The sequence below is a fragment of the Pangasianodon hypophthalmus genome, chromosome 13 (assembly GCF_027358585.1).
Source record: "Pangasianodon hypophthalmus isolate fPanHyp1 chromosome 13, fPanHyp1.pri, whole genome shotgun sequence".
NCBI lineage: Eukaryota > Metazoa > Chordata > Actinopteri > Siluriformes > Pangasiidae > Pangasianodon > Pangasianodon hypophthalmus.
In genome coordinates, this window is record NC_069722.1 from 21,604,510 (window position 1) to 21,713,886 (window position 109,377).

General features: G+C 38.2%; 3 protein-coding genes and 4 gene segments (V, D, J or C); 6 read left to right on the forward strand and 1 right to left on the reverse strand.

Annotated features, from left to right (window-relative positions):
* LOC128317061 (uncharacterized) overlaps positions 1 to 4,959 on the forward strand; it is a 10,440-nt gene extending 5,481 nt beyond the window's left edge. Inside the window, exons 3-7 of one of the 3 annotated variants that reach the window (XM_053239300.1) lie at positions 643 to 885; positions 3,236 to 3,385; positions 3,654 to 3,758; positions 3,969 to 4,052; positions 4,627 to 4,959. In XM_053239300.1, coding sequence (XP_053095275.1) covers positions 643 to 885; positions 3,236 to 3,385; positions 3,654 to 3,758; positions 3,969 to 4,052; positions 4,627 to 4,805 — 761 coding nt within the window. In that variant the 3' untranslated portion in view covers positions 4,806 to 4,959. The remainder of the gene's footprint in view (positions 1 to 642; positions 886 to 3,235; positions 3,386 to 3,653; positions 3,759 to 3,968; positions 4,053 to 4,626) is intronic. The other 2 variants (XM_053239301.1, XM_053239302.1) reach the window with 2 other exon arrangements.
* A 24,029-nt stretch (positions 4,960 to 28,988) lies between these two features.
* On the reverse strand, positions 28,989 to 56,858 carry b4galt1l (DP-Gal:betaGlcNAc beta 1,4- galactosyltransferase, polypeptide 1, like). 2 transcript variants are annotated; one of them, XM_026936343.3, is made up of 7 exons: positions 56,418 to 56,858; positions 55,824 to 56,002; positions 47,948 to 48,183; positions 40,544 to 40,731; positions 38,107 to 38,229; positions 36,474 to 36,578; positions 28,989 to 31,778 (listed from the first exon to the last, which is right to left on the reverse strand). In XM_026936343.3, the coding sequence occupies exons 1-7, from the start codon at positions 56,438 to 56,440 to the stop codon at positions 31,649 to 31,651; spliced, it is 984 nt and encodes a 327-aa protein (XP_026792144.1). In that variant the 5' UTR covers positions 56,441 to 56,858; the 3' UTR covers positions 28,989 to 31,648. The 2 variants fall into 2 exon arrangements, with proteins under 2 accessions (XP_026792144.1, XP_026792143.1); XM_026936342.3 differs by having other exon boundaries at positions 55,824 to 56,858.
* A 6,783-nt stretch (positions 56,859 to 63,641) lies between these two features.
* rest (RE1-silencing transcription factor) lies at positions 63,642 to 78,165 on the forward strand. Of its 2 annotated transcripts, XM_053239161.1 has the most exons (7): positions 63,642 to 63,807; positions 66,849 to 66,955; positions 67,153 to 67,264; positions 67,395 to 67,487; positions 68,478 to 69,364; positions 69,677 to 69,760; positions 71,052 to 78,165. In XM_053239161.1, the coding sequence occupies exons 5-7, from the start codon at positions 68,488 to 68,490 to the stop codon at positions 73,175 to 73,177; spliced, it is 3,087 nt and encodes a 1,028-aa protein (XP_053095136.1). In that variant the 5' UTR covers positions 63,642 to 63,807; positions 66,849 to 66,955; positions 67,153 to 67,264; positions 67,395 to 67,487; positions 68,478 to 68,487; the 3' UTR covers positions 73,178 to 78,165. The 2 variants fall into 2 exon arrangements, with proteins under 2 accessions (XP_053095136.1, XP_053095135.1); XM_053239160.1 differs by lacking the exons at positions 66,849 to 66,955; positions 67,153 to 67,264; positions 67,395 to 67,487 and having other exon boundaries at positions 63,645 to 63,807.
* Positions 78,166 to 86,855: 8,690 nt separating this feature from the next.
* Positions 86,856 to 88,656, forward strand: LOC117598877 (immunoglobulin heavy variable 3-74-like). The segment is given in 2 exon segments: positions 86,856 to 87,437; positions 87,531 to 88,656. Coding segments are annotated over 2 exon segments (363 nt in total).
* Positions 88,657 to 101,856: 13,200 nt separating this feature from the next.
* Positions 101,857 to 103,504, forward strand: LOC117599000 (Ig heavy chain V region 5A-like). The segment is given in 3 exon segments: positions 101,857 to 101,917; positions 102,001 to 102,312; positions 103,467 to 103,504. Coding segments are annotated over 3 exon segments (393 nt in total).
* LOC117598870 (immunoglobulin heavy variable 3-30-3-like) lies at positions 102,756 to 104,382 on the forward strand. The segment is given in 2 exon segments: positions 102,756 to 103,785; positions 103,892 to 104,382. Coding segments are annotated over 2 exon segments (354 nt in total).
* Positions 104,383 to 106,508: 2,126 nt separating this feature from the next.
* LOC117598917 (Ig heavy chain V region 914-like) lies at positions 106,509 to 107,838 on the forward strand. The segment is given in 2 exon segments: positions 106,509 to 107,161; positions 107,275 to 107,838. Coding segments are annotated over 2 exon segments (351 nt in total).
* The last annotated feature ends 1,539 nt before the right edge of the window (positions 107,839 to 109,377 follow it).

Consider the following 109,377-nt stretch of genomic DNA (forward strand, 5'->3'; position numbering starts at 1 on the left):
ATTATAATGCATTATGGTTGAATTCTAGATTCTGATTGGTCAGCTTTGTAACAGTCATTAAGTTTTCGTTCCTTTTTTAGAAGCACAGTTTGTCTTACTAGCTTCAAGATAGATAGAAAAGCTTGGGTGGGAACATCTGTTTATAGCACACGTTATTACAGGAACCATGTTGTTTTGCAGATGTTGTAACCCAGTTAATGTAGCTATAAGTGGATGCAAAGTACTTTCTTTAAAATGATTTTTTTTTTAAAATCCTCATGTGTACATCCACATGTAATTGTTAGCAAATTGCTGTGGTATAAGAGGAATAAAACACTTCAGGGCATGCTGTTATAGGAAAATAATTAACTTTGTGATGGTAACACTAACTCTGTTTCAAACCACCCCTAATAGTTTTTTTTTCTATAACAGCATGTCCCCATGTGTTTTATTCCTTACATGAATTAGCCTATTAACCCAGGGCTCTGACCTGCAGTATTAACACATGCATGATGTTGTAAAGTACGCAGACTAACAAGACATAATGAGAATAACCATTAAGGTTAGCTGTGAGCAATGACTGGAGGAAAGCAGGAGTGAGGAATATGTGAAGCAGGGTTCTTTAATAACAATTATTTTATTTCTATCATCTCTAATCTGCAGCTGAGGTGTCCTCAGTGAAATTGTCGTACAGCTGCTTGTCCCCTGGAGTCATGAAAGTGTACTGTTCTGCTGATGGAGACAATCTCCGTTTCAACTGGACTTCTGATTTAAACACACTCCCTCAACTGGAGAACGGGAACAGCGCTCTCATACTGAATAAAGATCATCATGGAAACGTCACCTGCCGTGTAGAAAATCATGTCAGCTATAACAACAATACCACTGAACTCCACCCATGTCCTGGTGAGTCTGTCTTTTATAAATAAAAATTTAAAGAGCAGTAACAACAACGATGAAGCAACAGTGTTTAGTATCACTACTCATGCTTTCTGAGAAAAAAAAAATCCCTCATCATTTGCAGGAGGTATGATCCAAGCAAACCCTCTTACTTAAAATCTTATGCTAACTCATCAACTTCACATAATAATGTATGTATATGTATGCATTTCATCCAAAATGTAATGGAGAACTAATCCAATCACATGTAGAGCTGAGCAGTTTTAAAGGCTTGAAGGCTTTGCTGATGGGACTGGGGGCTTATATCTTATATTTAAAAGTCTGCAGGTTTTCTATACACTTTCCAGTTTCTCAATAATATGACAATCTATGCTTTCTTGTCTTATTAACCTAAAGCAAGAAAAAAGATAGGCTGGTCAGGGGTTGATTGTTTATAACAGCTATAATGTAAGTGACAAAAAGGAATAAAAAGTATGCTGTGTCATTTTTTAATGAATAAACAGTAGTAATCATTGAGAAATTGCTTTTTCTATAAAATGAATAAAGCCACTTTATAGTGCTGTTAGAGGAAAATAACCAAGTTCTGAGTAAGAACTCTGCTTTACTTTGGGCCGCATCATAACACCGCACAGTTGATTATTTTCCTGGAACTGCACGCACCCCAAATGATTTATTCCTTATGTAACACATAGTAAGAATTTTGTATTTCTCTTGCAAATTTGGTAGAGTCTGAGAGACTGGTGAGAGGGTTGATGTATGCTACTGATAGAGTGAGGCCCATTTAAAATGCATACAGATAGCTAACATACTCAGAAAAGGCCACAAATAATCATGAGATGATATACTGATATGATGAAACACTATGACAAGGAAAACTGGCATTGTTATTTTGTGATCATAAAGTTGTTGTCAAATACAGAGAATTATTTAAAATTTACTACAACGTGCCATTTCTACGTATTGCAGATAAACAACAAATGGCTAGTGGGTTAGTTTTAAACGGTTTTATAGCACTTTCCCTAAATGAATAAAAGCCTCTGCATATTTCATGTACAGATGATGTTTGACTGGCTTCCAAAACCATATGATGTAATTGCAGAGCAAAGAGACATCATGTGAAGGCTTCGCTCTTCGAGTTGTGAAGAGTGTGTGTGTATATGACCAAGCCTGTGGTTGGTTGTTAAAAACAAAGTGTGCCCAAGCTGACTCATTCCATATATAGTATAGGTTTCACTAGCATGTTAAACTCACCATCCTCGACCCTCAGTTTTTTTTAAGTGGTGTTTTTAAGTTCTTCGTCTTCCAATTGTTCTAACAATTGTTTAAGCACTTCCAAAAACACAAGATATTTTATATATATATATATATATATATATATATATATATATATATATATACATATATATATACACATGGCATCTGGTTGAGACTAGAGGTTGCATTGGGACTTGGATCCTGCAGGACGCAAAAAAAAAAAAAAAAAAAAGTTATGCAATTGGGAGGTTTTTACTTTCATGTGGGCGTGAGTGAACAGCCAGGTATGAAGCTTACGGAACATATTATGGTGCTGTTTGATGCATTTCCAGCATTCATTCATCCTTAGTAACTGCTTGGTCTGGAGCACTGTGATTGTTAATAATCAAGCAGGTGACATTTAAATAAATAAATTTAAAAAAAAATCCCAAGGACATTGCTGGTTGAGAATAATTATGAACTATAAGAGCTAGAATTCACACACCATGCTGACAGTGCTCGCATTTTTTCCCCAATGTTTTCCGGCGTCTCAATGGGCATATTGGTAGAACGAAACAAACAAAGAAAACAAATCTCAATACAGATAAGGATATTTGAGCACTAATCACATACAGATACAAACAGTGTCATTGTTCATTGTTATGTCAATGTATTTAAAACAAAGAAAGTAAATGTTCAATATCTTGAATAGTTCATATTCAAGATTCTGCACTATATCTAGGTCCCTATTTAAATGTAAGCAAATTTGTGATATTGACCATGTTAAATGCTTTGTACAAAAGGTCAGATTTTCCTCCTGTCTAATCACTTCTATTGAAGCGTGTGATCAGATGACACTCCGATGAATTTGATATAAAATGGATCATAAGATTCTACATTTCACTCAAAGTTGTTGTCAGTAATATAATTTGTAATGAAAATTTTTGTATTAAATGCAAAATAGAAGCATTTTCACTAGTGCTCTCAGACTTTTGGACCCCACTGTAGGTACATCTAATAAACTGGCAACTCACTGTACATGTTTATATATTAGTGTATGTTTTTATGCAGAACCTGCCATTAGAATATGTGCTAGTGATACTTCATTGATGTGCACTTGCAGAGTCCACAACTAGCGCTTCCGCAACGGTGACCAGTCAGACATCGCCAGCATCGAGCCTTGGTATGAATTCCACAGTAAGCCAGACTAACAGCAGCAATCTGATTGTTACCACGAGCGCCACAAGCTCCAGTAATAGCTCAGTGGTTCTAAGTAAGTAAATAGATAAGGATGTATACGCAAAGTCGTGCGGTGCTAAATCAAAGAGGAACTACATATGCATGATTTTATGTAAACCAACTGTGTGTATGTATAATAAATTCAACTATGCTCTGTATACATTTGAACTAAAATACTATTTGTTTCATTATCACTGACATCATCGTTGTTGTTGCGTCATGGCCTGAATTTCTCTTCACTCCTTGAAAGCTAACTCTACCTTCGATCACTGATATTTTTTTTCCTTTCAATCTTTTTGTAGAACTCACTCTGATTATCCTGAGCTCAGTTTGTGTGCTTCTCATCATGATATCCATCTTAGCATTCTACATATACAAGAAGAGACAAGGCCAAAAGAACAAAGAAGGTCAGAAGGTTGCATATATATATATATATATATATATATATATATATATATTTCCCCATTGTGATGTTTTATGTGAACATTAACTAAAGCTCTTGACTGGCATCTGCATGATTTTATGCATTGTGCTTCTGCCTTTGCCATTGAGCTTTTCTACAGCTCTATGAAGTTTAATAGTGGTTTACTAGATGTGTGGGTGTGTTTTGTTGACAGCCCCTTCTCAGGATGACAGGGAGCTTGTGTACGCGCAGGTCACACATCTACCCACAGACAGGACAGAGACAAGACCCAGGATGTGTAAGACTTTAACACACTTTATTAATATATGCACTAGATTAATCCAAACACCTTTCACAGATTTAATACACTTAATTCACAAAAAGTAGAAGTGGGATACATACATACATACACTTGTAATTCCAAGCTGCTTAATGACATGATGCCTGTGATGGGGGTTTAAAAGGAGCCTAGTAGCTTTCACATTTGTCCTGAGACAACAGATCAGATAAATATTCAAATCAGGTAACAGATCAGGAAAATATTCAGGACCAAGCCTGCTTAATGATCTACCACAGCTGTGTGCAATTTTATCCACAAAGGGCCAGTGTGGATGCAGGTTTTATTCCAATCAAACAGGAGCCACACCTGATTCCACCTGTTTAATCAGTTGATCTTGACTTTCACTAGACTATCAGGTGTGGCTTCTGCTTGGTTGGAATGAAAACCTGATAAAACTGGACACCCATATGCTACAGATACTGTAAATAAATTGTATTTTAAAAGCAATTTTAAAAAAAAAACAACGACACCATGATCATCTCACAAATTTTGATCTTAACATTTCTTTGTGTGGTGTTGTCTTGTGGTCCAGCCCAAGCTCAAGATGATGATGTGGAGTATGCTATGGTGGTCACACGAACGAGCAAGAGGAAGCAGAAGAAGAAAGAAGATGAGGTGCAGTATGGCGAGCTGGTATTTAACACTCCAGAGAAAAACAAGCCCAAAGTGCAAGACGATTGTGTGTACTCACAGGTCCAGAATAGTCGGTGAGGGACACAGATTATTTTTTTTATTCAGCAACAAATTGGAGCTTAAATATCTAAATACTGTCTTTTTAAAAATGTAACTAGACTTATCCATTTGTATTTTGCAAGATCATTCTGGTAGAGGAAGTAGCTACTGGAGATATTCCACCCATACACACTCATCTCTTACCCAAAATAAAACTACACCGACCGTGAAGTTAAAATATTTCAATATTTGAATATGTGATTATTGAATCTTTTTAGACAGCACAGTCCATTCTACTAGGATAAAGCAGCTACTACTTTGTTCACTATAAAAAAACTCTGTGTTGAGTGCTGGGTTCAAAGTTAGTGTTAGCTGCATAAAAAATTTTCCTTTTTCACAGATACACTTTTGCTATCACCATTGCTATCGTTCATTTTTTGTGCACTCGTATCTGCACTCAATTCCACATTAGTGCCTTTATTAAGAGCTGAAAATATACTGAATCCAATAAGATTAAGACAACCTTTTAAGAAGTTCCTCTTACGCAGCAATAATTTTTTGACGATTACAATTTTTTATTTATTAAAGAATTGCATACTTTTTTTTCTATAATGTGTGAAACAGTTTGTCACACATTATAACATCTATAAACAGTCCCTCACTGTTCCATCACTTTCTTTTGAAGCTAATAAGAAAAAAACAAATGCAGTTTGTCATGTTACAGGAAAACTAGAAAGCACAATGTCCTCCGTTTTTAGAATTTAACCACAAAAAACTTAAACTTACAGGTTTATCTCAGATTGTTACAAAGTGGTGATACTGGAGACTCCTGAAACTACTGATTGTATGTTTTTCTTTGTAAATAGCATGGTTTTTTTAATTATTTATTTATTATTAGACTTAGATTATGTGGATTGTCCAGCAAAAAAGTCCCTGTGAATGAAAAAAGCATATTAGAACTAGTGTGTTAATATAAACCTTGCAGCCGTAATTACAGTCAGATAAATCAGAATAGAGAATTCCACAGCAAAGTATTAGATAGTACTGAAAAATTTTACAAAAATTGATGATATTAAGATTAAGATATTTTCCCCTGCTATGATACTTTTTTTTTGCAGTGAAGAGATTTCCAATAAAATCGCAAGATGCTTTAAATAAAAGTACAATACCAATACGAAAATTAAGCAAATAAAATAATAAAAAAAATTGCTAGTTGGTTTCATGTAAATGCTGTCTCTCTCTGGACATTGATTTTTATTTTTTATTTAGCTATGCATTTTTATTTCTATATATATATATAATATGTAAATAAAGTTAGTAGCCATCACATTTCTTCTATATTTCCTCTCCCACCTGTGAACACACGCCTGCATTCAGGATGAACCTTAAGCATGAGAAACGCTTCTGAGGCTATTTTTTATGAGTATTATTATTAATAGGAGTATTTCAGTTTTTAGCAGTATTGTTTCAGTATTGTATTGTTGAGGAGAAAATAAATAGGAAGGTTTTTTTTGTTACAGTTTTCAGCACTGAGCTTAACAGACAGCTATGACTTTTGCATTCAGCCTGTACACTTCTTTATTTCACGTGCTTTTGCAAGAAAAAAAGGGGAAGTCTGAATTACTCCATTTTTTCCAACTAACATTTCTGATTCTCTGTCACGAGTGTCTTAAAAAACCGCCGTCTTGGTTTTGTGATGAAGTTCTGTACATAAGAAATCTGAGATTATTCCATGAGGTTCTTGTCTACTATTTAGAAAATGTAACTTGGATCAAATAAATGATTTTCTGGCTTATGATGTGTAAAACAGTGGTGGTTTAGTGGTTGATTTAAATGTTTGTGTCTTTTATTGTGTTTCTTTCAAAGTTTGAAAAGCTTTAGGAATGATGAACCATGAACATGTGTAATTGTATTTTATAGTTGAATTCTTGTATTTATTACATATTCTTCTTACTGTTTACTATTCATTACAATATACATCTTATGTGGTAGCTACTTATCAATGTACTACCATTCACTCTTGAACTGTGAAACAGCTAACAGGTAGTGAAGTCTAGCTCACTTAAAATCTCTTTGGGGCATGCTATTATAGGAAAGTAATCAACGACAGTGGTGTGGTATGGTATGGTGCAGTGGTATGGCCATAGATTTTGACAAGCATTGATTATTTTTCTATTCTTCTATTGTGGCAGTTGTATACAGTGTTTTACTATTAAAAAAAGCTTTAGTTGTGCTGTCCATTGTTTTCTCAGTACCAATGTTATTGTGGAGAGGTGTGAATTGTTTGCCCAGCAGAGTGGCTCAGACCCCTCCCCTTTCCCATCACCCTGCTCACCAGCAGCTAAACTTAGAGTCGTGATACTCTACACACAGAAACCCAACAGTGTCCTGACTAATATTATAACAGCCTTGTCACAATAAAATAATTCATTTGTTTATACTAATGGAATTCGACTTACTGGACATTTTCAATCAGTATAAACAAATGAATTACTGGACATTTTCAATCAGTATAAACAAATAAGTCGAATTCCATTATGCTGGTGGAATAGAATGCCGGCGTACTGTGAGAAAGGGTTTAGGGACCACAGCCTTTACTGCTAACCTAACAGATCCTTATCACTGATATCAATTTTAGAAGGATATTACTCATGACTTGTTTCCGTTGTGGGCTGTGCAGTTATCTCGGGGGCTGTTAAAATTAGCCCCTTATCTGAACTTCAATCAAAAGTGCATGTACAAGTTATACATCATCTATGACTTCAATAAGTCCAAATAATCGTTGGTAGAAAACTTCAGTGACTGTACTTTGTTACTCTACTTAAGTATTTTTTTGGAGGGGATTTATACTTAACCATTATTGAAATTGAATACAGTACTCTTACCTAATTATATCTCTTAATTAAAAAAAAATACTTATGTTTTTATTTAGATCTTCAATGTACTTAAGAATCAAAATCATGTTGTATCGCGTGGAAGCCTGCTAAATACATAGGCAGGAGCTTTCCTGCTGCTGAGATCAGAGTCAGCCAATTCAATAGTGCTCTTTCTGTAAATTTGTAAATGTGTTTGTACATATGGATGTATTGTATTGTCAATTTCAAACTTGTAGGTTTGTATTATATTGTAATAATTGATGGAAAACATATTTCTTTAACTCTTCAGAGCCTGTGTTATTATATTTGCTCTTGAATAAAGCGGTGTTGTCTTACAATGTAGTGGTACAAGAGAGGGGCTGGGGTGATTTACATGCTCTGGAAAACTAAAAAAAAAAAAAGATCAACACATTCGCCCACATATGCAAACGTGCCCATGCAGACCTGCTGCCAGTGACACATTCAACAAATGTGTGAGATTACTGATCAAGGCATACGGAGAGAGATGGTACTGCTTTTTTTTTTCAGCCTCATAGTGATTAATTTTTTTTTACTTGTAATTAAAAAGGAGAGAGAGAGAGTTGAAAATGTGTCCAGAACAACACTGTACTTACTCTACAGACCTTTGATGTCTTTCAGCTCACCATAACTGCTGATTAGTCAGAAATCAAGTTTAAAAATGTAGAGTCAGAAACTGATGTTTCCCCCTGTAGAGTACCACTATTGGCTATAACTGTAAGCCATAAAGAGAAGCTATTTTCCTGTATACGTGTAAGAGTGCAGCAGTACCACGGTCAGACGACCATTTAAATTTCACAGTTTTTTTTTTTCTAGGCTATTTTGTCATACTGGGTTTAACAATATCTCACACTCTACACACATGTTCATGAGTCAAACTGCAATTCATGTCACCCTGCACGCATTTTTTTAATGCCCTCTCTCCCTATTCAAGATACTGTTTGAACACCATAATGTCTTTAAAAACTTAGAACATGGAGTTCATTTTTAGCAGCACATAATAAAATAAGCAAACAAAATAAACAGGTAAATAAAATGTTCCATGGTGCTCTTGGTTGCTTATTAATACACATTTAGGTATCAGTATTGGTATAAACGAGTACCAAACCACATGTATTTATACTTGTTCTGAATACAGTGGTATTGATGCATCTGGTTAAAGAAAATGCACCCAAGATAGTCATAGCCATCAGGATGTGCTGGTGGTGTCGGTGCAATTTAAACAGAAATTCTAACCTGCATGCAACATACCAAGCCAGAGGAAGTGTCATAAGTGTCTGGTGTAAGTCAAAAAAAAAATCCGCATAGGTTGTCTGCAAATGGCTTTACATGCTAACATGTTGCAATGCATTGCAAAACCTCCTTAGCTCCTTTGACATATTTAGACATGTGTTCAAAATTAGATGATAAAATTCCTTTTTTCAAGAACATAACTAAAAAAAATTGCTCACAGTAGAGGAAGATACATAAAATACAAATACAAAAGTTTTAAGGTCAATATGGACAGTAGCAGAGATGGTTGCAGGTGCAGGTTAAAATGCTTTATTATAGAACTGGCAGAAAAATCTAAAACACAAGGCATGGTCGTAAACGTTAACAGGCGATGTAGACAGAAGTAGATGGGATTAGGATTAGGATCGGTAACCGGGAAACAAGACAAAGATCAAAACCAGAACAGAAATAACAATGATAAGGCTCAGTATGTCAGGGGAACAAGATACACTGAGTCTATTTTTAGTCCATATATATATATATATATATATATATATATATATATATATATATATATATATGCATATATAGGTAAGCAATGCACATGCACCCGGACGTCCACATGAAAAGAAAATGTGATTCATCAGATCAGGCCACTGTCTTCCATTGCACCACAGCCCAGTTCTGATGTTCACATGCACGTTATAGGCGCTTTCGGCAGTGGACAGGGGTCAGCATGGGCACTCTGACCAGTCTGCGGCTACGCAGCCCCATACGATGCAAGTTGCGATACACTGTGTGTTCTGACACCTTTCTGTTTTAGCCAGCATTAACTTTTTCAGCAATTTGTGCTACCATAGCTCTTCTTTGGGACCAGACCAGACAGGCTAGCCTTCGCTCCCCACACGCATCATTGAGTCTTGGGCGCCCATGACCCTGTCGCCGGTTCACTGGTTGTCCTTCCATGGATCACTTCTGGTAGGTACTAACCACTGCATACCGGGAACACCCCAAAAGACCTGCTGTTTTGGAGATGCTCTGACCCAGTCGTCTACCAATCACAATTTGACCGTTGTCAAAGTCGCTAAGATCCTCACATTTGCCTATTTTTCTTGCTTCCAACACATCAGCTTCGAGAATTGACTGTTCTCTTGCTGCCTAATATATCCCATCACTTGATGATGGGTGCCATTAGATAATAAGTGATATTCATTTCACCTGTCAGTGGTTTTAATATTATGGCTGATCATTATATATATATATATATATATATATATATATATATATATATATATATATGTATGTATATATATATATATATATATATATATATATATATATATATATATATATATATATATATATGTATGTATATATATGTATATATACATATATAGTACTGTGCAAAAGTCTTAGGCACACACAAAGATATGAAGGTATGTATGCTCACCGGCCACATTATAAGGAACACCATACTGATACTGGGTAGGGCCCCACTCCCGCTTCATAGATTCATGCTTTTGAGGCCAAATTCTGACCATCAGCATGTACATTCCAACTGTAGCCACAGATTGCTATTCCTGGCTGACAGGAATTTAACCTGATGAGGTCGTCTGTTGTTGTAGCCCATCCTCTACAACAGCAGATGATGTGCTGTGCATACCTGCGTATGCTTTTCTGCTCACCACGGTTGTAAAGAGTGTTTATTTTGAGTTACTATATCCTTCCTGTCAGCTGGAACCAGTCTAATCATTCTCCTCTGACTTCTCTACCCCTACTGTCTACCCCTCACCGGATGTTTTTAGCAGAGATAATTATAGCAAATAAGACAAATAAACCTATTTTTAGATGTAATTTACTTATTCAAGATTAAATAGTCTTCTTCTATTGGTAGATAATTGTACTTCCTTCTATAAATCAACCCAAGTTATCTGCCAATAGAATAAGACAATTGAAGAAGCTTGAAATGGATAGAAATATCTAGAAATCAGCTTAATAAGCTTAGATTTGTTTAAAAACAATTTAATCTATCTAAAATGTTTGTTGAATTTGCCTATGTTCAAGTTATTCGTACTTGCAAAAACATTTTTTTTCACACATTTCTAAACGCTAGACAATTGTGCATGAGAAAATTGTGCATGAGAAAATTGTGCATGAAAATCCCAAGAGACTCAAACATGTCCGTCTTGCACCAATAACCATGCAACGTCAAAGTCACAGAGACCACATTTTTTTTCCATATTCCGATAACTCACATGAACATTTTATGTCATCTTATGAACATTTTATTATGGCTGATCAGTATATATATATATATATACATATATATATATATATATATATATATATATATATATATATATATATATATAACAGTAATAAATGAAACAAAGTCAATATTTGGTGTGACAATCCTTTGCTTTTAATAAATTAGTAGTCTCAGTTACAGTGTGTGCAGTTTTATAAGGAAATGAGCTGTAAGTGTTACTGAGCATCTTGCAGAACCAGCCACAGTTCTTCTGGAGACTTTGACTGTCACACTTGCTTCTTATTTTTGCAGCAAAACCCAGCAGCCCTTATTATTTATTATTTTTGTCTGAACAGTGTCTCTTATGTAATATGGTGTTTTCTTTACTGACCTACAAACATTTTTCTGTAACAATTAATTTTGTGCTGGAAAACTATTGTTTGGAAATCTACAGTGTATTTGTACTGAATCAGTAATGTAGAAGTCATAAAATAAAAATCTATAACAAAGTTTGTACTAAAAAAATAGGATACCTAAGACTTTTGCACAGTTTATGTATACATTATGTGCACTCTCCCATGCAAGCTTTATATATACACACACCACACACACACACACACACACACATATATATATATATATATATATATATATATATATATATATATATATATATATATATATATATATATATATATATATATATAGATATATAAAGCTATATAAAGCTTGCATGGGAGAGTGCATATGTTGATGGTGTGATCATGGTAACTGAACAACTTAGCCTTTTTTACTGTTACCACATTCTGAAACACATCCCTCATTCATGAAGCATGAAGTGCTTTCATCTTCAATTTCCTTCTTCTTTTATTGAAGGTTCATGGACAAATGTGAAACAAGCCACTTTTTATGTAGTTTGCATGTAATCAAATAAGGTTCTGGCTAAAACAACCCATTATCAGATACTAGCCCCATAAAATGGCTTGAGAACTGTTGTACAATTCGTTTTGAAACAGGAAGTCAGAGTGATGGTATGTTGAAAGACTGGACTGACTGACTGACTGACTGACTGACACAACAGTCAGTAGTATCCGAGATACACAACACTTCCTGCTGAATCTTAACAAATGTGACAGTAGCTTAGAGAACTAGTTAATTATGGAGAACAGAGGAAAGCAATTTCCACTGTGGAGGATTTCTTACCGCCACCCTTCACCCACCCACAGCGTCCAAAAAGCCTTCAAAAACGCCTGTTGCATAATTGCCAACTTGCAAAATTCCATCCTCTTTGAAATGAATAAACGCCAAACATTTTTCTCGACCAAGTCACTGAAAAGAGAATAGTGTAAGAATAGAATTACTGTGCTGTGGGAGGAGCAAATGGAGGAGGCCTTCAACTGGAAGAACCATGTCTTTGGAAGTGGGCTGCAGAGGCTTCTCAAGGCAGTCCCTAATCAAGGGCATACTCTGTATTTGCGTTAACAGGAGAAGGGAGGAAAAGAGCCATCGATAACAGCACAGAGGCAGCAGAGAGAGCTTCCAGGTGGCTCTGGCTCAAGAGAGCTGATCCGTGGGGTGCTACTCAAGCTGAGTCCTGATCAACCTCGACTGAGTCACACGGGTGAAGGCGTCTGATGTCACCTTAAGACCCGAGGATACATCATTGATGATGAGCCCTTTACAATGTGTCTTTACAATAAAAGTGTGTGGAAAGACACAGCCAAAAAAATGCACCAAAGAAACATGTTTGTTGCTGACTGGCTAGTACTGCTGAGCAAGTCCGATGGGGGTGGGATATAGACATTCAAGAGAGCATTTAATTGGAGGTTTGAGTCATCAAAAATGTCATCATCAAAAATGTAAGCATGATTGAGCATCAGCTGGGGACAGAGAGGCGCAGTTTACATATCTGTGCTTTCACAAGAATGCTGAGTCAGAGAGACACAGGTCTGATGTAGTCGACACAAACACAACACACTCGCCTTGAACTTCATTTACAGCATTTGACAGATGTCCTTATCTGGGGTGACTTACATTTATCTCATTTATCCAGTTGAGGGTTAATGACCTTGCTCACAAGCCCAGCAGTAGCAGCTTGGCAGTGCTGGGATTTGAATTCACGGCCTTCCGATCAGTAGTCCACCATCTTAACCACTGAGCTCCCACTGAGCTATTATTGAATTGAGCCTAGCAAGCTGTAAGCAGCTTAAAGGTTTTGGTTTTGGTTTTACTGGTGAAACATATGTGAATGGTGCGAGCTGAAAAACACACATGGGGGAAAGAAAGAGAAAGAAAAATAAACAAAGCACAAAGCTCCATCAAGGGTGACTTTGTCTCCTGAGCACACACACATGCACTGGGCTCTACAACCATTTTTCCTGAAGTGAGAAACTATACCTTTAAAATCTCCAAATTTTATTTTATTTTTTTAACAAATGTTTTTTGTAGATATACTGTTATATACACACTAACACTAAGGGACAGGTACAGGAAGCTCTGCAACACCACTGTTGATTTCAGGGGTACTTTTGAAAGCTTTAACTTCTAGAAAGAGTGCCTCTTACTGGCAGCTTGATCAAACTGTATGTTAACTATTAATTAATAATCCTTGAATTGATGCCTAATATGCCTAATAATGATTACAATTATGAAAATCAGACCATTAGGACAGTCAAGTTCTGGCTGCATTTTGACAGTCAAGTTCTGGCAAATTTGATTTATTTGCTCTGCAGGTTACATATGAGACAGAAATAGACTTGAAGGAATACATATCCACAGTACTGTTATAAATTAACAGCTGCCTTGATAACGTCAAAGTCAACGAGCACAAAGATGTTTGTCAGTCAGACACCAGACTCTGATGAACAGTTGGGTCCTACGCTGGTGACCCTGAGGCTAAAATTATTGCCAGGTTCAACCTAAAAAAAGGAGCCATGAAGGCCATGGATACCCACAATGCAGCAGACTGAGGACCACCTCATGAACACAAACACCCGATGCATGGGGGATGCATTCAATCCATCACAAACCACAAAAACAATGATACCTTCACACACAGTAATGATCTGCAAATGAGCTGAACAGCTTTTTGTTTAGTTCGATGAGGAGAAAAGCATGAGATATAGATCCTGGGCCAGAGTAATTGACTAGGATGTGAGTTCTTTGCTGCAGAAGGTCAGTGCACACAGATCAATAAGCCTTTTTTGTCATTTTTTGCAGTGGTGGAATTTGGTGCATTTCACAGTATGCATATTTTTGCAGTTTCAGTTCCCACTCATTTTACCACATTTTTTTTTTGTCATTACAGTAAGATAGGTCAAAGCAAACAAAAAATAACTTACTTCCTTAGTCTGACCCTACATACAACCTTATCTTATCTAACTAGCCCCAACTCAGAAAGCACCAGGTCAAGGATCAACGAAAGATTAATGTGTGTGTGTGTGTGTGTGTGTGTGCGTGAGAGAAAGAGAGAGATTATATTTTCATAAATTCTTACACCAAGGTGTAAGACTTTTAACCACTTCCTGCCTCTGGATGGACTGAATCTCACTGGCCTCGAACAAACTGTTCGAAACAGGCTATTGTTCATGAGTGCAAACTGTACGCTAAGTTTCAAGAAGACATTGAAGACATTGATCATCTATAATGACAATGCAGGAGTGATCACACCAAACACGAAGACAAATGTGTTAAGAACCCAGTTCAATTTAATGGGAAAGTGTGTGGGTATTCAATTCAATTTAATGGGAAAGTGTGTGGGTATTCAATTCAATTTAATGGGAAAGTGTGTGGGTATTCAATTCAATTTAATGGGAAAGTGTGTGCACCGTGAATTAATGCAAAGTCCCTGAACCTATATATGTCTTGTGTGAGATGCCAAGCAATGATAGATTTATGTGCTGATATATCTGTTTACTCTTTTAAACATTTGAACTCAGAGTTACCAGAAATGTCTTGAACACACATTCACGCCTTTCACTTTGTGCAAGCATGAAATTTCATGTGTGAGAGAGAGAGAGAGAGAGCGAGAGAGAGAGAGAAAGGCTTGTGTATAGTTTCTGTGCATGCTTTCCCCGAGTCTGCATGGGTTTCCTTCTGGTTCTCTGGTTTCCTCCCACCTCCCAAAAACCTGCAGGTAGGCAGACTGACTATACTAAATTGCCCTTAGGTGTGAATGAATGTGTGAATGTGTGTGTGGACGGTGCCCTGCCCGGCTAGTGTGTGTTCCAGGGTGTTCCCATCTCACACTCAGTGCTCCTGAGATAAACTCTGGATCCGGAGTGACTAGGCCAGAATAAAGTGGTCACTGAAGATGAACGAATGAATATTTCTTAAAAATTTAATTAATTAAATCGTTACAGCTAAAAAAAATTAATTAAATCATTCTGTCTAGTTGCCCCTCCCCCCTCCCCCCTCCCCCCTTCATAATGATCGTGTTGCTGAAGCTTCCGTTATAGCAAATTTTACCACAGCTTCTTTTTTTTTTTTTAACATCCCCCAAGATTTGTGAAGAGATAAACAGGCTTGTCAGCATTTTTTTGTACTTTTTTATGTCGCTTTCTGTGTTTTCCACTGCAACTCAGCATAAAGCTTTTTTTACCGTTAGCTTATTTCCTCTTTTACTGTAGTCTAACACGAAAAATTGCAGTCTTTTTTTGTTTGTTTCATAGCTGTTGCCTCTTTTGTACTCATATTATCATTCACAGTATCATTTTAAAATGAAGAATATTTCTTGTTTATTATGCTGCTTATGTTTTCCTTCCTTAATGGACCTTAATGGATTTGCACCTAATACACATTACTTCCTATTGCAGTGCATTTTGGGAGTGCAGTGCAACTATACCATGCTGCTTTTTCACATGACTATAAATAGAAGTCCCAAAATACTGTATGTGGTATTCTTTTTTTTTTCTAGTCTTTCTTAACTCTTGCAAAATAAAAGTTTTCATTTGGTATGTATGCTCACCGGCCACATTATAAGGAACACCATACTGATACTGGGTAGGGCCCCACTCCCATTTCATAGATTCATGCTTTTGAGGCCAAATTCTGATCATCAGCATGTACATGCCAATTGTAGCCACAGCTTGCTATTCCTGGCTGACAGGAATTTAACCTGATGAGGTCGTCTGTTGTTGTAGCCCATCCTCTACAACAGCAGATGATGTGCTGTGCATACCTGAGTATGCTTTTCTGCTCACCACGGTTGTAAAGAGTGTTTATTTTGAGTTACTATATCCTTCCTGTCAGCTGGAACCAGTCTAATCATTCTCCTCTGACTTCTCTACCCCTACTGTCTACCCCTCACCGGATGTTTTTAGCAGAGATAATTACAGCAAATAAGACAAATAAATCTATTTTTAGATGTAATTTACTTATTCAAGATTAAATAGTCTTCTTCTATTGGTAGATAATTGTACTTCCTTCTATAAATCAACCCAAGTTATCTGCCAATAGAATAAGACAATTGAAGAAGCTTGAAATGGATAAAAATATCTAGAAATCAGCTTAATAAGCTTAGATTTGTTTAAAAACAATCTAATCTATCTAAATGAATGTTTGTTGAATTTGCCTATGTTCAAGATATTCGTACTTGCAAAGACATCTTTTTTTTTCACACATTTCTAAACGCTAGAAAATTGTGCATGAGAAAGTTGTGCATGAAAATCCCAAGAGACTCAAACATGTCCGTCTTGCACCAATAACCATGCAACGTCAAAGTCACACAGACCACATTTTTTTTCCATATTCCTATAATTGACGTGAACATTAACCGAAGCTCTTGACCTGCGTCTGCATGATTTTATACATTGTCCTGCTTCTATGTGATTGTCTGATTGGATAACGGCATGAATGAGCAAGGCTTTAGATGCTCTTAATAAAGCGGAAGGTGAGTGTAAATTTAAACTTAATGCACTTCGTGGTGTTGAAACACACCTCATTGATGTGGCTATAGCACACACTACTTGTCCGAATCTTCTTGCTTGCTGTGATACACACTTGGCACTCTTGGTAGAAACATTTTCACGAGTCGGTTTAATTAGCATGCACATGTGACAGACAATTCTTTCAAAACACTGTGTGTGTGGAAACACTGATGAAATCAAAGATAATAAATTCAAGCCCAATCCTGTCATATAACTTACCGTACGATAAACATATCAAGAGAAAATAAAGATACTAGCCATAACAGCATTCAAAGTTACTGGAATAACAGCTTTTACATGCAGTGTAACTTTTTTTGTGGGTGCTAACACAATGTGCTACATTAGAAACTTTGTTAGAAGAGAATAGTAATCATATACTGGTTAATTTCTCTGTATTAATGCACTTACGTAGCTACATAGCTGGTCATACATTATGGCATTATGTTAGCCACCACTTTTTTAGATAAATAAGCTTCCGGGCAACAAAAACATGGGACGCTGGCAAACAAAGCACACTGAATATATTAGCTAATAAGCTAATAGCTAATTTATCATTTATCCATGTAGTGTGCAGTGTGTGGATTTGGACTTACCATGAGAAAACTCTTTTTCCAAACATGCATGATTAAAGAAGAAAACAATGCAGGAAATACAATACAGTGTTAATCATAAAATTGTTTTAGAATGACAGACTCAAAGATATTATACTAAGTTATAGTTATAATGAGGCTTACAATGATTCTGACTGGATCACTAAAAAGGAGATGGCTATTTGATGGCTAAGAACACTCTCCAACTCTACACCTCTGATGATAATACACCTAAATTCATGAATCAGTCAGTATTTCACCCTTAGTCCAAAATCACACCCTATTCATTTTAGGCCATGAGTGCATCTTGGTAATTCTTTGCTCATGAAGTTACATATGCACTATATTTTTTGACCCTTATACTCTGTACTGAACTTTCTACTACCATGATTGTTGTAGGGCCATAACGTCTCAAATCTAACGCTAATATTTCACACTAAACAGAAATGACAGATCTTCATGAAAGTGATCCACTTGAACAGCCAAAATGTCATTCTCAGCTATTTTTGTGCATGTGTGGTGTACACCAAGAGACCAGTACACACTTGAAGGCTTAGGGTGTGTAGTAGCTGTGTTATTCTGTGGGGAGTGTTCAGTTTTTCTGGCATGGTTTGGGTCTACTTTTCCCCTTACAGGAAAACTTCACTGCAAATCACTGCTGCAATTCTTCTGACTGATGACCTCTCTCTCTCTCTCTCTCTCTCGCTCTCTCTCTCTCTCTGTCTCTCTCTCCACACCACATGATATTATGACCTAACTTATAATGCTTCATAACATGGTCAGAACAGCTGCACTTTCATCACGCATTATTTTTTTTCTGTATGGTTAAATGACTGCTTAGTCAGAAAAGTATCTATCTTTTCGTTTAATAGAATGTTCACATAAACTGAAAGTAATATTAATGTAAAGTGTCTTTGTAAATGTTAATTATTCTTATTTAAATTGAACACAATCTGTTATTGTAAACTCACTGTTGCTGTAAAACAATTTACAGATGTAGATGTTTATTAAGAACATGAAAGTATCTAGGTTAAATCTGAGATTTCTCTAAGGAGCAGCACATGAGAATAGCAGCACATGAGAATAGCCCTTTATGGTCTACTGCCCAAGCTTTCTTTCTGTTTTGCACAGGCAACTTAGATCTCCATTAATAGCACTCTTAAAACTATTCAAGAAGAACTGATCATTTCTGTGATCAGTTCCTCTTGAATAGTTTTAAGCGTGCTTAAAGGGCTACACTCATGTGCTGTTCCTTTGAAAAACCTCATCTAAATCATCAAAATCTAGATTCTTTTGAAGATGTCCTTAATAAACTTAACATCTACATCTGTAAATTACTTTATAGCAACAGTGATTTTCCTCTTAAACAAGATTTTCTTATAGTTTGCAAGTATTTCTGGAGTTATTCTAGTTATAAAGGCAAATGCCTTTGTAATTTGTGTCATGTCAAAGCCGAATTCAGCACCTGACTCCATTTCCCAGAGTGCACCTCCAACTACAAACATGGCTACCATAGATGCCGACTCCCAGTTCACACGCTCATGTTCACTCGATTACTGATTGCACACACCTGGACTCAATCACCACCACACTACAAGAAAGCTCCCAACACAGACACTTTGTGAGGTATTTGTTCAGCTCTGTTCACACAGCTGACATGCCAAGCCTTTGGTTCATGTTTGTCAGTCTTGATTTTGTCCCTTTTTTGTTTTCTCATTATCTGATTTAGTTTCATCCTCTGATTACCTGTCTGTCCATTGCCTGACCCTTTGTATCAATGGCAAAATCCTGGATTTTGCCATTTATACTCTGATTTGGATTTGTCTGTATTTGCCAGTCTTTATTTAAAAAAAAAAAAAAAAAAAAGCATTCACCACAACTGTTGCCATCACTGCAGCTTGACAATGTGGCTTAACAAAATCAAATAAGGTGGCTTAAAATCTGTCAAAGAACATGCAGAGATGGATATGCAAATGACTGAGCTCATAGAATTATTTGTGATAATGAAAGAACATTTGCAAAACATAAGACACTAAATGTACGGTTGCTATAGATAACATTTCTTTGTTTGGTCAAATTGTGAAAAATTGTGCACTCAGAAAATGCATATGGAGTCTGAATTCCAGGCCAATCTCCAAGCTCACAAACATAAAAGCTCTGAGGACGGGGGCAAGGATATCCTGGAAGACACCACACCCTTCAGGATAGAAATGTTTCATTGTAGGGTAAAGGTTACAAGTGGAGCAAAACCATGCCAGGAAAAAAAAAAATGCCCCCACAACTTAACACAGCTTTCACAAGCCTAATCAGTCCAGTTTGTAAACAGTGTGTGGTCAAGGGCTAGCTGTGAATGGGAGGAGCAATCACAGAGAATGAGTGGGTCATGACTGAGAGTTTGCTCCTGTGTGGTGATTAATATGAAGATGAAGTGTGTATGTGTGCAATTGTGAATTGTGGAAGTGAGGATTAAGGAACTGTGCTGGAAAGCATACATTAATAAAATAATATCTCTGCTCTCTCTGTGGGGCTCTCCACAAAAACAATCATTTAATTAATTTTAAAACTTGTATCTTTATTGCGCTTGTTCTTCGTCAATCTTAAATGATTGTTCTCCAACGTTATTAAAAGAACATGTTCTCATAAAACATATGCATACAGGCATTATAATGAAATGTCCCTTAAAGCAACCCATTTTGAATCACAGCAGCACTTTTAGTGAGTCCCAGTTTTATAACATATTCTGGTGGTGTGTCCAGTGAACGTTCCTGATCTTGCTGGAATGTAACAGACCCAAGAACTACTAAATATTTTTTGATAAAATATTATTAGATGGTGATTGTTGTCAACTGTGGATTAAAAATTCTTTATTTGGGAAAGACATCGTTGTTTAAAAATATTGTTAGCCTGCTTCCTCAGTCACATTAGACAGAAGATATTCAGAAAGGTGTAAAGGGTGTCTGGTTCAGAGGCTAAAAAAAGTTATTTTCTGAAAATTGCTATTTTTTTTTTTTTTTTTTATAATTTGGGAATGAAAAAGGCTCCTTTTTGAGCAGCTGTTTTTTTCCCCCAGTGTTTTCCAGTGTGTCAAGGGAATAGTGGTAGGGTTTACATAAAAAAAGGTACAAATACAGATAATGGCATTGGCATAATGGCATTATAATGGCATATATATATATATATATATATATATATGAGTGTGTGTGTGTGTGTATCAAAATCCCAGAAGCTATAAATTATTGACAAAATGCTCTTTTTCCCCCCCCAAGCACAAGACAAAACTGCACATGTTTATGTTAACCACTAGAGGGCGACATCACATCACTGAGACTCCTCCATGGCTCTTCATCCCCCCCTGTGTGTGTTTCTGGTGTTACTGTAACCTAATGAATCCTGTTCATGCCTAAGGACTAAAATCTCACTCATACAAGCACCAAAAGTTTTAGAAAAAGAATTTTTAAAGAAAGTTTTAAAAAGAATCAGCATTTGGTATGAAGCTTTTCAACTCCTAGCACACTTAAGTTGGATAATCAAGTTGATATTAATAATGTTATGTTACACACACTCTGGTGAGGGATTGCTAATCTGCCAACAAAGCTAGTATCAAGCTTAGCATATAAATTAGAAACAGAAATCAATTTTCACACTGATTAATGCATTATTGAATTTGTTTTTAGCTAGGTATCTTTAGAAGCTATACATAGCTACTCATAGGAACAAAAACAAACAAACAAACAAAAAATTCTATAAGGCCACATGAGACTACAAACTACAAGTGACATGAGCGACGTGTCACTTGCCAGATTGAACCTAGGGTTATACCAAGCCTTAGAGTAAATAAACAGACATCTTGCAGTGGCTCATCAGGAAGAAGGAAACCATGAGAATAATTGCCCGACAGGGAATACTCTTGCCTAAACCAGTAATAACAGGATCACATGAGCAATAGAGCGGAACTATCCACTGTGTAACCTGGAGGGGTTTGATTGCTCCAGATTTAGTTTCACTAAAGGTAGCACATACACATACATTTTGCTATACAAATAGCACATACATTTTGCTATACAAATATACAGAAGGGCTTTATTGCGAGCTGAGATAAGCACACAGTGAGGCTTTAATACGGATGTTGTGCCCATTGGTATTCAAATGTCAGACATGTCCTTGCACTTAAGCCCAATTTTCTTACATGTTAGAAAAAAGCAGTATTATGTCCAGCACCACTGTCTGAGAGTTTGGTATAACCACAATATGTCATGCTGAAATTTTTTTTGGGCTATAAATACACTACAGAAAAACTATGGAATGCCATTTGAGGCCAATAAATAGGATATTATTCTTTAATTAATCAAACATTAATTCATCATCTGGGGGCACGGTGGCTTAGTGGTTAGAGCCTTGCACCTCCGGGGTTGGGGGTTCGAATGCTGCCTCCGCCCTGTGTGTGCAGAGTTCTCCCCATGCTTCGGGGGTTTCCTCAGGGTACTCTGGCTTCCTCTCCCATTCCAAAGATATGCGTTTGTAGGCAGATCGGCATTTCCAAATTGTCCATAGTGTGTGAATGGGTGTGTGAATGTATGTGCAATTGTGCACACCCCGTCCAGGGTGTGCCCCGCCTTGTGGCCCGAGTCCCCTGGGATACGCTCCAGGCTACCCCACAAGCCTGCGTAGGTTAAGCGGTACAGAGGATGGATGGATGGATGGTATTCATCATCTTTATAGGAAACATTGCTTATTTTGAGGACTGATTTTTTTTTCAATGGACAACACAGCATAGCAGACGAGTGCTTGGTCAGCTTATTCTTTAAACCATGGGAATTTTTTGTTTGTTTTTACAGGAGACCACATCAAATTGACAAAAACCTTAGCACTATTTTACTAATTTGCCAACTCTAAACAGTGATTCTAAAAGTATAATAAAATAGCCTACATCCTGTACTTACATTGTGTTTTCATGATGTTGATGTAATATCTCATGGCTTTCTTAAGTTTGTGGATGCAGTGAATAAATTGCAAAATAATAAGACATGCTGGATCAAGTGCTTTTTTAGATGCTGATAAATAATGAGTGTGGGAGACATTTTATTAAATTAAATCAAATTTGCAGTGATTAATTTGATCATTAAAACTAGGACTAGAACTACCATTAGATGTTTATTTCAGTGCTTGCCATCTTTTACTTCTTTTTATTTTTCCTTTTTAAATTGTCCTTTGCTTTTGTGTAACATCGCATTACATTTGACAGCAAAGAAAAATTTCTTGTTCAGTCCACAGTTTCTGTCCTTAGATTTTTTCGGGCTTAAAGGCAGGTGTTTGTATTTAGAGATGGTGGCTATTGAAAAACTCTCGGCCATTTCTACTCGAGAAGAAAAAACTGGCAACCTCGGACGTGTGAACTACATGCAGGTAATTTGCATAATTTCAATGGCACCATCAGATAAGGGACTCAAGTATGTGAAGATGCTTAAATTTCCCTGTGTAAATAATAATGGAAATTTTTGGGCTTAAATTCTCTCATTGTTGCATTTACACCCAGTTCTAACAGCAAAATAGCTCAGCAGAACTGACAGATTAATAGATGTGAATGTTTTCTGGCCCGGGAGCATCTCTCTTCTGTCTGCTCATTCCATGAATGTGCGACTATGTTCCTCAAGGGACAGAAAAGCTCCGAACCACAAGCCGCTGCTTGCTGCCAAAGTAAACAGACCAAACATTAGCTGAACACTCTAACAGATGAAAAGAAAAGCCCTACAGAAGCTCTAATGACACACAGAAGGCTGAAGCAGACTGAGCGGAAACCCGACTGGGTCACATGTCCTAAATAGTAACTGGTTTCTGTTGCCCTGGAAGGATAATCAACACTGTGGAATGGGCAGGGATTCAGCTGGGAAGTATCTGTAGGGTTATTCCTGGTTGTACTCTTTCTATTGCTCTTAATTATGGCTGGAAATCACTTGGGAACGTAAGTATGATATGACAGAATAAGTGTGCTAATCTGTTTAGGAATTTTCAATTCACATCCATTAAAAAAGGATTTTGACTATTTTTGACTATTGATGTCATCATAAAGAGGCTTTACAGGAATGAAAATGAAAGTCAAAGGCAACACATTGGAATGGTTTCAGGAAGAAACTTTGAGACGACTCAAAAGGGAACCCATCCTCCTCTCATCAGTGCTGGCGCATGGGATGTTAAGATGGTGATAAATGATGGTAACAATACCCACAATGTCAGTACTGATTGGTGACAGTTGAATCCTTGAAACCGTTCAGCATACTGCACTTGCGTTACGGGTCATCAAGACTGAGTCATAGCTGTGTTGTGGGGATTACTGCCATCATTCCATGCTGGTATGTGGGTCAGCTAAAGGTGGCAAAGCCACCTTTATAAAACACGACTTTGCATACTCTTATAGGAAAATAATCGTTGCAGCCAGAACTATTTTCAGAACTGCAGTTATTGAAAAGGAATCAACACCTTCTGAGCAATCAGAATCAAGAATTTAACAGCGCTATGGTATAAACACACGGACTGGTTTTTGGAGATGTTTTACAGCTTTGTAACCAGACCCATTAAGAGCCACCTTTAAGGTCAATAAGTTTAGCATAAAGATGTGGCCATAAAAGCCAAGGCCTGCATCGTAAATCTTTGCTGAAAATGTGAAAAAAAAAAAAAGAAACATAGTCAAGTTCAAAGAGAATCCTGTTCTTACGTCCTGCTGTGTAGAGCATTGTTTTGCTTGTGTTGAGTTAATTGCTTTTGCTTAGGAGTTGGAGGTTTCCTTGGCTGTCCTAGCATCAAGTAGCTACATAGGCTATACAGTGCCTTGCATTAGTATTCACCCCCCTTGAACTTTCCCACATTTTGTTGTGTTACAAACTGATATGGACTTCTTTAGGATTTTTACCATTTGATTTACTTGATATTTATAACATTGGAAGGTGCAAGATTTATTTATTATAACATAAACAGGTTACATAAACAAAAAAGCTGCATTCTGTTGGTCACATAAGTGTTCACACACCTAGGTGAAGTATTCACCACTGTGCTTCAGTGATAAATTTTGGCCTCATTAGACCAGATAAGCTTTTGCTGAGTCTCCCACTTGCCTTTTGGCAAACTCCAAATGGGATTTCATATGGCGGGGTCCATTCCATAAATCTCAGCTATGTGTAGTGTCCAGGCTATGGGTGTCCTTTGAACAGCAGCTCCAATTTCTCCAGCTCCTTTAGAGTTACCCTGGACTTTTTGGATGCTTCTCTAACTAATTCCCTCTATACCTGGCCACTGACTTTCAGTAGATGGCCACATGTGACTCTCTGAGGCAGAGTCACAGTTGTGCCATATTTCTTCCATTTCCTAATGGTGCTGCACAGGATGTTCAAAGTTTGGGACTATTTATTTATTTATTTTTTTAATTAAAACCCTGATTTATACTTTTCCAGGATGCTGTCCTTAGTTTACACAATACTGTGTGTTTAGGTGTGTTTACTGAAAAACCCTGGGGCTTTCCAGCAACAGGTGTATTTATACTGGATCACATAACACTTTAATTGCACAGAGGTGAACTCAGTTTCTTCTAAAATGGTTTCTGATAGCGACGGGTTGCACCAGATCTAATTTAAGGGTTTCACAGAAATGAGTGGGCATAAGTGAATACTTATGCAATAACAACTTTTTTTTATTTGTAAACAATTTTTCACAAATTATTTCAGAATTATGGGTTATTTTGTGTAGATTCATAACATAACCCTGATTATGTCTGTTTCACTTCCAGATTGTAACACTACAATGGAAAAGTTCAAGGCGGGTTTCTGTGCATGTTCTCTTTGTGTCTGCATGTTTTCCATCCACTTCCCAAAATCATGCCAGTAGGTGATTTATCTATGCTAAATTGCCCTTAGGTGTGAATGAGTGTGTGCATAATAGCCTGCAATAGACTGCCATGCCGTCCAGGGTGTCTTCTCACCTCACACCTAGCGTTCCCGGGATAGGTCCAGGGCCACCACAACCCTGACAAGGATAATATGGTTACTGAAGACAAATGAATGTTTCTATTACAGAGATGTATTGCTATAAAATCTATAGAGATACTCTCAAACAATGGACAGAACATTGCATTGTGAGTGAATGGAGATTTCATTTCTCTTTGTCCTGGAGAGCCGATGTCATGTTCCCTTGCTCCGTCTGAAATGCTGCATGCTCTTCTCCACTTCTCACACAGTTTTCATTCTCATCTGCATGCCAGTTCAGTCCATTACTCTTTCCCTTCATACACCTAACTGTTTACTACTTTTATGTTTAAACAGCATTTTATGACATAACCTGATTGCTGTGTTTGTATTTTTTTACAGTACAGTATAAAATTTGGTCAAAATAACAACAGAATGCGTTTTATAAAGACAAGGCCTTCCTCAAACTTTCTCAAAGCTCCTGCAAAAACACAAACAGATGTTCCGAAGCAAATGGGCTTCCCGTTAGTGTTTACGAGTCTGGCTTGTTCTCAGGACGCGGTGCTGCCAAAAACACGGCCGGAGCTCAGCATGGCTGCACCAACTGAGAGCTAAAGTGCTAAATGCTGCAGACTCAGTGATCACACTGTACTATAGTGGACAGCTGACATTATATAAGACTAGTCAAATACAAAAAAGTCAAAAACGACAACAAAAAATGTATTGTTGATATGGCAAAGTTTTCTGTAAGATGTTTATTAACATTTATGGAAGGAGTCTCCATTGTCACCACGTTGTAAACGTTTTCTGACAAGGGAAAGTTTTCAGGACAAGGGAGTTTGTGCATTTCCATTTTTTTTTTCTGTAACATGACAAGCTATGTTTTTTTTTGCCTGATTAGCAAGTAAGAGAAAAAAGAGAGGCTAGTAAGGAACAATTCTTTCTATCTGTAATGACCTGAGTTATAACAGGAACTACCTTGTTTCACAGGCATTCCACAACATTAAATGCAACTATAAATGGATAAAAAGTACAAGTTGACGATCTTTAAGTAATACAAAAATTGTTATTGTAATCTTTCCGAAGTCAGAATCGGGAACCAGGAGACCAGCCAAGAGCCAGTTTGTAGTAGTATAGGAAATGTATTAAGTGTGCACAAAAAGTAAAATAAACAAAAGGAAGTGATATGTAATAATTGATCATCAATGGTTTCTTTGTCCAGTATGTCTGGTCTGGTCTGATGTATCTCTATAAACACACAGCTTAAATATAAACATCTTCAGGCAAGTCCACGTTATCATCCCTTCGTGTCAGGAAAACCTTTTCCTAAGAATAGGAGGAGAGCTTGAAGGACAATAAGATAGAACAAACAAGATAGGAGGGTGCCTTCTTAGCGCTTCTTCACACAGCAAAGTCATAATACGTATTCTCAGATTAACATGTTTACGTGTCACAGAGATACAATATACAAGTCATCATGATCATATTGATTTGGGTAAAACGAAAGTGAACATAATCAAATAAATCAGGAAAACACCCCACAATTCTACCCTTTTGAACACTTCTAAAAGTGGCCATTATTGCAAGCTTAACCAGCTTAATCTAAACTACAGTCAGTAATCAATGGGTAGTTGATTACTCATCTACATATCCTAAATAAGGATAGGTCATACTCTTCAAACCCCACGTACCATGCATAAAGATAAGTGTTAGAAAGTGAGGTAGTCATTAACTACTACCTGGATTTGTCTCACGCCTTCAGAAGTGCAAGCGCAGCAACAGCATATCGTAATGTAGTCACTTGACCACTTACTGCTGACCTGATCAATATGACTAACACAGTTGAGCAAGTCACCTTCAACATATTTGGGCAGATCTTGAGTTGAGTCGACGACATCTGAACAACACTCGGGGCCTACCACAGCATAGGTGTCGCTTTGCTGTGCTAGAGCATAGTCTAAAGCGAACCTATTTTGCAAAACCATAAGCCGATGTGATTGTAATGTAGTGATTGTAAACTATAGCACCTAAAAGTCTATTCCGAAAGTTTGACTACATCTGAGATATTCTCCACAAGGGTTGTAATCTTCAGTTGATGCAAACAAGACACCAAACGAATACCCTGTGGAATTCACTCCAGTGTGAACTTGGTAGATAACTAGACATTTTACATTTTACCATTCTACTTCAAAAGGTGAACAGAGTATCTATTTCAGCGAGATGGATATTCGTCCCAGTGTTGCACGAGTAATCGGCTGAATAAACTGATGGATATGTATATGGTTTCATATTCAATTTGAGTATACTTTAGTCTTAATGTACCATTGGGATAAAACCTAGCATTACTGGTGACTCTAGCTGTCTTTTTTATTTGAGCAGGAGTGCACTCTATCATCTTTGTACCATGTACACTCTTGTTTGTCACAATCTACAGGTCTGCAGCGACCAGGAACATCTAAGGTAATGTCAGAGCAGTCATCGCTATCAAATAGACAATAGAGTAGGATAACGAGGAGTTGTATTTACACGATTGGTCGACTGAGGACTGGCGCAAGGTTGAGGTCTCACAGCCGGAAGTAAATAAATCAGTGAACACCAGCCATTGAACTTAGTGGGCAGGTCACGACAGGCAGTGCTTTCACACAGCCAATAGGTAACTGATTGAGCCGGAATGCAACCAAATTCATTAACTGACAACCACTATATCCACAGGCCTGTTTCTAAAATACAGTCAGCAATCATTCTGGCTGTAAATACTTGACTGGTGTGATGATCGGGTTCTACTGTGAAACCACATGATGCCCTAGAAATTTCACCAACAGAAGGTGATGAGCTTGAATACTTCTCAAAACACTGACAGAATTTAGCAGGCGTTATAATGTCAGTAATGCTGTGAGATGGTGCATATGTTTGATCACAGTGGGTGAACAAAACTGGTTGGTAATTGGAGAAGTAACACTGTGGCATGTACCTATATTAAATAAATGCCTGTTTGTAGGCAATTGTTTGGTTTTAGGAACCAACAACAAAACCTGATTGTTTTGTTTTTCCTTATGTTTGAGATCATTTAGATTTTTCTTCTATTAAACGCCATTGTCAGGATGCCACACATCTGCTACCTTCTCATGGGAATAACTAAAACACATCATCAACAACATCAACCAGCAAATTAGCAGTTGAATCTCTAAAGACATGACACATTTTTCAATATTTAATGTGGTTTTTTTTTAATTACCTGAACTAAATGCCCGGGTTACTTTTTTTTTTTTTTAAGTCAATTTTGGTGGCTCAAGACCAGGACAAAAGTGTATCCACAACACAGTCTGGAAAGCAGGTAGCAATGGTGAAGTATACTCGAAGATGAGACTAAAAGGGCAAAAGGGACAAACACAAAATCAGGGATACATGTCAGAATTTCATTTAATTCTTTAAGATCACAACTGCATTTATCTTCAGCAATATGATATGAAAAACAAAATATTCAGAAATCAGGAAAGATTTGAAAGATTGCTGCATCTTTGTATGTCGAAATAAAGCATGACAAACACAACTTAAAGAGAATGAAGTAAGATAGCTTTTGTAAAATCAAGGAAAAAAAAAAAATTCCACCCTGAAACTATGCGCTGGCTCTCTGATCAAAGGCCGTTGTCCAAATAGTTACAAAATTTAGATGCCTGGCTGATTATGGCAACCTTTCTTGACAGGAGAAAGAGGAGAAAGAAAAGTTTAAGAAGCATGAGAGAACCTTCACAGAAAATGCTGAAGAAGTCATTGGGGTTTGGGGAGTACTGGAATGAAGGAGTGGGGGTGGGTTGAGGAAGAAAGTGTCTTGCGCTCAGTTGCAGGACTTAAATATTCTGTACATTATATACTCAGCTGGAAAAACAGCTGGAAAAGCCACTCAGCTGCTCAGTATATGGAAAAGCATTGGGTTCGATGGTAGATTTCTGACTAGCCAATGAAAAGCAATTTGTGACTGTTTACTGTCTATATGAAATAAAAAAGATATGAAATAATTGCAACCTACAGAGCACATGTTCAACAAATCATGCTCAATCCCCAGGTCACCGCTAGTCTTGGGGTTCAAGGAGAAAAAGAAGAATAAGTGAGACTAGGTTCGGAAGGCTCAATGACAAACCAGCGCATAATGAAGATATTTAAGCTAGTGAAACTTTTAATGGCTTTGTTTTCCTCTCACATCACAACAAATAAATGCATGTCTGCTTTCTTATAGAAACATTTCACCATACAAGATGTTCATCTTAATATTCCCTTAAGGAAGTACAAAAGCAGAAATAAAATCAGGTATTGTACTTTTCGGGTTTTAAACCATGAAAAATAAAAAAAGGCTACGACACAAATTAAGCGCAAAACAGAAGTAGACATATTTTTCCATGAACCCAGTGATGTTGCAGTTATCACCAAAAATAACAAAAGGCATTAGAATATATTAATTATTTCTCGCTCGTGGCTCACGGGGGAAGAAAAAGAAAAATGCAGACACATGGCTGGCTATACTACATTGAAGTTTTTCCAAACCAAACTTATATTCAGCTATGTAATAAATTATAACATGCTTTTAAGCTTCAGAGATAACCACAACTTTAGAGTAGAGGTGGACGATTTGTTATTGCAATGAACATCATAAACTGTTTTTTATCTGAAGTAAATTATGGGTATTGAAGAGGTGCCAGCATCACTAATAAGAAAATCCTTAAAAAAACAGAATTTTACCACAAAAACCCCCACATATGGTGTCCATGCGTATGATATTCTCCTTAGGACAATATCTCAAGACTGAGTGGTTGAATGTTTGCAGGATTTGTATGGAATTATCACTGTAAGCAGCAGATGAACTGATTAGATTTTGGAATTCATGCAAACAGATTCAAGGTGCGTGATCGCTACTGAATAATAAGCAGCTCCTCCATTTTTTTACCCACCATAGATGCTTTCAAATGTCTCACAAGACTGGGGTTTGTAACTTCACAGCTCAAATTCACTGAGAAGTTGCACAAAGTGAAAGTAACCACTACACGGAAAAATGCACGATTTTTCCAATCTCATGTCCTTTCCCCTTCAGGTAATTGCCTTTGCTATAGCTGAGAAAGCAGAAAATTGTAGGTTTTAAGGTGTCTCCTATATCACCATAGTATGGTGTCAAGTATCGGGAATGCTACAGGTAAACCGTGCATGTTGGCACCTCTGCTACTGCTTGTACTGTATTGTTGGACTTAAGCCTATTATGCGTTTCTCTCATTAATTTCTTGTTGTATGCTATTTCTCCTGTTCTATATTAAATGGCTTTTTGTAAACACTGAAAGGAAATTTTTTCAAACAGTTCATAGACATTTTATATTTTTAATATGCATGATGAAAAGTATGAGGATATTACAATTTTCTTTGCTTAAATTACCCACCTCTACCTCAGAGAGTTAGACTCCTTTACAGTCAAAGGGTAAAGCACCAAGGATACATTCAAAAAAACAAAACGCAAGTCTTCTTTTTGGTTTATGGCCACAAAAGTGGAATGAGGATTTTAAAAAGGCTTAAGCTCTTTGCATGACTTGGAATGATAGCAAGTCCGGCACAAACTCCTCTCTAAATCTTCAACGTGTAAAGAGGTGATCTTAAGGCAAAGCTGGAAAAGACGACACAGACACACTGCAGCTTACATTCTTTACACAATGCCTCGCTTGGCAAGTTGCATCAGCTGTGGCTCAAGAGATGCTCTAATAGCTCAGTGAGAGCACTTTAGGAAAAGAAAAAAAAAAAAAAAAGAAAACACAGACACACAACCACCACTATGACCTCAATTCACACGTCCACTTTCTTTCGGTTCACCATCGCTTGTGCAAAGATGGCAAATAAATTTCCAAGTACTAATGTCTTTTAAAAATAGAACAGAATTCACTTCAAAAAGATAAAGATTATTTAAAAAAAAAAAGAATTCAAAGGTATATTCGACTTAAAATGTCAAGGCACATTTGGTTACTGCATCCAGTCTTCCTGATGGACAGTTTTAAAATCTTTTAGGAGTATGTTCAGGTAAAACATCAGTTTTATGGTTTGCCGACATCCACTGTAATTTTGGTAAACAGCTGGTCCTTCTCCACTCTCACCACTTTATAGGACAACGAGTTGATGCCATCTGTGTGCATGGTCTCTCTGGTGTGTGCTATTCGGTCAAACCTGGGACAGGAAAGGACATCATTAGAACAGTAATTACAGACTTTCTGTAAACATCTAGAGCAGCTTGCCATTTAATTGCTTACTTGCAGTAATCCTTATCTCCAAGTCACCTTCAGGGTTGGCAATGCAGTTGATATTTTAGGAAACATTTCATGGTAGTGCCTTCATGCTTATTAAGTAAGTATCAGCAAGTTTTCTGACAGTTGCTATGAAGTATGAAGTCATAGCGTCTCTCAAAACATATGCTGTCACGACCTTAAACAGTAGCCCAAGTGTCGTGGCAATTACCAGTTTTGGTAAAACAACGCTTACTTCATTGCACACAAACTGCCATGATATTATAATTACATGGGTATACCGATCAGCCATAACATTAAAACCACCTGCCTAATATTGTGTAGGTCCCGCTTGTGCAAAACAGCTCTAACCCTTCGAGGCATTGACTCCATGAGACCTCTGAAGGTGTGCTGTGGTATCTGGCACCAAGACGTTAGCAGCAGATCCTTTAAGTCCTGCAAGTTGTGAGGTGGGGCCTCCATGGATTGGACTTGTTTGTCCAGCAAATCCCACAGATGCTCGATCGGATTGAGATCTGAGGAATTTGGAGGCCAATCAACACCATGAACTCTTTGTCATGTTCTTCAAACCATTCCTGAACAATTTTTGAAGTGTGACAGGGTGTACTATCCTGTTGAAAGAGGCCACTGCCATTAGGGATTACCGTTGCCATAAAGGGGTATACTTGGTCTGCAACAATATTTATGTAGGTGGTATGTGTCAAAGTAACATGCACATGCATGCTAGGACCCAGGGTTTCTCAGCAGAACATTGCCCAGAGCATCTCACTGCCTCTGCTGGCTTGCCTTCTTCCCAAAGTGCATCCTGGTGCCATCTTTTCCCCACGTAAGTGACGCACACGCACCCAGCCGGCCACGTGATGTAAAAGAAAATGTGATTCATCAGACCAGGCCACCTTCTTCCATTGCTCCCTGGTCCAGTTCTGATGCTCACATGCCCATTGTATGCGCTTTTGGAGTGCGATGCACTGTGTTCTGACACCTTTCTATCATAGACAGCATGAACTTTTTCAGCAATTTGTGCTACCATAGCTCTTCTTTGGGACCGGACCAGACAGGCTAGCCTTCGCTCACCACATGCATCAGTGAGCCTTGGGCACCCATGTCGCTGTTGCTACCCATCACAATTTGGCCCTCGTCAAAGTCACTCAGATCCTTATGCCTGCCCATTTTTCTTGCTTCCAACACATCATCTTCCAGAACTGACTGTTCACTTGCTGCCTAATATATATCCCTTGAACAGGTGCCATTGTTACAAGATAATCAATGTTATTCACTTCACCTGTAAGTGGTTTTAATGTTATGGCTGATCAGTGTATGTCAGTCTTATGACATAAGATGTGTTATATGTTCCAATGTGCTACTGAAACACATCCCAGTGATTACTAGGCCAAATACTGATATTCAACTTTCATATCATACTGCAAACAGCATTGGTCTAGTAGCAGTGGACAATTCAGTCAAGCAGATTTTGTGTCTGGACTATTAGTTTTTATTTATTTATTTGTTTGTTTGTTTTTGTCCAGCAGAACCAGAAAAAAACAAAACAAAAAAATCTTATTGGCGTTTACAAATCAAAATTTAACATCTGGTATGTAGGTACACTATATGGCCCAAAGAATGTGAACATCTGACCATCACACCCATATGTAGGGCTTCCCTAAACTGTTGTCACACAAATTATAAACAGGAAATACACAATTGTATAGGATGTCTTTGTATGCAGTAACTTTACAATTTCCCTTCACTGTAATTAAGGGGCATGTGGAACTTAAGTGTCCTGCACAGAGCCCTGACCTCAACCCCAATGAACACCTTTAGAACGAAGTGGAACGCAGACGGCACCCCAGATGTTTTCACCTGTCATCAGTGCCTGACCTCACTAATGCTGTTGTGGCTAAATGAGCACAAATCCCCACAGCCATGCTCCAAAAGCTAGTGGAAAGCCTTCACAGTGGAGGTTGTTATAGTAAAGGGGGACTAAATCTAAAATGGGATGTTCAACAAGCACATATGGGTGTGATGATCAGGTGTCTAAAACACCTCACTAAACTTAATGCACTTAATGCCGTAGTTATAGCCCAAGCTACCAAATCCCATGCGGGTCAAAGAACGATCTGGCTGACAGTGAAAAAAGTTCTATTCGCTGCATTAATTAGTGTGCATGGAAAACAGACAATCGTTTCTGAACTGGGGAAACTGTCATATCTAACCATCATATAACATTCCTGGTAACACAATATGAACAATACGTCGCCTCGGAGATAACTGCCGAACTTGGATAATGTCTTTCACATGATGAGATGCAAGGACAGAACACATATCATTGGTGAAAATTTTTTTTGTAGAGGGCACAAACACAACGTGCTACATTAGAAACTTTGTTAGAAGAGAATAATAGTCTGTATTAATGCACTAGTTAACTAGCATGTAGGTGTGTAACACAAACTTTTTTTGCTTCTTCATGTTCTTGCCTAGTTCTACTGATCGACACAAGTGGGTGATGCTGGATGTGTTTGTGGCATTAGCTCCTGCATACTGTACACATACTTGGCAGATTTGGCACACTAATGTTTCACTCCACCACTCAGTAGCCATCGGTGTCATGACTTAACGGGAAGCCAAAGTGCTCCCATACACCAGAAATTAAAGACTTGGGGGATTTTCCTCAGCCATTGCTGCCATTTTTTCAAACTAATACTCTAGTATTGGCTTGTGAAAAACAGCATGCTTGTTTTTAAACCCCTGTAGCCTCTCCTGACTCGAGATAAAGAGGACTGGTTGTGAGTTTGATTAGATTTAAAAGTTTATTACACCTCATGTAATATAAGTGGTATTTTATGACAAACAGCCTACTTTATTACGCAACCTGTTATTGTTACATCCCTACTAGAGCACCATACTTTATTGTATTACTTTAGCTACTGCTTTTTAGGCTGGTCAAGAAGGTTTCAGGGCAACCAAAACACTGGACTGAGCAGAACACTGAAACTTTAACCTTTCGCTGTAGCGCTAGCATATAAATTTATGACACATATTTTTCTATACCTGTTTCTAACATGTTTAAATAACAACGTAACAATAAAATCTGCTTACTTCAAACCACTTGTGCTATGAAAAAGCAAACAAGAAAAGAATCCATTCAAGTCGTATGTATTTTTGTATGTATTAAGGGTGCGTTATATGGCTTTAGTACCATGTCACTGCCTTTCAGCCTTTCACTTCTGTTTAAAAACGAGTCATGCAAGTTTGCATTGTTCTATTGTTCATGTGAACCTTTTGTGAAATATACCAAGTACTGAAATGGAAACTTTTTACTTAACTGTTAATATGATGTAAAATGTTAAACAAAGGAGGTGTGTTAAGTAAATGCTAGATTGTAGCATAACGCTTAATTAACAGATAAAATATAACCAAGGCTACCATTTTCTAGATTTCCAAACAATCTGACCAACTTGATGGTGTTGATGATGAGCTACATTTATATTTCATACTATGTGTGCGTGTTTATATGAACGAATACCTGATGCCATGTGTGGGTGTGATGGTATAGTCATGTTTATTTACATAGCAGATGTGAATGCTTAAGGAGCCTGAACGAAAGTAGCATTCTTAAAATTTTACAAAAGGGCTTTCCAGTCTTATCTGCAAACAACCAGTGCTTTTGTTCCAACAAACTGGCACACCCAGTTTAATTCAGTTCATCGACTCAAAAACTATGGATTGCATTTTCAATGCTTGGAACCAGTTAATTGTCTCTTTATGGGATCAACTTTGATGTGAACTGAAAGCGACATTACGACTTGACACACAAGATATATTAAAATATATACATTGTTTATGCTCAGAAACCCTTGCACTTCCCAACACTGCATAATGCACATGCCTCATGTCATCAGTTGGTTTTCATCTCGTAAATTAATTATTCATCTGAGACCATGTTTGGTCATTTGCAACCCATTGAGTTCTCATACCTACTTTTGGCCTAAGTAGCACAAGATAATATTTGATAAGATAAAAGATCTAAGATCTAAGGCAATCTAAGATAAAAGATTACATGGTGGTTAATAAGCATAATTCAGACAGGGACATCGGGCTTCCACCGTTTCTCACATTCCCACAAATGAATGAATATAAATTAAAATATTAGTCATTTGAAAACGCAAGTTATGTCATAAGGCCAAAGAGTTTCCATACTCTAGAGGTTTTCTCTCTGTTGGAACGTACTCCACCATTTTCCATCAAATACCCAGTTCAGCTTACTGATAAAGTTAGTTCTCAATGAATTTTATTATCATCAAATTTTATTGATTTGGTTGATTAGTTGTTGTAACCCTACAATACATGTCAAGAAAACCTGGCTAGCATTTATGATGAGTAAACTTAGGTAAACACAGTTTATTATGAGCCTATTCATTTAGCCAAGTGTTTAAGAGTCTTTCAAATTTAAACTGTTCAAAGGTCCATAGTAATGTTCTAATCTATTTACAGAGTAAACAATGAAAATGATGCCTGGAAGTGACCTTTGTACGCAGATATTTACTTGTGAGTGCTTACAGAAAGGCAAATGCAGGGCATAGCAGGAAAAAAAAGCACACTGATAAGAGCCATGCGTCACCTCTGGGGATTCGGGTCGTTCTGTTTGTCCCGTTCATGACGGATCATCCTGCATTTTCCAATTACACCGCTAGGTCTGGATATAGCCATCCCTTTGGAGCTCAGCCTGTGAGAAACACAACAACAAAGGCTTCAATGAGTGTGTGTTTTGATTAGTAACTTATGGGAACAGCTGTAGGAAAAAAAAAGTAATAATAAGTGCATCTGCAATGTGTATACATACAATGGAAAGGAATACACTGTAAAATGTGTTAAAACATTTAGCAACATTGAAATAAAGTCAACAAGACAAAGGAATATGGTAACCCTGCTAGAGAAAAACCTGATGAATTCACTGATCAGGCCAAATATTCTATAAAGAACATGTGATTTAGTTCAAATAGAAATAAACAAATGGCACAAGTGAAGAATGGATAACTCTGTAACCTAATTACAGAGTTATAATAACAGCTTCCTGTCAGTAGGTTAGCATTCACTCATTAGGTTGTTCAGACTCTAAAAGACGATTAAAGCATGAATGCATAGTTTTAGGTTACCTAGGGCATTAAATGTCACAGACGTGTTTATGGCTTTCCTGCAGTTATCCACATCTCCCACCCATTTTAAAAGCTGTGCCAAATATAAAACACTACTTATAATCCTCTTCTGTCTAAAGGTGGCTTAAAAACTAACTTATCAGTTTATGTGATCTGAATGAACAAAATAATTATTTTATTTTGAAAAAACTACACCAGAAATGTTCAACTTGGCTCTTACATACTAAATAAATAATACTAAAATATATTTTAACAGTTTATGTTTCTCCTCTCTGCGTACATTAATCATCTTATCTAAGAATTTAGACCAGACCCAAAGGGCTTGTAAGCAGAACCCCACCGAAAATGAGAACTGTCTGCAACAGAAGAACACTATTCCAGCTCTGCCCTAAAGCCTGTTTTTCTTCATCTTGCCTTGTATTTATAAAACTATGTGATAAGGTTTTCAGATGAATTCCAGACCTGTTCATTAGGCATTTGCAATAATGGTTTAACCTTTATAAAAAGATTTATAACAGTAAATACATTTAAAAAACACTACATATTTAGCGTACAAAATATAGTTAAGTGAAAAGAAAATGCTGCACCTAGGGCCAGGAGCTCTATATGGTGTAATCATCGATATGGTGTAATTTTTTTTTTTTTTTTGTAAGGTGACATTTTTTTAACATTTGGAGAAGACGTCTCTAGTGTAACTATCTGAGGTAAAGCTGTAAGTTTGAGTTTGTTGACATGGAAAAGTTTTCAAGGAATTTGTGCGTTGCGGTTATTTGGTAACAAGCAGCATTTTTTTTGCCTTACTAACATCACAAAGAGAGAGAGAGAGAGAGAGAGAGAGAGAGAGGAGGAGCCTGGTGATGGAATGACTATTTATAGCTGCTTTAACATTGGTGATGACAGGTACTAAATTGTTTTGTGGATGTTCCACAACAAATAAAATACATAACAAATAAAATGTACTATGATTAGCTCTTTAATTAATAAAAATTGTAAATGATGGCTAATTGTTGTGGTGTTGCAACTTCTATTTGGTAATAGTAACTCTGCTTTGTGCTTAACTGAACTGTGTAAGTGTGTTTACACTAGAACTTTTCAGACCTGTTGAAGATGTCGTCATCCTCGCCTCCCCAGCCCCAGTAGTTATTTGGAAAGCCGTTGATCTTCAGGTACTGCTCCTTGCTCAGGGAGGACACACCGCCAAAGTACTGGTTATACGGAAGCCTACACAAGACGAAAGGAAAGTGTGTTAGGGGAGTGTGCCGGTTCGTGTGAGAGAAATGATCAGCAGAAAAACAATTAATTAATCAAAGAATTCACTGCTTCAGAGTAAGCTGATGTTCATTCATGTTACAATACACAGACATTGAAAATTGTATTATAAAAAAAGCAATGTATATTCCTATGTCTCTCTGAAATCTGTCATGAAAATCTCCTATCATAGTCTGTAAAAACCTTATCAGACTTTTTTTTAACCTGCTTGTGGCACACATGCACTTTGGGATCCTTTGGCTACACGACGTTAGAAGGAGGAAGTAAAAAAACAGTATTGCTGCAATACTGCAACAGCATTTGAGAGCGGAAACTACACTTCACGCCAGAAGCAAATGAGATAGGAAGCGCATAGTCATGCTCGGGAAACGGTGCTCTGACAGAGAGTGTGTGTGCGTGTGGAGGAGGGGTCACCCAGAGAGAGTGGCACGTCATCCTAACAAATCTATTGCAGATGCTTCAAAGGTTGGCCCAAAGACAAATGAGAACATTGGTACAACATCTAGTTTGATGTGCTTTGGTTAAGTCAAATTGTCTTTTATTTAAAATAAAGAAACATGAAAAAGCCTATGTATAATTTGCTAATTTGTGGGAAAATGCAAAAAAAAGTGCATATACTTGTTTTGTGTAAATGCACAACTAGAGTGTATAATTGTGCATAATTTAAATGAGTATAAAAAAATTCTCTGTTTAATTTTTACAGTGTAATAATTTCCCTGTTAGATCGAAAGCCTGACATTTCCCCAGCAGTAAATTAGACCTCAAGCTGCACCATCACTGCCTCTGTTTACAGTTAATGAAAGAAGACTTTGGCTTATGTCTTTCTCTGTACTTTGTGCTCTGAGCTAATGCTGTAAAATTACAACCAGATGCCTTTAAACCCTGGTAGGAGCAACGGTTGTTCACTGGAAGGGGAGAATGCTATTAAGACGCCATAAAACACACATACACACCTGGTACAGATCCAGATGCACGTTAATGTGTGTTTTAGAAAGGGATGAGACTGGTTGTAGCAGTGTGTAGTTCCTGCAACAATCATCCTATCTTCATTCTGTTTCGTGTTTACATTTAATACAACCAACACATAGCCTGTGCCCACATGTTAGTGTGAACATTATCTGAAGCTCTTGCACAGTATTTGCCTGATTTTATGCACTGTGCTGTTGCCACATGATTGGCTGACTGAAAAATTGCATAAATGTGTGTACGCATATATATATATATATATATATATATATATATATATATATATATATATATATACACAAAGAGAGAGATAGATAGATAGAAATAGTAACAGCTTAGGCCAGTTTTAACACACTTCAATTTTGTGTGTGTACGTGTGTGTGTGTGTTGTGGAAAAGAAATGGCATCTACATTTAAATGCAAATGAGGCTCTAGAGGACCAGCTGGAGCACGAAGGGCAGAGATGAAGGCTGAACAATATGGAAAAACACAGGTGTTGCCGAGGCTCGATGCAAATTAAACCTCAGGAGGAAGTGCTGCAAATCCCAGAGAAAGCCAGAACATGAAGGAGAAAATAAGAGTCTTCTAGTATACTGTTGTCTTTATCAATTTAGCTCTTGTACTTTATTGTGCAGCCCTTCAGCCCTTGGATTAAAAGTAAATTATTTTGCTCTACATTAAAATCACTATTATTTACTACAATTAAGTACACAGTAGATCTGTTGCACTTCGATATTTCATCAAAACTTTAACTCAGCTCACCATCCATCACAGACACTTATGTTTAATTAATTTAAGAAACCCAAAATTGTGAGCATGATTAAAACATAATTAACTGTGTGCATCCTCAGCAATTTTTTCAGAATCGGAAAGCTCATAATACAGCAAATTAGCTATCACCAAGAAAACCACCAGCTCTCCAATTTTATTGCACAAAATATTTTTCCTCCATTTTCACTCTTTTTTTAAATTTGCCTGCCAATTTCTTTCTTTCTCTTTTTTCTATCCCTGTCTTAGGAGTAACTTTACGTTCAGAATTTGTATATTGTTAACAAAATCCTTATTGGCCTCTGAAGAGGGATTGTGGGTTTAATAAATAAATAAATAAAAGTATTAACTTATTTTTACAAAGGACATAATGATGGGACTGTGACAAGTCAATTAAATTTAAATCCAGTGAATTCCTTTTGGACTAACATGCTTGAGCTGATGTAAAGAAAACTGCAGCGCTGCTGTATAACTGCCATTTCAAATTCTCTCTTCCCAAAGTAACGGGAGCTGAACGCTAGTGATGGGTTACCTGAAGCCGAATTTGTCCATGGAGACAGACAGGTGTCTTGGCTGGCTGAAGCATTTGTACGTGTTTCGGTCATCCATGGGGATGAGGTCGACGTCGCTGAACACGAAGCAATTGTAGTCGTACTCCTTCAGGGCCTCACTGTAGCCCACATTAAGCAGTTTGGCCCGGTTAAACGTCTCATCTCCATCCTGACGAAAGCAGGGAAAAGCAGTGTTTAGGTACAACACACAAACACGCCCAGCAACACATCTGAGCAGAAACACAAGACATGCACCTTGTTTACCCAATGTATTTCATGTGCTGAAAAGTGGAGAGGAAATCATGTGGAAAAATATTAAATAAATAATATATCCATCCAGTCAGATCCAGAAAAATAAAGTCTGTATACAGTTTGGTCTAAAATGGATTCTCTATTTTTTTTTTTGTTCTTGTTCTGACAATATCTATGGTATGCTGGTTTCTCACAACTGCAACACCAGATTATTAACCATGTTTTAATAACAAAGTCCACAGTTAGAATACACTAAAAAATAAATAAATAAATAAATAAATAATAGAAGAATCTGATAGTGTATCTGAGTGGAACCACTGGTTTGGATTTAAAATGTGATGTAAAATATATTTTAAATAGCACCTGGCATGCTGGACAGATTTTTTTCTTATGCATGGTTGAGGGAGGAAATTTAAACACTTCTAATTACCAAGATTTAAGACCTTTAACATTAGCTTATTTTTATGAATAATTTGCAACAGAATTTAATTTCAGATTAGTGACAGCATCAAGCTCAGAAAATAAAAGCTCACCAGCATTCAGCATTCCCACAAATCCCTTTCTGCTTGCTATTGGGCGTTCTTATCTTTACTTTGCTACCAGTTGCCATGGTTTCATTGTTAGCACCAGGCTATGAGCACACAAAAATGGAATTCTGGGCATTCTACATTGTTTGAATAGAAAAAGCTGAAAAGTCTTTTACCACATCACGACTGCTCTCACTGATGAGGCCACCTGACGTTGAGTTTTCTGACCAAACAATAGCAGTGTGTTACACTAAACCAGGGTGGATGTTTCACTCTCAGATCAGATTTCGTTCTCTGAAAGCGCTTGAACATCAATGTAGAAATGCCCTTAGCGCTTGCACATTATGAGTAGCATCTATTTATGCATATTCTCTCTTGTCATGGGGCCAGCATGGGCTGACAGATAATCTGTTTTTATTCATATTACTCTACTGTTGTGTATATAAGTGTATATTACCTTTTGTTATGCATCAAGATTGCATCAGGTGGAATTTCACTGGCTACTTGGTGATTAGAAGTAGCACTTCTGCTTAGTAGTGGGCGGGATGACTGGTTCCATTGTTTTACGAGTATATGTTTCCTGGTACTCGTCGATAATAAAAGAAATAACCTACTTAGTATTAATCAATCAGAGTTGTCATGAAATATTTTATTTGGCTCTCTATATGTTGGATGTTGCTGTGTGCTGCTAGCAAATAAACTCCTTGTGTGGAGTTTTCTGTTTAGGATGTTATGCCGTATAAACGGTATCTTTAATAAAGAGCATGTGTCTCAGCGTTTGCAGAAATGAAGTGCAACAGTTTCTCTGCATGCGTGCTTCACTGCTCCATGCTTGCAAATAGCTTTGTGTGTGCACTATTCATGGGACCTTGCACTCATTTTAATGACCACGCTTGCTGATGCTGCTCTATGTGCTCAGGTCGGCCATCCTCACGCTCTCTATTAAAAAGATACTGTTTAAATGGCTTAAGATATAATGTTTTATCAAGTTATTTGTATTGTAATTCCTCCTCTTGATATTTTCATAGAGCACAGTTTGCTTTCCTTTGACTGCCATACATTATTAATAAAATACTTCCAGATTGTTGTCATTTTGTGTCGTCTGTTCATTAGCAAGACAGCGTACACTAGGCTTACATTACATACTATCACAATATTGTTATCAAGGCAATTTTTTTCTATTTTTTTTTTTAACAAGTATGAGTTATGAGTACACTATCAGACTGATATCAGTGTATCCCTAGTTTGTAAATCTTCTTAAGGTATAGATTTTGTTTTAGTGTTTAGTTTAGAAAACATGTTACACATAATGTGTTGTGACAGAGTGAAATATGGAACAACGTGAAAAAAATAAAAACAGCTGCTCGGTAAACAAATAGCTCAGTCTAAGTGTAATGAATGTGAGAATCTCCTGCCCTAGGACAAGAGCTCAGGTCGTCTCAAGTTCTCATTCAAATCCTTTCAGGTGCTTTTAGGCCTCTCCCTGTCCTTGGTGTCTCTGGAGGACTGGATGAGCCTGCCGTTTGAAAACGCAAAAGTGGTGAAAGATTGAGTCTTAGATAGCCAAAGATGAAGCCTATAAAGGCTTTCTGTTAAATGCTCTCTATAGTGAGCAGTAAACAAAGCAAGTAAAGAAAAGGAAAAAGCATTGTCTTCTGTGATCGGGAGATCTGAAATCTGTCGCCCCCAAGGACACTGCTTGTTCTTCACAACAGGAGGGAGGGAGGGACATCCTCAGGCATTTTTATTGCAGGAGTTTTACCAGAGAATCCCATCTAACATCAGAACGGGGGAAAAAATGTGATCTCTGTGACTTCGATCGTGATGTGGATGCTGTTGCAGACAGCCTGGTTTGAGTATTTCAGAAGCTGCTGATCTCATGGGACACACAACGGTCTAGAGTTTACACAGACCAATCCTGCACTGTCCAGTTCGTGTGAGCCTGTGTCTACTGTATCCTCAGACTCCTATTCTTGGCTGATGTGATCTTCTGCTGTTGTAGCTCATCTGCCTCAAGGTTTGACGTGTTGTGGATTCCGAGATGCTTTTCTGTTCACAATGGTTGTAGAGTGTAGAGTGTGATTATTTCAGTTACCGTGGCCTTCCTGTCAGCTCAAACTAGTCTGACCATTCTCCTCTGACTTCTCTCACCAACAAGCTTCACTTTTGTTTTTTTTTCTGTAAATCTCTGCTGTGCATGAAAATCCCAGGACATCAGTAGTTTCTGAAATACTCAAGCCAGCTAGTCTAGCACCAACAACCATGCCATTGTCAAAGTCACTGATGCCACATTTTGTCCCCATTCTGATGTTTGATGAGAAGATTAACTGAAGCTCTTGACCTGTATCTACATGATTTTATGCATTGTGCTGCTGCCACATGATTGGCTAAATGGATATTTGCATCAATAAGCAGTGGTACATCACACTTAGTGTGTGTATGTGTGGACACATACATATATAAATACACCGTTATTCTGAAACTAAGAAATTCATGAGATGAAACATTAAATCAAAGTAAAGAAATGCTTCAATCAAAGGGTTAAGAGATTAGATGGCACTTCTGTGCATGAGTCACCACGCTTTAACCAAAAATCATGACCATGTAATTAAGATAAGAACATGGCAGAAAAATAAGGAAAATGGGGAAAAAAAGAGAAAGAAAGTGAGAAACACATTACCAGCAGTGACGCCCAGCCTCGGTAGCAACCGGTGATTGGCTAGACAAAGAGCAAGTAGATCTTTCTCACCTTTTTCGCCACACTGCTGTTAGCGCCAGGTGCTGCAAGCCATCATGCAAAAGACTGGTAATTTGGTCAAGAAGAGGATGGCAGGTAGCCAGGGAGGGATGAACCGGGGGTGGTGGGGTGGGAGAATAAGGGCAAAGTGGAGAGGAAAGGAGGGGTGGCAAAGAGAGCAAGAGACAAAATTAGAGAGAAGAGTGAGCAGAGTAGCAAGTAAAGATAACATTCAGAAAAGAAAGTAAAACGTTTTTAAACGTCTAGACCAATACACCAAAAGAGACCTATATTGAAGATGAAGATCTACACTAATGCAGAAAGCGTGAGACAAGGCTGAGTAACTGCCTGGAAAACCAGCCAGTGAAGATTAAAGTGTATGAAGCAGTTGCTGCACTCTCGTGCTTTTCCCTTATATGGGAAAATTTGCAAAACGAACTCCCGTTGGTTCACACCAGAAGCTACAGAAACATGGTACAAGCAAGCAGAAATGTCAGACAATTTGCACAGTAAAAATAAAAAAAAAACCCAACATGTTAAAGAAGAAGATCCAAATATATTTAGAGGTGAGAACTTTGACACTGTTTACTGCCTGAAAGAAAAATAATCGTCCATGATCTGAGTGTTGTCTTGTTATGACCTCCACTGTAAAAAATGGTTGCATCAGTCAGCTGTTTCTGATAAAACTTAACCTTCTGGTGAAATCTGCTGTCTTCAGCAGTCCATATTTTTTCAACGCAACATCAATGCTTTGACATGATTTTTGCTTCAAGAACACCATCACTGGAACTTGTTTTTTATTTGCTTTCATTCTACCTTGAAAATTGCCATGCAAATTGTAAAATGCTTCAAACTTTTTTGGGGGGGAAAGGGATCATTTTTAGACTAAATCAAACATTTTCACACTTTTTCTTAGCATAACATATGGACAGGTGACAAATTTAAAGTGTATTAATAATGTGTTTGGCCACCAGAACAGCATGGAATTCTCTGGAGCGATGAACACCGTTCCTTTTCCCATAAGTTGGTGTTTTGATGATGGTAGTGGAAAGCGCTGTCTAATATGTCACTCCAAAATCTCCAAAAGGTGTTCAGCTGGTGAGTGGGAAGGTCACAGTATATGATTTACATCATTTTCATCATTTCGTCAATCCATTCAGTGAGCCCTTCTTGACCAATCGATGGGGACAGGGTCATCATAGAAGAGACTGCGCCCATCAGGAAATAAACATTTTATCGTAAGATAAAGATCAAAATGTGATCAGTCAGAAGAACTTGTACTGATTTGCAGGATGAAAAGTGGACCCCAAACCATCCCAGCAAAAATAAATAAACGACACCACAGTATAACAGAGACACTGTTTTTACCTTTAACCTGTCCTGTCACCTGTCAAGTTGACCCCTGTATGAAGGAAATACTTAATCGCTGTGAATGAGTCTGATTTCTTCAGGTACAACCATAAACGAGGACAAAAACCAGAAAAACTTGCCTTTTCAGTCCAATGAAGACAAAAACTAGACAAACCTGCCTTTCTAGTGTTTACTGAATGCACAGAGAGAAGAAGAGTTTATTACCGTAGCAAAGTTTTTTAAATATTTCATGTATTAAAACAAAAGATTTGATCTTTCCATAGTGGCAGGTTCATTTTTACCCAACCCTCATTCCCTTGCAAGCATACGTACAAGTGTAAGGAACTGTTTGCATTCAAGAGCACAAAAGGAAGCAGTGTAATCGAACGGTGAGAATATCAGCAAAAGAGATGCATCACTCAACACCACACTTATGAGAATGACAAAAGAGTCAACAGAGGATAATAAAAATGAAAAAGGAAAATGACAAGTGTACAAATTTGCTGTTCATAGGAGGGGAAGGGCAACATTTGACATTTGCTCATGTGTGAGTTTGATTTTATCACTTGGTTGCTCAAAATCTTGGAAAACCATAATTACATGCACATGTAAAGCAGATGATAAGGGACTGCTATGAGACACAAAACACAGAAAGTGCGTAGTAAATAGTGTTCGTAAAGGAAAAGGCAAATACAAAAACATATTCGTCAGCAAATGAAGGGAGGTCCCTTAGTACCAAATTTTACTTTCAATTCAAACCTTAAAAACACTGTGCTTGCTGTGAAATCACAAAAAAGAGAAGGAGGAAAAAAAAAAAAAAAAAAAGCAAACCACAGAGACTCTACCGATCAGTCATCGGGCAGGGTACACAATGTACTTCCACTGAATAAAAAGTGGGGGGAAAGTAGGGTTCCTGTTCATGTGATTGACGTGTGTGTGTTTGTGTGTGTGAGGTACTTTCAGAGGAATCGAAGATTGAATTGTCTTAGGAAGACAGTCCCTTTGTGTAAAAAGATCAACAGTAGTAGTTAAATATTGACTTTCTGAGCAAGTCAATCAGATCAGTAGCATAAGTAAGTGCATACAAATTCAAACCTGCTTTACCAGCAGTAAACCACAAGATATCTTGATATCTTGAAACCATTTGATGGTGTTCACCGTATCCATTTGTCAATAATAGATCGGTCTTTAATTAGGCTATTAGGCCATGGCAATCTCACCAATATGGCCAAGGTTCGATTCCCGGCCAGGGAACTGACCCCAGCCACTGGCGTTGCACATGCAGTACACTTCCAGTGCAGGTCCCAAGCCCAGATAAAATCGGGGAGGGTTGCGCCAGGAAGGGCATAAAAACTGTGCCAAATCAAATATGTGGACCAATGATCTGCTGTGGTGATGCCTAACTGGAGTAGCCAGAAGAACAAGAACAACAACAAAACCAATCTTTTACCAGTTTACTACACTACCACAACATTGTTTCAGTCACAGTTCTGTCCTTCATGTTTTTCAAAGTTTCACACACCTTCTGTCTGTCCAATAGAATTATATGTATGTCTTTTTTGAGGAAAAAACAAACAAACATGAAACAATTTTTTAAAAGTAGTAATGCCAACATGGACATCTCTGTAGTAGACAATGCAGCTAGGCTGCCTCCACCAGATCTTGTGTACATTATATGGCAAAAAGTATGTTGCCACCTGACCATGACCCCCAAATGTTGGCCTTCTCCAAACTTTTGCCACAAAATTGGAGGCACATGATTGTCTAGAATGGCTTTGTATGCTGCAATGTTACAATTTCCCTTCACTGGAACTAAGGGTTCCAAACATGTTCTAGCAGGACAATGGCCCTGTGCACAAAGCAAGGTCCATGAAGACATGGTTTGCCAAGGCTGGAGTGGAAGAACTCAAGTGGTCCTGACCTCAACCCCACAACCCCACACCTTTGGGATGAACTGGAACACCGACTGCACCCCAGACCTCCTCACCCACCCAACATCAGTGTCTGATCTCCCTAATGCTCTTGTGGCTGAATGAGCACAGACCCCCATGGCGACGCTCCAAAATCTAGAGGAAAATCTTCCCAGAAGAGAAGCTATTACAACAGCGAAAGAGAGGACTAACTCCACATTAATGCCATGTTCAACAAGCACATATGGGTGTCGTGGACAGGTGTCCACACACTTTTGGCCATATAGTGCATTTTTGTTTCTTTATCCTGATCAGGATAAAGCAGCTACTAAAGATGAATGAATGAATGAGTCAATCTCAATTTACACCACTTGCTGCAAATGTGACACTGTTATTCAATGTGTCCTGCAAGCTTCATATCTAACCTGCTCTCTCGCCTGTATTTCAGCAGAATAAAAAAATGCCTGTTATAGACAAGTAAATTGACAGCAGCGTATCAAAAATACTAGGCTACAAAGCCCTAGTGCCTGCTCATATTAATGTCTTTAAAAAGCTTGAAAAAGCACTTTTATACAATTACACACATTAATAAAGTTGAGAAGGGCTCACCTGGTTGATGATGTAGACGCCGTAGTCAAGCTGCTGCCGCTGCAGGATCGGGTGGAGATAATAAAGCCAGTACTTGAGGTGCTCGTCTCGCTTTCGGAAGGGGATGATGATGGCCACTTTCTGCAGAGCTATGCAATCTTTGGGTTTGAAGCGTCCTCCCTCCCCGAGCGCTGGGTTCTCATTCCTCACCTGATCGAGGCTCACTGGAGTGGAAAACTCGATTCGGAGCGGACCCACTGCAACAGCACAGAACAGACTTTGGTTAGTTTCACAGCAACATTGACCATACAGGCAATGCATTTCCAAACAGACTTTTCTCTTCCTTGGCTGTTAGAACAGCTGAGGTGTCTTTACAGAAAGACTTAACACCCTCCTCCTCTGAGCAAGTATTAAATCTACATAGTAGTTTAAAAAAATTATGGTGTCCCTGGTGGTCTAGCAGCTAAGGCTCTCGTGCTCTCACCACTGTGACCTGGGTTTGATCCCCAGTGCCGGTCCCGAACCCGGATAAAATGGGAGGGTTGCGTTACGGAGGGCATCTGGTATAAAACCTGTACCAAATAAAACATGCGGACCAATGATCTGCTGTGGCGACCCCTAACGGGAGCAGCTGAAAGAACAACAACAACTGACTTTATACATATGGTATTTTCAGACCATGGACCATTTGTAATAGCTTGATGATATTCTTTTCAATAGAGACTACAAAACATTTTCCTAAGTCGCTCTGGATAATGTTATTGGCTAAGAAAAACACTTGGGGACATGCTGTTATTGGAAAGTTGGTGTGATGTGGCCTGATGAGAAGCGGAGCTGTTATCACCCGAAGTTGAACAGCACAACAATTTGCTAACAATTGGCCTCATTCATCAAGCTAGATAGGAATGGTTTTATAGATTGTTATGCATAGATTGTTCGTGAGAGCTTTTTCACAAGAAATTTGGTATTAATGAAAACCCCATAAACCTATTTATCCTACTATCCTACTATCCTAAATGTGTAAATTTACATATATGAAGACTAAATAATGTAAGCCTCGATTTCAAATCATATAATTTGCAAGGATTATGTTAGTCTACGAGGTCAGGGACTAAGAATACCATCGAGACAATTTTGTGAAAATAAGCACTGACACTGAAGACTCCTTCCAAAAATGCTAAATAAGTGTCTCCCACAGAAAGCAGTTTTTATGAAGCATGCTCACCATGCAAGTCCCTGGGTAAGTTGTTACTATAGAAATTATAACATAATTACGTAACATACTGTGGTATAAATGCTGTAAGTATCAATGAACACTATGGAGCCACAGTATGTTAAAGTTAATACAATGTTATGAGGTAGCAGTAGTAGTGAATCACAGTGACCAAATCTATGCCATTGGCCTAATCATGACAACATTTCTCTACTCTCCTTTCTCTTCTCTTAGCTATAATGATCATCCACTATTATTTTAACAGGTACCTATTACTAAAACACTATTTGTGCACTGGTGGGGAGATTTTCAATAGACATTACATCTTGGAAACAATGGCAAGGATCCCAAATGAAAGCTCAAGCATATTCAGCTGTGCTCCAGACTCACTGGGGTGGAAAAACTCGTCTTGGAGCGGACCCACTGGAATGAGAGCAGGAGCAGCAACAGCCTTATGTCACGCCATTTTTAAGCTGCAACATTTGTACAATGTTTAAAAAAAAAAAAAGTACAGTATTTTTCATATTTTAGAAGACACCACAGCTGTTCATAACGTTGAAACGAGGCAAACGTGCTCGAGCGAGTGAGTCGAGGAGTTTATGTCATGGTCACAATACGTTTCTCTACTTATTAATAGAACTGATGAAGATCCTCAGATGAACGGAACATGATCAAGGTAATGAGACAACAAACAAAATTCAACAGGAATCTGAATCAGTGATCAAGAATGAAAATCCAAACATACTCCGGACCAGCTGGGTTTAAATTCAGCTTTTTGGCCCTGTCTGTAGTCTCCAGTCAAAAACGATTTGGACTGAACCCACTGATCAAGTGCAGAGGAAAAAAAATGACAACAATCTTGGGTCAGGAGGTTCAATTACACAGCAAAACAGACTCTTAGCATGATTTCCAGCATCCAGCATGAAAGCCTTTCCCTAGTCCACCTTTAGTGTGGAAACAGGGAGATTTTGAATGAAATCTCAAGACTCAAGTCCCAACATATTGCCCTTTTTTAATGATTTGGCCCCATTATGTGCCTTTGGCCTTCTTACATCAGTTTTATTACCATTATCTGTTCTATGTGTCTGCTAGTCTATTATTTTCTTTCACTCATATCACTCACTCATTTGAATTCAATCAGGTTGTTCACATACAACGGACCTCACACTGACCTGCGAAGATTTGCTTATTTACTTGATTTAGATAACGCACTATGTTGGGATGACACACAATGACTGAAAAAACTCTCTAGTGGTTGGGGAGAGGGAGTTTCCATTTATATAACCCAGGTGGGATTCGACCAGTTGCTGCACTAATCATATTGGCTGAGAAGACCTGACAGGCAGGTACGTTGAAACACTGATTACACGTGATGTGAGGACAGACCACCACAGCTGTGTGCTACATCAGAAACTTTTTTAGAAGAGGAAAAGGACTTTGGTCTGTATTAATGCACTTAACTAGCTAAATAGCTCGCCATACGTTATTACATTAGCTACCACTTTTTAGCCTTGTTAATTCAGTTTCCAAACAAAACATGGGACTGGGCAGCACATTGTTGCTTTCACTTGCTTTTTAGTGGGCTAACTACTGAATTTATGATTTGTCAATCACAGTTCTTCAGTGTTAAGTAAGAAAAAAAGTAAATAAAAACTATTGATTTTAAGGGACATCGTTAATGTCTTAAGATGGATCTGCATATCTAAATGACACACAGATCAGCAGCTGGGATAAAAGCCAGTGTTACCGTTCAAATTTATACCAGAAACTACCTGTTGGCTGGCTTACTGAACTGAAACGTGATTAACTACAAACTGGAAGAGCAATACTGACACTGACTCCATGCTTTCCTGATAGGTGTCAACAAGCTTTACCAATGCTGTTGTAGAGTTCAGACGCAGAAAGGATGTGTTGTTGCCCTTTTTGTTTGATTTCACTTCTTTTGGGATTGGGAAGATACCCACAGGGTGTGTCATGAGCTTAATTTCCTGCTTAAAAAGATTTATGTCATTACACAATCGGATCGAAAGATGATAAAACCCATTCTGAAGGCACCAAGCCTTGTCAGATGAGCATCAAGTTGTAGACTTCTGGAGTCGTGCACTACTGATTTCCCAGTACTGAATCATCTTTTTCTGCAGCCTTCATTTTTTGAATCTCCCCCATCAGATGAGAAGAGACTCTGGTCTCCAACACTGTTCAGTGATAATTAATTTGTTAAAGAATAGCTTTGATCAAGCATTTTGGTATTTATCAGTTAAAAGGTAATAGGTTAAAAGCTCGCTTCCGTTATCAATTCTACTCACAAAAATTGCACTGAGCTCAGACAGCCATTTTAAATAGTATAAAGATAGAAAATTAGCAAATAAAAACAACAGACTTGGGGGCCAAATGTACAAGTCTGTTATAAAGAACTGATTTTATACAGTTGGCTTTAGAAATACATGTCACTGGGGACTCAAGAAAGAGTCCATCATTCTTCATTAATATAACTTCCAAAAGTGTATCTTTACTTAATTAAAGCAAGAGAGATGATACCACAGTTCTTTTTTGCTCTTTTTTGAGCAAAATGGGAAAAAAAATGAAGTGTGATGATCATAGATTTCATTTTCACAAATTTCACACAGCTAAAAATGTGTCTCTGATTAAATGCATTTTTGAATAATACATACTAACTAAGCAAGGTTATGATAAACAAATAAAAGCAAGTCCTTGTAGATGCCTCTGACTTTTGTATCCTAATGTAGTAATGAAAAATGATCTGCACACAGCCTGTGTTACGTGGAAACGTGTGGACCCGGAACACAAAGCATTCTCAAAAGTTTAAGTCAAGTTTATCGTTCACAGGCAGCACAGCTGAACAAACACACAGTTGAATGCTACGACAACAGATACACACACAATACAATCGCAAACTCAAGAGATCATGTGAACACCAAATCGTGTGTCATCTGGATGCACCGAGTTGCTTATCATCGGCAAAGATGGCGTCGTTTCAAATGTTATCGGTTCTGGGTCATCACACTTCGTGTTTATAAATAAGACTCTACAGAGCAGCTTTAATTAATGACATCCAGAATTGTTAAACACTCCACATTTCCCAACAAGCCTATTTTTGTACTACACAAGGGATCATATTATTTACGCAGTGCGGAATGTGGTTGGATGGTTGAGATCATGCTGAAACTGAGGTTTTAGCAGTCAGTCATTTTCTAAAAGATACAGCATGAGGAATCATCTGTTTACATACATCACTGATTAGAATGGGGGTCTCAAACTTTTTGCAGCCAGGGACTCTTTAACTGTAAAATTTATTCCTGAACTGTTCACAAGAAGAAGACATTACATCTAGGGGTCTATTTTTCAAACCTGTACCAATTCCATATCTCTGAAGTGATATTTGAACATTTCTCTGCTACAAGTCAGCCCTCGGTAAAGTGCTGCCTGCTTATCTTAGTGTTTTTTTTTTGTTTTTTTTTTATCTAAGCATGCAGTGTTTGGGAGTAGGGCAGGCTGAAGGAGGCATTTATCAGGTTAAGAAGGCTGTGTATTTCCTTTCTATTGGTTTAAACTTTTAAATAGCATTTACGGATGTTTTAATTAAAAATTTAAATATGCACACACACATACATATATATATATATATATATATATATATATACACATATATGTATGTGTGTGTGTAAGTATATGTATGTAAGTATATGTATATATATATATATACACACACACACACAAACATATGTACAGTCTTGATTAGAACATTTTGAAAATTGTGTTTAATGATTTAATTGTGTTTAAACCTGAATTAATCATGAAAATCGGCAAGCATTAATTGAGTCCAAGTTATTATTTGTAAGCCTACTTGCTTTTAAATTGTTGAGGTTGGAAAGAGAAACTTTAAATTTTGTGACAAGTCAAATACACCAAATACAAGAACTATAACCTCTTGCCTTGCTTCCCGGACCCCACTTTGAGAAACCCAATTACTGACTGCCACGTCACCCAATGATGATTACTCTGAATATTACCAGACATGCCAACCTTTACACATTAATACAAGTTATCACTCAAAAATATGCCAAAAGGAGTCTTTTCCTCCCCAATAAAATGAAAGATAAGCTAAAAGCTAACCTGAAATTTAGACTCATATTTCTGTAAGACATTGTGCCTCTGGCTGTCGTATGATCTTTAGATTAATAAAGGCTCTTCTGTGTTGCCTTTCTGCAATAATGGGTTTCTCAACTGCAACGTGCCCTTCAATACTACTTCTTACAGTTAAAGGATTACTTTGGTGCCATACGACTGTATGGCTGCTAGACACTGAGCAAGCATTTTACACAATTTTTTTTGCCCCTTAAGGTAATTACCTTTAAGATGCAAACCGCTTTTGGCTCTTACACTGTACTTTCCACACTCAACTTGCCCAGATTCTTATTTTTTTGCCATTACATCCTGAAAGTGCAATTTAATGGCCTTGGTGGTCGCTCTCCAATACAGATGCTTCTGAACCAGCTGCCCACTAGAGATTGGCCAAAAGTATAAAGTCAGTGGAAACTGGCAAGAGCCTGGACCTGCTAATGAGTTTGAAGGGAAGGTAGCGGAAATACAGCGTTTGGCGTGGTGAAATAGCGAAGCCAGTTGCTAGGTGGGAGTGGCTTGTAAGGAGCTGCACTGAGTAGTGTTGTTAAATGCAACAGTGTTTTATTTTCTTAACGTAACCACCACATAATATACCTTTAATTCAGTTACCTAATCCAGTTTTGTATTTCTTTTTCTTTCTTTTGTAATGAAGTCAGGACTGGGGTTTTGTTTATTTGCAGATCTACTACTCCTCCATCAGCTGTAACTTAGTTAGCTGTTCCAGCAGGACAATGACCCAAAACATGAGTACAAATCCAGACCAAAGTGGTTCAATGACCACAAAATCAAGCTTTTCACAGAGCCATCCCAGTTCCCTGACCTAAACCTGTGTGGTGAGCAGAAGAGGAGAGCCCACAAGGGAGAACCTAGGACTATGGAGGATTTGGTTGGATTCTGCATTGAGGAGCTTTCTCAGAATCCTCACGCTCTATTCTCTATATCTCATCAAGGATTATAGGAGTAGACTTTGTGCTGTTATGTTGACGAAGGGAGGTGGCACAAAGTAGTAAATGTAGGGGTGCCAATAATTGTATTTTTGATAAAGGCCTTTTAATTTCCTTATATTAAATTTAGTTAAATATACATTACACTATATGGCCAAAAGTATGTGGCCACATGACCATGATAGCCATATTTGGACCTTCCCTAAAGTGTTGCCACAAAACTGGAAGCACACAATTGTCTAGAATGTCTTTGTATACTGTAGCATTATGATTTCCCTTTACTGGAACTAAATGGCCCAATCTTGTTCCAGCAAGACAATGCCCATATGCACAAAAAGAGGTACGGTTTACCAAGATCGGTGCGTAAGAACATGAGTGGAAAGCCTTCCCAGATGAACGGAGGCTGTTGTAGCAGCAAAGAGGGGACCAAATCCATATTAATGCCCATAGTTTTGGAATGGGATGCTTAAGGATAGATTAGGGTGTGATGGTCAGGTGTCCACAAACTTTTGGCCATATTGTGTATATGGTTGAGATGAGAATAAAGGGCACCAAAATGTACTTTTCCTTGTTGTTGGGGTGGCAACATTAAGGGTTCACATCAAGGCAGTGGTGGCTCAATGGTTAAAGCGCTGGGTTACAGACCAGAAGGTTGGGGGTTCAAGCCCCGACACTGCCAAGCTGCCACTGTTAGGCCCTTAACTATCCCCTACTCCTTTCATTTTTTTCCAAGGAATTATTGCCAAAATCTGATTAGATTATTTTGTGCATGTAAACACACTCACAGTTACCACTGCATGTAATTAGATCAGTACTGTATGCGAGCACCTCTTTCTACATTTGACCAGCCCATGATTACGTCACCATGATTAAGCAAGCCACTTAAACTCATGACGATGAGGATTGACAAAGGGGAGGCAGCAGTATAAGTGTTGCTCCTGCTGACTAGGTAACGTCTTATGATTAAATATTGTCTGCATTCATTTATCCGATACTGTATTGTTGATTTGATGAATAACAAACAATATATTTTTGCAGTCTTGTATTAAAATGTACTTAAGGATCAAAGTTGGTCACACTGGATTTAAGCCTATATAAAAATATTTCTTTACAGTGTACAGTGTTAGCTAAAATCTGATTCGGATAAAATCTGTTAAAATCTCAGTACACCTAGATTTAAACTAGAAGTAACTTTTCACAGCCCTGTATGCCCAAACTCCACCTATTGAAGCAGGTCATGATCCTGAGCTGACAATGACACGGTGGCAATGCAGGTATCGTTGGCACTTCACATGTCCTCAACTTGAACTCGATCCTGAGGTTGTGCAAGGAGTTGTGCATGCTCTCCCATGTCAGCGTTCTCTGGGTTCTCCCAAAAACATGCAAATAAATGAACTGCCCTCAGGGGTGAATGTGTGCGTGAATGGTGTGGAGTGTATTTCCGCCTCACATCCAGTGTTTCGTATCTGTTATGAAATCTTATGTGACAAAAAACCAGAAACGGTCAGCAGCATGATGAACTCTGACCATATATGACCACACTGGAGCAAACGGGGTCTAAACACACAATCTTAAGAGGTTTAAAAATATTTCATACCAAGCAAAGGAGACGTTTCAGGGCATTTTTCCAGCTCTTTCTCTTTAACAGAGGTGTTGGAAGTTAAAGTGCTGCTTAACTTTGGTTCTTCAGTGCTTCCTGCATGTTGCTCCAGTTTCCTCTGGTTCTGGTGGATTTGCTGTTGGTTTTGGACAAACGATTGTCTGAAGTCCAGCGATCTGACATAATAAACTACAGTGACAAAGATGTGCAGGAAGCAAAGGACCACAACAAGAGTGCAGGTCTTATGGAGGAAATTAAAATTGATATTCGAATCGCGCATCTTTTAAAAAAAAAAAAAAAAAAAAGAGAGAGAGAGAGAGAGAGAAAAAAAAGCGAATAAGCTAGACCTATTACTCCAAGTCCAGCTAGCTACGTGTTGATGTGAAAGTATTATAAAGTAAATAAAGCAGCTACATCAAAAATAATCCATATACATAAATCTACATCTACAAACACCTCGTCTGATTTTGCATTGTACAATCAAGAAAAAGAAAATCCAGTGCTTGGAGGGATGCTGCTATAAAAAAAGAAGAAAAAAAAAAGCTAAATATTACAATTTTGACTTTTTTCTTTAAAAACCAATTTACCTACCTCACTTCCTGTTTAACAAACATTTATTAGTTTTGTATACAGTCAGTCGGTCTCTATGACTAAATGGTCTATAACATTAAAAATAACGTTACTCGATTTTTTTCTGGAAATTTCTAAAGCCCATGACCATAATATGTGCTGTTTCTTTTTAAAAAAAGTGACATGTCAGGGCTTCATTAGCGTTAGCATGCTCACTCGGCTCGGCTAAACTAGCTAGCTTAGCTAAGTTACTCGTGACTTTAGCGAACTTTAGTCCGCTTCTTCTTCAGACAACTTGTCCTCCTTTTCGTTACGGTTCTCCAACAGCTTTCAAAAGAACCCCACGGTATCCAAATGTGAAGGGGACAGAAGAAAAAAAAAATATATATATTAGTCCATGGAATGTTATAAAAGAGAAAATAAGCCGTCGTAATGCGCTCTAGGGCGCGCTGCTTCCCGTTACACTGGGAGATGAGGTACGCCTCGCGCTCCAAGAAGCTCGCGTGAACAAAAATACGTCATCAGTTCAGTGACTCGAGACGGCTGGTAATGCACGCGCCCTTCAAACCTGTAAAAATCAGCAGCTCTGTTGCATCTATCTATCTATCTATCTATCTATCTATCTATCTTATTTTCCTTTAGGCTTGCCTATTGCACACGACACGTGAATATTTAGAAAAATGTGCTTCTATCAACTGTACACGTGTAAAATATGACTTTAGCTTTAACTTTACACTTTTACAGACTTGTGTCTTTCCTAATATTACTGTACAGTCACTCATTTAGCTGTGTAATATTATTCTGACAAAAGTACGTGTAGTTCATCCAAACCTCTTTTGAAATTACTTCTAATTTTAGAATTTAAAAAAAAAACAAACAAACAAACTAAGAGTTGCCACTATTTTCAGGCTGTCTTATTTTTAGTGTAAACTTTAAAGTGTACATTAAAACATGAAGTCAGACAAAAATAGAAATGTCTCCTTGGGAGGACGGAGAAACTAAAATGAAACCATTTGTGATTTGTATAGAGTTTGAACTCCTCCTAGTGGTTGCAATGGAGATTAAAAGATCCTTCAGTGTTCACTATATGGCCAAAGGTTTGTGGATGTCTGACCATCACACACGTGTGGTTCTTCCCCAAACTGTTGTCATAAAGTTGGAAGCACATAGTTGTATAGGATGACTTTGTATGCAGTAGAGTTACAATTTCGCTTCACTGGAACTAAGAGGCCCAAACATGCTCCAGCATGACAATGCGAGCTCCATGAAGATATGGTTTGTGAAAGTTTGGAGTGGAAAAACTCGAGTGTCCTGCACAGAGCCCTGACCTCAACCCCACTGAACACCTTTGGGATGAACTGGAACACAGACTGAACCCCAGACCTCCTCACCCAACATCAGTGTCTGACCTCACTAATGCTCTCGTAGCTGAATGAACACAAATCTCGACGGCCACGCTCCAAAAACTAGTGGAAAGCCTTCCCAGAAGAGTGGAGCTTATTAGAACAGCAAAGGGGGAATAAATCTGGAATGGGATGTTCAACAAGCACATATGGGCAAGATGTCAGGTGAGGTGTTCACAAACATTTGGCCATATAACGTCTTTTCATAATTAGCTTGTTAATGTTAGTTATAGCTTATGTGGCGAGTTTACCAAAAGAACGAGAATTTTTTATTATTTTTTTTCTGTTTAGACATTTTCTGACTGACTTGAGTTTGGCGATATTATATTTGGTAGAGATGATGGCAGAACCAATCAAAATTTGCTAGCAGCTCCCATTTTTACCCTAGCTGCAGAAACTAAAGTGATTTCTTTCCTGTTCACTTTTTTGTGTCTGAGTGTGAGCAAAACTAAATCTACTTAACATTTTATATACACTATTTTAGCGCAATAGTTTAAGTGTGGTAATGGTAAGTGGTTCAACCTCACTTTCTTTTAAAACCGTAAAAGGAATGAGAATTAGCAGAGTGGTTGCGCTACGATTGGGATAATCATGAACCACGTGTTGTTAAAAACTACACAAGCTTTATTTTTGTTTAATTGCCCCGTTTTATATAATATGCATTGTTCACATTTGAGCACAAGCATTTGTGCTCTAAATTCTCACAACATTATAAACCAAAAAATATGACAATTTTAATCTGACCTCGCCAAGCCTCACCTCAGTGAAGTAGGCAGTGAAGGGAGGATAGTAAAGCAAAATTTAAATAATTTTGAAATGAAATATAAGCTGCTTCTGCATTTCTGCCTTGTTTTGTCATGCTTATTGAGCATCGTGCCACTAAAAAGTGTGTACAAAATACACCAACACACCACGCAAGCACTCCCAACGTGTGCTCAGCTTTGTCATTCCTACGTTTTTAAATTTTTTTTTAATTAAAATTTTTTTTTTTACATTTTATTAATAGATACAGTTTTAAGAACAGAGCCATACTATTACAAATTATTATTATTTTTTTAACATTTGAAGCCGTGTTGCCAGGGGCTTTAAACATATGAGCATTCGATATCACTGATTTCTTCACATCACAATATTTTGCAGGTGTGAAATATTGATAACAGTCATAGAATTAGCAAAGTTTTAAAACTTACCCAGCAAACAGGTAGCCATTAACTCTTTTATGGAATTTGAAGGCAGAGGGATTGCAGAAACAAGACTAAACTGCTGGGAATATCAGAATCCTCCTTAGATAATTACAAATGACCAATTTTTTTTACTTTACTTACACAGTAATATCCACTATAAGCCAGACTTCCACAGTTCTGCCCTATCGAGAAATGTCAACATTTTATCAAGACTCTGATACATTGACATGGTGAAGTGAAATGCCTGTGGCGCAAGTAGAGCAAAATGTAACAGGGAAGTGTTACCAGATCCTACATGCCAGTGGGAAGGACGGGGCCTCCGTCAACGTTGGAACACATGCTCCTGTCTATCAAAGCAGATCGTCATTCCCAATAGCGTATCCTTCCTAAACATGTGATGAAGAAATGGAATAGCAATATGTGTTTATATTTATGATTTTGCGTAGATTACACCATGGTTGGAGGCTCATGTAATTTCAATTTGCGTCCATATTCTGTAAAAGCAAAGTCCACCTCTGCCACCCTCCATCCATTAGATGTATATCTAATGTATATTTAATCAGGAATCAGTTAGGATTATTGATACTCACTAATCTATTATTATCTATGTTTTTTTTCCCCCGCAGAACTCCATAGCTGGATTCTGACTGTGCATGCAAGCTGTGTCATCTTCATTAGGTGAAAACAAGACTTTATTAAGTGTTTAAATAAAGAGTTTTAGTAGTCCTGACAAGAGCAAACTAAAATCATAATCTTAGTTTTTGGAAATTTGAGCATTTTCTGGAACCTTCTAAGAAATGAACATGCTCCTGTACCATATATTTCTGTTTGGTATTTTTAATCACAAAAACCTTTTTGACCATTATGGGCAGTAAGGGAAACTGTGCGATAGTTACATCATTTCAGGATGTGATAAAATTAGGCTGAGATTGAAGTTTTGCTGTATTTTTTATTGTATTGTGTGAATTTGATTAAAAAAACAATTTTACAATCTGTAATCTATCAAGAGAGGCACATACACACAGGTACACATGAGAAATGCGTAAAAAACACATTCATGCTACATTTCTGACTCATTACATATGTAAAGAATTTTAAATCAAGTAAAAGATTTGCAGATATAAAATATATATAATACTTTCTACATTAAAAAAAGCTGGGTAACAGGACAGTCAGATTGCAGTGACAGGAAACCATCCGTTGGCCATTTTGAAGGCATGCTGCTAAAAAACAAATGGTTTAGCTGCCTAGATTGAAGTGCATCTATTAGATCTGTTAGAACTGCACTGATTTTTGTGTCTGGCTTGGCGGCTGCCTGGTGATATTTACTTTTTATGTGTGTAATTGACAGTTTTTCAGTGTTCTTGTTCCCACCTCCTGTCTCCATAGAAATGGAATAGAAGACAGGATGAAACATGAGTAAGAAGATTATAGAAATATAAGGGCTGGTCCATTGTTGCCAACTTAGCAAGATTGTTGCTAGATTTGGTGAATTATTTAGACCACTTTATTGACTTTATTTTTAAAAAAAAGAGCTAGTGACAAATCTAGCAACTTTTTGAGCAGACATTAGCAACTGTCCTGCACTCATACAGCTCTCCAGGTCACATTACAGCTGCTGGTTATACGACTTGAGAGGAGGTTCACTCGACTCACCACCGCCAACAGACTGACTGCTCCCAACGATCAATCACTGATCACTAATGTTTCCAAAAACCAATCATTGATCACCGTTGTTTCCAAAAACCAATCACTGATCACCATTGCTTAAAAAACTAATCACTGATCACCATTGTTTCCAAAAAACAATCACTGATCACCGTTGTTTCCAAAAACTAATCACTGATCACCATTGTTTCTTACAACCCATTACTGATCACCATTGTTTCCAAAAACCAATCACTGATCACTATTGCTTAAAAAACTAATCACTGATCACCATTGTTTCCAAAAACCAACCACTGATCACCATTGCTTCCAACAACCAATCACTGTTCACTGTTTGACCCACATCCTTGTTCTTTGTTTTAAACTCTCTTTATTTACATATGCTATATTTACAACTAATAAAAGCGATTTATTCCATCTGTATATGTTAAACATCTTTCATCAACATGTTGGTCTGCTGTCACCTTGGTTAGTGATACCAGTAGAAATTTCCCCTTGCTTCATTTCTTACCTAAAAAGAAAGAAACAGCAACAATTTAGTCCTTTAGTCTGCCCAGCTCTGTCACCACTTCATCTGTACCCTCTGTTCAATCAATTCAGCTACCAAGCTTCAGCTTTCATGCTAAGTCTGCCTTCAACATCATTGTGCTCGTCTTCATGTAGATTGCATACTAGCTGAGCCGAGTTTTGGTCATATCTCAGTGCAATTGTATTGTATTCTTTGTTTTCACTGACGTCACACTGATCCATGAAATTACCCAGAATGCAATGTGTTTTTAATTACACAGCCATTTTGAGTCTCTGTCCCTATTAGCTAAACATCTAATGGATTGATCCTGCCATTCAGATAGACCTTCTTACCTGAAATTCAAAATACTCCAATTCACTTCTTTAAAAAAATCTAATTTGTAAAAACAAAACATGAAATACTCGTAAAAATGTCCTACATGCAACTCATTCACACCAAGTGACAATTTAACTTGTACTTTAGCAGCAAGATGGGTGTTATGATCTTTTCTTAAAGATCTTTACTGTTTGACAATATTGTTGAGAATTTTTAAAATGAAAATAATTAATTAAAAAATCTAATTAAGTTGTAGATGTCAAAGTTTGAATGAGTTAAACAGTGCATAACGTTTCATTTCACCATGATGACCCTTAAGTTCATTAGGGGTGATATACGGTAAATAATCAAGGATCAGTAGTTCATCACAGGAATTCACCATGTAAATTCGTACTGAAAATATTACTTTGTAATGAGAGTGAAAAACAAATATTAAAAGAGCAAAATGTTTTGAACAGGCAGTTGTTCGATCCCACTTCTCCTCAGCTGTAATATCCTTATGATTCATAATATTTACGCCTTCTTCAGATAATATCTGAAGAGTCTCAGGGCCCTGATTCGTTATAACTTTTGGAACCTTAAAGAATCTTAACTAGTTTTGTGTTTTAGTTTCTGATTACTACACAGTATGGTGGTCTTCTCACAGAGATGCAGTGTTTGTGTAGGGAATCAAAATGGCGGACAGCAAAGTGCACACATTTTTGTGACATCACGTGAAAACAAAAGTTAGCTGCACTGCATTCTGGATGTTTGAGTCCAACATTTGCTGATTCCACTAATTCTATGCTAGATTTATCATTAGCATGACACTGAACATCTCTGGAATAAGGTGAGCGAGAAAAGAAGCTCTTGCTGTTTCGTTTTTCGGAGCTAACAGAGAAATCTGACCGTTGTCAACTATGTTTAAAATTGCTGAAATGATTTTCTCAAATTAAATGCCATTGTAACTGCTCTATCAACAGTCTTATTTGGACAGCATTAAATTTACATAGGGTCCTGTGGTAAATTTTATTTTACAGGTGCTCCTCTGAGATTTATTTCCATCCAGATTGGACATTAGGGTGTTTTTCTCCGTCGTCCTATGAGAAGATTACAGGCTGAATTACCTACTTTTTTTTTTGCCAAACTCTCCAGTCCTCTGATAATTTTAATCCTGTCCGGATACACATGTCCATGGTTTTCTATGCAGATGTCGCTTCATGTTGGAAAACGAAGACGTTTGACTGCTAGTACTTGCTGTATTTAGTCTCGTAGCATGTGTATCAATGACCCTGCCCCGGATATTCAACACTTCCCAAGTCACGAAAGGAAAAATGGATGCTTCTTGTATACTTCGTGATTATTGTTTTACTGTATTTTCAAATTGTTGCTGGAACCTAGAAATAAAAGCCAGTATCTCTTCTCTAGTCCAGTGTATCTTTGACTGCTTGGACGCCATGTTGTGAATGGAGCGTAATCATATCACCACACGACACAAACATCCGGGTTAGTAGAAAACGCAACCCGCTAGAAACTCGCTCCTCCTGTGGTAATTTTATTTCTGTCCGGAAGTGACAGATTCGTCACGTGTAAAAAAAAATTATTATTACAGATTCTCCCCTGATAAGCTAATCCAATCCGAACAGAGCTAATGTCACCTTGTGATGTCAGCGTGGCACAACCGAAAACTTCTCCCAGGAATAAAAAATTACAGCTCCAACTAACAAATTTGCAACATAATTACTCAACACCTTACAAATATTTTAATATGATCATAAATAATGTGCTTCCGGGTCGAGTTCTTCCTTAACATTAAATATTGCCAAAATAAATGAGATGCTATACTTCTAATAAACTCAGGCCAAGCTAACGCTCTCTAAAGTTATAAACGTCTAAAAGTCTATAAAAGTTGTAAAATATAAACGCACAAATACTACATGTTAAATAGTAGCTATCAAAAATAGCTTTTTTTTCAAAGTTATTTAGACCCAATAATTCATTACTGAAGCTCTTCTGTAAACACAAGCGCAATTAGAGGCGGCCTCGTGCAGCGCGGTGACGTAACGTGGAACGCAGGTCCAATTCCAAACGGCTCTCTATTGGACACGCAGCGCTCTACGTAGTGCGCACAAGCCCATTGTTATGTAGCCTATCGAGTGTACCTATCTAGGGAGTCTGCAGGCGTTTGGGACTCCGCCACGCAGCGCTGTGTTGGAATGCGTCGAGACTCGTACTTCCCTGAACAAGTTTAGCTGAAAAGTTAGTTTTGAGAGAGTCTAAAACTTCGAAGAAGCTTCTCGAAAATATCGACAGACGTCGAACGAAAGTGCAGGGTAAGTTTTCTATCGAACCAAGATACGTTTAAACTCCGAAAATCGCACTTTTTCCGCCTTTTTTTTCGGAGTTCAGTAAAAGTGTGTAGGCTTGTAAAATGGAGGCAGGGTGTGTGAGAGGCGCTGTCCAGCAACGGAGATCAGGACCACGGCTAACACACTCTCACACACTTCACAACTAAATGCTTTTCTCTGGAAGTACAATATCTGACACAACAAAACACCAAAATCGTCGAAAAATCTCCCCCACAACTAGTTTATTTTTAAAAGCGTTGTGGTCATGTATGTACTTCTTCCGGAAAAGTAGCTAGCTAAAGATAGTTTACTAACCCTAGCTAGCAGGTATAGCCAGGGTTTATAACACAACTTCAACACATTGGTGTGTAACAGCTTGCTGAAGAGTGTGTGTGTGTGTGTGTGTGTGTGTGTGTGTGTCCGAGCTGGACAGCGACTTTTAATTGGACGTGATTTTTAAGGCCGGAAATTCTTTCTAAAGTTTCTTAAGAGTTTTTTCCTTTCTTTAAAAAGTCGACACTTTAATTTAAAAGAGAAAACAACAACTACTTAACTTATATGATATGTCGTAAAAACGTTTACATCCAAAATGGAGTGTTTTTTCTCCTCGTCATTCCATCATGGCTGATTTTATTTCCTGACTCTGGGAGCTGTCCAACAAACGCTCAGATTTGCAGTTTTTAACACGAGTTAAAAGTTTTTCTTTTGTATTTGTCTCGCGCGTGTCGACACTTTCTAACAAGACATTTAAACATGAACAAAGAAACAGCTGCTTTCTTATTATTTTATTTATTTATTTAATTAATTTGTGAGAATGTCTTCACTCAGGCTGGGGAGTTGAAGCGTTTGCTCTGCCAGCGTGGTGGTGCTGTGGGAAAATGGCCGCAGAGCTCAACATGACAAGAAGCTGTGAGCAGAAAAAGTGCACGAGGGAAAAAAAAAAACTTCAAGGTGCACGAGAACATGGGCGCGAGGAAAGCCGAGCCGATATGCACGAGAACACGCGAGATAAACCGATATGCACAAGAACACGTGTGAAGTTAAAAAAAACCCAAAACAAAATATGTACTGTGTGTGTGTGTGTGTGTGTGTGTGTATACACACACACATACAGTATATATGTATATACATATATATATACACACACAGTACATGTTTTTTACTTCACAAATTTTCTTGTGCATATTGGTATATATATATATATATATATATATATATATATATATATATATATATATATATATATATACCAATATGCACAAGAAAATTTGTGAAGTATATATATATTATATATATAATATGCATATCGGTGTGCATATATATATATATATATATATATATATATATATATATATATATATATATATATATATAGTGTGTGTGTGAGGAAAAAAATGAAATAAGCGAGAGAAAAAAAGATATGCACGAAAATTTGTGAGGGGAAAAACGATATGCAAGAGAACACACATATGCGCAAGAAGAACCTGATACCCGCACTTCAACAGGGGTGATTTGTTTGTTTGTTTGTTTGCTTGTTTAATTTGATTAGGCCTAATGTTTTTTTAAAAATTATTTTCACAAAACAATAACAATAGCAAGACACTGTACTAATCTGATATCCAGTACCTGTATTGGGCAGATAACATCAAACATTTGTGGCTTGGATATCTGTGTAAACATACCAGATATCGGATCCTGTAACCCATGGCAAAGACTGGAATTGGATTTGGAAAATAAATTTATTTTAGAGCTTATCAGTAACAATATCGATAAACAATATCGGATGGGTATCAATAATGGAAAAGAAAAAAATGGTGTTGTGCTATTTCTTAATAATAATAATAATAATAATAATAGGATTCATAATAGCAGATTGCTCTCAAAGGTGGTGGTAAAATGCCTTGGAAAAAGGATGCATTTTTGAATTGAGCTTGTTTTACTTTTTATTGAAAAAGCACTAACAAAGAATAGAAATTACTTAGTTTAATTAACTTGACTCACAAAGTGTAGACTCTGGTGAGCGAGGAGAAAGAAAGTGTGTCTCGGTGCTCGGTGAACTGAACTGCTGTCTCTCACATGCTCAATGAATACCTTTGTCACTCATTTTTAAAGACCTTGCTTGCTGATACTGCTCCGTGCGCTCAGGTTGCCTGCCCCTTGCTCTGTCTATTAATGTTACTTGAGCTGTGAGACAAGAGCATATTGTTTTTATTTTTAAGACTACTTAAGACCATATAATGCTATTTTGCATAGGCTCGACATGATATCTGCCTGTCACAAGGGCACACAGTGCCCAGCCTGCCCAAGTGCGTTTACCCACGCATCTATGTTCGGTACAATAAATGTGTTTTTTTTTTTTTTGAATGTAGAAAAGTGTCAGGTAACACTTCATCATCTGTGCTTTTATAGCTCCTTTGCTACTCACTGTAAAAATCATTTTTAAAAATGCTGCACAAAATAATCTGAACCAATAGCACTTTTTAGCAAAACCTTGACGAAATTGTTTATCATGATGCATATCATGAAGATGATCAGGATAAAGCTCATACCAGACTAGACTGTTGGGCATATTTTAGTAGACATTTATTTATATAAGCTGTACTTAGTAGGAAGCTTAAAAAATGTTCAGTGTTCTGTGTAAGTTCTTGGCAGTTCTCTGATTTTCTAGTTGATCTCAGAGCCTCAGGCTTTAATTTAGGGGAAAAAACAGATAAGTTATGCACGCTGAATCATTCTGAGTCACAAGGAGTGTGTCCATACAAGGCTCTGCATCCTGAACAAGAGATCTGTGTGTGTAAGAGTGTGTGTGAGTGTGACTGTGAGTGATAATTCCCAGAGGCTATACTCACACTGACTCTTAAGACTATTGCGCAGTTATTCAGCCATTTTGAGTATAGAGTAGTGCAGTCACAGTTAGACCCTTTTGTTTGTGTTTCATAGCTTTTTGCAATGTAGCTTGTGGTGAAGCCAGCCAAGCCCAGCCCAGCCCTTCATTTCCCTTGTATCTGTCTCATGATTTACAACAGGAAATGCTTTCTGCTTTAGAAGAAGAATGCTTCTGAGATCTTTGATGCATTAAGGACTGTTTAAATCCTGGCAAGATGAAAACAGTTTGCGATATTAAAGAGCATTGGTATGGAAATTCCCATTGGTTGTCTAATGCTATTTCCAAACCCCATAGTGTTTTTTGAATAGCATGTAAATACAATTGCATATTTAATCCTATGAATTAAAATGCATATTTAATTAAGCTTATGTTTAACTTGTTGGATAACTTTTAATTTAAGTCTGTGAATAAAACCATTTATTTATATATAATTATATATATAGGTCCCCCTTATGCTGCCAAAACAGCTCTGACCCGTCAAGGCAGTTGACTCCACAAGACCTCTGAAGGTGTGCTGTGGTATCAGGCACGAAGACAGCAAATCCTTTAAGTCCTGTAAGTTGTGAGGTGGGGCATCCACAGATTGGGCTTGTTTGTCCAGCACATCCCACAAATGCTCAATCAGATTGTGATCTGGGGAATTTCTGGGCCAAGTTTTACAACTCTTTCTGCATAATTTTTGCAGTGTGGCAGGGCGGATTATCCTGCTGAAAGAGTCCAACGCATTAGGGAATTCTTTTGCCATGAAGGGGTGTACTTAGTCTGCAGCAATGTTTAGGTACGTGGTATGTGTTAAAGTAACATTCACATGAATGCCAGGACTCACGATTTCCCAGCAGAACATTGCCCAGAGCATCACACTGCCTCCACCGGCTTGCCTTCTTCCCATAGTGAATTCCTGGTCCCATCTCTTTCCCAGGTAAGCGACACACACGCACCTGGCAGTCCTCGTGATGTAAAAGAAAACATGATTCATCAGACCAGACCATTTTCTTCCATTGCTCCATGGTCTAGTTCTGATGCTCACATGCCCATTATAGGCGCTTTTGGCAATGGATTGGGGTCAGCATGGGCTCTCTGACCAGTCTGCGGCTACGCAGCCCCATACGCAGCAAGCTGCGATGCATTGTGTGTTCTGACACCTTTCTGTTTTAGCCAGCATTAATATTTTCAGCAATTTGTGCTACAGTAGCTCTTCTGTGGGATCGGACCAGACGGGCTAGCCTTTGGTCCCCATGCACATCGGTGAGCCTTGGGCACCCATGACCCTGTTCACCGGTTGTCCTTGTCCTTGTTTTGGTCTCCTTCTTCTGGTAGGTGCTAACCACTGCATAGTGGGAACACCCCACAAGACCTGCCGTTTTGGAGATGCTCTGACCCAGTTGTCAACTTTGAGAACTGACTGTTCACTTGCTGCCTAATATATCCCACCCATCGACAGTTGCCACTGTAATGAGCTAATCAATGTTATTCACGTCACCCGTCATCGGTTATGGCTGATCGGTTTATATACACCGTGCTTTGCGAAAGTATTCACCCCCTTGGTGTTTTGCACACTCAAGATTTCTGTGTTTTGTCTTAATTATTGCCACAATAACAAAATATTTTGCACCTTCAGCATGGTAGGCATGTTGTGTAAATGAAATGGTACGAACCTCCAAAAAAATAAATTTTAATTCCAGGTTTTAATGCAACAAAACACCAAGTATGTATATATGTATATGTGTGTGTATGTGCACATTATGAACCTCTTGTGTTTGTCTCTCAGCTGATCGAGCATGGCCTCTCAGACAGCATTTAATCTCTGCACGGACGTCTTTGTGACCTCTAGAAGTGCTTCACTGCCCGAAGAACCTGAAGTAAGTGCAATTTCTGGTACAGAGCTTCCTGCGCCTCAGCTTGTGATGCTGGCCAACGTGGCCCTAAACACAGAGTCGCCGCCAGAGGAGGAGAAGCAGATGGCAGAACTGAAAAACGTCGGATGCTGTGGCTACTCGGACAGCGAGGACGAGAACGTGGTCCACTACAGCTACGATGAGACAGCAGAAAATGTGGACGAAGGGACCGGGATGGGAGAAAACAGAGTAGAAAAAGTCATCGAAACTGCTGAGACGGTGCCAACCGACCTTTCAAAGAAATCTCCTGAAACCGAACCTTCTGCAAAACCTAAACAAGGTTCTATTGCTGTGCCAAATGTGGCAACAGAACCTGCAAAGAAAAAGAAAAAGCCATTCTACTGCAAGCCGTGCCACTTTCAAGCTGAGTGTGAAGAGGAATTCGTACAGCACATCCGTGTCCACAGCGCTAAAAAACTGATTGCTGAAAAGGCAGGGAGTGTAAATTCGGATGACGAATCGAATCAGGCACAGCAAAAATCTGCAGAAAACTGTGTCAAGGGCGTGATCCGCTGTGAGCGCTGCGGCTACAACACCAACCGTTACGACCACTATGTAGCACATCTGAGGCACCACAAGAACGAAGGGGACGAGCAGCGAGTGTTCAGGTGCACCATCTGCCCATACTCCACCGTCAGCCAGTATCACTGGAAGAAGCACCTGAGGAACCATTTTCCCAGCAAGCTGTTCACATGCGGCCAGTGCAGCTACTTCTCTGACAGGAAGAACAACTACATCCAGCACATTCGCACACACACCGGTATGCAGCCTCAGTCAGGGTTTATAGAAGAAATAAGACTACACACACAATATGGTGGCATCATGATCATATTTTGAGTCACATCTATTTTTTAATCATATAATTTCTGCCTAGATTTGTACAGTGTGATGAAGGATATAAACACACAATGCAATACACAAGCACACAACAACACATGCTGCATATACTGTATATAGTAGAAATGTTTGTTTGCTATGCCTTTTAAATTATATTACATTTATTTGTAATAAATTTTTTTAGAATGGAATTGCCACTGTATGATGTATTTCCTATTTTCTGTCTCTTTTCTAGGTGAGCGTCCTTTCCAGTGTGTTTACTGTGACTACTCAAGCTCTCAGAAGACCCATCTCACGCGGCACATGAGAACACACTCTGGTGAGTCACTCATTCATCATCTGAAGCCTCAAAACTCTCAGTATAAGACGCAATGTCTGTTCACTCAGTTCGACTTGTACTGTGTTGATTAGAATACTATGTTTGCAGATTATACTATGATATGAAATTTGAAACGGCAGTAGCGAGGTCAGGCACTGATGTCGGTGATGTTGGGTGTCGTGTGAGCCTAGGGCACACTCTATGTTTCAAACCGTCCCCAAGGTGTTCAGTGGGGTTGAGGTCAGGGCTCCGTGCAGGCCACTCAAGTTCTCCCACTCCAACGTTGGCAAACAGTGTCTTTATAGAGCTCGCTTTGTGCACAGGGGCACTGCCATGCTGGAGCAGGTTTGGGCCTCTTAGTTCCAGTGAAGGGAAATTGTAATGCTACAGAATACAACGACATCCTATACAATTGTGTGCTTCCAAATTTGTGGCAACAGTTTGGAAAAGTTTTGGTCCATGTATGGGTGTGATGGTCAGGTGTCCACAAAAATTTGGTCATATAGTGTACCTGAATGTTCCTTCTTCTGAAAAGACTGTCTGTCATTCATGCGTGCTAATAAATTTGACTAGTAAATGCTGATGTGTGGTGCAGCAATCACTGGGCTTCAGAATGAGTAGTGCTTGCTATAGTGTATAGATGATAGTAAGAAAAAATAGTAGTGACCCCTAACCTACTGAGTCTACTTGTCTGCTCGGCAACTTTGAATAAAAACAGATAGGTGGATCTGTTTGTCCCAAGTCCCCGGGCTACTGATTTGTCCGCTCCTGTTATGCTACACCAATAGATGCTATCACAAATAATGTTATTCCCAGGCAAGCTGCGTGGTTTAAAATCTGATACAACAATTTTTAGAGAGGCGAATGCTTTATGCATGTTTCCACTGAACCACTGAACCACTGAAGACTAATAGTAAAATTGTTAAAGTGTAGCCACTCTAAGTGTAGCCACCAGCACCCCTAAACAAATATGAATTTATCACCTTTTTTTGATCACTACATATGTAACAGTTAGTGCTTAGTTTAGCAGAGCTGTGTGCCTATCACTAAACCTGTTTTCTTTGTTGCACACCATGCATCCAGATGGTTCGGGATAAAATGGTAAAAGGTTTATACTATGTACCTTTATGAGTGACTGTGATTGTATTGCAATTGTGTGTGAGTGTGTGAGTGTGTGTGTGCATGTGTGTGTGTTTCTTTCTGCATGAGGTCAATGTTTGTGTTTATTCAATCCCCAAAGTAAACTGAAATATTTACAAGCATATCCTGACCTCATGTATCCCTGTAACAGGTGAGCGACCGTTCAAGTGCGACAGCTGCAGCTATTTGGCAGCCAATCAACACGAGGTGACACGTCATGCCAGGCAGGTGCATAACGGACCCAAGCCGCTCAGCTGTCCTTACTGCCAGTACAAAACAGCCGATCGCAGCAACTTCAAAAAGCATGTGGAGCTGCATGTCAATCCAAGGCAGTTTCTTTGCCCCGTCTGCAAGTATGCTGCATCCAAGAAATGCAACCTGCAGTACCACATCAAGTCCAGGCACCCGGGATGCTCAGATATCTCCATGGACGTGTCCAAGGTCAGGCTGAGGGTGAAGAAGGCAGACGGGGATGATTTGAAGCCAGTTTCAGAACCAAGGACAAGGGATAGACGAAAAGCAGAGGTGTCCGAGGATGCCGATTCAATCGTAGGCCCCATCAACCTCTCCATTAAAAAGAGTGGAAAGACGAATTTGGATGGTGAGAGTGCCAAAAAACCCGCTTCCGAACCCACAAAAGAAAAATCGTGTGAGAAGAGAGCAGAGAAAAGAGCTGCACCAAGAAATGAAGGAAAAGAAACAAGCAGCAAGAAAGCGAGAATCAAAGAAACTGTCCCCTGTGTCGAGAAACAAGATGGAAAGAAAGACAAGGAGGTGAAAAACGCAGAGAAAGTTGCTAAATCTTCAGACAGAGTCACTAAAAGTCGAGCTAAAAAAGAAGAAAAGGCTGCAAAGGAAACGAAAGAGACACTCACCAAAAATCATGATGGTTCTGAAGAGGAAAACAGAACAGATCTTGAGAAGAGGCAGCAGACTCAAAGGATGGAGAAAGAAATGAGGGCAAAGGAGCAGAAGCAGAGAGAGGAGGAGGAAAGGAGAGAAAGAAAGAGGCAGGAAGATGAAAGTCTGGAGAGAATGAAGAAAGAGAAAGAACATAAGCAGAGGGAGGAGGAGGAAAAGAGAACGGCAAGAGAGCGACAGGAGAAAGAAAGAGTTGAGCTAGAAATGAGAGAGAAGAAACTGAAGCAGAAGGAGCAGGAAAAAAGGAGAGAAAGAGAGAAGGTTGAGAAAGAAATGAGGGAGAAAGAGAAAAAGGAGGAGGAACAGAGGGAAAGGGAAAGGCTGGAGAGAGAAATGAGAGCGAAAGAGGAGGAGGAAAGAAGAGAAAGTGAGAGAGTAGAGAGAGAAATGAGTGAGAAGGAGCTGAAGCAGAAGGAGGAGGAGGAACGGAGAGAAAGAGAGAGGCTGGAGAAGGAAAGCAAACTTCAGAAATATGATGTACAGAAAAGAGAGGTGGAAAATGTTAAAGGTTCCAAAATGGCCAGGAAAGCAACCAAGAAACATACAGGAACAGTGAATTGTGATATGGAGAAGTCTCAGAATTGCGAGAAAGCCGAGACGAAAACGGTGAAACGCAAAAAAGCAGAGTGTGCACCTTCTCCTCAGGCAGAGAAAGCCAAACGCAGGAAGGCGAAGGTTACAAACAGCCCATGCACAAGCATGAGCACACCTGGAGAAGTGAAGAGGTCAAAGGGCAGTGGCAGGCAAAACAGAAAGACAAACAAGCTGGAGGTTAGTGTTAAGGTTCCGAGCACATGTATGGAGACTGATGAGGCAGCAAAAGCTCTGGAATGTTCCTCCAAGCCTGAAAAAGTGCAATCTGGCCCAATAAAAGATCAAATTTCAACAGAGAAAGTGTCTCACACTTCTGAGGAGCTGAGCATAACAAAAAATCTATCGGAGAAGCCGTCTTCAGAAGACAAAGTCACAAGAGTGAAGGCCACCACTGAAGGAAAGGGCACCGCGGAAGCACAGACATCTTCAGATATTGATAGTGGGACGGATAGTCCAACACTGGACTTGTCCAAACCTCCGTGTAGCAAATCTCAGGACGGTGAAGACGACGAGGGCATCCACAGCCACGACGGAGGAAGTGACATCAGCGACTGTGCCTCGGAGGTAAGTTACGACTCCGGGCTCAACGGGAAGCTTCCGGAAACACCGACTGAAGAACTTCCGTCACCCACGCAACTGCTCAGCCACACATGCGTGTTCTGTGACCGCACGTTCCCTCTGGAGATGGACTACAGGCGGCATCTCAATCGCCATCTGGTTAATGTCTATTACCTGGACACTGCGACACAGGGGAACAAGTAGACTTCATTTCTACTTAAGGTTTTCAGTCATCTGGGTCATTTAAAAGTGTCCAGCAGTAACCATAATTCAAGGCAGCTGGACTTGGACTATCATTTAAAAAAAGGCCGCCTTGACTCTAGTCACCTTGACGTAAGGTCTCAGCATTCTTTTTGCAGAGACAACAGTTGGAAGATTTAGCATACACCGTGCTTAGGAGGCACTCTTCACCATTTAATCATCATTTTGTCATTTACAGCTCTCTGTGAGCTTTTTGGGTGTGGCTAAATGTCAATCAGCTGTGCCATAAATGCGGTTGGTCATTTCTGGAAGATTGGCATTTATCAAAATGTGCACCAGAATATGAAGAAAATCAGCGTTAACTGAGCTTTTGTAAATCTGCCCGGAATTTTTTTTTGTTCAGTTTGGCCTATGAAGATATTTGCACACAACGTTTTTTTTTTAAAGACGGATAACTGAGGCCTGTTGTTAGCACTCCTGAAGAAAGCAGCCTAGTTGTCAGAAATTCTGGGCAGCCTTTATTTAAGGGTAACTGTCTTGTATGGTTGCTTGTTTTGGACAAATTTGAAGAAAAAAATGCTGCGTGTATCCCTCTCAGAAGGTAATTGCATAATTCCATTTATCAGACAAAAGTTCTGTGAAAGTTCTCAGAACTGTTACACAAAATCATGATAATATTGCAAACTGTGATATCAGCGCATGTCTGATAATTATCTTATTATGTAATCCTATGGGAATTAATCGTAATATGTAGAAACAAGCAAGTGTTACTTTGTACATTGACTTTCATCTTAAAAGTTATCTTAGAGCACTCGAGTGGAGATTCTGAATATTCTGTTCTTTTTCAGCTTCATAATTCGGTCCAAAGATTGTTTAAGACTGTTTATGACTGTCTCCCGCTCTTGTTTCCTTAAAAGAAAAGTTTGGCCAAAAATGAAATGCACACATTGTTCCCCTTGGACTGTATACCGTAAGCTTCTTTTATTTGTTAGCAATGTGAACTTCGTAGCTCAAGTGCAAAGCTAAACAAGCAAACTACATATGGGGTAGGGAGAAAAACGTTGAGCTTTACACTGTATATGTCACTCCAGTTGTTGTTTTTCCTTTTTTTTTTAATGCTTCTGACAATCGTTTTTTTTTTTCCCCTTTGGTAATTTTGTACTTTTTGTTGTTAGTTTGACTTTCTCTTTCCTGCTTTCTCTGCTAATTGTCATCAAACTGAATTATGATTCTAACCTTGTGCCACTGATCTGATGTGTGTGGAATAGAACCATGCTTGATTTTCATGGCCATCTAAATCAACATGTCTGTCTTTAAAAAAAAAAAAAAAAAAACTAGATTTTTTATTATTATTATTTTTATTAAGTGCAATATTATATATTGGGTATACCAAAGTGGAAAAATTCCCCTGCCCTGCATCTAACTCTCTTTTGTAAAAAATAAAACTTCGATTAGATGGATAGATTAGAATTACTATTACTATAAATGTTTCTTGGAGATTTTACTTAAATATGGATGTAAGAAATAGCATATTTCTTTTACAGATGTAATCTAGAGTGCTTTATAGTTCATAGTAGGTACAAGTACTAACATCGGATTTGTTGAAATGTTTTGTGGAGGAAATCTGCGTTTTAGAAAATGTACTAGTATGTAATGAACCAATACATCAATAAAATATTGCACTCTTAAATGTGAACGTCTCTTTAAAAAAAGGTACAAATAAACATTAAAGGAAAACAGTTGGCATAAAAAAACATTTTAACATCTAGTCATCTGTTAGTGAGCATGCAATAGAGCCAGATGGTGTTATAAAAGGCAAAATGTACCTAATGATACTCATGATTTGCTGCTTAAATACATTAGGTATCAGCTCTGTATACTTTCACTGGCCACTTAATAGGAACCCCTGTAGCCTTCTCATTTTTGCAATAAGGTTCAAGGTTCTTTGTCACATACATATTACATACATGTAATGTAGTGAAATGTTTTTCCATAGTTCCTCGTCCCACGGTGCAGCAACAAACAGAGCCAACAATGAACTAAGTTATACACACATAATAAAATGGTGATAAAGAGTGGTGCTAGTTGGTTAGCACATTCTTTTAGCACATGTCTGGAGATGTACGGGCCACATGCTTTTCTGGTGTTAACTTTGTATAGCACCATCCAAGATGGTGCCACTAAGGAAGGCTGCCTACATTAGTGCTGTCAACCCACTTTGCAATTTTTGTGTATTTTACCTTGTTTTTTTTTTCTTGTTTCCTGCATTATTCTTGAGTTAGCCCATGGACATATAACATACGACCGACAAACTTTAATGGACATGAAATAGACTTTATTCACCACTCTAATTCCCATTATCTTCCTGACCCCAACTGGCCTCTATAGATCTGAGCCAAGCAACCAATGGACTTACTCTCCTGAGGTGGTGACAAAGAAGAGGAAAAAGAGCTGGCAACCAGGTATGAGCCAGGGCGTACTCCACATCAATGCCCAGCATGTTTTTAGCAAATTGACAACAGACTGAACGACCTTAGAGCTGGGATACAGTTCCAGTGAGAATTTAGAGACTGCAATGCTCTTTGTCTCACCGAGACGTGGCTCATGCCAACCATTCTGGACCACGCTGTACAGCTGCCTGGGTTCTCCCATCACGGCAAAGACAGGACAAAGAACCCGGGGAAAATATGGGGTGGTGGAGTGTGTGTTATGATCAACGACAAATGGTGCAGCGCAGGGAGCACCCATCATCTTGTGGAATTATGCACATCGGATTTTTATCAGCACATAACGTGCAGTACACGGGGAGAAAGGACTGTTTCACACAACACAGGTACTGCAATAAAAACACCGCCACTTTGTAAGTCAGACCACGCCGCCAATTTACTACTCCCAAAATGTAGACAAAGCTGCGGAGGGAAGATCTGGTGACACGGGGAGGGGGGCGCTGGACTGACCAATCCCAAGCCATGCTACAAAATGCGCTGGAGGATGCAGACTGGGAGAAGTTCCGGTGCAGGTCTAACGACATCAGTGAGTTTACAGCAGCGATGCTTGGTTCTACAGGATTTCTGATACGAGAGGCTATTCCACACAAAGGTTTTTCCCAATCAGAAGATATAGATTGAGAGATTGGTTAGATTGAGCCGTTCTATTCACGGTTTGAGGTTACCAGCACCAGCACAGACCAGAAAAACCGTGAGTATGAATCATCAGGTCTAGCTGAGGAAGAGGAAGGACTGGTCATTTCAGAACTGGATGTGAGGAAGGTGCTATGCAAAGTTAAGTTAACAATAATCTATTTAGCCAATCATGTGTTAGCATTGCAGTGCATAAAATCATGCAGATGCAGGTCAAGAGCTCTAGTTAATGCTCACATCAAACAGAGTGTGGAAAATGTGATCTCCGTGGCTGACCGTCGCATGGTTGTTGGTCCCAGATGGGCTGGTTTGAGTATTTTGAAAGAGCTCCTTGGATTTTCACACACAACAATCCCTAGAGTTTGCACAGAATGGTGAGAAAAACAACAACAACGACAAAACCTTCAGTGAGCGTCAGTTCTGCATTTGGAAATCCCTTGTTAATGAGAGAGGTCAGAGGAGAATGGCCAGACTGGCCGTTCAAATAAAATCAAATAACCACTCTTTACAGCCCTGCTGAGAAGAAACTCATCTCAGAACACACAATATGTCGGGCCTTGAGGTGGAGCTACAACAGCAGAAGACCACAAAAAGTTCCACTCCTGCCAGCCAAGAACAGGTATCTGAGGCTACGGTGGGCACAGGTACAGCTTATTGGTAACAAGCTGCATCTTTTGTCTTAAGTTGGGGGCACAACTGTTCAGAGGTGCTGTAACTATAAACAGATAGTAAAAAGCATATGATAAATGATTAGTGGTGACAGTATTAATTTAATATAAATTATTATTGACTGACAATTTTTTAGACTGTGTTTCTGTAAACATCCACTAGGGGGCATCTCTCTTAGAAATTTGCCCCACACATTACACCACCATTGTACCTTGAATATTTACCTTATATGATAACTGACTGTATAGAATTGTAGTTTTGGATTGACTGCTTAGAATTTGTGCACTACGGTATATAATTTAAACCTTGTAATCTGCAGGTATAGACAATGAACACACGAGATATGGATTGTTAATGCCAAAATGTGCAAAGGACCAAATGTTCTCAATTCTTAGGAAAATGTATGCCAGATACCAAGTTAGAGCCTGACAATGTATTCACACATACATTTGTATCAAATAGCACATAATTTTAAGTGTTTTGAGCATTTAGGAACTGATGATATACAGGTACATACAGGCCATGTAAATTTTGATATTTGGAGCAGATATTATTTGGATACACTATCTAAGTTGTCATTAGAAAGCTTAAAGTCTCAATTCTTTGCAATGGCAATGAAAACAAAATGAAATCTGGATCTCTGTATCTGATTTCTGAGACCAGTTTCAGTCTGTAATAATCAAGAGTATTTATAGACTTGTAATTGAATACTAATTGTAATTAACCATGTAGTTAGCAGAGGACGCTGACAGTTGCTCTGTCATAAGAGGTCATGAGAAGCTGCAGTCTTATTAACTTCAAGAGAAAGAAAAAGGTGGTAAGAGAACTGTTTATACCTGCTATAATGTGTCTAATAAGATACAGTTGTTTTGTATACATTCCAAAACATTAAATGTAACTATAAATGGACAAAAACTCTGATGTGACATTCTTTAATCAGTAAAACCTGTCACTGGCAAATTTTCATTGTAAGAGCAACGTGTTATAGGAAAATAATCAACTTCGGGGTGATTAACAGTAACTCCTGTTTGCATAATTATGGATTTTGGACTGATAAACAAACTCATAACCAGGTTTGTGACAGAATTGCATTCCATTGCAATTTCATTTCAAATTAACATCATTAGCTTAAACTGTGTAAAGATTTTGCAGAAAGACAGCTTAATAGGATAGTGGGGGGGGGGGGGGGGGGGGGGGGGAATTACATTCTGCTGCAATCTTCCCACCTTTTGGAAATTGAAGAAATATATGTAGACGCTATATATGAATTACGATTTTAATTTCCCCCATTTATTTAACATGAATGTCATATTAGCGTTTAATACTTTAAACACATTATTTGCACAGTGGACAGATTTTGGGCTGATTTGATTAACAAAGCAGTAAAGTTCAACTCTTGATTTTCATGTGTGTTTTGGAGTGTATTTGTGTGTTGCTTCAGGCTCTGATAAATACAGCTGGGGTAAGAAGAGAGTAGAAACTATGAATAGGGAAATTAAACAGGAAAATAAGCATTTCAAACATTTCAACCATAAGTCATCGTTAACACACAATAATTTCATCATGATTCTGTACATTTTTGCATATACAGACTGTCCCAAAACTCTTCATACATACACAGTAAATTGTAACTTTATTTACAAAACATCCTCTACATGATTGCCATTTCTTTGTAAATGCACACAGAGTTGTCTTTCCTACTCATGATGAACTCATGTTAACACATCTGGTGTAATGCATGTAATTGCATGTTAATCGCAACCTTGCGACACCCTCCCGATCCAGCCATGAGAATGATTTCAATACGTTCTTCTTTTGTCAAAGGCATTCTTAAAGGCTATCTGAAAAAAATATATATAATATAAATTTGAAAAATTTTGGAAGATATTTTGCTAAAAAGTTTTAATTTCCCCTATGTATGCAGACTTTTGGGACACCCTGTAGTAATTTTTCATTCAGCCTTCACTGTAAACCCGAGTAGTCCCATAATCATGTGAAGCTGGCCAGGCTGAAACAAGTAAGTAAACCCTTGTAGAACCTCCTTTAGCAGTAATAACCTCAACTAAATGTTTCCTGCTGAGATTTGCATAATGGTGAAGAGGAATTGTAGACCATCCTGCCCTACAAAACATCTAGTTCATCAATAATTTTGACCACTGCATCTCATTAAGTCTGAATGGGCCTTTCCAAAATGTTTTCATCTTTCTTAATCCTCTTTCTTTCTTAATTCTGTTTTCACTTGTGTGTTTTGAGTCATTGAGTCAATAATTAGCTTTAATTAAGCTTCAGGTGACTGGCCATTACTCTGTCATTCTCCTGGCATTGATCTCCAAACCACAAGGCAGCAAAACAGCCCTAAACCATGATGCTCCCACCACCACGCTTCACATTTAGGATGAGGTTTTGAGGTTGATGTGCAGTGGCTTTTTGTCCTTTATGGATTTCTGCCAAAAAGTTTAGTTTATCTGTCCATATAACACTGTCCCAGACGTTTTGAAGCAGAGACTTGCATACTCGACATGTACCACATACTTGAGGGTTGCATATATGAAATCTGCCACAATGTTTTCCTCCAGGATGTACTTTTATTAACAGCATTCTTGTTTAGTGGACACATGACCCTAACCTACATCTGCAAATTCTAGAAATTTCTACAGGTTTTTTTGCAGTAACCCTTGAAAAATAGTAAAAGTACTGAATTAAATTGTAACATAATATTTCTTATTGTGGATTGAACAACCGGATCTTAAGAAATACTTTTTAGTTCTCTTTTTAGCTGTATGTACTATATGTACAGTTCTTCAGCGAAGTGCCCTCTGAAATTAGGTTTGATCGGGGCATGATTCAAGTGAACAGAAGTGAACACACTCTGTCAGTAACCAGACTTTGTGTAAATATTTTATTTTTTTATAAGGTAGAGCACTTCTACACCCCACATCTCCTATCTCATCTTATGAATTGTAACACCTGTTTAGCTTTTGGAGAGGTTGTTAGCCCACAGAGTTTCGTATAATTTGAAACTCTTATACTGTGACTGTTTAAGAAGTGTATTGACATGAACAAGTGCAGTTATTTGTTTGTTATTGAATGAAGATCAGACATTTTAGTGTTAATGCAAACATCCTTATAATTCCAGAAGGTTCACAAACTTTGGTGCAACTTTGTACATTTACAATATACATTTGTTAATATTGGTTATGGTTGCAGTTTAATGACTGCCACACAAACAGGATGCACCTGTTCTTTTAGCTGCACTGCTGCCTGTGGTTTCTTACAGTGAAACTGCCCTAAAATTACTTATGAAAGAATTATGGAAATTAATCTATATATTTAAATTTTTTTTCTCTGTTTATTTTTATTTAATTCCATCATTTATATCATTAATGTTTAAAATCTTTTCAAAATCATACTTTTGAAAGTAACCATGGTGTTTGTTGATATAAGATTTGCAGCTCTTTTGTCAGCAACTGAAGACAAATGCAGTCTATTAATACCAGAAAAGAGGGGCCAATGCAACATTAATGTTAATGTCATCTTATCTACTAGAGAGTGTCTAATAGTAATGCTCACCCAGAGGCCAAACAAGTCTATGTGAAAAGTAGATTAGTTTAAAGTCACATAAAGAGGTATGGCAATTTCAATTTCATTGTGCACCAGAAATTGTCATTATTCAAGCTATCCTTGTGCTAGAAAAGTTTACACAAACTCACCAATAGTTAATAAATGCCTTCTATTTTTTGAGTGCGGTGTTTGCTTTATTTCTGTCTTCATTTGCTGTTAAAACAAAACAAATAACTCTGATCTGAAGCTAATTTCCAAAAGAATATTAATAATCAGGTTCCTGTACCTGATTCTACTGCATTCTTGGTGTGGTTTTATTTTGGCCTGTTTTCACAGTGATTTTGATAAATGCACTGATGGATCAAGGACAGAATCAGAGAGAAAAAGTGCTGTAGTGGATGAGAGAGTGGAAGTAGGTTTTGCTACATATTTCTGTGTTGGTTAATGCTAGAGATTATTCCAAAAGTGTGCACACAGACTGTTCTGAAAGTTTTTATTTTTATTTATTTATTTTTTGATAGAAACAAGTTTATATCACCAGACCTAACTCCAATTAGCAATGTAGAAATGCTGATTATATTGTGTTTAAAATAATTCAGGCCAATAATTCTGGTATGCCTTTGTTTTCATTCTGCAAGTGATTATTGTTTGTATATGGAGTGGTGGTAGTGAGCTTATGGACACTGAGGGGCATTCACCCTTAAGTAGGAGTGATAAGTCTTATTTCATTTGCTTCTCTCCAGACATTTTCAGGTCCTGTGCAGCCTCAAATTAAGGTCTTCCCAAATAAACAACATTGGAACAGAAAGCGTTCAGTGATTAGTGGTATAAGGACAACTCATCTTTAGAGTACTCCATAAGAAAAGACTCTGTTTTTTGCTATACCTACAGGCATTTTTCCCTTCCAAGTGCCCCGTCATCAATATTGATGTCAGAAACAGGCTCTTCCAACTGGAAGAAAGCCTCGTGCAAAGAGGTTGGCTTTAAAGGTCACTCTAAATCAGAGCATCACAGAAGTGCAATGTTTGCATGGAAGTAGCACCAAATGGTTATGCAAACAAATACATGCATTATAGATTCAATCAACAAGGGATGGAGCAAAATTAAAGAGCATCAGGCATCCATCAAAACAATTGCAATTACATCAAATAACAAGGACAACCTTTTAGCCACAAAGTGCTTCAACAGAAGATTTTTTTCTTTAAATACTCTATTATATTTTCACGTATTTTCATTATTTTTAATGGAAAAAATAAAAAACTCAAGGGCTTTATGGAACAGTTAAGAAAGTATACTGTGTGAAAGTACTAGAGCCAGAAGCAAAAGGAAGAGGTAAAATGTATGTAAAAAGCATAAAGTTAAGAATTGATTTGAACATTATTCTTGGCCCCCTCTGTAAAGTGTGGCCCCATTCTGGCCCCTGCTTTTAAAAAATCTTAGATCTGCCACTGATCCCAAAACCATGGTGGTGGATTGGCAACACTAAATTAATTAATGTGTATGGGGTGACAACAGATGGTATCTCATCCAAGGCTCTGGATCCAGCGCAACCCTGACCAGGATAAAGTGTTTACTGAAAATGAGTGAATGAATAATCTACAAAGCTGATATAATTGTTCAACGTGTTTAGCAAATGGTACAGTAATAATACTCATGGATAACCAGTAAAGAAACACGTTTGTTCACTCTGTGACTTTTTGCAACAATATTATCAGTGCATGGAATGATTTTTATCCTTGATAACAAAAGGTATCCCCACCTTGAGTAATTCTCATTTTCAGTAGGAATCAATATCAACACTGGAAGTCTGGAATGTATATCACAGGTTTGTGAGCGCTGATCTAGTCCTGACAATCCTCCTCCAGACCACCAGAGGGTACCCTCCCCCAAATTCTGAAACACTTCTTTTGTTGTCTCGATCATTTCCTGACAAACTTCTATATAGAGCACATGGACTTGAACTTCTTTGTAAAGCCTTACAGTATGCCTACCAAGCCTGTGTGTTCTGAGTTGTGTATTTGTGGATAGATCTTTTGTGTATGATCGTGCCGTATTTTTGTCTTTACCTAGCCATTTCATTTTATTAGGATTTATGATCTTTGGTATTACTGACATTGCGTTGCCTGGTGACCATGTTTTGATAATCAATTTTGGATTTGTTTGCATTTCAATTGTTTTTGGTAACGACCCAAACTGTTACCAAATGCATAGTATATATGCATATGCATTCGTACTCTGTCTCCATAAGCCCTCTGTTACACAAGGCTTAGCCGAACAACCATCCAGCAAATGGCCAATGCAATGGACCAGGTTCTCCAAACCTGCAGAGAGAACCAACACATGCCAACCATGCCACATCTGGGTACCATGCGCGCAACACGTTCACTTATGGTCCCACTGATCCCATGACATGTTCCATTTGCACTTCTTGAAAATATGAGCAGATGCAAAGGTTTTCTCATGGATGTGCCATACTCTTGGCTAGTGTACCCATGCATTTTTCCAGGAACATTGCTACCTTTAACCCCACACTGCCGAACCAAACCTGTGCGAGCTTTGAACAAGAGTTCCGTGAAGTTTTTGACCACCCGGAGATGGGAAAAGATGCTGGAGAGAGACTGTTAACCCTAAAACAGTGTAAACAATCTGCTGCTGATTTTACATTAACTTTTTTGTCTGCAGTTTATCCAGCAGTTTATCCAACCTCGAATTCACACGGACAACCTGACCATAGCCCGTAAACCCAAGCGAATCACCACCAATCTCTCCCAGTCTCCAGCCTACGAGATTGAACTAGAACCCATGGAAGTGGCCCAAACTACTTTAAACCCTGGAGAAAAGGAATGAAGAAAGCACTATTGCCTGTGTTTTTATTGTGGGAACAAGGGACATCTCCATGCCCCCTGCACATTCAGACCAGAAAACAGAAACCCTGACCATGTGGGCTGCAATATCACACCCATGATTGGAAGCAAACGTATTTCATTGCCTGTAAAGTTGTCCTGGTGTTCTGAATCAGAATTCGTCTCTGCCCTTGTTGATTCTGGTACAGCTGGAACCTTTCTAGATGAAATGGTGGCTGACATGTTGAACATACCTCTCATTCCCCTAACAGGCCCACTGACTTTCAAAACTCTGGACTTTACCCCACTGGGAGGAGGGTAGGTAACTCAATGCACCATCCCCTCCAGATGCACATGGGTATATTGCACATGGAAACTCTGTCATTCATGATCACCAAGTCACCATATAACCCCATTGCCCTAGGTTCCCCATGGCTGTCCATGCATGACCCCATTATCTCCTGGAAAAAAGGTGAACTTGTGTCTTGGAGCCCAGCCTGCTTTAACTTTCTGTCTCTTCCTTCTTATGCCACTCATGTACAAAGTCCTGAAACCTACAATGACGTGAAGAACCCGACACTTATGTTGACTTCACAGAAGTTTTTAGCAAAGCCAATACATCGAAGTTACCACCTCATTGACCCTGGAACTGCTCTTCTGAGCTTCTGACAGGTGCTACCTCCCAGGGGACATGTTTACCAACTTTCTCTTCCAGAGACAAAGGCCACTGAAGAATACATTGAAGCCAGGTCTATAGCCATCCCTCTCTCCGGAGGCCACTGGCTTCTTCTTTGTTGAAAAAAAAAAGATGGTGGAATCAGGCCCTGCATAGATTACAGGGGGTTAAACACAGTCATGGTCAAGTGTCACTACCCCTGACTGCTTTTGCCATTTTCCATGGAACAGGTGAGTGGAGCCAAGATCTTCATTAAACTTGACCTTCAATGCGCATATAACCTGATCTGCATCAGGAAAGGGAATGAGTGGAAAACTGCATTTATAACTAACACTGTACGCTATGAGTACCTCTTTATGCCCTATGGACTGCTCCATCGGTGGTCCAAGCCTTCATCAACTAGGTACTTGGAGAATTCTTGCACTCATGTATCATAACTTACATTGACATCCTGAATTACCATACTAACCATTGTCGATTGTTTCTCCAAGGCCTGCCATCTTGTTTCACTGGCTAAGTTACCTACAGCCTTTGAAACTGCTGAGATCCTGTTCAAATACCTCTTCAGGCTCTACAGACTCCAGTAGCACATTGTTTCAGATTGAGGAGTCCAGTTCACCTCCCAGGTATGGTAGGATATTTTCTGCAAAAGACTTAATATCAATGTCAGTCTCCCCTCAGGTTACCACCCCCAGTCCAACGGCCAGATGGAGAGGCTGAACAAAGAAATTCCTGAGCGTTACTGCTTTAATCATCAGCTAGACTGGTGCAAGTATCTTCCCTGGGCCAAATATACTCAGAGCTCCCTCATCCATTCATCCACAGGCCTCACTGAACCATCCAGTGTACCTGCGGTTGATGATTGGATGAGACGGAGAGAACACACCTGGATAGCTCTTCCTCTGTCCTTGAAGAGCTATCCAGCGCCTAAAGAGACTAGCGGACCACCACTGTCACCACCACCAGCCCCACAGAGAACACCTGGATCATCCAACGCCCAGACCCAGAGGAAGACCCCAGCAGGGAGGCTTTGGCCTCGATCATTTCCTATGGAATTAATATGTAAAGCACATGCGAAACCTTACAGTTTGCCTACCAAGCCTGTGGGTTCTGAGCTGTGTTTTTGTCGATAGGTCCTACAGTACTTATCCAGAATGGCCCTACTGTAGCCGTGGTTGCCGCCACGATTTTTCATTTGCTACTGTAAACCACTAAGTGGCATTATAATCATAGTTGATGGGAGCTGAAAGCTTCAAAGCCCATTCCGCTGGTGGCATATTGGGGTAAAGAGGTTGTTTTACCTAAACAATGTCAGAAAATGGATGCTGTAAGCTCCCAGCAAGCACTGAATGTTCCAGTGAAGTTAATATATTGTATAATATAGTTCTCATTTCATCATTTTTGAGGGAGAGAAATTCCTAACATTACAGGGATTTATATTTTATGTTTTGTTTTTATAACCATAAACTATAAATTTATTGACAGCTTTATAAGAACTTGCACAGAACGTTCACTTATGGTTATTTGTAGATTTTAATTTTATAACTACAAAAGTTCTGACAGCAGCTAAAGTTTCTAAGAATGGAGAGTCAGGGGCAGAATTCAGTACGTGAGCGGAGCAAGGCGACAGCAATTTGCCTAAAGCATGCTCAAACCCAAGAGGTTGGAGAGGTGATGTAGTGTTGTGATTCCCCCGGCTGTCGTCCAAGGACCGGCTCACACACGAGAACCAGGACCAATTTGGCGAAAAAGGTTCTGAAATTTTTTTTTTTTTAGAAATCACACAGAACAGCATCAGGTACCTTCATTTTTTTTTTTTTTGGTGGGGTGGTGGTGGTGGAGGGGGGATTATTATTGATAATATCTAAATGTTTTCTTCTAATTGTTTTTAACATTTCTTTCTAAATGTTTTAGAATATCTACACTTTCTTGAACATTTAACAATGAGCTATATAATGACCAAAAACTTTTATCAAGGGTTAAGGTATAAGGATAAATTAATAGTAATTCACACCTTTGTGTAGGCTTATGTCAGGTAAAGAGGGCCATAAGGTCAAATGGGCCATTTAAGGTTGGAATGTCTTAAAATGGCTAAAAGTAAGGTTTCCGACATTTTTTGGTCTTGGTGAAAAAAATCTGTCAGCACAAGACCAAATATTCTAACAGTACGTTAGAACTGATAAAAAACACTTATAACCGCTGATATCAATACTGTTTGTAATGTAAATTATTCTACCCTCAATAAAACACTGACATGTAAGTCATCATCAATTTAATTCATAAAATCTAATTATGTCTTATCTTTCTTTCCTTAAGACACGTAAGGAATAAACAGTTTGTTCACACACAGCTCGCGTGCTGCACTTCTCGCCCACTCTCCGTCCGGTGAAATCACAGAACAAAGGTGCAAACAAATGCACCCTCGTGCTGATGCAGATCCATTGATGTACAGCTCTAATTGTGGTTTAATAAAAACTAAATTTTTACAATCAGCGCGCCCTTTGCGCCACCTTTGCAAACAAGCTTCACTTGTAAATTTGTGTGTGCTGCGGCGGTAAGGGGCATTTTGGTTGACACCCTACTGTATGTGTCTGACCGTGCACTGTCTGGCCTTTTTTTTTGCCTTTACCTACCCCCTTAATTTTGTTATGATTTTTGATCTTTGGTATTTCTGACCCTGCCTTGTGACCACGTTTTGATATTGGATTTGTTTGCATGTCAAATGTTTTTGGTAATGACCTGAACAGTTTTTTGACTTTGAATATCATTCTAAAAAAAACGTGCATATCTATATGTATCTGCATTCTGTCTCACTGAGGCCTCCGTTACACAGTGTAGCCTATCTCCAGTATTTCATGTTCCAGATCCATATAGCAAACATACAAAACTCTGACAAAATGGAACAACAAATTGAGAATTATATTATTTCTGATTTTTTTCTTTAAAGAAGTTCAGAAGGTATAGAATAAATAATATAACTTACATCACTACATCACTGTATGCAGTAGTAGCAGGAATAAAATCGATGTAGTTATTTCTATTTTCAAATAGAAAGGATAGATCTCATATTAGGTTAATTTAAATTCTTTAAAGGTCAATATAATTGAATCTAATTAATGAACAGTAAATAAAATCTTATAGTACCTTAATTCTTAACAAAATCCTAGTACTCTGATGATCACAGGTGTCTTACCAAAAGAATCACTTCTCCTGTTCTCTTCCATCTATGGTTATGATACCATGATGCAAATCCAGAGTGCTGTGAGTCCATGCAGTATTTATGTGCAGCTGAGCTGAGTGGAGCAGTCGAGTCTCATCAACACTCACCATGAAGATCCCACTCTCCTTATTCCTGCTACTAATCAGCCTCATCAGTGAGTTCTCAACTGAAACCTGTGACTCTCTCCTTCATCTGTATGTATCTGTATCAAAATGTGATTAATTGAATATTTTACTTCCTTTAGCAGGTGTGAAATGTCAAAGTCTTGAGTCATTACAAATGACAGTGCAGAAGAAACCTGGAGAAACTCTGAGTCTCTCCTGCAGAGGATCTGGATTTACTTTTGGAAGCTACGACATGCACTGGATCAGACAACAGGCGAACAAACCACTGGTGTGGATGGGGTTTATCTACACTGATGGCAGTGGCACTGGATATAGTAAAGCTTTTGAAGGGAGAACAGAAATCACCAGAGATAATTCCAACGGCATGGTGTATCTGAAACTCTCTGGTGTGACAGCAGAGGACACAGCTGTGTATTACTGCGCACGAGACACACAGTAGCAGAAATATGAGGAAACACTGTACAAAAACATTAGTGGTGCTGCTGATTCATTTCATCTGCTGAAAACATTTTTAGAGCCCATACCTCTCTTCTGTTTGGATTAGGAATCCACAGGAATCAACAATATTTCTTCATTTAGTTCTAATGATAGATAATAAATGTTACATGAATGATTATCAACAAGGATTTAGCTCAATTAAAAAATACCACTATGTGAGGAATACAACACTTGCAGTGTGCTGTTATAGGAAATCATGTGACTGTGTAATGTGATGCGGCCCGATGTGAAGTGGACTCACTGTTACCACCCTGAATTTACCCTCATGTTTTCCAGTAACAGCACATCCCAAACTGCTTTATTTCTCTCATAACACAGCAATTTGCCAACAAGAAAAATTTTTTGTTTCTTATTTAACAACAATTTATATATTTTGGCCATTAATAATTGCCTTTACTAGCTGCTCTTTTATCTCACTCTTGAAGTTAATAAGAAAATTAAAAGCAGCTCATCAGGTTGCTGAGAAACCACAAAGTGCAAAGTTCTCTGTCCTAAAGAATTTTCTGTGTCAGGAAACTTACTGCAACTGGAGACTCCTTCCATAAATGTTAAATATCCCCTTACATCAAACTTCACCAAATCCGTGCTTCATCCACACATAAGTACAGATATCACAGTTAACAAAATTCCCGAGTTTCTCTTAGCAGCAGTCTTACTTTTAAGATTTAAAACTATTTACGTCCAATAAGAAAGCTTAATAAATGACCTAAATTCATTCTTTCAGTTGTCTTCATTAACTGATTTTTTTTCCTGGTGGTGACTTTATCTCTAAATAATATTCAAAACAAAAAGGAGACTTAAAAATTAAACACCACCTATAAAATCAGTTATAGCACAGCGCTGTGGAATTCTCAATACTGATTGAAGGTGTGGATTGATTTTCTATAACAGCAGCTATGACAGTATTTCCAGCTTCAATGCAAAACACAGGTTTATATTAATGCTCAATTATTAAAGCTCATTCTGACATGGTAATGGATCAACTTCATCACACCACCCGGAGGCTGAAACAAAACGAAAAGAAAACAATCAGTATATAGACACATTTATGTATTAAGAAAATGAAAATAAAAAGTCACAAACATGGTACTAATGTATATTGGTTCTGTTATGTAGGATTGCATCAGATTTCCTCTAAGATAAGGAGTGTGTCTATGCAAATGTCCTTCCCTGTTATATATTTAAGCAATGAAGACCAAGAGCTTTTACTTCTTCTGCTTCAACACACACCATGATCTCTACATCCCTACTGCTGCTGCTGCTGGCAGCCGTACACTGTAAGTGTTTTTCCATTTGACATGTAATACAGTTTTGGTTACTTATAGCTTTTTGCTTTTACAACATTAAAATAACTTTTCTTTAACAGGTGTTCACTGTGATGAGCTGATCCAGACCGGATCCACAGTATTAACCCCTGGTCAGTCAATGACTCTGACCTGTAAAGTGGCTGGATATTCATTAACTGATAGCAGCTACTGGACACATTGGATAGGACAACCTGCAGGAAAAACACTGGAGTATATCGGACAAATATCTGGTGGTGGTAGCACGTACTACAGTGAGAAACTGAAAAGCAGGTTTCAGGTTTCCAGAGACACGTCCAGCAGCACAGTAACATTAACAGGGCAGAAGATGCAGACTGAAGACACAGCTGTGTATTACTGCGCTCGTGAACCACAGTGAGACAGATCAACAACATCCCTGTACAAAAACACCTCATACAGTGCAAATTATAACAGAATGTCCACAAGACACAACACTTATCTATCCAAGTCTAACCAAAAAAAAAAATTAATCTCATAAATGACAAGAAAGAGATGCAAGTTAGTTATTTTTATAAAATACTTTGTAGTGTAGATTTTAAACCATAATGCTATATCTCTAACATTTCTGCACATTATACACACTATTATAATTAGACGACTAACAAGAACTTGTTATACTGCAGTATCTTTGGCTAACAATAATTATGTCAACAAATTAGACTTTGTGACAAAGTATGAGAGCATTTTGTCATGACTTTTAAGAGAGGTAGAATTCTTCCATTATCATGATCCCAATATCCTCAAGCATAGATAATAATTATCATGCTAAATGTAGTATTTAATATTTGTTGTGAATTTCACTGACACTTTTATATTTTATTGAAAATTATAGTATTTCATAAAGAGGCTTCTGTTTGATTAAAAAGCCAAATATCCTCCATAAGATGAATCTCCTCCTTATGATTTAAATACTTTTTAAATACATTCTCCTCCCATCATCAGCAGATAAGCAAATACAAGCGTCAGGGCTGGATATCACTCTATTTATGTGATGTGATGGTCTCTGTTAAACTTTGGAGAACAGAGAAGACCCCAGTACAAACAACACACACCATGTTCTCTACATCTCTACTGCTCCTGCTGGCAGCTGCTTCCTGTGAGTGCTTTATCACATTCATTCATTTACTACAATAACAATAAATGTGCAGCAGATATCACCATGTGTTTTCCTCCACAGATGTGCATGGTGAGGAACTGACTCAGCCTGCTTCCATGACAGTCCAGCCAGGCCAGTGTCTCTCCATCCCCTGCAAGGTTTCATATTCACTTACGAGTGATGGCACAGCTTGGACCCGACAACCTGCAGGAAAAGCTCTGGAGTGGATTGGATACATCAGATACGATGGGGGTACAGATTACAGTGACAAACTGAAAAACAAGTTCAGCATCTCCAGAGACACTGCTACTAACACAATAACAATTCAAGGACAGAATCTGCAAACTGAAGACACAGCTGTGTATTACTGCGCAGGAGGCTCACAGTGACACAGAATAGTGGATTCCCCTTACAAAAACTTTGAGACATGTTAGAGACATCCTCTCAATGCCACTAATAAACCTCTCACACACACTTTTACTTTCTTCCACTGGATTCAAGTTTTAATAGTGTGTCATTATTAAACACACAATGTACTTTTTTAAATCAAAGAATTGCATAAATAGTATTTTTTCAAGAGTTTTAATTCAAAACCCTTATTAATTAATTTTACAGAAATTTTGAACAGCAGTTGGAATAAATGCTTAAAATAATAAGCAGTTTTAACTGATTAACTAATCCCCACTTTACAGACACTTCAGCCCAAACATTTAGATCATTTAATCATTTAACAAAAACTAATACAAACGTTTACTCAGTTCATAGTTATTAAGAATATATTATTCATCTTTTTAGCTGTTTTAAATGAAGTGTACCTGAATGTCCAGTTAACATTCCACATGACAAGATTCTTGTCTTGGGATTGTCAACTGGAGGAACGCTGTCACAGGAAATCATTTCAGCAAAAAATACTAGTGCAGAGCAGATAAAGGTTGGGAGTAATTTTTCAGTGGGTAATTTTTTTTTACTCAGTGTGGTCTGATTAGAGAACTGACGACATATCTTGTTTTAAGTTTATGTTTAAAGGTAATTGAAGAGAGTATGATGCATGTATTTTACGCTTCAATATTGACGTGTCATATCTGTTCAGAGTCCATGGCTCTACTAACATGATAACGTGAAACACCACTATGAAACAAAACACTTCAAATTCTCTTATTTATAGTGAAGAATTAAAAAAAAAAATACTTGAATACACCTTGAAGCTATACAGTTAAATTGGTAACATGCTTTGAGCTACATGCCACGTATTATTCCTACCTGGTAGGCGGTGAGCAGCTTGCTCCTCCACTGGGCCTGTGGCAGGTCGTGGACGGAGAGGCGCAGGTTACGGTTGCTGTCTTTAAACGGGAGAACGTGTGGCTCGTCAATGAGGCGACCACCAAGCTGCGCCTCCATCTGCATCACCTCCTACAGAGACAACACAACAGCAAACACAGCCGAGTTTCAGGTACGGTCCACCACCGAGAGCTGTTTTCTAAATGTAGATGATCCATATTATTCAAGGACACACTGCTGTCTTAAAGCAACATAACTCCTTTGTGTAGCTGTGTGAAAAATGCTTGTATGTATAAAAAATATCCACCACATTTACATGTGGTAATAAGCACTCTGGGTCTACATAAGTCAGTCAATGATCACTTTTTGTTAAAAATGAAAGCAAAAAACATGATTCTACAATCTGAGGTTCCCGAGCTGCACCGAGTCGTCCTGATGATCCTGTAATAGTAACTCGCAGTCTGTCCTCTACTAAGAGTTAGAATTGGTTTGGGAATTTGCGCTAATACATCAAATGTCACAACCTTAGGCAGGAAAGAAGTCCGACTTGTGCTGCAGCAAATCAGGAGAGGAAGACAGTCAATAATAGAAAAGCTGATTTAGGAGTAGAACAGGTAAGACATTGACTTGTTCCCTTATTTGGTGGGAAGCTAGTGAGTATTCTGATTTGTCCTCATTGTGGAGTTTGTATCATTAGCCAGTTGTGAAAGAGATATGCTCAGTTAGCAAGTGGATAACCTTTTGTGTTTGGTTGGGGTGTTGTTTGGGGTGTTGTTTGGGATCATCATCCCTCAATTTGTTTTTAATTTTAGAGTTAGCAAATATTTCTCCTTTCCTTTACCTATCAGCTTTAAATGCATGACTTTTACAGTTGATAACCACCAGTTAGCCAACTGGAGGAGGACTTCAGTTCTGTTTGTACAGGTGTACAAAGCTAAAATTATTAGATTAACACTATAGAGTACATGTGTGGAATTGAACAGTAATTGGGCTAAAATTCACCGTTTAATCCAATAGAAGATACAAGATAACGGCAGTGTTCTGTTTACGTGCCGTCTTGAATGGTAGAGTTAACATCAGATAAATCTTTTTAAGTTGTGGATGTTGGGAAACCTTGTTTTGTTTCAATCAGTGATGTCAAAAATATGGCCTGCAGACCAGGACCGCCCCATAGGAGGCTCAAATCCGGTCCACCAAATGAATTTAGAATCGAAAGTTTTAAATTGAATTGAAAGATTTGAAAAAAAAAAAAAATGCCAGTATCTGTTACTCCACTAGGGGCAAAGTAGAGTAGTATTTTATTTATTTATTTATTTATTTTTGTGGTTCTCATTTTAAAAGACAAAGGCCCTACGACACCAAGCACTTTGTGTGGGACTTCATGGCTTTGTGGTAAAAGCCTTGCCTCTGACCTCAGAGGTTGCTGGTTCAAATCTGGCTGGTCCCTGGGCTTGTGTGAGTGAAAGAATGGATGGTTGGATGAGGTGGTGGTAGAGGTTTGGTGGTGAGATAGTTACTGTGGCTGAAGAAACTGTGGATTAAAAGACCCCCAAAAAAGTGTGGGTGATAGTTTTTCCACAGGATCCCCTATATAATGCAAAACTAAGTCGACACTCTCTCTTCAAGCTCCATAACCACCTCTGTTTATCACCCTTGACCTTGGGGGGGGCAGCTGCCCGGATATTACCCCCCCAACTCTTGGGTTACACCCTCTCGCACCTTCCTCCACTCCTGCTGTGCCATTCATTCCTGAACCTTCCAGGCCCATATTCTGGAGACCTGGCCAGGGTTTGAACCAGCAACCTCTTAACCCAGAGGCAAAGCTCATCCAGTTGAGCCACAGGATCTCTTGTTAGTGTCTTGTTTAATAAAACTTTTCAAGTCTGTATACTTAAGTCCTGTGCTAATGTTAAGCAGCTATGCAGACTCAAACCAGGAATGTCACACATAAAAGGCCATGTTGCTAACCACTGCACCACTAAAGGACAGGCACCTTACTTGCTTATCGGACTTTTGGCTCAAAACCAGTGCCAGTCAAAGAGGGACTACAAGGAAGAGTTTAATGGAAGAAGAGACGGTTATTTCTTTTTAGCTCCCAACAGTTGATACTCATCACTTCCCTCTAGTTGCTGATAAGTAGCTGATTTCAGCACTCAACATATAATTAGCTCAAGCGTCTTAGCCTTCACTTAGTTATCATCTTCCCCACTTTATTTCCCCTTTGGTCAAATCCCAGACTCTGGCTTATACATGCAAAACTTTAACCCATTTTTTGGGAGGGGAACGGGTGTTCATGAACCATTTCCTTAAGCCACCCTTTCTCCACCTCTCCCAGATTTGAACCAAAAAACTCTGTTCATGGGGGAGACATTTACAAGAAAGTCACCATGTCTTCCATAATGGTATTGCTGTTGTAGAACCTTTGTCTTTAAAAATTGAAATCCATGACCCTAAAAAAAAAAAAAAAACTTTTAAATGTGCAAAATGTTTGTTCGCTGACATCATTCTTCAGCGTTGTCCCTAAATGAAGCTCTAAATGGGTGAAGTTCATTCTTTTCAGAGGAAGGGAGGTGTGGTTATACTTTCCGCCTGTCTGCGCATGGACACCACAAAACCTTTGGGAAATTAACCGGAACTACTTTTTCTCTGTTGGCGTTGGAAACTTGGATAAAACTATAAGAACAGTGACATTTTCTCATGTCCGTATCATCCTAAGATCTTCACTGGTAAAAACGTATGACCAGAAATCAACAACTGCCCTTTGGCTTCCATTATAGGGAAATTTCAAGTAAACAGGTTTTCTGTCCGAATATACATACTTTATTTGGAATGAAAAGATTATATGATTTTAAACACATACAAATACAGACAAGAATAAACAGTGCACTATTCATTTTTTTGTTTTTTTGTAAGAAAGCTTGCCAGTAATGTTCACAGGACATCTGGCTATGACTAGAGATGTGTATCAGGGCTGAGACCCCAACAAAATAGTTGCGCAAGTGGGAGCGTTCTTCCTTTTCCACAGGCGTGAGTGGTCAGTCCATCATCTTTTGTAACTGCCTGATCAGGGTTATGGTGGTTTAAATAAGGCTACTAGTTTGTTTTTATTTTGGAAAACAGAACTTACTCAAATATCACAGACGGATACAAAAAACAGTCCCGCAAATCATTGCGTTTCATTGCGCTACACCCCTATTTTACTCTAGTGTCTAATGTAGTGACCAAGGACACACACAAGCTTCTGCTAAAGGTGACACCCGTTGTTTATGTCCAACAGAGTAAAAGACTCACACCCGAAAGAAAATATTGTCTGGACAAGTACCACTTGAACACCACTCGATCCCTGACCCTGGCAGTGCTGGCAGTGCACTCGCATTCGATGGATTCTGGAGGAGCGAATATGAAGCTAATGTGCCGGAAGAAACACGCTCTGGAAGGGCAGATGGATGCGGCCGTATGGCGTGGCGGCTTTACTGTGTGAATGCCGATGCAAACAGATTGAATTCGGAGAGCAAGTCTAATTAAGATGGAGAATCTCTGCAGTTCTTATCTGCGCCACCATAACGTGGAGATCAGATCAATAATTAGAATCAGAAAAATAATTAGTTCTTGTCTAAGTTGATCTAAGAAGGAGGTGTCCTATAATAGTGTATTATTAAAGCGCTATCTATTGACTTTAGAGAATTTGACACCTGTAGTGATATTACAAGTTACCGGTGAATGATCCGATATCAAAATAGGCAAAATATCAATAGTACCGATGTGTTGGACCAAAGAGGGATCAATCAAAATATAATCAATCCTAGAAAATGACTTGTGACGGGTGGAATAAAATGGATACGCTTTAGCATTAGCATTTTTAATACGCCATGGGTCTGCAAGATTAAGCTCTGTGCAATTAAGCTATTAAGAGCTACTGAAGATGGCGTTGCCACCGTGGGGTCAGTGGAAGAGCGGTCTAACTCAGGGTGGACACAAGCATTGAAGTCTGCACCTAGAATAATGTGATAGTCATTGAAATGAATCAAGGTTCCAGAAATATTGTCCATAAATTGGCGGTCACATACGTTCGGTGCATATATAGATGTTAAGAGGACTTTGGTATGATTCATTAAGGCAGAAATACAAAAGGGAGCGTAGAAAAGCCCAGACCTCGAAAACCATTTGAAGAAAATTGTACATTTTAGTCAGTTGCCGCCATGAACAGAACGCAGATGAACATAATCTAAACTATGTACAGACACTCTGCAATCCGCCAGGACACTACGACTCCTCTGGCAAGCGTAAGACTGCAGTTTACAAGAGCCGTGACTGCTCAATCGCCGTGTGATCCCAACCACTACTGACTAGAGATTATTAGGCTATAACTAGAGTAGGGAAGGATTTATGATTGTAATAAAAATGATTCAAAAAATAAATCACATCATAAATTTCTATATAAAGCCTCAGCCTGCTCAGAGATTTAGTAACCTAAAGAAAAAGAAAATAAAATGGGGACCTACCTCAGTAACCAAGAATGTCCATAACCTATTTTGTGGCCAAAGAAAATATTAAAATAAGATGGTAAATAAGAAAAATAAAATAAATGCTTTACAACAGCATATACAGTACGCTGGCTGTGTAGTTTATCTCTGCTCAGTAACGGATTGCTCCATATCCATATCAACACAGCGGGCCAGTTGAAGACACAGTCCCACAGATGCTATAGCGGTGTCGCTCCCAGGCCGTGAAGACAGAAGATACTGCTCGGCCTCCAACAGCGATTGAAAGAGGTTTTATCTCCCTGCATTTACAGTTACAGCATTTAGCAGACGCCTTTATCCAGAGCGACTTACAATTATCTCATTTATACAATTAAACAGCTGAGGGTTAAGGGCCCAGCAGGGGCAGCTTGGTGGTACTGGGATTTGAACTCTCAACCTTCTGAGCAAAAGTCCAACGTCTTAACCACTGAGCTACCACTTCCCTCCACTTCCCTCCACACTCATGGATGCCCTTGACCATGGAAGAGGAGAACCGACTGAATTCCGAGTGTCTCCATCTTCTTCCGCACCTCAGTGAAAGCCTTCCTTTTCTTAGTGGTGTCTGCGCTGTAATCCGGGAAGAAATGAAGAGTTTCGCTGCCGAACTTGACTGCTTTATTTATCTAAGACCTGAGGCGTCAGCACATCATCTATGGCAGATTGAACAGCGGCAGAAACAATTCTGTCTAAATCAGTCTGTTGCTCGCTCAAGGCTTGTTTCATTCCGGCCAAAATGGCGCCCTCCAGCTCAGCTCGGGAGATAGCGGTGGAGGACTCCCTGAATTTCTTCTTAATACGAGAGGGTGTGTCCTCCTGAGTATGAACAAATGTGGTCTGGGTCGACATTTTCGATGATTTCACGTAATTTAGCATTTAGTTATCCTTCAAAGACCTGGAAATATGTGAGTGGTGTGGAGAGCGTCTTTTCAAAGCTGCGCCGCCATTAACGCGTCACGTGACCTCCAGCAACAGTCTGTCTTTTCAGGTTTAAAACTATTTACGTCCAATAAGCAAGCTTAATAAATGACCTAAATTCATTCTTTCAGTTGTCTTCATTAACTGATTTTTTTTATCTGGCGGTGACTTTATCTCTAATAAATATTTTTTAAAAAATGGAGACTTAAAAATTAATATTTCAAATTAATATTTCCAGCTTCAAGGCAAAACACAGGTTTATATTAATGCACTGATTCTAACATGGTAATGGATCAACTTCATCACACCACCCTGAGTCTGAAACAAACCAAAAAGAAAACAATAATCAGTGTATAAACACATTTATGCATTAAGAAAATGAAAATAAAGAGTCACAAATGTGTTAATAATATATATTGGTTCAATTATGTAGGATTGCATCAGATTTCCTCTAAGATAAGGAGTGTGTCTATGCAAATGTCCTTCCCTGTTATATATTTAAGCAATGAAGACCAAGAGCTTTTACTTCTTCTGCTTCAACACACACCATGATCTCTACATCCCTACTGCTGCTGCTGCTGGCAGCCGCACACTGTAAGTGTTTTTCCATTTGACATATAATCCAGTTTTGTTACTTATAGCTTTTTGCTTTTACAACATTAAAATAACTTTTCTTTAACAGGTGTTCACTGTGTTGAGCTGATCCAGACCGGATCCACAGTATTAACCCCTGGTCAGTCAATGACTCTGACCTGTAAAGTGTCTGGATATTCATTAACTGACAGAAGCTACTGTACAGGCTGGATACGACAACCTGCAGGAAAAACTCTGGAGTGGATTGGATACATCAATAAAGATGGGAGTACATATTACAGTGACAAAACTGAAAAACAAGTTCAGCATCTCCAGAGACACTGCTACTAACACAATAACAATTCAAGGACAGAATCTGCAAACTGAAGACACAGCTGTGTATTACTGCGCAAGTCACAAAGTGACCCAGAATAGTGGATTCCCCTTACAAAAACTTTGAGACATGTTAGAGACATCCTCTCAATGGCACTAATAAATCATCTCACTCAAAATTTTACCTTCTCCTATTTGAATGAAGTTGTAATAACTTGTGTTATTGTTAAATGAAAAAAAATTCTTCACAATCTTCATTTTGAACCATAATTAATCCCTTCATTTTAAAGAATATTTAATAAGCAATTGGAATAAATGTTTAATCAGTGGATTCAGGAATAATACAGCATGTTTCCAGCAGTGTGTTGTGTTTAACACACAGTCTGTTCTCATAGTTTAAGGTGCAATATTTAAAACAGCTGAAGGAGGCAGCAGAGCTCAACAAATAAAGTGCAAAAAAAGTGAATCCACAAAATGCATTCTCATGAGACTCATTCAGTTAAAAAACATTTTAACATTAAAAAAAATGAAAGAAAAAATAAAATGAACTGAAAGAAAAGAAAAATATAACGTTTATCCTCCTTTATCCCTCTGTCATCAGCAGGATGATCTGAAACCTCTGCTGGATTTGAGTGTTTCACAGTAACACAGTAGATGATCATGTTGTGTTGAAGGTTTAGTCGCTGTTCCCCTCTGTTACATCATCAGGACTCACACATTTATTCCATCATGACGTCATGATGCAAATCCAGAGTGCTGTGTGTCCATGCAGTATTTATGTGCAGCTGAGCTGAGTGGAGCAGTCGAGTCTCATCAACACTCACCATGAAGAGCCCACTCTCCTTAATCCTGAGCAAAAATTTCTGAGCAGAATTATTTAAATCAGTTTAATATATATAACTTTATAAAGTTTAAGCTCATTTAAAAATGTTTAGCTTATTGAAAGACATTTAGTTATTATTAGTAGGTTTTTCCTGCACTAGAACAGAGGCAGGCCAAAATCTAGTATCTATCAATAGCTTGACAATGAATATATTAGGGCTGAGTAATGCATTATATCATGACATCTCATAATAAGAATGATGTGAGGCAAACAAATACACACACTTAAAGGCAGATAGACAGCTGCATTCATAATGTCTAATTTTTAAATGTTTCTAAAAGTCCATAACACTACTGAGTTCATGCCATGTTTCCTCTAGATACCAAACATGTTCAACAGAAAGCTGAAAAAAAAAAGCATCACTAAATTTATGCTCCTGACGTCTGTCCTTTTGTGTAATTTGTGTTTTGATAGGACAGTGTGTGCTTAGACTATCTACTGTTAGATTCTCCTCAAGAGGCATTTTATGAAAAAAAGGAGGCTAGAGTAAATAATCCTGAAAACTATTTTTGTGATGTCTGAATTATCATTTCTAACATCAAGAAATGAATGAAAAGTGAGAGAAAATGTAATGCAGTCATTTGTAAATCTCTAAATAAAAAGTGTATCTTATAGTGGATTTGGCTGATATTAATTATTAAATTCATATTAATTCACTACACTCCGTGAAAGCAATAAACAAACCAGTTGAACTGAAAACACTGATACTGATATAATAATAAGGGTAAAATATCTTCAGGATGGAGAGCTTTGCTCTTTGCGGTTTCTCTGTAACAGGCAGCAATTTATTTAAATCAACATTAGGATGGTAAGTGTAACTCTGCTTCATCCCACCATCATGTTATTGCTTATTTTCCTGAAAGAGTTATTAAATAGCCACATATCCTCCATAAGATGAATCTCCTCCTTATGATTTAAATATGTTTTAAATACATTCTCCTCCCATCATCAGCAGATAAGCAAATACAAGCGTCAGGGCTGGATATCACTCTATTTATGTGATGTGATGGTCTCTGTTAAACTTTGGAGAACAGAGAAGACCCCAGTACAAACAACACACACCATGTTCTCTACATCTCTACTGCTCCTGCTGGCAGCTGCTTCCTGTGAGTGCTTTATCACATTCATTCATTTACTACAATAACAATAAATGTGCAGCAGATATTGTGTGAGATATCACCATGTGTTTTCCTCCACAGATGTGCATGGTGTGGAACTGACTCAGCCTGCTTCCATGACAGTCCAGCCAGGCCAGAGTCTCTCCATCCCCTGCAAGGTTTCATATTCACTTACGAGTGAAGAAACAGCTTGGATCCGACAACCTGCAGGAAAAGCTCTGGAGTGGATTGGAATCATCTATAGTGGTGGGAGTACATATTACAGTGACAAACTGAAAAACAAGTTCAGCATCTCCAGAGACACTGCTACTAACACAATAACAATTCGAGGACAGAATCTGCAAACTGAAGACACAGCTGTGTATTACTGCGCTCGTGATCCACACAGTGAGACAGATCAACAACATCCCTGTACAAAAACACCCAGTACAGAAAACTCTTAAGGGCAGTGAAACAGTGTACAGTCTCAGTATGTTCAGTGACACTGTTTCATCCGTAGTGTATATTATTACTAACATGCTTAAAACCAATCAGAGGATGTAGTAAATAATCCAGAGATCTATTTTATGATGTCAGATATATATCGATATATATATATATATATATATATATATATATATATAAAATATATATATATATATATATATATATATACACAGATATATATATACACAGATATATATATATATATATATATATATATATATATATATATATATATATATATATACAAACTTTGTTATTTTTTTCTATAACAGCTCATCCTGATGTTTTTTATTCCTCTTATACCTCAGCAGTGTGCTGACAATTACAATGCTTTATTGTTTAATGAATGACACATCATACATTTTATCAATGTATAATTACATTTAATGTTATGGAGGATTCAAAAGATAAAATCCTGGTATCAGTTACATTATAACAGCTATTAACAGTCATTCGCTAAATGCAAACGTCTCTGTCGTGAACACTTTTCAGTGGCAGAAATCTTGCTTACATTATTTTCCTCTGAATGTTACAAAATGTAGACACTGGATTCATGCAGCCTATCAGCCTATCAGTGACAGTGTTGTCAGGTGATTCCACAGAGTGACACGCCCCCTAAACTTGATCTCCGTAACACGTCTTCAGTAGTGACTGAGAAGGTGGATGTGAACATCTAACCTAGAATCTCATCAACATGAAATCAGCAATTCCTCTCTGTATCAGTTAAAGCCTGTAGAGGGCAGTCTATACCAGAATGAAAATGATTTGACTGGGGCATTTTCTATTGCACAGTTTGATTATAATGTTAAATGTTGAGCCCAGTTTTAATGTCACCAATAAAAAGTTTTAGCTACATGCTGTTCTGAAATCACTGCAATATTTCACTGTGTGAGAGTGACAAATATGGAAGCAGTTATTCACAGCTGGTATTTTAACACCTTCTCTTCTATATCTATAAAATAAAGCATAAAGATTTTACATTTACACCATAAACATTACATTTACCAGGAACTTTCTATGCATGAGAATAACCTCTGTCTTCATGTTATTCTCTAAAGTGCAGCCGACACAGAGCTGATAATGACATGAAGGATTGTTTTTCTAATTATTATTATTTTTATGTATTATGGCAAAGACTCAGTGTAATTTTTACTGTAACCATAACAGGAAGAAATAATTACATCATTTATTTATGTATTTATGTAAATATATATATTAAAAAAACTTAAATAATTTAACCAAAAACATTCATATTATTAGTAATAATGGTGTTACATATAGAAACAAAATGGGAAGAGACTGTGATTAACAGCTGCAGAGCTGCACTCAACACAGCTTCTCTGGAATATTTATGCAAATCTCCATCTCCTCTTGTAATATTAGCACCATGCTTATCTAGAGAGGAAGCGCTTCTCATTAGTCCTCCTTCAACACAAACATGTTTGCTTCAGCTCCACTGCTGCTGCTGGCTCTCGCCCCCTGTGAGTGTTTGGATTTAAGCTTTATTAGTTCATCTGATCCTTTCAGTTCAACATGTCAACCTTTTCTTTTTCTCTTTTCACAGATGTGTTCTGTGCTACTGAGCTCATCCAGCCAGACTCAGTGCTTATAAAGCCAGGAGAGACTTTAACCATCACCTGTAGAGTGTCTGGAGCTTCTATCACTGATAGCAGCAGCCACTATGGAACAACTTGGATTCGACAACCTGCAGGAAAAGCTCTGGAATGGATCAACATCATTTATTATGATGGGAGTATTCATAAGAAAGATTCCCTTAAAGACAAGTTTGTCGTCTCTCGAGACACTTCCAGTAACACCGTGACCTTACGGGGACAGAACATGCAGACTGAAGACACAGCTGTGTATTACTGCGCTCGTGTTGCACACTGACACAACAAGCTGCAGCGCTGCACAAAAACATCATCTTCATCACAATTCAGTTCTGTATTTAAATAATAAGCACATTTAACTGATTAACTAATCCCCACATTACAGACACTTCAACCCAAACATTTAGATCATTTAATCATTTAACAAAAACTAATGCAAACGTTTACTCAGTTCATAGTTATTATTAATAATATATTATTTATCTTATTTATCTTTTTAAATGAAATGCATCTGAATGTCCAGTTAACATTCCACTTGCTTCACATATTTGAAAGCAGTTTGTAACTTCATACTGTATAATTGAATTTGAATTATAGTCATAGTCACAGTCATAGTAATTGGCTTTTAAATTAATTGATATCTCTGATGCCAAAAAAATGTTGTTTCTTAATGACTAATTTCTGATGTTGATTTAATACACAACACATAAGAGGGAGGTATTAGAGGAATAACACACTTCAGCACATGCTACTGTAGGAAAATAAATAACTTTAAGTGGGAATAATAACACCGCTTCAAGTGACACAGCATCCCACCACCCTGCCCTTGATTATTTTCCTATAACAGCATGCCCCCAAGTGGTTTATTCCTTACTGAATCTGTCACTGAGCTCCTCTGCTTCTGTGCTATTTGTGGTAAAAGTCCAAGAGTTCATGTATTTTATCAGAAATATGCAACAGCAGTTTATTATGAATATAGGACCTAGTTACTGTTGTTTTATGGCTTGAGAGGGCAGTCTGTGTAAACTAAACCATCTCTAACTGCTCATTAATACACATTCAGCTTCTCTCTCCTCACAGACTGCAATGATTCACCATCATCTCACTCACATTAAACAACTGAAAGATAATCGCTCTTTGTTGCAAACATGATCATAGTATTATTGTGTTTTTCATTACACTTCTCTGCATAGGGAATAATAAATAACTCTAAATACTTTAAATTATATCCTCATTCACGAAGCTTTAAGAACAGACAAGTGGTTGGCATGAGCTCCTGACTGAAAGAGTCAGTGATGATTGTGACCTGCATTATTTCTGGAACAACATTCAGTTTCTATTCGATACAGTTTCTGAAATATTTGTGTTGTTCAGTGATTATCAGTGATCTGAAAACTTCATGTTCTTCTGGGTGTTACAGTGATACACAGTGATGCACTAAAAGAACATGATATCTAATGAGTAAAGAGCAGTTATGGACTTGACAGCATGAAACACAGCTGGAGTCTTACAGTGAGCTTTTTCTCTTCATGGCTATTCCTCTGGGAATCGTTTTATGTCTCTAGTGGGCGTGCCATGCAAACCAAATCCTGTGTTTGAACCATTTATGCTGATATACATTCAGCTCAACAACATACCAGCAGTTTGTGTTCATTTACAGCAACAGTGATCATTTTAATTCTTTGAGATGGGACTAGGCAGAGTTTTGAGTTACTTTACTCTAACAATGTTCATTCAATGTTAGTATTATTATTTATTACTTATTAAAAAAACTTTCACTCTTTCTTTTTTTTTTTTTTTTTTTTTTAACTTTAACACCTATCTTTGTGTGTTCTTCTATTTCAGATTCCTGCAGTCAGACATTGATCGAGTCTGATTCAGTCATCATCAAACCTGATCAGTCTCATAAACTGACCTGCACAGCATCTGGATTTAACTTTGGTAGCTACTGGATGGCTTGGATCAGACAGGCTCCTGGAAAAGGACTGGAATTTGTTGCAACTATTGAGTATGATAGTGCTAACAAGTATTACTCCAGCGCAGTTAAAGGCCGCTTCACTGTCTCCAGAGACAACAGTAAGCTGCAGGTGTATCTGCACATGAACAGCGTGAGGACAGAAGACACAGCTGTGTATTACTGCGCCTGACACACACAGTGATACTTCTCCTTAGACATCAGTACAAAAACACACGCTTGCTATAGTCACATGACAAGCTCACATTTTCATTAGCAGTGTATTCATGGAGCTCAAAGAACCAAAATGTTTTGACTTTTACTGCATGTGGCTTATTGTGAACATTGTCTGGACATTTATGCTGGTATAAGATTACTTAGGTCAGAGTCAGTTCTGAATATATATATATATGGTACAGAGGGTAATGTTGCCACCTCACAGCTTCAGGGCCCTCGGTTTGATCCTGGTCATACAAAATGCTTCACATTATAATTCTTACTTTTTTTACTTAGTACTTTAGTTCTATTTGAGTTTTTTTTAACAAGTTGCTTTAAAATCACTTCTTTTAGATCTGAGTATTTTGAAAACTGGACCTTTGTGCCTCTAGAGGGCAGTCTGTGCAAACTCAACCATCTCAGTCTGTTGCTATCTGCACTTTTAGGCCCCGTCTCTTTTCACAGGCTGCTATGACTGCATCCAGCACCATGACTCTCAGATTAAACTCCAGGAAGATAATTGCTTGTTGTTGCTTATATCATTACTATTGCAGAGTCTTGTGAGACAAAATATAATTAAATAAATGCAATGCTATTCCTTTTTATATTCATTCTACATTTATTCTTTATCCAATCAGAATGAGTCAGAGATGATGTGTGGTCTACATTATTTCTGTAACCATATTAATTAATCAAAAAACATTAATGTCTTTGTGTATAGTTCTGTGCTATAGAAGCAGATATGGTAATGGGGCAAAATAGCTCCTAAAGGCTTAATTGTAAAACACAGCTCGAGTCTTGCAATAAACATTTGCCCTTTAATGGCTATTTCTGTAATGTTTTTATACCTCTATTTCTAATGCAAATTAAGTGCCATGTTTAAACCACATATGCTGATATATTCAGGAAATGTATTCATTTAGAGAAGGTGCTATTTTTATTCCTTGAGATGCATCTGAGGAGAGTTTTGAGCTGATGTTGCTGCATCACTGAGCATTCATTTTTGGTTTCACTCTTTATTAAATTTATTCTAAACATGAAAATGTGCTTTTATATAAGTATATATATTTATATTTATAAAAGTATAAGACCTGTCTCTGAATGTTATTGCATTTCAGATTCATGCAGTCAGACACTGATTGAAGCAGATACAGTGACCATCAAAGCTGGTGAATCACACACCCTGACCTGTACAGCCTCTGGATTTGATTTTAGTAGCTCTTGGATGGCTTGGGTCAGACATGTGCCTGGAAAAGGGCAGGAATTAATGGCTGCTTCATGAACAGAGTGAGGACAGAAGACACTGCAGTGTATTACAGCACTAGAGAAGCACAGAGACACATGAGGTTGCAGAGCTGTACACAAACCCCTTCATAATATGGAAGCATATCTTTTTTTTTTATCCTAGTCACTATAGAACATATCTATAAGGAAAACCTTTTTCCAAATATTAAAAGTAGAAAGACACTCCACATGACAGCTTTCTCTAAAATACTTAACAAAAAGCATTTATCTGTTAGTAACACAGTTAGAGCGGCCATGTGGGAGAACTCAGTTACCCACAATTCTCCAGGCTGATTAACTTGGATTGCCTGCAGCTGCCAGGCAGGTTACTTAAGGCCAGCCTTGAACACAGCCCTTTGTCACACCTTTGTAGAGGGGTGACTGGTATGGTATGGCAGGGCTTTGCTAGAGGAAATGGAAAAAGAAAAAGAAGATGAGAATAAAAGAGGATTAGAAAAGAAACTGCAAAGAAAAGCAGAAAGAAAATGGAGGAAAGAAGGGGCAAGAGAGGTTTAAGGCATGGCCAAGAAAAGAGAATGAAACTAAGACAAAGATACAAAATACAATTGAAAAGTGCACAAAACACACCCAGACCCTTCCCTAAACCTTCATCTTATCTATATATAAACTCTGCTTGCCCATTTATCTCTAGGCAAGCAGGGGTTTTTCACTCTGCAACTGGTTCCACACTGAACTGTCCTGTAACAATAACAGCATGTCCCAAAGTGTTTTATTCCTCTATCTCAGTGTTTTAGGAATAATTACAATTTTTTAATTAATTCGAGACTTGTGTTATAGCAGTATCAACAGTTGGTCCCTCACCAGCCTCTCTCTTTTTCTCTCTCATGAAGTTGCAGCTTATGTTACTGAGAAACCACAAAGCCTTCCATTCTCAAGACTTTGTGAAAACTTAGTTACAGCTTTACCTCTGACTGATACAAAGTCCTGACACTGGAGACTCCTTCCATGAATGCTAAACAAACATCTCTTCATAGAAATTCTCACCATATCAACAGTTACACACATTTTTATGAATCTGTTTATGTGGAGTGCCATACAGTTATAAACCTTGCAGCCAGCACTACTGCCAGAGCTGCTGTTCTAGAAAATGAATCCACACCTTCTGACCAATCAGAACTGAGAATTCAACAGCACTGTGGTTTAAGAGACTTTAATCATCAGCTCATTCAGTGTGTCTGACGGTACAGAACACAACTGTAATAAAATGTAAAGCACAAGGTTTTAAAACAATTTAGGCTCTTTAATTGAATGAAGGACACTAGGGAAGAATGCAGAGTAGACAGAAACTGGTCAAAAACAATGAGTGACAAGAAAACAAATACAAAATGCATAAGTATTGCAGTTTGTTTACTTCCAGGCTTCACAGAGCGTTGGCCTTGAACTTGGTCCTCCTGCAGCTCTGCCCGTGTCACATCTCTCCCTAGTGGAGTGTGGAGCGTGACCCTGAACAGCCTGTGGCTGAGAATTTAATGCCTCTGAGTGGTCATGGACACGACACACCCTATTTAAATAGAGTCGGGTATATAAAGAATGTTTTTGGCTGTGTTAGTTATTCATTTACTCTCTGATAACTACTCTGTGGAGCAGAAATTGCAGAAGGATGATTTTAGGATATTGTATTGTATTGGTGTTAATTTCATGTAAGTTTCTGATATCAGGTTTATTACTAGGAACCTCAAACATTTTCTCTTGATTGTCAGAAAATTATAATTATTTCTTTATTAATTAATTTGCTTTTATCTTTTTCTGCCAGATTCTTATGGACAGTCCCTGACCTCCTCTGCTTCTGTGGTGAAGAGACCTGGAGAGTCAGTCACTCTGTCCTGTACTGTCTCCGGATTCTCAATGAGCAGCTACTACATGCACTGGATCCGTCAGAAACCAGGAAAAGGACTGGAGTGGATCGGGCGCATTGATAGTGGCACTAGCACAACATTCTCTCAGTCTCTGCAGGGCCAGTTCTCCATCACTAAAGACACCAATAAAAACATGCTGTACCTAGAAGTGAAGAGTCTGAAAGCTGAAGACACGGCTGTTTATTACTGTGCACGACACTCACACTGACACAACAGACTCCAGAGCTGTACAAAAACTTCCACAAGCACGTCCTCATGAGCTGTAAATATTCCCTCAGCAGGAAGCTGAACCCCAGACACATTTATTATAAACATCCATTCATTTTAGTGCTCAGTTTTATTTCCCCTTTTGTCTTACTCCATTAACAGTCAAAATTCCTCTGTAAAATTCATGAGCTGGCCTTTTCTTCTTCTGATATCCTCTGTGTCCTGTGAGTAAACACATCTCTCCACACCTTACTCACCTTTCATACGCTCCATATTTCAGTCTGAGTTGAAGTGAAGTGTGTTTAATAGCTTCTGTATGTTTTACCGCTCTCCTCTTCTCAGATGTGCATGGCATCAGTCTGACCTCGTCTCCTGCTGAGGTTAAACCTCCCGGAGCCTCAGTGAAGTTGTCCTGTCAGATTTCTGGCTATGCCCTCACTAGCTACAGCACAGGCTGGATCAGGCAGCCTCCAGGAAAAGGCTTGGAGTGGATCGGGATCATATGGGGTGATGGAAGCATAAACTCTGGAGCTTCCTTTAAAACTCGCTTCAGCATCTCCAGAGACACGAGCAACAATGTGCTTTACTTAGATATCAGCAGCCTGGTGCCAGAAGACACGGCTATTTATTATTGTGCAAAGACACACACAGCTGTACACCTCAGTGAGAGGACTGTACAAAAATTAAACCCCACATACAGTATGTGTGATGTTTTGAGATCAAACTTAAAAGGTACAATTTATGGAAATCCATCACATCCCATATACATAAATAAATATTGAATGATTATAGACAAGATGAAAGCATAATAAATAATAGAATGATAGAAAAATCTATCCATCCATAACATTTCACTAGTAGCTTTTCATTATGTCCTCTGAGAGGCGCTCTTTCTCTACTTACACACACTTGTTGAGGTTAAAATGACTGAGAGATTAAAAGGACTGAGAGAGGACTGATGTCCTCCTGGGATTTCCATCAAAGCCATAAAATCTTTTTACACCATTGTTTAAAAACTAAGACATTATAGATCTATTATATCAGTGTCTCATTAAACCAGGCTGCATAATCCACACTGTTTGATGAATTAGTAAGTAAATAGTAGTAGTTCTTATATTTTGTGAATGTGTACATGTTTTTAATTTGCAGGAAATGTAGTTTGTCTTTAGTTCTGTTGCACCTTGTTGTGAAATCCTAAACACTGTCATGCAAATCAAACCCGCTATAAAATATTAGAGGTGTTCTCAGTTTATATGTTTATATTGTAGGAAATAGAGCCAACTGAGTGTATTAGACAATGTTGCAATCATGTTCAAATAAAAATACACACCGAAGTGAGCAGGAGAGGAATTAAAAAAAAAAACAGTCCCAAACACACACCTCTAGTATAAATGATAGCCGCCTCTAACCCTAATTTTGGCCTTTATAAAACATGTTAGATAATACCAATATCCTCACCACAGATACATTATCCAACTAAATTTAGTATCTAATCCTTGTTGACAAGTTCTCTATATGTACAGTTCCATCTGTTATTGATATACGAATAACGGAAGTTAGTAATATTTCTGTCATGGAAAAGCAGATCTGTTCTATTATAAAACCATAAGTTCTATTATAATCTCCCAAAGAAGAATCTCCATCTCATGATTTAAATACGTTTTAAATACATTCTCCTCCCATCATCAGCAGATAAGCAAATACAAGCGTCAGAGCTGGATATCACTCTATTTATGTGATGTGATGGTCTCTGTTAAACTTTGGAGAACAGAGAAGACCCCAGTACAAACAAC

Coding starts and splice junctions, on each gene's coding strand:
- b4galt1l (XM_026936342.3), bottom strand. CDS start 56,106: ATGCGCGATTCGAATATCAATTTTAATTTCCTCCATAAGACCTGCACT. Junction 40,732..47,947: donor GCGTCTACATCATCAACCAG/GTGAGCCCTTCT, acceptor TGCTTTCGTCAG/GATGGAGATGAGACGTTTAA. Junction 36,579..38,106: donor GATGACGACATCTTCAACAG/GTCTGAAAAGTT, acceptor TGTTTCTCACAG/GCTGAGCTCCAAAGGGATGG.
- rest (XM_053239161.1), top strand. CDS start 68,488: ATGGCCTCTCAGACAGCATTTAATCTCTGCACGGACGTCTTTGTGACC. Junction 69,365..69,676: donor GCACATTCGCACACACACCG/GTATGCAGCCTC, acceptor TCTCTTTTCTAG/GTGAGCGTCCTTTCCAGTGT. Junction 69,761..71,051: donor GCACATGAGAACACACTCTG/GTGAGTCACTCA, acceptor TCCCTGTAACAG/GTGAGCGACCGTTCAAGTGC.